This window comes from Ctenopharyngodon idella, chromosome 3 (genome assembly GCF_019924925.1).
Source record: "Ctenopharyngodon idella isolate HZGC_01 chromosome 3, HZGC01, whole genome shotgun sequence".
NCBI classification, from domain to species: Eukaryota; Metazoa; Chordata; class Actinopteri; order Cypriniformes; family Xenocyprididae; genus Ctenopharyngodon; species Ctenopharyngodon idella.
Window position 1 is genome coordinate 26099694 of NC_067222.1, and position 144179 is coordinate 26243872.

At 37.7% G+C, this 144179-nt stretch overlaps 1 protein-coding gene across 1 annotated transcript; it reads right to left on the reverse strand.

The window, feature by feature from the left end:
- Positions 1-7008: 7008 nt before the first annotated feature.
- Positions 7009-74531, reverse strand: xylt1 (xylosyltransferase I). The gene is given in 12 exon segments (XM_051887620.1): positions 7009-13072; positions 17602-17935; positions 20423-20618; positions 24149-24414; positions 26814-26939; positions 26941-26991; positions 28645-28861; positions 28997-29077; positions 35314-35516; positions 37114-37286; positions 41887-42409; positions 73649-74531. Coding segments are annotated over 12 exon segments (2931 nt in total). The 5' UTR covers positions 74087-74531; the 3' UTR covers positions 7009-12749.
- Between the last annotated feature and the right edge of the window lie 69648 nt (positions 74532-144179).

Here is a 144179-nt window from a genome sequence, read left to right on the forward strand (position 1 = left end):
TGATCCCCTTGCAAGGGAAATCCTTACTCCTTCCTAAAATATAAAGGCAGATAAATATTTGAATGCATAAAGACCTATTTATCTTATGTGATTTAATTAATTGGCTTTTATATTAATAATTTACTAAAACCTGAATTCCGGAAAAGTTGGGATGTTTTTTAAATTTGAATAAACTGAAAACTAAAAGACTTTCAAATCACGAGACAATATTTTATTCACAATAGAACATAGATAATATAACAAATGTGTAAAGGGAGAAATTTTACACTTTTATCCACTAAAAGAGTCAAATTTGATGCCTGCTACAGGTCTCAAAAAAGTTGGCACAGAGGCAACAAATGGTTGAAAAGGCAAGAAATTTTGAAAAGATTCAGCTGGGAGAACATCTAGCAACTAATTAAGTTAACTGATATCAGGTCTGTAACATGATTAGTTATAAAAGGGATGTTTTAGAGAGGCAGAGTCTCTCAGAAGTAAAGATGGGAAGAGGTGTGAAAGAGTATGTAAAAAGATTGTGGAATACTTTAAAAACAATGTTCCTCTATGTCAAATTGCAAAGGCTTTGCAAAGCTCATCATCTACAGAGCATAACATCATCAAAAGATTCAGAGAAACTGGAGAAATCTCTGTGCGTAAAGGACAAGGCCGAAGACCTTTATTGGATGCCCGTGGTCTTCGGGCCCTCAGACGACACTGCATCACTCATCAGCATGATTGTGTCAATGACATTACTAAATGGGCCCAGGAATACTTCCAGAAACCACTGTCGGTAAACAACTAAAGCTCTTTCATGCAAAAAGGAAGCCATATGTGAACATGATCCAGAAGCACCGTCGTGTCCTGTGGGCCAAGGCTCATTTAAAATGGACTGTTTCAAAGAGGAAAAGTGTTCTACAGTCAGACGAGTCCAAATTTGACATTCTTTCTGGAAATCACAGACGCCGTGTCCTCCGGGCTAAAGAGGAGGGAGACCTTCCAGCGTGTTATCAGCGTTCAGTTCAAAAGCCAGCATCTCTGATGGTATGGGGGTGCATAAGTGCATACGGTATGGGCAGCTTGCATGTTTTGGATGGCACTATGAATGCTGAAAGGTTTATAAAGGTTTTAGAGCAACATATGCTCCCCTCCAGACGACGTCTATTTCAGCCTTGTGTATTTCAGCAGGACAATGCAAAACCACATACTGCAGCTATTACAACAGCATGGCTTCGTCGTAGAAGAGTCCAGGTGCTGAATTGGCCTATAGAGAAAAATACGTCAAAGACGACCACAAACTCTTCAGCAGCTGGAAACCTATATCAATCAAGAATGGGACCAAATTCCAACAAAAAACTCCAGAAACTCATAACCTCGATGCCCAGACGTCTTCAAACTGTTTTGAAAAGAAGAGGAGATGCTACACCATGGTAAACACGCCCCTATTTTAAGACCTGTAGCAGGCATCAAATTTGAAATGAGCTCATTTTGTGCATAAAAGTGTAAAATTTCTCAGTTTAAACATTTATGTTATGTTATCTATGTTCTATTGTGAATAAAATATTGGCTCATGTGATTTGAAAGTCTTTTAGTTTTCACTTTATTCAAATTTAAAAAATGTCCCAACATTTCCGGAATTTGGGTAGTAAAGGCAAAGCAAAAATATTGAGTGTATATATTTCCAACCTACTTTTAGAGTAATGTAAGAACTGATGAGAAACATTTGACTTAAATTTATTTATGTAGCTTCACACAATAAATATAGTTCCAAAGCAGTTTTTTTTTAATTAATTTTGGCAGTCCAAAACACATTTTCTTTAAAACAAACAAATGAATAAATAAAAAAAATAATCTCTCAAATTTAAACCTCTGGTTTACATTAATATGACAATATTCATTAGTTTTCTCCACCACTACAACTACACACCAATTAATATATATTTTTTAATATATTATTATAATTAATATACAAATTTTATTAAGTATGATATTATAAAGACAAAATAGTGTTTCTCTAAAATTACATATTTGGTTTTATACTCTAAATCCTAAATTTAAATTAATTTAAATTAATTTGTATCATGCTTTTCACAACAAAAATTTGCTTTGAAAATCTTTTTTTTTTCTCTTCAGTTGTCCATGGACCCCAGTGTAAAAGCTCAAGTTTGATATTATAAAATCAATATTTTTTTCCCCTTAAACTTAAATAATTGGCTTTTATGTTGTATTCAAGCATTATGTAATGAAGTTTTATTCTTACTGTACAAATTATTAAATTATCTGTAAAATAATAAAAAGAATTTCATACAATGCATTTCAAGTAAATTTATATCACTATAATTTATTTGTATTTCACATGGGCCTCAATGTGAATGAACGTCTTTGTCAATCTGTTTTCCCCACCACTACCAATACAGTACTGAAGTAGAGTTGACGTCACCGCTAGCCTGAGCCCAAATACATTGTGGTTGAAATGCCACGAAAGGACGAAAGGAAAGATATCAGCCGGAACGAGTGAGTGACCTGCCTCTGGGCATGTGTACACCTTGTTAGGACTCCAATGTCATTTTGCATTATGTAGGGACAAATGTTTGGTCACAGGCAGAAACCCTTACTAATCTACATCCCCTAGACAGCAAATGTTCATGTTTTATTTTACTGACTAGGCCTCCTGAGATGCAAAGACTTTTAGACTCCATTAGGTACAGACACCAAACACGCTCAAACTTGTTCTAAAAGAGATTAAAACTAAAGCCTGTTGCCCTCAAGAGTCTCTCATTTAGAAGCAGCCCCTGCACCTTTCGCTGAGGTAGAGCCTCTGAACTTCACTTCAAAGTCAACAGACAGTAGGTGATCAGAGATGTCAGGACTTCAAAGCTCCAGAGCATCTATGTAATAACGTTGTCTTTATTAAAATATCTTCTGCCAAATTTGAAACTGTGCGAGAGAGAAGCTACTATTACTATAAGAGATTATTAAGACCCTTCCTGGCTTCACAAACAAGAGCTGTTCCAGACGCACCTAAAAACAAGCCATTAGGTTTGTGTATCAGGTCAAGTAAATTTAGCAAGTGGTCCTTGCACAAAGGGACATGTGCAGTGTAAAGTGGTGTCTGCTCCCTTGTTTCAGGCTGAAAGCAATGGGCTCTCTGTTGAGGCAGAGCCCTGAGAGGCCGTGCATTAGTGTGCTGTGTTGGTGCTGCACTCAGATGACCAAGACCTAATGGAGGCCTGGGACCACGGCGGCATACGCTACGACAGGGTGTCTAGAGACACGTCCAGCTTAGCACACATCAGCGCAGCGAGAGAGAAGAGCTTAGAAAGGGGGCTTGTGAGGGACACGCTGACAATCTGATGTGCTAAGTGCCCGTGTCTTCTGCTTCCACTGTGTACAAGAGAGAATAAACAACATCTTGGATTCTAGGAAGTAGTATAGATGCTTGCTTGATTTCTGAGAAAAATCAATTAAGTGAGTTTAATGTAGCCCAAGTGTACTTCCTGAACTTTTGAACATTTAAGAAATAGAGCAGTAACTATCAAGCAGATGGAGTAAGCCTTGCTACACATCTCTATGTAAATATTACTGGATTTTTATCGGTCAGTCGTGTTGTTGAGCAAATGTTTAGTCTAATAACTGCTAAACAGTATATATTTTATACACTGTAAACCCAAACAGTATAACTAAAGCTGCGTTTCCACCGCAGGAACTTTTCCCAGGAACTGGGAACTTTGGGCTGGTACTCGGTATGTTTCGACCGCAGGAACCAGGGTCTAAATTAAAATTCCGGGAAAAAAATTCCCCCTCTGAAAGTACCTGCTCACTAGGTAATACTTTTTCAAAGTTCCAGAACTTTCAGGGGTGGGACTTGGGCACTGAACATGCTGATTGGTTGAGTTCACGCAGCATTTTGATTGGTTGACTCCACGCAGCATTTTATTTCAACCACCATTTTTTAAAGTCTGTTGCGGTGCGTGCAGTAAGAGTTGTTTGCTATTTGAATCAACAATGGAGTTTAAAAAATACGACTGATGGATTGATGATGAGGTTCAGGCTTTATTAAGCTTGTATGCAGAGGACGAAATCCAACGGGAACTGGAAAGTTGCGCACAGTCCTTCTCATGGTACTTTAGACCGCTATGGAATAGAGCTAGCAATAGGTCTGGGGAAAAAAAGTTGCAGGGAAAAAGGTTCCTGGGACAAATCGTTCAGGGTAATTTCGGTGGAAACGCGGCTTAACTTATAATGGAAAGTACCCTTTACTCAAAATGTGCCAAAAAGTTTAACTACTATTATTTTTGAGTTCATTCAACATCTATCAGAGATTTAAGTTAACACTAAATATTTTTTTGAGTTTTTACAACTCCGCTAAAGTTTAAAAATAAAATAGATTCAACCATAATCAAATATTTTAATGTCAAACATACACCCTCTAGTTGCATTTTTTTTTTTTTTTTACCAAAATGTGACGTCATCGCTGAACGTGCACTCAGACGCTTTCCCTCCACACAGATACCCAGACGTTTGCAGGACAGTTGGATTCGACAGCAGATCAATTCAAGTCCAAATAGATGCATTTTTATTCTGATAAATACAAAAATATGCAAGTATTATAATAAAATATGCAAGCTGTTTATAAAAATGTTGCAGACTGGTCTAATTATAGTTGGTATCGGCTACACTCACATCATCTGCCCACAGGTTAGGTCATCCGCACTGTAAACCCTAACACTCAAAATAATTAATTAGTTCAGTCAAATTAACTTTTATGAGTATTTAGAACTTTATTTTTTATTTCAGGTTCATAGAACTGATATATTTTAAGTAATTCTATGAACTTAATTTTAATTTAGACAAACTTAAGCTCAAGTTAAGAACAATTAAAATGTATGAGTAGTACAAAATAAAAATCTGCCAGTTCTGCTTACTTAAATTTTGAATTTCTTAACTTAAAAATTTTGAGGCAACTCATTGCCTCACTTTGAGTTTTACCAACTTATTTGGATTTACAGTGTACTTAAAACTTTGAGTTGCATTAAAGTAAGATGAACAAAACATTAAATATATATTTTGATTTAAATTAATGTTTATTTGTAATTTACAGTTATTCAACAACAACAACAAAAAAGCTATGCTTACTGATGATATTTAAGTTTGAAAACTTACAAAAATATGTAGTGTGAATCAGTTGCCTCAAATATTTTGAGTTAGCAGAACTTATCCAGGTTTACAGTGTACCATTGTCCATGAAATTATGCCAGTTCTACTTTCATGACTCCAGGAACCTGTAAAAGGCACAAAGAGCTGACAGAGATGACAGAGAATGCAAAATAAAAATGTTACATTTTTGCTATGATAACTCCATAGTAATTTACATAGATTACATAATTCAATAAATATATCTTCATCTTATTTATATTAATATTTAATGTTATTAATATTATTAATTCATTTTTAAATTAACACTGTGGTTGCAGTTTTCACTGATTTTCTTTGTGGAAGCAGAAGATATAAAAAAATATTAAAAATATTAATAAAGTATGAAATATTAACATATACTTCCTATATACACTACATTAATAGATACCGTAATAATATACTGTAATAACTTCAATGTTAATATTTTAAAATGTAATTTATTTCTGTGATATCAAAGCTGTATTTTCAGCACCATTACTCCAGTCTTCAGTGTCACGTGATCCTTCAGAAATCATTCTGATGATTGGCTGCCCAAGAAACATTTCTGATTATCAATGTTGAAAACAGATGTGCAACATTAATTTGAAATAGAAATCTTTTTAAATATTATAAATGACTTTACTGTCATGTTTGATCAATTTTATACATCAATGCTGATTAAAAGCATTATTTTTTTTTAAATTAAATAATAAATAATAATGTTAATAATATTAATTATTATGTACTATTTATCAATAAATAATTAAACAGTATGTTTAGCAAGTAGTCATGTGGTAAGTATATGGGTAACACTTTACAATAAGGTTCATTTGTTAATATTAGTTAATGTATTAACTAACAAACTAACCATGAGTAATACATTTGTTACTGTATTTACTAATCTTTGTTAACGTTAGTTAATGAAAATACAGTTGTTCATTGTTTGTTCATGTTAGTTCACAGTGCATTAACTAATGTTAACAAGATTTTAATAATGTATAAGTAAATGTTGAATAAAGATTAATAAATGCTGTATAAGTGCAGTTCATTATTAGTTCTTGTTAACTAATGCTAACTAATGAAACTTATTGTAAAGTGTTACCAGAATATGTATATAGCAATGTATAGTCTGGCTAATATTGCAAAATATACCCTTTCAGGATGATAACTTTGCACTTCATGCTAAGGTCCTGATAACCCTGTTGGGGGTTATTTCAGCTGGTTTTACATCATCCCTTACATGTCAGAATAACTGTGAGAGATGTAGTCATACTTTACTATCTCACTATCTAGTTTAAAAATAACACAACTGGTTAAGAAAGCATCTGTGAGTCCTAAAGCTTGACTGCCAGGCTTCAGATGTAGGGTGGGGTGGTACTCATATCAGTGTCTACTTAGCCCTGCAGGATTACATTAGTATACACTGTCAAATCAGTGACCGACAGACTAAAAAGAATACAGCTGTGTTTCCACGCTGCAGGTGAGACAGGTGCGTGCCGTGTAGCTGCTAATTAGACTGCCTTTTCCTATTCAGTAAGTCGGTGGAAGTAGCACAAGATCGATGGGCTAAAAGTGGCTCTTTGATCCTGGATAGAGGGATGCAGGGATGCAGGGAGTCCTGAAATCAGCCTCAGGGGACCACACACATCTTTAGGGACAGAGAGAGAGAGAAGAGCCCCCCGGCAGCACCAGATTCTCATCTCCACCCTTGTGTCTTGTAAAGAGCAGCGCTCCGCATGTCAGCTTCTTTATCTACTGCTAATGTGACTGTCTTTAGAAGTAGGAACCACACAGAGATGATTCTCCTGCTGTGTGTTAGTGGGGTGATATTCAACCAACACATCTGAAGAGGAGAAATGAGATGACAGAGGAGTTTTTTTTATTCAAAAATTCAGTATGAAGAAAAGAACAGCAAAACCGAAAGAACATTGATACAGAAGGCATTTACAACAGCAGTTTTTTTTTGGTTTCGTGGAGAAATGAAAGATACAGAGACGACATGTTCAATGCTTACAGACACAAAGGTTGGGAACAACAGCTAAGGCACAGAGGTCCCCTCCGACTGAAGAGTTTAAATAAATTGTGCAACAGTTGCTCAACAAAACATTCCAGCACAGAGAACAGCAATCTGGCATGAGATTCTCTGAAAGGCAAAAATGTTCATTAAGAGCCGAATCACACACTCAGACTAGTACAGCCCTTCACAAACCCCTTCACATGAAAGATTTGATGGTCTACAGTGCCACTCAACACACCAACACCTGACCCACTATGACACGTCTTTTTAAAAACAAAGTTATTTACAATACTTTATGAACGTCAGTCCAATATAAAATACTTTACATAGTCATTCCTACCAAAATAGCTATAGTACAGAAGAGATGTCTGAGTGATGTTGTAATAAATATCATTTAATAATAATGTGAACGTTAGAATAGACATTTCAGATTGTAAGTAATGTGAAAGAAAGAGGTATGTTGCTGTATTTGTGAGATGAGATCCATCCTTTACAGTGATCTGAATGGGATAAAAATTTAACTTCTGTCATTATTTACAGAGATATTTTGCCTTTTTTTGTCTGTACAATGAAAGTTAAAGGGGTCTAATGTTTTTTCAAACCCCATTGACTTTCATTGCATGGACAAAAATAACATTTTTCTAAATATCTTCTTTTCTGTTCCACAGAACGACATGAGGGCGAGTAAATCATGAGAGGATTTTAACTTTTGGCTGAACTATTTCTTTAAAGGTGAAGTGCATAATCTGTGTAGCAACAAACAGCTGCAAATGTTATTAAGCATGTTTGCGTGAGACCGATTCGAGAGCAGTCGGCTGGCTCATTCTGCGCAGTTTCTCCAGAGCGGCTGCAAGAGCTCTGGTGATGAAACAGCTGTTTCAGCTGAATTCACTGATGACAAAAGATGACGTGTTTCATGTTTATTCTGACACCTTCAGTTGCATGTTCATGTTTTTACAACAGTAATTAAACAGTTAAACAGTTAATCCAAAATAATAAAAATATAGACCCCACTTTATCGGTGTTTCAATAGTATAGTCTTATGTTGAACTTTATTGTACATACAGGCACTGTATTAAGCAGTACATAAAGTATTGAATGAAAAGTGTTTCTGTTTCTACATGAAAACACTAAAGGAGACTAAAGGACGTAGACACCGTGTAAGCATCAATACTGGGAGCAGAAAGTGTCTGACATTATGTCTACGTTTTCAAATCCTCCTCTGACTCCTCGCTTATCGGTTAAATCCAGCCGCAACTGAAGTCGAACACACCTATTGTCTTAGGCCACGCCCCATTTCCCACTGTTCTGAAACAAGTAGCCCCGCCCCAAACATGCATCACTGCTTGAGCCAGAAGCAGGCATGTTGGACAGCTCAAATAAGCAGAGCAATTTAAAAAAAAAGCCAGTGTTTACACTCATTGGGAGGCTTTTGCACACTAAACTGGGATAGTAGAAAGTATTTTAAACATTGAAATAAAATGAAACACTTCACCTTTAAAAGTAAAATGGTTCTTAACATTAATATTCAACTATCCAGTGACTGAATCCTCATGTATCAACAAGCCAAGATTATAAGTCAGAAGTCAATGAGATGCATGTGAATAGATAATTTCATATAATTTGTCTTTTAAGAATATCAAATAATTTGCACTTCCACACGTACAGTACGGATGTAACACCACTTAGACAAGCATTAAACGCTCTATTAAAAAATTTAAATAACAATGCATTCCAATTTCGCATCCCACTGGGAACATATGAATGACAAGAGTGCTTTATTGAAAATTTAAGGTCCTCCTTTGGATCACATGACAGCAATGACATTTCACTGTTTGCGCACCCTGGGCGGGACGCCACCTCTCTGAGGACCAGATAACAATCAGATTGCATACAAAGTGATGGCTAGGCCAGGGCCACAGAGTCCCAGAGGAGACGTGCTCCTCAAATGAGAGAGCGCAACAAGCCACACTAGCCCAGTTTAAATATGGAGTCGTACATTTGCAATGTAGAAACATTAAAGGTTTGTAAAAACGAAGAAAATGTTGGTCCAATGCAAACTGTAGAGTCCAGCAAGCTTTCAATCTTCCTCACTAAAAATACATCTCAGTCAGATCTGAGAGGCCACCCTATCATTATTATGGATGTGAGTAATCCGGACGGCCCAATCTGGAAAATGTGACGTCCAAATGGCGTACGTGCAGAAGAAAGTGGCTGAGGCGTCCTCCAGGCTACTGAGCCCAGGAACCTTAGAAGCCATGTTGAAATTGCATGGATGTTACCAACCAGTCCAGCCGATGTCCGTTTTTGTTCGTTTGACCAATATATATGACAAAATACCAAACACTGGCTCGTATAAAAAGACTAGAATAAAGAAAATGAGAAGCAGCATGACTGGAATCTCAGTTCTTGAGGTCATTTAAGATCATTCATCCAGTTAGTTTCCCACTCAACGTTTATGAAATGAACAGATGGACCTCAGGTGGAGGGGCGGAAAGGTCTTTACCAACGCCCGTACTAGTACCGCATCTTGTGTTTATAGTTGTAATATGGTTGGGATGATAGCCTTTGTAAATAAAGGCAGCTTGTTTACAAAAGGTATTGAATGAGCTGCAAAAACAGCATATAGACATTAGTCATTGACTAAAAAATATCTATTTCATTTATATAAACATGAATAAATAGCCAACTTACAACCCTCAGCTAACCAGTATCTTTTTTCAGGGGAAAGGGAAAAAATTATAAAACAATAAAAAGGCGAAGAAATTACATATTTTTTCGTGGTGTGCCAGCGCAGCTGGCACCTTCCATTTCAAGTTTCAAGAGCCTGAAGGGGAAACAGCATACAGACAGAACGACACTTCAGACAGTCACAAGCTACTCTAGACTCTCTCGCTTAAAGAATTGTGGCCCGGTATTCATGCAAGTTTCCGCAGAATCCTATGCCAAAGTGATTCTACTGACTGAAAGAACCTTTAGTGAGTACTCTATTTGATGCCTGATTAGAAATATTAGTATACAGACAGAAACACAATTGCTTTATGATGCATGTTCTGTTGGCTAAACAGCAACGAATGTCATTTAATTTACACTACTGTTAATAAGTTTGGGGTCTTTTTTTTTTTTTTAAGAAATTAATACTTTTATTCAGCAAGGACACATTAAATTGATTAAAAGTGTCAATAAAGACATTTATAAAGTAACTTTTTTTATCTTTCTTTTCATTAAAGAATCCTGAAAAAAATGTTTCAAGTTAAGCAGCACAACTGTTTTTAAAATGAATAATACTAAGAATTGTTTCCTGATCAGTAAATCATCATATCAGAATGATTTCTGAAGGATCATGTGACACTGAAGACTGGAGTAATGATGCTGAAAATTCAGCTTTGCCATCACATGAATAGAGCGTATGCATAGACATCACTTTCCCCGTGGAACGCGCTCCTCAGCCGGACTGAGTGGCAAAAGAACCTGCTGCATGACTGAATTTAATAGGAGAAACTGTGAAAACGCAAGAAAAACAAATGATTACACTAAAGGTTGTGCTCGAAAGTGTTCCTTATAACATGTCAAAGAAACCTAATCCATGGATATTGACATGCAGCAAGGAATCGTGTTTCCTGACATTTATATGTGCCTGATTTCGACACCAGGGAAATACATAAAGCAAATCTGCCTGTGAACGCTTTGTATAACTGCAATATAGGTAGGTCTAAATCTGAGTGATCACTTATATTAATGTTATATATATATCGTCATATCGTCCAGCCCTAAAACTTGTAGAGTTTTTGTCCGTGTTTATTTAAAAACACCCAATTATGCAGAATATAAGATGGTAAATATTTAATTGATGAGTTGACAACACAATATATAACAATATAATATATAGGGTATGATTTTACCCCAAAATCCAATATTTTGACACAAAATGATAACTGCAAATCCATGTTTCTCTGGCTGGAGTCCAGCTGTTTCTGTGAATTGCAGTGACCCATTTGCTTCTTTTTTTCTGTAGCTCTCAGCAGTCTGTAAAAATATACCTCAGATTTTGTGTCAAAGCTATTTGTACAGTCAATCGCAAAGCTCTTTCCTGTTTTGGATGTGTTTTGTGTGTTTTTCGTGGCATTCACGCTGAAAACCAATGCTGCCACTCAGTCTTTTGCCACTCAGTGGACGTAACCACAGTTATAACGGTCGACGGTGACGTCACATGCATACCCTCTATAAATTACATTTTAAAATCTATTCAAAAAGTATGCATTAAAAAATGGTTATTTTTAATTTGTAACAATATTTCACAATATTCCTTTTTTTTTTTTTTTTTTACAACTTTTTTTTTGCTTTAGGTGTCAAATAAATGCAGCTATGGTGAACAAAAGAAAAATCTTATTCTAAATCAGCCCCAAACATTTGAACGGTAGTGTATGTCGCATAACACACTATATAACCTAAAGCTGTAGATGCTCAAATTAAGCATTTTCTGTTCAGTTTTCAGTTAGCTTGCAAACTCTCTGGCATGCTAGCTCTGCATATCTCTGGCCAATAAGCCTTAGCAAACTTCTGACTGATTAGCCTGGCAGGTTAGCGCACACTAGCTGATCAGTTTGCTAGTTTAGCGTACCATTACATTTTTTAGCCTGCCAGCTTAGTATAATGCTAACTGACCACCCTGCTAGCCTAGCATATATGCAACCATAAATTATTTGTACCATTTATAGCTATCAAACTTTGGGCTATACCAATATAACCAAAAAAGGCCATTTTGATTATGCAGAAGTGGATACACTTTTGAACAGGCATTACAAACTACAACATTTTGGCTACAAAGGCAATAGGATTCTGTGTAGTTTGGCAACTTGCACGGCACTGGATCACTTCTACTTGTCAAAAGCTCATTTTTTTTATTCAAAACAGATGTTTTTCAACCAATAACTTATTAAAACTAAATAGAAGACTTTATTAGGGGGAGTCTGAAGGCTTTAAATGCCTGTTTCACTTCATTTGATCCAGTGAAAAGCCTATAAAAAGGGACATATTTTTCTCAAAACTAAAAGAAACCAGCAATGTCGTGCTAAACACAATGATATATGATCTGAAACACTGGTTTTAATAAGGTATAGGTTGAAAAACACATTCCATCATTCACGGTAGGTGCAAGTGTGTTTGATTTGAAATATAGAGGCTTACTATACAAACATCCCTTTTGGTCTTTCAACCAGTGTTAAGGTCCTTTCTGTGCTTAATATCCCAATCCCAGCATTCAGCTGTAACACCTACACATAGGCATCACCTGCTGTGTCCAGTTGACAAAGATTCAATCACAGTAATTGAAATAAATAAAATATAGGAAGCCTGACAACACTCACATCACTAGAGCACTCAGAGTTTGAGATAGCCAGAGGCCGCACATTTTTAAAATAATATTCAAAAACTTTGCAGCGTACATTTTCGTGGCCCGTGTCTTGCGTTTGAGAAAGGTCCGTTCTGCTCATATTCACACGAGCGACGCTGGAAAATAAATAATAAAAACAAAATGACCTAAGAAATGAAAGAAGGCGAGTCTTCAGGGCAGTGAATGCTGCTACCTGATTCGTCCGTTGGTTTTGGGTGGGCCCAGCTGGGACTTTGGGTCCGGGCTGAGAGAGCTCCACACCGTTTCCCTGCAAGTCTGCATGACTGGACAGCCACTGGGGCCTGTTGAACACACGTCCACAGCTGACCACACTTTGCCCAGCAGACTGTCCACCCAGCGCTCCAGCTCGGACCCCGTAAGCTCTGCGTTGTGCTCGGCTGCCTCTACCTGACCCAGGTGGACCGGGATGTTGAGGATAGGGTTCAGACCATGGAAACTCTGCTCCATATAGCTGTTCTTGGCCGGCCCGTTGTGCGTTTTTAAAGCATCCTCTGTGAGAGAGAAGAAAAAGTTTTTTTCCATGAGTCGCACAAGCACCTTAATGCAAGCGAAGCAAAACTGGGATTATTTGGGATTATTTGCTCGAACGCCTCACATTTTTAGACATGAAAAATAAAGTACAGTCTTCCTGATTTCATTTTTTGTGAAAAAAAGGTGATGACTCAAGAACATTTTCTTCAGCTATGAGAGTTGTCCAGAATAAACACTGTTCATTATGGGAACAATAAACTTTAAAGCTGATGTTTGTTAACTTGGATAGGAGAAAGTATTTGAACATCCACGTTAGCTTTTACTTTTGTTTGTGCCGAGAATTATCTGTCATGTGTGGACGAGGTTGTTTTAGTGTGGGTAAAAATCTACTGAACACTAATAAATCTAGTGTTATTTTAGTATTATTTATATACTATTATAGTATTTTAAATTAACTTTCATTTTTATATTTTCAGTTTTCATTTTAATTTTAGTTTAAGTTTTAGTAATGATTGTCATTTTTATTAGTTTTTCTTTAAATTTTATCCCTTAAAACTCATCTTTGATCACCAAAATGGCATATTTAAATGATTTTTTCCTGTGGGAAAAATGTCTTCATGCCTTAAAATAGCTTGAATGTAACTCTAAACCCTTGCTTCATTTAATATACGTGGATCTATGAATATGATAATTAGCTCCGCCTCTACTCACTCGCACAAGCTCAGAGATCCACTCGGTCAACTTACTGAGTTAAACACTGCACAATGGTATCGCTTTTTACAACGTCGACACATAATGGTAATTAATATGATTAGCCTTTTGCTTGACTACATTAACAAACAGCTAATAACATGTTGCTAATGTCACAAAAACCGTGTTCCCGTTTGTGGGAACAGCTGTCTTCTAAACATCAGTATCCTTAGAAACACTTTGAACAACTCAAAATGTCAGTGGAGAAAGGCATGTAGTTCATAATATCGTAATATACATGATATACCCGCTATATTGCTAAATGTACACAATTGTTCATATCAACAGAAAAATAAACCGGGATAACCTGGCTTCTCTTAAGACTCTCCTGCTTCAGAGCGGTCATAGTTAATGAGTTGCTAAAGCCTGCCGGCACGTTGATGTGATTGGTTACAAGGTAGTTTGTGACGTAACAAACACCAGCGATTTCAAACCGCGTTTAAAAACACCACATAGACATATAAACAACATTAAAATCTTGATGATCACCACAGGGATTTCAGCAAAGATGCATTCAATTGACCAAAAGTGACAGTAAAGACAGTTAGAATGTTGCAGAATATTTCTAAGAAAGATGAAAAAGATGACGACTCGAGGACTCTTCAGACACACGATGCTTTATGATGTAACAACATCATAAAGCATAAAGTATAAAAGAGTAGTTTTAGTTTTAATATATTCAGTCTCTTTTTGAGGGATGAAATAAAAATATACAGCTGGGATTTTACAAAACTTCTATCAAAATGCCCCCCAAAAATCTACAATCTTTATTTAAATATTAAATACATCTTCACATATAAACTAGACCACTCGCCTGCATTATATCAGCTACATCCGACGGCTAAAAACGGCTCATTTAGCTGTAAGGAAGGACACATCGGCCCTGGAGGTAAAGCTGCAAATTCCTCAGGCTCCTCACACTTCTCTCTCTAGCCACCCTTCACTGATCGCCCTCTGTGTCTCTTCCTGACCCCTCTCACCAGGTTCGCCCACCTCTCCCTGCCATAACATTCCATTTCACGCTCGCCAGGAAGTGCGTGGACAGGCGAGCGTCGTTGCTTACAGCATACCGACCGAACTGGGCCGCATAAACACACTCCATAAACTTTTATTAGCTGCGGGTGCAGAGCCACGGCGAGCGAAAAGACTCGGTGCCTGCCGTAGACATTAATCAAATGACAGTCTGGTAAATCATGTGCGTTTATCACCCGCCCATTCCCACGACGCACGCACGTCGAGCCACAATCACAACCTCTCCCTCATTAGGAGCGTTTTGAGGACAGATCCGCTGATGACCGCACACCACGCTTATTTCAAAATGTCCCCTAATGGGCTAGAGATACCAATCGTGGCTCCTGCACAGTTATCTTTTTGAGTTTATTCCAATGAAAGGTGACCCGGCGTGGTGTATTACTCATTCGTGACTGTGAGCTGGGACTATTTATAGGCAGCCAAGCGGCCCAGGCACATAGCTAGACGTGAAGGCAGAAAGTGCCTTTGAAAGCAGGGGGTGGGATGACCTGAAAGGTTGAGGCAGTTTAATATACAGTGTACCATAGTGTCAGACTATGGTCTCAAAAAGAGCATGCAAAACACTAGAGGATTAGTCATTACATCTGGAGGAAGGAGAGTTTTCTCATTCTGTTTTAAATACACAAGCTTGCGATAACGCATAAATCAAAGCTTCAAAAAGAGTATTTTGAAACACTGCATTTTCTCAAGTGATATGCTATGCCAAGAGAGGTGTTTTGCACATTGGAAAATGAGAAGTATTTCACATTTTTTTCCAGCTATGAGTCGCCAGGAAAAAACATTGTTCATTGTGGAAGCGATTTATATTTGTGCAATCAACTTTCTTCTTTCTGATGAACACAATCAGAGTTATATTAATAAATATCCTGACGCATTTAAGCTTTATAATGGCAGTGAGCGGGATCAAAGAGTATAATGCTCAAGAAAGTGCATCCATCCATCATAAACATGTACTCCACACAGCTCCGGGGGGTTAATAAAGGCCTTCTGAAGCGAAGCGATGCATTTGTGTAAATATCCATATTTAACAAGTTATAAAGTAAAATATCTAGCTTCCGCCAGTCCGCCTTCCGTATTCAACTTACGAAAAATTCGTAATTTTTTCGTAATTTGAATAGGACATAGCGTAAGCTTTTTGAACTGCGAGATTTTTACACTTCCTTTGTAAGTTGAATATGGAAGGCGGTTTGGCAGAAGCTAGATATTTTACTTCATAACTTGTTGAATGTGGATATTTTTCTTACACAAACGCATCGCTTCACTTCAGAAGGCCTTGATTAACCCCCCGGAGCCGTGTTGAGTACGTTTATGATGGATGGATGCACTTTCTTCAGCTCATACTCGTTGATCCCGCTCACTGCCATTATAAAGCTTGGATGCGTCAGGATATTTATTAATATAACTCTGATTGTGTTCATGTGAAAGAAGAAAGTCATATACGCCTAGGATGGCTTGAGAGTGAGTAAAGCTTGGAGTAATTTTTCATTTGAAAGTGAACTAATCCTTTAAGCTGATGTTTGATAACTTAGATAAGAGAAAGTATTTTAACATCCACATTAGCTTAGGGCCCGTTTTTTATCTGGTTACTTCATGTGTTTTCTCTGATCGGATTGCTATCCGATCGTGAAAAGATCAGGGGCCTCATTTATAAAATGTTGCGCAGAAACCGTCCTAAATTTGATCTTTAGAATGAATGTACACAGAAAACGAGCGTACGCCTCTCTTTCAGATGTGAAATTCTATAAATCGCAAATGATCTTGAACTTGCGCGCAGCTGAATGGTTTCAGTTCTCTGCGTTGTAAACGACACCTAATTAATGTCATTTACATATAAAAGATAACCAGTCATCGTCCAAATCCTTTAATTTAGAATGGCGAGCTGCAAGAATAGATTAGATTTCCAAAAACCTGCAGTAATCTGACAGGAAAAGTGTGTACGTCTGCTCAGACCCTGACGTGGCGCTAAGCACTTTTCAACGTCAAAGACTGTTTTTATAAATATGAGCGTTGGCGTGGATGCGTACGCACACTCTAAGATCAAATCTGTGCGTATGCACGCTTTATAAATGAGGCCTCAGGTGTATAAGCCCTCCGAAATGCTTTCAAGACAGATTTAAATCCGATCACTCAAACCACTTCAGGAGGTGGTTCGAGACGGATTCCAAATGAAAGAAGTGTAAATGCATCTGATTGTTGATACCAGCTCCGGTAACACTTTAGTATAGGGAACACATATAAACTATTAACTACAACTTTTCTCTCAATAAACTCCTAATTTACTGCTTATTAATAGTTAGTAAGGTAGCTGTTAAGTTTAGGTATTGGGTAGGATTAAGAATGTAGAATAAGGTCATGCAGAATAAGGCATTAATATGTGCTTAATAAGTACCAGTAAATAGCCAATATTCTATTAATATGCATGCTAATAAGCCACTAGTTAAAAGACCCTAAAATAAAGTGTTACCCCAGCTCCCATCACTGGATGGAAATGCTGCTTTATTTGCAAATGTTTATGCGAAATTTCAATTTTGCGCACAGGTTAAATTCGCAACTTTGGATGGAAATATAGCTAATTAAGCTATATAAATTCTATCAAATGCTGCACTGTTTATAATTCCAACATATCTTCTACCTCACATTTTAACTCACAAAGAAAGTTATTACACTTTGTGAATCAGTTCCATTAAATCATCAAAAAGAACCAGTTAAAAAAAAAAAAGATTAATTTGTGAATCGTGTTGTCTTTAGTATACGGTGTAAATCTCACCTTGGCGTATAGGCAGGTGTTTGTGGTGGGTAAGGGGAGTGATGAGAAAGCGTGTCTCTGCCACAGGGGTCCAGTGATGCAGCACGCGTACGGTCCACATCCCGGGCCGCAGGGGCCGGTTCAGAGGAGGCCTGTAGTGTGTGAATTCAGCACTGGCGTCGATTAGGATATCGTAGGTGGCAGCGATGACATTGGTGGGATCAATCCACACCACAGTCACAGTCACATTTGACCCTTTTCCCCATTTCTGCATTCCCACAGGCTCATCCATGGGTCCCATAAGATTCCCAAAGTTCCGAAATATCCTTTCCTTAGCATCCCAGTCTGTTCCAATCTGATGTATGAGAGAAAAGACAAAGAACAGATATATGACATTTAAACTAAGATAGGAAAGTCAAGAGATATAGTCTAATGTACTCTAACAGTCCCATCAGTTAGGCTCAAGTACTCCTTTATTGACACAAACCAGATATGTGTTCCCATTCTCTCCGGATATCATTTAACATCAAAATTAATGCAAGTAAAGGCACTTTTAAATAATTAATAAAACACTTTATACTGTGGGTAAATAACAGATCAAGTAACGCATTTAAATCACATACATACACACTGCTGTTTAAAAGTTTGGGGTCAGTATGATTTTTTTTTTTTCAGTAAGATTTTATAAATATTTTTGAAAGAAGTCTCTTATGCTCAAGAAGGCTGCATTAATTTGATAAAAAAAATACAGTAAAAACAGTAATAGTGTGAATTATTATTATGATTTAAAATAATTGTTGTCTATTTTATTATATATTTTAAAATGAAATTTATTCCTGTGATGTTAAAGCTTAATTTTCAGCATCATTACTCCAGTCTTCAGTGTCACATGATTCATCAGAAATCAATATGCTGATTTGCTGCTCAAGAAACATTTCTTATTCTCAATGTTGAAACTATGTTTTTTTCAGAATCATTTGATGAAATTTCTCAAAGTTCAAAAGAACAGGATTTATTTGAAACAGAAATCTTTTGTAGCATTATAAATGTCTTAAATGTCACTTGTGATCCATTTAATGTTTGCTAAATAAAATTATTCATTTCTTTAAAAAGTGTTTTCTTTAATAAGGAACTGAAAAATCATCTTCTTTAATTAGAAAAAATGTATATTGTTTATTATATTGTTCAACTATAATTCTCATAATATTTCATGGTTTAAAACGGTTTTCAACATGTTTTCATAGGTTTAAGCAAGATCTTTTCAAGTACCCTCTGGAACCTGCCAGAATACCTCTTGGCGTCCATATACCCCTTGTTGGGAATCACTGATCTAGAGCAAAGTTGGAGAGGCAGAAGAGAAGACGAATGAGTAAGAGAAGGAGAAAGAAGGCAAGTGAGAGAGGATGAGAACAGAGTCCTGGGGCTCTGAGACAGAGTGTGTCGCTCTTGATGCAGAGATGTCAGTTCACCCCTCCAGACACTGCACAGGCCTTCACTGGTATGGAACTGAACAAACTTTCTGTATCCTTGAAATTCAGTCCCCGAAAAAAAAAACAGAGTAACAGGATGCCTGAGCACTGTACATACCAGTGGCTCCCTAAGAGAGGCGCATAGACGGATATACAGCCAAATGAATCGCACAAGATCCCATCGTAAGTAAACAGATGGCACCAATTGGGACCGCCAGTACCAGCTGAGATGAGCATAATTGCATCAAACGATCAGCAGTGCCCAGTGTAATGTTTCTCCCACTGTGAGGTAATTTGACTTGTGGGATGGGGGGGGGGGAGGTGGTAGCTTGGAGCCGTCAAATGCTAGCTCCCTCCAGCCACTCTGAGAAACAACATAATTTCCTACCGAGGACGTGACCGACAGCAGGAGTCTCTTTACGGTTGACCTGTCCCATATCCCTCCCCGTCCATGCCTGCACCTCAGTAGAACACGGCAAATCAATTTGATCATTCTGTTGGGAAGACGCCTGAGACCCAGCTGGACTTGCTTTAAGCACTTTACAGCTCTGCTGCCTTGTCTATGGGTTTCCCCCCAAAGGATGGATGATGGGTACTATAATGCTTTTAGGAAGTGATGTCCAGGCAGACTCCAACGTTAACTTTTTGCTACACAAATGAGTTTAGAACATTTACAGGCCATAAATGTGTGTATATAATATATACTGAATGTACACCTTTGATTTAAATCATTTGTCAATTTCATCAGCGAAAGGAAGAGCATCATTTTTACATTTCAACCAGATACAAAATATATATATATATATATATATATATATAAGCTAGTTATAGATCTTCATATCCTGTTTTAAGTCATCTATATGCATCTAACTCTTGTGTCTGAAACCGAACATGTACCCTTGGCTTCCAACAGATAAACTGAGGGCAGTTCAGCGTGAAGTCATTATTTTATCCCCATACTAGTGGCAGACAAATCACTGATTACGCCAAAGGGCAAGATGACAGGTATGGCGCTGCCTGACAGCTAAATCAATGAAGAACGTCTGAATTATTGGTTGTTTAACGGAGTATGTCAAGCACAATGTGCAGCCGTGTAAGATTGCCAATAATATTCGGAGGTCAATTTTCTTAGCAATGCATACATTCTGAGGGTAGTGTGGGGGCGATTCGGCACCTATAGACTGCCAGGACATTTTTACTGCAGTGAGCCAGAATGAAATAAGCATTGTCTTAAAGCTGTATGACGACAGTTAGTTCATAAATAAAAATGACTAACACAGGACACATAAATGTGCTGCCCATCAGCCTATTACAGTAAACAAAAACGCTTAATCTCCAGTGTGTGTGTATTGTAAGACTGTGAGTTTACTAACCTCTGCAAACTGCAGTCGGTTGAAGGTATTGGGTGGATTGGTGAATTCGAAGAACTGTTTGGGCATGACCCAAGTCTCCAGGGTTTCCAGTTTGCTGGTTGCCAAGTTGGTGGCGTGATGCCTGACCAGGTATCCCTGGAACTCATCAGACAGGAAGTAGATGTGGACAGACACAGGATGTCCCATGGCATAATACCTATATAGGTAGAAAAGATGTCATTCAGTCCAAAATTAAAATTTGCCACACCTGTCAAGGCATCTTCATTGGGGATTTTTTCAACAATATTTCTTACTTAACTATTTTGCATTACATTTATTTGAAAATATATATTTTGTCCGTAATTTATTTGTCTTGGTGGCTTAACATGAAGAATGTTCCACATAAATTTTTTCTTAAATTCTTCTGTTAAAATGTTTGGGGTCTGTAAGATTTTTTTTAAGTAGCACTTTTAATACTTTTATTCTGCAAGGACACATTAAAATTTAAATTGATCAAAAGTAACAGTAAAGAGATTTATAATGTTAGCTGAGAAGGAAACCCACAGAAAGATAATTTTAGCCTCATAGCCACATGCTCCTTTTTTTGCCTTTTTTTTTTTGTGAAAGAAATTATTAATTTAATTCAGCAAGGACACATTATGACGATCAAAAGATCAAATTTTAAATTGTAATAATATTGAATAATATTGCTGTTTTTAATGCTTCAAAAAGTTCATTAAGAGATAATAAAACGAGCGGTTTAGTCCAAATTTTCTGAAGAGACTTGGTCACTTTATATGATGAACAGATTTAATTTAGGCTTTTATTCGCATATAAACATTCATCAACTCACACATCAGTTGTGGTAAACAGATGCTCAAGCATGTTTGCTTAACATGCGAGAACCAATGAGGTTCATTCTCGTGTGTTACGCAGTGCATTTGAGCTTCTGGAAGAACTTTGTTCTCGCGCATCAAGCAGGTTCGGTTGAGCTTCTGTTTATGTTCACTGATCAATGCTTATATGTGAATAAAAGCCCAAATTCAATCTGTTCAGCATATAAAGCGATTGTGTCTCTTCAGAAAATTTGGACTAAACTGCTCAATTCATATGAATACGATCTCTTTATGAACTTTTTGAAGCGTCAAAGCGGTAGTTGTGTAGCTGTCTATGGAGGGACAGAAAGCTCTCAGATTTCATCAAAAAGATCTTCATTTGCGTTCTGAAGATGATCGAAAGTCTTACAAATTTGGAACGACATGAGGGTGAGTAATTAATGACAGAATTTTCATGTTTGGGTGAACTAACCCTTTAAGACCAATTATATGACTAGTAATTGCCTTTGATTTAAATTCAAATTTCTTAGGGCTTTGTTAACACCTAAAGCCCTTTACTGCAAAAAATAAATTATAATAAAAAAAAAAAAACGCTGAAAAAACTTCTGAGCAACAAAAACAATTTTGTATTCTGAGTCAAGTTTATTTTTCTCTAGACACAGGGTTGTAGAGAGGTGAGTGAAGTGCTGGGCTGTGAGACACTGAGACAGACAGACAGAAGGAGGAGCAGCAGGAGCTGATAGAGACGCAGGCGTTCATGCAGAGCGGATGGCTGCTCTTGCAGCGATCTCCACCCTGAGCTCCGTCGCCGTGCTCTCATCAGTATTCCAGCACAGGCTGGAGGTGCTCCATCCCAGCATCCCTTGCCTGACAAGCAGAACAGCAAATATTTACACCGGTGCGGCCACCCTCCCCCTTCCTCCTCCGTCCTCTGTCACTGCAGGAGGTGGGCAGCATGCAGGGACTAACAGAGCAGCTATTCAAGCGGTCCACCTCAGCCTCTCACTGCTGATGTCACAGAGGGCTGCAAAAAAAAAAAAAAAACAGAGCTCTCCCTCACTTGCGGACCCTGAGCGCCACCACCCAACCCCCACCGGCCAGCAACAACCTCCTCCTTGTGCCTGACGAGTCCCTCTGCAGGGTCCAAATACTGTGGCTCATTTGTCAGAATGCACCAGTGCTCCCCTTGCACAGAAACAGCAGCGACGCCAGGCATTACTGCACTGATAAACGCATAAACACAGCACCCAGACTGACAAACTCCGTCCCTTATCCTCTCTTGGCTCTGTCCGTCCCTCTCTCTCTTCTCTATCTCAGTAATGACAGATGTTTGGACAGCTGAGGAACTTCAGATCTGCTGCAAGTGAGATCAAACAAAACTGCGCTTCCCTCGGCAGACAGCACAAATGAGTGTGCACTTATTTAGCTTTCAGAATATTCAGAATGCCAATATGCATACGGTTTAAAAAAAAAAACACAATTAAAAAAAAAAAACCCACACTAACAAAAATACAGACACACAAATGTCAGGAACAATTCACTTGAAAACGATGAAATTCTGTCATCATAAACAACATAAACTAAGTTATTATAAGTTATAAGTCTAAGTTATTTAGAGCAGAGATTGGTGGGACGCCACCTAGAGGGCTGAGCTAGAGTCGCTGGCTAAAGGGAAAAAAAGACATTACTCGATTTAAATCAAAAATCAAAACTAATATCTGAAATATTTCACAATCCATTAACTTTTTATGAAGGTTCTAATGGAGAAATATTAATGGGTTTCAATGCAGTAAAACAGTAATGAATAAAGATGATCAACTAATACATTTATTGTTAAAATAAAATTAACACACACATTCATAATCTAAATGTATCAAAATGCAGTGAGCTGCAAATTTATTGAAAATGAAATGTTATATGTAGGACACACTTTAGTTTAGGGTCACCTTCTCACTATTAACTAACTATTAACTACGACTTTTGCCTCAATAAACTCTTAATTACTGCTTATTAATAGTTAGTAAGGTAGTTGTTAAGTTTAGGTATTGGGTAGGGTTAAGGGATGTAGAATATGGTCATGCAGAATAAGGCATTAATATGTGCTTTATAAGTATAATAAACAGACAATATTCTAGTAATATGCACACTAATAAGCAACTAGTTAATAGTGAGAATTGGACCCTAAACTATATTTAGGGTTAAGTATATTTATTAAATATAAATCAAACGTAGGCTGTGTACATGGTATGTTTAATCCTCCACAGGTATTTTGCAGTATTAACATTATTGATTAACTGATCTATAATTTTAAATGACAACAATTAAATAAATTCTTGAATTGACTTTCCTATTTCACATATTTTTCGTGATGACATCAAAGGCTGTGCATCCAATCAGACCCTTTGTAATTCTGGTGTAAATTCATCTGTCACTTGTTAGAAGCCAACCAAATGAGATGCCCTCATGAAATCCTTGAAAACCATGAATAATCCTACTGTAGTTCAAATAAATTACAACCCAAACTACATTAAAAACCATTTCACTTGCAATGAGGATAAACGGTTTATGTCAACTATAATTTGTGCAATGAATTATTGGTTGCTGAACACAAAACCATCAACATTCAATATTGTTTGATAACTAATTTTGGTGTGTTTGGTCATCTCATGATCTCCAAAGTAAAATGTGGGTCTAGAAGCATTTTTGTAAAACCCATTTAAAAAAGGTCAATGGCATCCCCAAACTTTCAAGCTTTAAAAAATTATCATAAAGGTCAAAATGACTTTAATGTGGTTAAATCTCCTAAAAACAATACATTCAGATTATAGCTGTTGTTATTTACAGAAAATCCTGAAATTTAGAAAATTGTGTGCTCTAATAAAAACAAAAAAACAATGTACTGCATACTGACCTGCAGCTGTTGTCATTGAGGTCACCCTGTAATGAGTTGGCAGTTCGTGCCAGACCCAATCGGGCGAAGGCATGATAGTAAGTGAGATGTGCGTCGGACAGGCTGTGAATCCCATCCTCTTCATCAAAAACATTCTCCCAGTAGGCCTTGAGACCCGGCGTGCCCTGCGGCATACTCCCGAACAGAAAGACGTCCAGCTGGTTCACTATCTCTTGATTTACGCTGGCTTCAAACTTCCTTGCAAAGAATGTGGGCCTGGTGGTTTGCTGATGGGGACAAAGACAGAGAGAGAAAGAAAGAGAGCGTGAGTGTAAAGACAAAGAGACGCTGATAGACAAGACAGCCTGCTGAGACTTTGAGAAACAGGAAGAGAAAGAGAGATAGTGACAGAGCGAAGAGGCTGAAAACTGAAAAGCGTGGCACACCATCCAGTATGATGTGCTAGAAGGGGGAAAAAGTATCAGAATCAGAGACAGAAATTCTCCAGAGATAATTGACAGCAAAAAATAAAAATCAAAGTGGCATATGTCTGGTATGAAACGGCGGTGTTGCTTATTATTCACATCCAACTTGGCTCCCCGCAGACTAACACGTGTAACATAAGACAGATAAGAAGAGGGACAACATCTGAGAAGAACCAAAGATATCAAAAATCTTCATGCTTGAAATAGTTTTCAGGTGACAGCAGACCCCTGTCAGACATCTTTCAAGAGAACGTCCTAGAAGATGGAAAAATAAACACAAACCTGGAAAGGAATGAAAATTCCCCAAAATTGTAAGATTCTGTCATCATTTACTCATCTTCATGTCATATCAAACCTGCATGACTTTCTTTATTCCATGCAACACTAAAGGAAAAATCTGAAAAATCAGATCAGTATGAATCATAATTGTGAACCAGATCTACTGATTCATTGGAACGATCTGATTCAAAAGAAAGATGCATAAACAGTTCATTCAGACTGTGTCTTATTTTTTAAAAACTGGATCAAAGAATTTTTTTAAAAAAGAAAATCACAACTTGTGAACCAACATTTTGGAAAACAGCAACCACAACAATGCTTTAAAATATTTCCTTCTTGTGCTCCACATTTTTTGATGAATTTTCATTTTTGGGTGAACTATCCCTTTAAACAAAATTCAGTGATTTGTTCTTTTTTAAACAGTTATAGAAGGCAAAAATGTGTAAGAAAAGAAAATGCGGAAAAAACCTAATAAAGTGATTTGAAGAGGCAAGTCCAGGAAGCTCTTTTATACGGTTTGGGCCTTTATAGGGTGAGGGGTGAGAAATGCTCGGATAAAAACTGAACTGCCATGACACATTTCAAGCCTCCCTTCTTCTCCCATTGTCCTTTTTCTTCAGAGCTGTCTGTGAGAAAGGAGGTATTGTCACAGGATAATTACTCAACACTCACTACGGGTATGCCTTCAGTGATAATGACCCGCTAAACGCTCACAGGCCCTTCCCCCAGCACAGACCTGAATGGGTTAACCGCACACTCTTGTGAAAGACACTATTATATAGAGAAGTTGTGGCTGTAAACATTTAGCAACGCTCGAAATACAGCAATGATTGTGCTCGGTTTTCAGCCCTCATTCAGAACAGGAAACACTACTTACAAAAATAAAACAGGGCCAAAATAACGTTCAAATAAAATGTTACTGAAATTAGAACACATGAACATCAAGATTCACCATAATGGATGTTGACGTTCCAAAAAAAAAAAAAAAAAAAAAGGCTTCATCAGCTGGGCAGTCTTGAAAAAAAAAAAAAAAGTGGCAAAAGCTGCCTGATGTGGCACATGGTGATGATGTCATGGTTTGGCACATGAGCGCACAGTAGGGAGTTTATGAGGAAACGGCCTGCCGAATAGACCACTGCATCGTTTAATGTGAAACCATACCGCAAGCAACACGACATGGAGGCAAACAGAGCAAGAGAGAGAAAACCAAAAAGGGGAGAAAATGCAAAGTTGCAGTTCTACTGCAGCAGAATGGAAAAATTAAAACACAGCCAGCTATGTGAAAATCACCAGGATGGGAATGACAAGTTTAAAACTCATTTCAACTGGGCCTGTAGCTCCATTTACAGTAGAGAGAGTGAGTCACAGAGGTCGGGCATGACCACGATAGGATTGACTCTGTACTGGAGGCTAATGAGAGACTTCCAGACCAAAGGTAGGGGGGGAGAAAAGGGAATTGGCTGCTGCGGTCAAGCTCCACGGCCTCATTCCACTATACTAGACTCACTACCAGAATCCTTTTGATGAGAGACCGCCTTGCAATTGATCCCTCATCGTCCTTTTCTGCCGGGCAGAGTTAATTACAGATCCCCTGTGTAGGCACGAGTTAGCAAGGCTTTCCTTTAGTTGAGTCTCATTGGATTTCTAATCACGATTGAAATCGCTACTGACTGGAGAGCTTGTCTCACACTATTAGGTGTTTGTTTAAGGTAAATTAAAGGCCTATTGTGCTTATTCTGACTAAACAGGACGTGGCGTAGGTCTCCTTCAGGCGTGAGGTCAGCGCTGTCACTGAAAAGGCTTTTAAAAGAGTTTAACTAATGATCAGGTTCATTGAACTGTTCCTGTTAGCGCCGGCTGCACTGATACAGTCGGACAACGAGAGGACTGAGAGCCTCATTGGAAGGGTACGTGATGCTCACCTGGAAACGGGGCAGGTCGGAGGGCTTGAAGTCATTTGGTGAGCAGCCGCACCAGTCCACGATGTGCTTGTACTGACACTTGCAGCCCAGCTTTCGATTCCAGTTAGTGATGCGAAGGTTGTTGTCCTACCATGCTCTCGCAGTGCGGACTGTTCTCCAGAACTGTGTGGAAGAACGACTGCGAAGAGAGAATGAGAATCGGGGAGGAGGATGATAAATAGGAAGGGACAGTAGGAGGTGAAGAGAAAGAGAAGAAAATAGATGACTAAGAGGTTGAAACAGAATAATGACATCTGATAAAATGAAGATGGATGTCTAACAGAATAGCCCTGTCAGGAGGTCTAGTGTGTTAAATGTCTACATCAGTAAAAAAAGGGCCAATTGCCTTCTCAAGCCACAATATCCAATATCTCAGCGGTGAATAACTAGACCTAGACAGAGCGAAGAATCCAATTTCGCCGCGGCACAGCAAAAAGCCCTTCATTAAAACTAACACATTGACAGTCATTTTAAATGAGCAAATACACGATGCAAATGAGCAAATAAAACTATGCAAATTCATTCCCGCTTTTTGGAAATTTACTCAATTTATCATCATAAACTTCAAACTTGGTGAATCAGTGAGAAAAATTAATGGAACGCCAATCTAGTGAATTAATGTAGCAGAATCGTTGTAATATTGTGCAATGCAAAAGTCATTTTCTTGATCATTATTAGTTGTGTTTTTTATTAAAAATATCTAAATGGCCTTAAAACAAAATACATTTAATTTACAATAAAAATTGTCTAAAATAAGAATTATACTATATAATACTATACCATGAATATATAACAATATTAAAATTTTATTTTTAAAGGGTTAGTTCTGTCATTAGTTACTCACCCTCATGTCATTCCAAACCTGTAAGACTTTCGTTCATCTTTTGTACACAAATGAAGATCTTTTTGATAGAATCAGAGAGCTTTCTGTCCCTCCATTGACAGCTACGCAACTGACACTTTGATGCTTCATAAAGAGATCGTAAAACTAATCCATATGAATATTGAGCGGTTTAGTCCAAATTTTCTGAAGAGACACCATCACTTTATATGCTGAACAGATTGAATTAAGGCATTTATTCACATATAAACATTGATAAGCGAACATAAACAGAAGCTCAACCGAACCTGCTTGACTCGCAAGAACAAACACTTCCAGAAGCTCAAATATGCTGTGTAACACACAAGAATGAACCTCACTGGTTCTTACACATCAGGCAAACATGCTTGAGCTTCCGTTTACCACAACTGATGTGTGAGTTGATCAATGTTTATATGTGAATAAAAGCCTAAATTCAAACTGTTCCTCATATAAAGCAATTGTGTCTCTTCAGAAAATTTGGACTAAACCACTCAATTCATATGGATTTACGATCTCTTTATGAACTGTTTGAAGCATCAAAGTGTCAGTTGCGTAGATGTCAATGGAGGGACAGAAAGCTCTCAGATTTCATCAAAAAGATCTTCATTCGTGTTTTGAAGATGATCGAAAGTCTTACGGGTTTGGAACGACACAAGGATGAGTAATTAATGACAGAATTTTCATTTTTGGGTGAACTATTCCTTTAAAATCACTTTACCCCCTTTTTTTTGTTTTAAACCTAAACCTCATTCATTCACTTATTTATATTGTTTAAAACAAGGAAAAACAAGAATAAACGCAATCCAATACATATTATTCACAAATAAATGTGTTATTCAAGTAACTTAAGTAAATTTTCATTGTTTTAAGAATGTTTAGATATTTTTTTTTTTTTTGAATATGATTTTGTAGTGTATTTTGGCATCTCACCTCTGCAGGTAGTAGCGTGTATGCGTAGAAACGCTTCATGTTGGTCACAAGGTCGTCTTGAGAGTTGATGACATACTCCACAAACATTCGGTTGAGCAGAAACCAGTCAGAGCCTCCATCTACGGATATGCCTTCTGGAATTTTCCTGTCTCCAAGCCGCCACATATGGGTGTCGCACTCAAAGAAAAGCCGGTCCAAACCTTGTTTTCTGATGAATCTGTTGGCAATTATCAACAATGCAAATTACAAATTTATTTTTATCGGTTATAAAAGGCACCCTTCTGTGCAACTGGCACGTGCTACAGTGTCTCAGCACCATAAGCCATCAGTACGATCACATGTCAGCACTCACCGAGCGTTATCTCTCCCGTGAGACTTGATGAAATTCATATCTCTGTATTTGGACAGGAAGGCCACCAGCTGATCGTTGGTCCTGAGGAGAGATCAAAAGTGTTGGAAGGGAAAACAGAAAACAAGTGAAAGAGAGAAAAAGTAACAGAGAGTTTGCTAATCAGGCTAATGAGCCACAGTGTTAATGAGCATGGAGCATGAGGGATTCTGGGCGAGTCCAAGCTCACATACAGAGCCAGATTCAACCCCAAATGCCAACTGCCCTGTTTCACTGCCTGTCGCAATGCATTGCCTGAAAGTTTTTAGTCATTTTTCCCCATACACACTGCTCTCTAATGTTTGCTTTTTCACTGCAGGCTTCTGGTAGAGGAGAAATAACTTCACACTGAAGATAAAAAGAATAATAAAATCTTTATTTATCGGTATACAATACCAGGGATGGTGAAATTTGAAAAAAGCCTTGCTTAAAAAACAAAAAAAAAAAAAACAGACTCATGGCTCACATTTTTGGGAATCAAACCAGCAATTTTTTGGTTACTAGCCTTGACTGTGAACAAGAATCAACAATACTATTATCAGCATGCAAATAAACACAAGAGCCAATCACAATACAGTATGCAAATTACAGTTAGATAGTAATTGCGAACATTCTTACAATAAAAGTCAATTGGAGACTTTAATGTTAAAGGTGCCAAACCATTACATTTTATTCTTAAATTCTTATAAACCTTATAATTCATATAAATACTAAAAACAGAAAGCAGACCTCAGGTTGAAATGATCTACGAAAATGTACTTTAAGTGAACAGATCTGAATTCATTGCGAAAACAAGTCAAGAAAATTGTGTCGTAATTTGTGTAAAAAAAAAAAAGGCAACAAAAGTTTCTTCACAACCAAAGAGTAATAAATAGCTGAGGTGAATTTGTTGATGTTTGCATGTGAATTTTAGCTCCATAGTAAACACTCAGTCATCCAATCATCACTTGCACTCGTCAACATGCCTGCAGCTGCACACGTCAATCACATACAACTTTATCTCACACGTCCTGTTTCAATAGCTTAAGGCGCTATATCATCCACCGTTCATTATAAGACCACATTAAATGTTTAACTGCTGTGGTAAAAAGATGAACATGCACAAATGCACTCTGACCTGCAGTGTCTTTCCTGTTTGAAAAAGATCAGGATGGGTAACCCAGTGTGGCATTTGAAATGAAACCCTGCTCCAGTGCTCACTGCATGTACAGCTGCCAGTCACTCCCTGCGCTGGCTAAACTCAGACCTCAGGTTATTAGAGTGCTGTATTCTGTAACAGAGCTACCAGTGAGATTTGAAATCTGACTGCAGTGCCGTCAAAACGGTGCAATAATAATGAGCATCAGTCCAAGTGGGAGAGAGCAGGAGAAAGAGAGAGACAGAAAGGATGTTTACGCTTTATTTTTGAGGCCTCTTCAAGGTATGCAAATTTTCTGTAGGCACGGAATATTTGGATGGCCTTCTACAAATCGCACAATATGCCATCAGAGCAAACCATGAGGAATACTGCATCCTATAATGCAATGCACCCAAATCTTATTAGCAACGAATGAACTGGAAATGAATGATATCTTTTTTTGAATCCTTTTTCAAATCAGACTTCCAAAAAGTAGGATATTTTTATACAAAGCAGTAAAAAATATTTGTATTTATTTTCAATAACTGAATGCTGAATTAAACATGTAACATGGTGAAGTCATGTGGCAACAACGTAGCATAGAACAAATTGAAAGGCAAAATAATATAATACGAACCAATCACGTAAGAGAATACAAATAAATGTAAGAAAGGCCAATCACAATATAGTGCGCAAATTACAGTAAGACAGAAATCATGAACATTCTAAAAATGAAAGAAAATTGGAGACTTTAATATTAAAAGTGCCGTACCATCAAACTTTACTTTTAAATTTGTATAAACCTTATAATTCATGTTAATGGTTGTTTGAATTTACATTTGAATTCATTTTCAATAACTGAATTCTGAATTAAACATGCAACATAGTGAGGTCATGTGGCAACAATGTACATTTTGATAGTTTATTGCATAATGCATAGTATTTATTGATATACTGTAGTAGTCTGTGCACAGTTTATATGGTGCAGTGTGGAGTAGGCAGTACACTAGTATTCCATTCTGAACATTGTCGGAGACATGCAGACTGTAATTGAAGGTTATGTTCAAAATAGCATACTAGGGCTGGGCGGTATATCGAGTTTGTGCGATATATTTTTATAAATGATATAGGATGAGGCAATACCGTTTATATCGATATACAGAAGTTTGATATTACGAGCGCATCTGTAAAATAGTGGAGGACACAGAGTGAGCTGCTGCAGAGGAAGTGCATAGTCCGATTTGTTATAAACATGAGACATATATTTAGGGCTTCAAAATAATAGACATGGTTAACGCGTCTAGTCAAATAGCCTAATATAAAGCCTTAATAAATGTCCTTCAGTATGAACATTGTTTGTATTGAGCAGGATGTGAAATAACATTTTTTTTTAAAAAATAAATACTGTTTTTTTTTTTTTTTATCCGAATAGAAAAAAGTAGAAAATATAGAGATATATATTTTATATAAAAATACAGAGATATGATTTTTGGCCATATTGTCCAGCCTTATAGCATACAAACATTCTACTTACTCTCATTACTGCTGCAGTATATGCATGGAATACTTCATCCCACAATGTGATGCTCAGCATTTAATTTCTAGTGTGATGAAGTAATATCAACCAAAATTGCATTTTTTTTTTTTAGTTTTACTTTTTCTTGACTACTTAATTAATGGGACTGAATTTAATTGGATTAAAAAATCACTTTTTTTTTTTTTTTTCAAGATGAAGAATCCTATTCTATAAAGAGTATATAATAGAATAATGCCAACTGTTTAACTTATTTTTTTAAAATTTTAATTTAGCATTTAGTATGCTAGTTATCTGTTCCGAACGGTCTTCTGAGCTGCTCCATACCAGAAGAGGGCGTCATGGAGCCCATGTGACCACATGGGAAGAGGAGAACAACAGAATCCAGACTCATTGTTTTCTCCTTTTCTCTCTTCATGAAAAGGCTATAAATACAGCTGCACTGACTAAAAAACAGGGCCGGAGAAAAAGAGCAAGATGGAGCGGATAAATGGAAGAAAAGAGCCCGGCGCTCCCAACAAAGCCACTGTGTAACAGAGCCCTCCGCCCCTGGCGTCCAGCCTCGCCTATAGAGGAGAGAGCTCTTTGTCAGTCCCTTTCACAGGCATCCATGCAGAAGGATGGACATCAGGAGGGAATTAGAGGGGAAAATAAGCGGCTAAGTCACCAGACACAGGTACCGCACGTCCCTCGGCATAGCAGTCACGACATGTGGACAAAGCGTTCTGGGAAAGGGCTGTGCACAGGTCTTTAGGAAGGCCAACACTGAAGATGTCCCCCCAGGACCTCTAACACGCATTGTCATACGCAATTAGTCGGTAATGGGAGCAACCGCGATGAAGCCGAGTGAAGTCTGCAGTGTCAGCAAACATACTGAGGCTCTAAACTGGAAGTCAGGCATGCATTTGAACATTGTCTGTGGCTTTGTCTCTGTCTCCCTCTGTCTCACCTCACTTCCTGTCTCAGACTCGCTATCTCTGTCAAAGCCACTGGTGGCAAGAATGAGAAAAAAAATCATTGAATGTCTGGATGATAACTCTTCATGTCTCTCTGGCCAAATTGATATGAGGTCTAATGGATCTGTCAGTCTGTGCTCACTCCTGTCCAATCAGAGGAGATCTTTAACCTACAGCAATAGAGTGCAACAGTTGGGTACCAGAAGTAAAAATCCCATTCATTTACACAATATCTAGTGATGGGTGATTTCAAAACACTGCTTCATGAAGCTTCGAAGCTTTACGAATCTTTTGTTTCGAATCAGTGTTTCAGAGTGTGTATCAAACTGCCAAAGTCATGCCCCCCAGTGGTGAACCACTGAAAGTTCGAAACACATATCACGTAACGAAGCCTCATTTACTGAAATCAAGTGACTTTGGCGCTCTGAATCCCTGATTCGAAACAAAAGCTTCGAAGCTTCATGAAGCAGTGTTTTGAAATCGCCCATCACTAGATATTGTTGAATAAAGTCGTTATTTTGTTTTTTTGGCGCACAAAAAGTATTCTCGTCGCTTTATAATATTAAGGTTGAACCACTGTAGTCACATGAACTGTTTTAAATACATCTTTAGTAGTTTTCTGGGCATCTGAAAGTGTTAGCCATCGGATTTCATCAGAAATATCTTAATTTGTGTTCCGAAGATGAGATTCTTACCCCAATGGTAAAAAGTTAAGCATAAATCTAAGAATTTAGCAGGAATGCAAAGATATTACAATTCTGTTTATTTTGTCTAATAGACTAAAAAGTAAAACACTAAAAACAGAAATCAATAACTGTAATCACTAAAAAAAAAAAAAATCTAATTAATTATTTTAGGCATCACAAGATTAGAATGTAATATAAAATAGATTTTCATATTTTGCAATAAACAAAATATATTGTTTCTCTATATATAATAAGCATCTTTAAAGCAATAGTTTTAAATTTTGCCATCGTTTTTATTTCTATTATGTCATTCGCAAGGCTTGATGGGACTTGTAGTTCTTTCTCTCATTTAAGCCGTTAAGTACACAGTCTTGTACCTTTGCCGTTTTGTTCGATTTTCAAATTCTTTCTTGCTTCGAATTAAAGTTTGTAATCTTGTATATATATTTCCATTTGAAGAAATATGGAATGTTCACTAAATTACTTGAATAGCTATATTTAGAAAGAATAAATCATTCTAGAATTAGTGGGGTGATTTTTGGGGGAGTGCTAAATAAAAATATTTTAAAAAGCTGTAAAATTATTATTTTTTAACTCCTGAAGACATTTTTTGAGTGCAAACCATCCTTTTAGGGCTGAATGATTTTTTTTTTTTTTTTTTTTTTTTTAAATTTGACAAATCACACTAAGCCATATTGCATTATTGATTTTATTTCAGAATAATGTGTTGTCCTACTGCTGCACTTTATGCACTTTATACACTAACTCCACAGATAGAAAGAAACAGACTGACGTTTTGTGGTAAAGACAAAAAGTAAATAAGCATATTTTTAAAACATACTTAAACATACTTTCCTATGACTCTTCTTAGAGCTCTTCTTATCTTTTGTTGAAGTTATTTTCCTCACAGCTTCCTCTCTGCTGACCCCTTTTTCTGTTATGATAGTGGACTGAGAAATAACTCTCCATCACCACAACCGAAGGAGCCGGATCGGACTCCTTAATGGACCGATTTGTCCTCATGTTTTAGAGAAATGGTGTTTCTGCACAGTATAATACAAATGATAGCAACTACATCACTGCACTACATACACACACACACACTGACAGGCTACTTATAGCTTGCACCTGAACCTGACTCAGAGCTAGAGATGAAAAGAATCATTTTATTTTTCTTTGATGTTTCGCTTGAAAGGGGCTTTGGCTCCCAGCTAACTTCCCTCTCCGGTCTGGAGGTGTGGCATGTGACGGAGTGATAGAGAGGCAGGATTAACCTTGACCGGCTGTGCGGGACAGGCCAGAATTCATCACACGGCCGTATCGATCTCTAACACCCTGATTTCTGAGGGCTGCAGAAAATGACATGGCTGTAGTATTGATTGTAGCCGGGGGAATAGCTGGGTTACTCAACCTCTCATCCTGCTCTCATTATGGACTGAAGAGTTATGCACACTAATGGCATTTATTATGGTGATAATTCAAATCTTCAGACACAGTTCGGCTTACAGACAGAAATGCCACATTGAGTTACAGGTAATGTGATGAGATACTGAAATACTGGAGTCTTCCTCAAATGTGAAATGTATCTGGGGTAAAATTCAAGTTCCTCGGTTTGCTTTGGTGTTGTGGCCCTGTCATAATTAAATTGAGCTAATTCTGAATTAAAAAAAAAAAAAAAAAAAAGTACAATCTCCACAAGACGCTTAAATGTAATCCCTCAACAGCTCTATGAACCATCAAGCTTGTTGACACCAGATCAAACAGCCAATGGTGAACTCAATTACCCATAATCCCCTGCTAAACTAAATTGTGACATTGCTTGGAACTAATCTCCCAACAGCCCACAGCTAGACGCTAGCCAGGTGTTAACTCAATTGTTCTCTGTGGCAACCAATAAACTTGAATTATTCCTGAGAGAAAACAATGACAAACCAATGCAACAGAATAATCAGTTAAAAGTAGAGTAATGAGAGAGAATGATTACTCACCTGATTGGGTAATCAGCAGCACTCAGGTTGATGAAGAAATCCCAGGACCAATCTCGCATGGCCAGCAGGTCCCTCATGCTCTTTAGATACATGGTGAGCAGGCTGGCACCGCCCCATATCGTAGACATGCGCCACGGTGTGACCCGGACGTTGGGATACTGGTGAGCCAGAGCCACCATCTGCCTGTGGAGGTAGTTAGATCGCTGCAGGGTGAAAAAAAGACAGGCTCTGGTTAATTTGGAGCCTGAGAACTTTATCTGGGATCAGTCAGTCAAACGTGACCAGCGTTATCATGAGATAAACAAAGTCTGACCATCCACTAAGGGCACCTTGTGGGGAAAAACAGATTGAATGAAGTGGATGAAGGCTTTTCAAACAGTCAGGTGGCACAGAGTTTCATGTACTGTGTGTACACCTACACACTTGTCCTGTTTTCCCAGTAAAAATACCTAAACATCCTAAAAAAGATCAATTTACTTGAGAAACAAAAATTGCACAAGATGTAGATATTGTTTTCAAAGAATTAAATTGAATTAAATGTACTTTTCTTACCTCACTGATAAAAAGTTAAGCATTAATCTAAGAAAATGCACAGATATCAAAATTCTGTCTGATAGCAGAGAATAATTTTCATGTTATGGCAATAACTGATAAATTCCAGACATTAATATTCAATACTACTTTGTCTAAAAAATAAAAATAAAACACTAAAAGCTCAAATCAATCATTTTAAATGCTACAAGTGAATTTGGGCATCACAAGAATATAGTGTTAATATATAAGTGTTTTTAAATATTAACATTAAATGATAGATGACAGCAACGGTAATCTAAACAGTTAATGCACAATTAAATATCGACCGATATACATCCAATATTGTCTAATAATTTTTTTTAAAATTCTCTAATATCTGCTCATATTAATATATATTGTGCATCTTTAAAATTTGTGAGGATTATGCTGAAAGTAAATATTTATCTTAACACAATTTTACTTCTCAAGTACACGTTTTGTTTTAAGGATGTTTAGATATTTTACCAGAAAACAAGACAAAAACCTTATTAAAAAAAAAAGTGTTTTTTTTTTGTAGTATAGTGCCTGTGACAAACTTGGCATGCAAGTGTGAAGCACTACGTTGTTTTTGAGATATACACATCACAGTCTTTGATTACCTGTGTGTTTTCTGTTACACCACCCCTCCTTTAACTCGTTTTATGGAGTCATAAAGCTTGTCTCCATGATGATGGACTGATTGAAAAGCAGCTCTTTATCCTGCACTTTCGAAATTACAAGACAGTGTACTCACCCTACGCATTCCTGCCATAAATTCAAGTAGCTCATTAAGTGTATTTTTGTATGTGTGTAATTAAGGGAGGGGGGTTGCAGCGTTATGTGTGTGTATGTGTGTGTGAACAAACAGCCTTTCATGTTCACACTCTATCACTTGCCAAGCTGAGAGAGTAAATGGTGTGAAAGACACTGAAGTATGGCTCTTTAATAATCCTCCATCAGGCTTTTGAAACAGCTTACTGAATAAATGGAGTGGTTTGGAGCCCACTGTTTACCCAGCATCCTGCTCTCTTTCCCATCCCCCACTATTGCTCTCAGAGATGGTTGACTATTCACCCAACAACCGACTAGTTAATTAGATCAAATAGTTTATACAAACATTTTTAAAAATATATTTGTTAACATGTTAACAGCTTTACAACTCCATAACTCCTCTCCTGCTGCTCAATCTTTTCAGAATATTCTCACCATTATACAAATATAAAAATTGGATGTGTGTTGAAGACATACCTGGTCCACATGAATGTAGTAGAAATGAGATGTGTGGTATATGGCCTTGAAGAGACGCTGCACCTGACGAGAGGCCCGTCCATGGACCACCAACATGAAGGCTATCCGCACCGGCACAGCAGGCACAGTCTCCATTGAGTCCTCCTCCCAATGCACATTCACATTCACTTTGCCTGCGCAAACACACACATATTAGCCAAAATGCACTCAAAAGACTAATTTATCCACGTCTAGACATAAAACATATTTAGGCTGTCAGTTGTCAGAAATTAATTTAAGGGCATAATTCAGCTTTTTTTTTTTCCCTGAAAATTCAGCTTTGACATCACAGGAATAAATTGCATTTTCAAATATAAATTGGTTATTTTAAATTAGAATAATATTTCACAATGTTAATGTGAAGAGCCATCTTAAAGGTGCACTATGTAACATTTATAACAATTTAAAAAATGAATTTAAATGAGTCAATACATCATCAATAGTTCTTCCAAAACGTGCTTTTGTCTTATCCTGATTCACTATGGTAAGTTATAAGCATCTATATTTTAGGCCGAGCGGGATGGTTTTCACTGGAAATTGCGTACTTACGTCACTTGCCCATGTGTATCTCGTCACGATACAGCCATTTCTTTTTTCAAGTTGCGTGCGCCGGTCGTTTAAAGCAAGTTGTTTAAAAAAAGTCGCACAAACAAATGATATTGCGGTGGCTGTTACTGACTATTTAAATCTAGCGGGTTTAGTGTCTCGTGTTTCAAATCCAATGACGCTGGCAGTGACAATTCTCTCTGACCAATCAGTGATCTGCAGTGTTTACACGTCACATTTAGTATCGGTACTAAGCGAGCCGTACCATGCCGTACCGAACCGTACCATGTAGTGGAAAAGCGCCATTACCAACCCCAAACATTTGAACGGCAGTGTACATTTTTCATTTGAACAATTATGGCTGTCATGAAAACTTTTCACTGGTTTTGGTCAATATTCTCACTGTTGATTTCATTGTGATCACAAATTTTAGAGGTTAAAGGGAGCTAAAATAAAGCTAAAAATTAGCTAAAAACAATGCTTTCATTTTAGTGCATTAATGAAAAAAAAAAACACTATTTTAGCTAACAACTCATTCTGGAAGTTGCCATATTTACTTTCACCAATATGGTTACAGTTATTATTCATGAATATTGTGGGAATAGAAAAAGGGCTTCATTTTATATAAGAATAGGACAATTTAGGAGACACTCCTGTTAGTAAATACAGTCATCACTCTCAAAAACTGACTGTGTGATTCAGTCATTGAGAGTATCCCTCAATGGTCCCAGATGAAACAGATGAACCTCTCTAACACTTAAACCGAGTCGAGGGCACCTCAATCCATCCGAGACACTGCTATAACGCCGTAATCCAGAACCGCAGCAATCCACCACATGATCACCTATTGGCCTATAAGTGTTTCACTGATACCATCTCCACAATGGCTGATATAAGACACCATCCCCGCCTTCCTTCAGACATATATTCAGCTCTCACAAATAGCTTGGCGCAGACCACAAGGGCTGAGCTTCGGTCGTTTGTGGCTTTCTAAAAATGCCCACAGAATAAATACATGGCGGACTTCTCTCCATGTCATGGTATAGCCTGCCACTTCTAAAGAAGGGCATGCTGAATTACTCATTACAGGCCATGAGGTTAATTTTAAAAGCTCATATGAAATTACACTGAAGGCACTACGATTTGGCATAAGGCCATGCTGACTGAAGACATGGGCCATGAGGGGGTAATGACTATAATCTGAAAGCTGAGCCTGTCGTTACTGTCCTAAACTGCACTGGTCTCCCAGACCCTGTGATGGAGCCTGAAGGAGAGCAGGAGAAGGCACCGCTCCTGGCCCTCAGGGAGGACCTGGCTGACCCTGGATGGGTGGAGGCTGAGAAAGACATGAAGGTCCTTTATTAAATGCAATTACACCATCTTAACTCTATAGTGTCCTCTGTCTTTATGGGGTGTGGACTGGCCTGTCCATCATCTGTCCCTGTGTTTCATTTTATTTCCTACATGTTCTCAGTGAAACACTGGCCCTTCTGTCAGAGTACTTTATTTTAAAAATCTAGGAATAGAAGCGGAGTTGTGTGATTTCGCCTGAAGCGGTGAGCATTTTCAAAGTTGGAGCATCTGTGTTGCCTCTCGCTCTAAGATCTTTCCGATACCGCTCCATCACGAGCACGACACATTAATGGCCTATAATGCAAGAATTTTCTGCAAGTTAAACACAGTGTTAATAGACTTTGTTGTAAAATTTAAAGACACACATACTTACAAATACCAATAGTTTGGGTTTGGTAAGTTTTTTTACTGTTTTTGAAAGAGGTCTCTCAAGCTTGCATTTATTTAATCAAAATACAGTAAAATATTTCTACAATTTAAAATAACTGTTTTTTATTTTGTTTCTATTCTTTGACAAATAGAAAGTCTAAAAGAACAGCATTTATTTGAAATAGAAATCTTTTGTAATGTAATATGTCTAATATGTCTTTAATGTCATTTTTGATCAATCTAATGAATCCTTGCTGAATAAATGTATTCATTTATATATATATAAAAAAAGAATAGAATGGATGTGCTCCTTTCAGTAAAAAAAGTCTAACTTTTGGTTAGAAACATTGCTTGTTTTTACTCTAGTAATAATATAGTTTTCTACAGAGACAAAGGGTACGTTTACACGACAACGATATGCTTAAAACGGGGAAGTTTTTCCTTCAAGTTTTCCGCGTACAGACGACACCATTGTCAAAACAATCCCCATTCACACAAACCTGTCAAAATGACAAAAAATGCTGTATTCTGCAGGCAGGCCATTAGATGTTGATGAAACACTATAGACTGAACAAGTACTATGCATGTGCATGATGTCATTGTTTTCACAGGTTCGCGTTTTTGTTGTTTACACGGAGACCGTTTTCAAAAACTTGCACTTTGAAACTTGTTTTCAAAAGTTTCAGTTTTCAGGCATTCAAAACACCGTTGTCATGTAAATGAACGGACAAAACGCATAAAAAGTGTTACGTTTTTAGTTGAAAATGGTGTTGTGTAAACAGCCCCTAATTTCATAGTACCACTGTTGTCAGATATTAGAAAAGTAATCTTCACAAAGTGCTTTGGAAATGTCAGTATTTCTCCATTCAAGTAAAAAAAACATGCCAAGAAGGGCCACCGAGTTTAGAAACTTTGGTAACACTCTCAGTTCAGTAAATCTATTCTGCAGACATCTCTCAACAGTCAACAGAGAAAATGTTAAAAATGCGCAGATTCCTTGTGGGCCCTCATAACCGACAGCCTGGACCACATTTGAAACTTATTCATCCAACAATGTTCATTAAAAACCTGCCATTTGCTTTAAACTTATGTTGCTTCAGTACTAATTGCCAACACTGAGGCAAATCGCTCACGTGTTTGCCATCAAAGTCTTTGTCTGTTACCACATAATGCAATTACTGTTTATAAATACATTCAAACTCCATCCATGTGGCTTGGTCGGTCTACTGTACTTGCTGGAAATAGACACGTTCCTGCCCCGCCCCACCCCCTTAAAACCTCTGCATGTCCCAGACTCATGTCTCTGTGGTGATGTCCCTGTCATATCTGTCAAAACCCATTCTGGTTTCCGGAAGTTTCTCTAGGCAGAGGCTCTGAGCCCTGAGAAGATCTGTCACTGTTCTATTTGAACGCATCCATAGCCCTGATTTGTGTGCAGATGACTGAGCACTGCATAATTGCATGAATATGTTTTCTGTAGTCAGCTATGGGAGATGGAGAGGGGAAAAAGAGACAACGTTCAGCAATTACATCCGTCTAACCTCGTGTGGAAATCCAGAATCTCATTTCCAGCCTGTCTCTGATTGTAATTACAAGTGCTGTGAATGTCTGTTACCAGCCCTGTGACTCTTAATACACTACTTCCATAAACCTACAAAGACAGGATGGCAATTAATTTGGGAAAACCATTATTTTAAGCATTATTTATCGTAAATTCCCATAAACCTCAGCTAATGTTTCGCTTAATGCCAGTGCAGGTTGATGATTATAATTAGTTCTTATCCCAAAAGAAAACGTCATGACATTGAGTTAAAGACCCGACAAGATTTCAGTCCTGTGGTGACATACTTTCTTTTTTAATCAGGAAGTTTGTCCAGGAAATGTGACTTTTTACTTTTTTTTTTTTAAAGACTTTAGTTACATTTCAGCAATGAACCATTTGGGTGGGACGTTCTCTTTCAAGAGAGTAGATGTAGTGTAGGATGTTGTGTATAATGAGTAATCAATATTTCGGTCAATTTTCTTGGAAAAGAATGACTTTTAAATGTGTTTTAATGGAAGTAACGACATATCTACAGAATGTAACGAATTATAAAAAAGAAAAAGAAAAAAAAAAGTAGGGCGGGAACTTGCATCTATCGATTGTTGATTGAATTTTGAGATATGGGCGTTGACTTAAATGAATGTGAGCTTGCAGTCAATTGTGGAGGGGTGGGTTTATGCAGACTAAAAGACTGGAGAAGTACGGTATATGTCCAGAGAGAAGTCTGTTATTTTGACCGTAAGAGTTATGACATTTTGATTAAACATCACGAGGTCAATTTAAAAAAATAAATAAATTGGATGAATTCAAGTTAATTTGTCCAGTAGCAATGGCTTCAAAGCTAATAAACATGGACTAAAAGCCACAGAATTCCAATTCTTCATATTAACATGGAATATGAAGAGTAAAGAGGGTCTACTCACCCTCTACCGGGCAATAACGGGTGACTTTCTCAGGCATGAGCTGGCGTTCTTTGTGGCGGCAGTAAACCTCCACTATCTGCTGCCGGCACTCCTTGGTCTTGGCACGAGAGAGGGCGGAGATTGCCTCTTTGCCACTGATCTCGCATTTGGGCGGCTGGTCGTATTTGATGTCTGCGGTGGGTGTGGCAGATCGCTTGGCCTGCTGGAGGTGGTGCCGGTGCTGCTGGGTTTGCTGTGGATGAAGGGTGGGATTGGCCTTCCGGTGAAGCTCAGTGCGCGTCTGATTGTAGCCACCTTTGTTTTGTGCATACTGAATGACCTCATTAGAGTTCTTGCTCAGGCTTTGCTGCGCATGCGCCTTCTCCAGAAGGCCTTGTTTGTGCTTGCCGGGCGCATGTCTCTGTGTCTGTGAACGTGCCCCGAAATTACTGTTGTCTATGTTCTCAAAGTCTTTGGGAACGGAGTTCTCGTTGTTGCTGTCCACGCGGACTTTCTCCTTGGGTCGGTGCGAGTAGTAGCCGTCCTGCAAGATGAAGAGGAAACAGTTGAAATTAGTTACTGCTACTAACAGAACGTCAATGTCACGACAGATAAAACCAGCAGGTTTTATACCTTATTTACTTTCATAAGTAATCAGACATACAATTTTTTCATGATTTTTTTTTTTGGATGAACAATAATGTTCTCTTTAACCACACAGTAATTCACTGTGAGCATGACCTCGTATGGGTCATTTCTGATATTTTGCAGTTTCCTGCAAGTGTCACTGTTGATGATATATTCCACTAGCAACGGTGTGTGCAACAGGAAGGAGGTTGCAGCCATGACCCGAGCGCTGATCTGATTGCAGGAGACGTCTCTGTAGCTGTGAAAGCTTTAGGAGAGGATATGATCTCTGACATGACAGGATGAATATCTACATGGTGTTTTGCAAATAAATGCACTATTTATTTGGTAATCATATTAGCAATCCATTTGCCAATTTCAGCTTGAACATACAAGTTAAATGCTCAGTCTTACACTGAGAATAAAGATGTCGATTATAAATATTAAACCTTTCACATAACGGCTATACATAAACAATACACTACCATTGAAAAGATAATTTTTCTTTGAAAGAAATTATTTTTATTCTGCAAGCATGCATTAAACTGACCAAACGCGTGATTGGTTCTTTTAACTCTAAGAAGGGACTACATAAAGGTCAATAAATCATATTGAGTGTTTGGATATCTCTGCCTTATATAACTTGTGACAACCACCATTTCGACATTACAACCACTTTGACATGTTCTCGCTAACTTCTCCACGCATCACGTCCCCTGACTCCTACGCCCCTGTCAACTGCTCTTACTTTTCCCCCTCAACTCGTTCTGTCCACTTATTACTGCGCCAGTCTTAAAGTACACATAACAGTAGACAGCCAGAGAGATATTAATAAGAGGAAATGGAAACAAACAAACAGAGAAAATCAAAGAGAAGGAGATGAGGACAGGAAGTAAGACTAGGCACGGCTGCAACTCTCATTTCCTAACCGTTATGGTGCAATTTGTCTACAGAGCATTTATTAAAGCTTGTTGGTGAGCTTGCAGAGTGTATTATTTGTGAAGGAAAACTTTCAAAGACAAATCTCTGTCGCGTCACCCGCACTTTGGCCCTCTAAAGGCTGCAGTTTAGAGCCGACTCCACTCCTGTCTGCTGCTTCTCCTCCTCCAGGAGCTTTCAGGAGGAAATTACAGTGCCCCGGATTAATAGCCTGAGCAACCACAGGAGGTAAGTTAGGCTGCTGGAGAGAAGACTATCGATCGCTTGCAAAAATCTGTCATTTCCCAAGGTGCTCTGGGAGCCCTGCTCTGCACCGCTGAGCACCTTGGCAGTCGCAGACCTTCTGTATTCTCTCTCAAGGGGAGGAGGCTCCCCTCTCTCTTGCATCATCCATCAGAGGAAGGGTGGGAGTCGCACACTCGTTTATCAAGCACACTTTTATCTGGCTCTTCTTCTGCCTCTCTGATGGCAAAGAACATCACGGGCCCCACACACACACACACACACACACACACACACACTAGAACTGGGCGGTATGGCGGTATATATCGTAGAAATGTGTCAGCTGGCAGAGATTCTGCTATATCGTCAACTCCGACACACCATTTACAAAATCTAAGAAGAAAACAAAGTGTGCCACACTTTTTACTTTTTGCATTTCTAGTGAATAAGAGCAATTTAGTTTTAGTTTCTGGTGTAACTGTGGGTATATGTGATTGCTGATATAAACGACATGCCTGCAGTCATTGGCATGGTGGTGAGGAATGCTCCAAGACTGGAATGCTGCTTTGCCTGTTCTCTCAATGCCTCACGTCAGAGACTGTTTGACAACTATAGTTATATGTAACTGTACACCTTAATGGTCTAAATGAATGAATAAGGTTTGAGGGAGAGTGCACACATGAAACTTAAAACCAAACAACACTCCCTTAATCTGCCCTGATTGTCTTCCAACTTCACAGTCCAGCAGCTAATACGTGGATACTGTGGGAATAATAAAATATTATTTATGAAAAACGCTCTGATCCAGGCTGACTCCATTAATAACACAAATCCAGCCAAGAACATAGTTTCTTAAAGAATCTTAAAGAACAAAATAATGATATAAAGAAAAATGAATAGGAAAAAGTAACCTCTTTTGCACTGTGACAATATTTTCATGACAATCATGACAATTTCAAATGACATACACCCAAAGTCCAGCCAAGCACACTTGCTGGCTAGATTTGAGATCTGGACATATTTTTGTGAGATTTATCTCAAGTCACCTTTATTTATATAGCGCATTATACAAGATAGATTGTTTCAAAGCAGCTTCACAGTAATAAACAGAAAAACAAAATTCAATGACGCAGACTTCAAAGGTCATTAAACCTGTCACTTTTTGTATTTAAGAGACAGTCGAATTTAAACAATTAAAGTATTCATTTTTTAACAATAAATTATTAATAGTTTAAACCGGAAGTTTAATAAATTTAACACTATAAAAGATTTTGACAAACCTCTAACCCAAAATCTAAACAAAAATCTAAATTTTGTAAATCTTATAACTCCATTGGCATTTTTATTATGAATTATAATGATATTTTGTTATGTTTTGTTTTGATATTTATCTTGTTATCTCTAAAATATTTTATCGGGTAGAAATTGTGAGTAAAATATTTTCAAAAATCCTTTTCTTTAATCATTATCTAGTAAATCTTGAAAAACTGGAAAAGTCATGGGACCTTTGAATATTGTTGTGGACAATGAGGTGGCACTGGAGTCAAAAAGATTGAGAACCACACCTACTACTAAAAATTAAAGATCTATTCAAATTCAACACACATACCCACCCATACACACACACAAATGTTGACAATGGTCCTCCATAAATCCTGCAAGTTATGTAGTAGCACTAGCACCTAAGTGCAGGAGATGAATCGTCTGGATGCATAAGGGTGAATCGCATCTCAGAGGAGCTTGTTGGACTAACAGCAATTGGGACTGAATGGAAACACTGTTAGTCAACTATTAGCAGAGTCATAAATACTTCAGTCCTCTGTGAAGCTGACGCAAAAGGACGTCAGAAAACATTACATGACTCAGCTTAAGGCTACAGAATCTGAGCTTTGACAGTGAGCAAGGCTTACAGAAGAGGAAAAATGCATGGGGAACGGATGTGTGAGCTGGTGCACATATGGATGCAGACATGAAAAGTGCATTCATGCAATGAAACTATGCGACTATGACTCAAGACAGTGGGCCAAGAACTAAAGCATCACTTTCCATGAATAATCTCATAGCCTCTAACCAAACATAACATCTCACTCCAACAAACTGATAACAAATTTGCTAATGCAATAAACTTGCTTTGCTAATAAAGCTTTTGTACTGGGAAATGCAGGCCGCAAATCCAAAAGTCACTACTCATGCTATTTCTGACCATATGTAACACCTCAGTTTGCTTCTCCCAGCAGAAGGTCAGCAAAGTTTGCCTCACCCAGTGCCCCAGGGCTGCAAGGGTCACCTTCCTAGAGGCTGCCCTCCCCCTGACCTCTCTGCCTGGGTGGCTGCGCAGGGTCAGTGCAGGATGAGTCACAGAAAGCTCCAGCAGGATGGGGGTGGGGGTGGAGACGGTCACATGTGCAGACTAGACACAGAAGGTGAGCTTGCAAGCTGGTTATAGTATGCGGGACGGGCGCTGAAATCCAACTCTGACCTTTCCTACACCACAGAGAGCAGCTCCATCAATCACCGTGACTGTCTACAAGCTACTCAATCAAACTGAACCGATGGCAGCGATCCACATCGAATCCTCATTCACAGAGTGTGTGTCTGAATCTTAATAAAAACAGCCACAGTTGACCTGCTCGTAAAGGTCAAACTGTGGACAAGTACAAAAGAACACTAGGGCTATGTTTGGCATAGTGTTGTCAAAAATATTTCTATTTCGATATGTATTGATACTGAAACGGTTCAAATACTCCCTTTCTGCAGTATCGATACACTGATACCAGCTGCATGTTCTCTGTCTCTTTCTTCTCTCTGACAGCGAATTGACACACACCCGCCTCCTCTCATTCACTTCATTTGCTCCAACTGAATAGTGCTTGTATTGCACAAAATTTTAGCCAGTCCCACAGGTTTTGCGCTCACACCGTTTATCTATATAAGTGGCGCTCTCATCAAGCCACCTATCAAACAGCTCGCGAGTACCAAATTAACTTCTTTTTCATGGTTTATCGCGCTTAAACAGTCAAATGCATACAAAATTAGGTTAAAATGCCCATCTTGCTGAGTATTCAGGTAAATACAGTCAGTTTTGGAACATAAATAGAGAAAACACATGTTGTGAAACAGTATATTGGATCCATGCATAAGCTCTTAAAGTGACAGCTGCCTAATAAACCAGCTGCTGTTTGTCATGGTAATCAGTGAACAAAAGACAAAGAGAAAAATCACTCGCTGTTCTTGACTGAATAATTTTTGTACCTTTAATTGTAAGCATTAATCTGTATTTAATTTATGTAGTGAAAACTATGCAGTGTTGTTTTACATTTGATTACTTTCATTTCTGTAGTATTTCGTACCTGAATACAATTCAACTTCATATTCCATTTCAACATCCTGTGGGGTGTGGCCAATACAATTTAAATTTAAATTTTTCTACATTGAATTTTGCCCAACCCTGGTCATTATGAATTCAAAAAATCTGCATATTGTGCACAGTATTCAAGCTATTTATACAGGAACTATAAAGAAAATAAAATAATTCCAAACTAAGCAGTGGATGCCGTTCAATGGCATCATCCAAAATTTCTACCATACTCTCAGGGTGTTTATATCTTGCTGCCATCACCTTGTGCTTTCATCCTGGAGATGGAGGCCAAGCTAAACCAAACTGAATTAAAATTGATTTGGATATTAGGCAGATTGAGTGAAAATTGCCTATGGGCTTTCATCACCTCTGCAAACAGAACAGTTGTTCCCAACAATGAGGAAGACACAGAGGACAGGCAGAGAGAAACAACATGATGCATAACCTGACCTTTCTTTCAAACGGCAAAAACCACAGAGGAAGTCTTTCACTGTTCGTCAAGCCAAACAAGCAGTCCAACATGCATGCAACCACACTTACGAAAACATAACCAGTACAGTACAGTATTCGCATGCCTAGAGACATCGCTCTGCCTTCTTTCTCTCACATACGGTTTCGCTCTGAGCAGTGTTCCTATCCTGTGTGATTCAGTCTAATGAAGGGGCTGGTCCCCTAGTCATTCTTGCTCGCAGCTCTTAGTGGGCTACTGGGAAAAATAGTGAAAAGCGCTTCCACTAGAGATGACAAATAAGCCCAGCTCAGCCCCCCAGGCAGAGAAGAGCAGGTCTGCATGAGACACTCAGCGGACTGTCAGAGCTACAACACCTTCTACAAGACCAACATGAGTCAAAGAGGTGCCGCAAAACCAGAACAAGGATATTACATTAGAGAAGATAGTTTATCTTGGAAACCAAGCAGACAAGGCAGAAAGAAAATGTTTAGAAGAAAAGAAAAATATAGAGAAAAGGCAATAGGAAAAAAGAAAATTAAGACACCAAAGGTGGTAAATGGCCACAAGAGGAAGAGAAAAACTTCTGTGGTTTATGGCCAATTAAGACTTGAAACATGTGCAGGCAAAAAAAAAAAAAAAAAAAAAAAAACCCTAAGTTTGCATCATTTCATTTCGAGAATCTGACATTTTTCAGAGTACTGAACAGGATGTTCAGTACGGAAAAGTATAAATACATCGCAATTATTTGAATCGAGAACAGTGGCCATTACAAATTATAATGAAGCCAGATCAAATGCGAGTTTGCTGAAATAGTGCCCATCTATATATTTCTCTGTTGGTTAACATTATCCAATTACCCATACTTCAAAGAAAGAGTAAGTTATTACAGTTGGATTAAAGGACAAAACATTGCTATTTGGAAAAATGTGCACGATCAAACAATCACAATATGACCAGGAGCACGCATATCCATTGCATTTCCACAAATTTAAAGTCTGTAATCTAGAATCACTTAGTTACTTTCCACTATGCACACCCAAAAACACTGATAAAACCATTTAGAGTCCTGACAAACATTCATGATGGATGAGAAATGTAACCGGCTCAAAACGGTCTTTGATAACTAGCTACGAGACATGATCACGGGACTTCAAACTTCAATGTTTATGAAAGCTTCTGAACTTGAAAGCGCATAGCTTTCTTTTTCAACATGTAAGGATAGAGGCCATCATCAGTCCTTGATCACGACCTGCCACAACATGACTGATCATTTGTAGCACAAATCTACCTAACTATACTGAAAAATCATAGAAAAGCACCCTGACCTACTTTTTACTATGCGTGCTGTATTAAACCTACTAATTGATAAAAATTATCCTTATTTTAGGGTTTATTATGATAAAGAGCTAGAGAAAATGCTCAATTTGAGATAGAGAAATGCTGTTTGGTGCTTTATCACTGACAATAATATGTTTAGTTTAAAAGCGTTGTATCTGCTTTTAGCTCTGATACATGCTTACAGACTTCACCATTAACAGATTAACAGAACTAATAAAAGGGCACAAGCTCTAATTGTTTGAGCATTAACGACAGTGCCTCAAGCATGAAGATTTACATTTGAACCCCTATCTGGTGTGTGATTTGTGCACAAAGCTGGTAAGCTGTGCTGGACTAAGCTCAGAATCATCAGTTTTGGACTCTCTGTGAAGAGCGCTGAGATTCCCCATAAGCCTCTGCTTGAGGCGCTTTGTGGCGTTTTTCCTATTGAACGCAGCCCCAAGCTTGCTGAGCACCTGTTGGCATGAGGCCTGATTGGCATCATCCTCTTCCCTCTGAAGTGCAGGGCCCACAGCTCTCACCAGTGCAAATGAGCAAACATTAAGCCAGGCTTAGCCTGCTGCTTTAAGGTTTAAGGCCTCGGCTTTTGTATCAAGTGGTCAACAGTAATCCATTATGGTAGGGATTTCTGGCACTGTCTCAGAAAATGCTTTCCTAAGTCTGAGGGATATGGAGTCGTGCAGCTCAACTAGTGAAAGCTGGCCTGTTTAAGAAGGTTTCCAGTTGCCAACCCCACATCTCATCAGTCTTGCACATTCTGTTCTTCTTTATCAGGGTTGAGCAAAATTCAAAAGTGAAGAAATGGCTCCATTTGAACTGAATAAAACTGGCACAGCTCACAGGAAGTTGGGATGGTTCACTCAAAAATAATTTACTCACCCTTGTATCATTGCAAACCTGTATGCTTTTCTTTCTTTCTTCTGCGTAACACAGAAAAACATGTTTTGATGAAGCCCATTGACAATGTATGGACAAAAACACTAAGACAAGACACTAAGACATTTCAAATTTTCTTTTGAAAGAAAGAAAGGTATACAAGTTAAGAATGACATGGTGACTTAAGGGATCTATCTATCCAGCCAACTTTAACATTTAAAAGTCTGTCTTGATAATTTTGCTTTTCTAGGTAAAAAATGACAGTTTTAAGAATTTCTTTGAATTTAAATTCATTGTAATTCTGCATCCTAACATGTAAATTCGAATTACAATTTTGCCTGAATTCAAATTTTGTTCAAATTCAGGAATTGAATTAGAATTTAAAATTCAGTTCTGAATGGCGCACAACCCGGTTACACAAAACATTCTTTTAAGAATAATAATAGCTGCTTTTCTTTTCTTATTTTTTAATTTAAGAATAGTTAATATTTTGTATTACCAAAAACCTGTTATTTTCTTCTTAAGGAAAAAAAAAAAAAAAAAAAAAAAAATATTTATGAACTTCTTAAGAATATTTAAAAAAAAAATTGCACTTAGGAACATTCTTACATATTTCTTAGAATTTATCTTAAGAAATTCCTTAAGAAAATCTTTCTTAAAGGGATCCTTGATTATGATTTCACTTTTTTAATTTAGTTCATGTGTAATGTTGCTGTTAGAGTACAAACAACATCTGCAAAGTTCCGATGCTCAAAGTTCAATGCAAAGGGAGATATTTTCTTTTATAGAAATCACTTTTTTAAGGACTACAACAAATAGCTGGTTGGGACTACAATGAGCTTCTTCCCCAAAATTTACATAAATCCCGTCCCCGAGAACACGCAACAAAGGGGGTGAGGCCATGTTGGGCTGCTTTAGAGAAGAGGAAGAGTTGTTGTAGTAGAGTGTTGTTACCATGCCGTAATTTTACGCCGGACTGCTTCACAAACGAGGGTCAATTCAACGCTGGATTTGCACAAAAGATTAACATGACGACACATGCTAGTGGATGAGCTCAATCAACTCCACAGCAACTACATAAATTTACCCACTAACCGTTCAGAAATGTCCAGTTGCATTGTAAAAGTTGTAGTCTCTCCATCAGTGTCCGACTCCGATTTGAACAATGTAAGGCTGAACACCGTTACTGACAATCCTCATTTTGGCAGCGTGAGATTCTCTAGCTTTGTTGTTGTTGAGCAACCGAAGCGTGAGCTGTTAAAGCTCCACCCTCTTCTGGAAAGGGGGCCGGGAGCAGCAGCTCATTTGCATTTAAAGGGACACACACAAAAACTAACCTATGTGTTTTTGCTCACACCCAAATAGGGGCAAATTTAACAAGCTATAATAAATGATCTGTGGTGTATTTTGAGCTGAAACTTCACAGACACATTCTGGGGACACCAGAGACTTATATTACATCATGTAAAAGCGGCATTATAGGTTCCCTTTAAATCTGGCTCCTGACCTGTTTCAGAGAGCAATTTCACCCAATCACATTCCACGCATGTTCTTTAGTTAAACCCGTTACATCAAAACAAACAAACTACCACCTTTCCGTCGACAGGAAACCTTTGTTAATGAGGGGGGTAAAGCCTTGTAGGCAGAGTGTTTAAAGAGGCATACAAATGAGGCAGCGCAGCAATTAGACAGAATCCACAATGGATGCGGCCACTCTCGGCTAAGGATTTCTTAATGAATGCTCAAGGTGCTGCTTGTGAGACAGATTGCTCGACATGTGGCCTCCTCGCATAAGAAGTGGTCTGGGACTCGGGCCCCAATGCCTTTACATAACCACCCCTTTCAGCCAGGAAGCGTGGGAGAACTACAGCTTTGTGTGGGCGACAGGACCGCGGGGCGTGCGTGTAAAAAGCAGGTCTGTGTAGGAAGACCCACTGCTCGTTCATTCCGCTTGTGTAAACAGGCTGAAACCCACCATGCTCAGAAATACCTTTCCACGAACCAGGACCGAGAACAGCCCCACCCTGGCTCGGGTCCTTCGGTTCTCTCTGCCACACGCACCACCAACAGCACACTGAAATGGGGTGTATTTTGGGCTAATCTCTTCTCTGATTGCTAATAGTAAGGTATGGAACAAGCCAGATTTGGACATAATGACAGCAGCAAGGTCAGCGCAAAAGGCGGTTTTCCAGGCCTGTTATTTGGGAGGCATCAACCAATGGAGAACTAAAACATCCAGGCTCCTCTCTGTGGCCCATGTGGAGGAATAAGAACATCAAACAGACTCCCAAAAGTGGACTGGCAGAACTCGTCTGGGGTCAGTCTTCCCCTGCTTTGCTTTTACAACAAATGTCGGTGCCATGCTAACACCCCTAAACTCTGCAGATGTAGAGTTTGGCTCAATCAGGTTATACACACATGGGACTTGACGGATGGCTTCTCTGCCAGCACGGTCCAGTCGTGCACAAGCATATGGAGTATCAATACACAATCTGTAACAGAAAACCTGAGAAGCACCGAACCGTTAATTGGCATACCATTCCATCCTTGCCATCCTGATTTCAAAGGCTCTGGCCAACGGCACAACTCAGCAGGTCTCAATTTAACTTTTTGGTAATGCATTAGCACGCGGATCCACAATGAAAGGGCCCTTTTGTCTGAATACAACGATCAAACTGCATTACTTTACATAGTTAGCAAATGAATTACATTTTTATCAGCTGGTAACAGCAATCCGGTCCTTTTCTTTAATAGTTACTAATCTGAAGAAAACCAGCATGTGGGAAACTACAGTACCTTGTAAAATCTAATTACACAACAATTGCAGTCATTGTGTTGATTACATAAAAAGTATGTTTCTATACAAATCATTCAAACAAACCATTTCCTAATTATCCCCCATTAAGAGCTATGTTATAAAACTGTGCATTGATACAAAACAAGCAGACAAATAGTAAAAATAACCAAACTGAAAGCCATATTATAATTAGAAGCTGTTGCAACTCATGCAAAAGGGAGCAGAAGGTACATCCAAATTTCTCTGCTGCTTTGCTACAAGTCACTGTAGGCCTATATCTAAAAATATTTAATGACGATTATAGACTAGATGTGTGAGGAGGGAACCAATTTAGACAAACACTGGCAACACGCACGCTACATCATTTATCTGAGTGTGACGCAGAGTAGATGTTGATACGAGAAAATCAATGGCGAGAATAGTGATGCAACAGTCCTGTTCAGCATCGGGGTGCCCTTTCACGGACAGCAGAACACTGCAACTGCATTCAATGCCAGCAGACACTCAAAAAAAACGCTTTCCTTCTGTTCATGACTCAGTACTTTTGCTGTTCTCTCTGCTCTGCTGCTACAGCAAAACAAAACATGCTGTTTGAATATTCACACATCATTTCTATACACACCTTTCCATCCGATTGAGAGTTCTGAGGTCAGTTGTTTGTCTGAAGCAAAGACATTTTTCTTCTTTTTTGGTTAGATAGCTCTATACCTCAGAGCTCTATAAATCTGCAAAAATGCCCTGAATAATTACTGATTACCTCTCCTATCCATCTCCTTTAACAGATCTCATTTACATCCATCCATCATGGCGCAGTTCCATCAGATCATATCCAATTCCGATATTAACCCATGGCTGTTGTCCATGCATTAATGTGCCCCTCTGATTGGAAACCAAATAACAATATTATCCACATCTGACGTCCCAGTTCTGCATTAAATCCAAGCTCAGCTTGGCATTTGCTTAATTTATCTCTTTCAGGTCTCAGCAGTTTAATTCTCAGTATTCCCCCAAGAAGCCAACTACCTCTTGGCATTCTGTCCTTGTAAGTAAAAAAATGTTCTTGTGACCTACCTGATTAAAAAAAAATGTTAAAAAGTCTTTTATGCTCACCAAAGCTACATTTGTTTGATCAAAAATACAGTAAAACGGTATAATATTATTATAGTTTAAAATAACTTTTCTATTTTAATATATTTTAAAATGCAATTTATTTCTGTGATGGCAAAGGTGATTTTTCAGCATCATTACTCCAGTCTTCAATGTCACGTGATCCTTCAGAAATCATTCTAATATGATGATTTGGTGTTTAAGAAAAATTTATTATCATCAATGCTGAAAACAGCTGTGCTGCTTAATATTTTTGTGGAAACCGTGATACAATTTATTTCAGGATTCCTTGATGAATAGAAAGTTCAAAAGAACAGCAGTTGTTATATAAATCTTTTGTAACATTGTTACTGTCACTTTTGATCAATTTAATGCATCCTAGCTAAATAAAAGTATTAATTTCTTTCAATAAAACAAACTTAATCATATCTAAGCGTGCATTCTTTGCGAATGGGTGTCATTCATTTGAAGTGGATACAACACAACTTTTACAAACAAAAAAGTGATCTAATTGAACAGTACCACTGTATACCCTGTAATTTGCACACTGTTTCAACAACATGGCCCAACCTGGTACCCAAGTTTTGTTTGTTCTGACTTCCAGACTCTTTACACATAGGCCTATCTGTTCTGCCCAGCCAGAAATGTATAATAGTAGAAGGTAGCTGCAGGCTCCGATATAAACCTGCCCACCACTTGCCCACGCGCAACCAACTTTCCAACATTCTACCAAGTACAGCTAACCCTGATCTCTAACACCTTCGGCCTGAGACCGGCTTAACCATGCACTGTAATATGCATATGCAAATGTTGTTTTGCATGCTAGTATCCCCACCTGACATTTTGGGATAGTTCACCCAAAAATGAAAATTCTGTCATCATTTATTCATCCTCAAGTTGTTCCAAACCTGTATAAATTTCTTTGTTCTGCTGAACACAAAAGAAGATATTTTGAGGAATATGGGTAACCAAGCAGTTGATGGACCCACTGATTTCCATAGTATGGAAAAAAGATACTATGGAAATCAATGGGTTCCGTCAACTGTTTGGTTACCAACATCGTTCACAATATCTTCTTTTGTGTTCAGCAGAAGAAAGAAATTCATTACAGGTTTGGAACAACTTGAGGGTGAGTAAATAATGACAGAATTTTCATTTTTTTGGTGAACTCTCTCTTTAACTAGCAAGACTAATATATATATATATAAAAAACTGATTGTAGTTTTCAGAGTATATTTTAGAGTAATTTATTTTGATACTTTTTTAAATGTATAAAATGAATTTATTTTATTTGTTTTCATTAATTTTAGGATCTTAATATCGCCATTTATCAGTTATCGCCTATAACATAAAAATAATTATCGCCAGAATATTAATATGAGTGCATTCCTACTGCGACAGCCACTTTTATTTTAAGAACTGTTTACACAGAGCTCTTCGATTTGATTGTGCAGTAAAATGAGAGGAGGAGAGGCTGTACAAAAACGCTGAGATGTAGGGAACTGCACTATCTTTAAGCCCTTAATTTGAAACAATGATGGGACATGGTGTGGAGAACCACACTTCAAAGACTCAATGCGCCCATGTGCCTATTAAAACTTGAAAAGAATCTCATAAAAGGAGGGAAAGGCCTCACAAAATTTGGAAGAAGAGATTAGAACAACTCTTCACATGACACAGTCAGAGGGACTGCCAAGCTATGAGGGGGGAAAAGCCACATTTACTTCTCATAGTAAGTGAGAGAGAGAGAGAGAGCTCTGAATGCAGAGGTGACGAATGACTGAAGAATTCGAGCAGAAAATGGATTCTCAGATTGGGGCTGAGCCTAACCCCTTGGCCCTCATATCTGGCTTTTCCTGAGCTCTTCTGACAGCTCTTCCACATGCTGCCAGTCTACTTCCACCCTAACACAGGCCAACATCACGTCAGCATCATATCCAGAGAGTTATCAGTATGTATGTATGTGTCTGTATGTGATGGGTCCTACCATTGATCTTGTTACACCTGAAGTTCTCTGTCTCTCCCTACAACTTGTAGACACAGATGCAGGATTCCCTGCCTGCCTGGGAGCTGTTATGAAGTATTGATTTCCTTTATAGTATGTGGCTGTGGTCAGGGCTATGTGCTGAATGTGGTTGCATTGTACATCACTGTGCTTGTGGGAGAAAAGAAAAAAAAGAACACTGAGGTTTATGGATGAGTCTGACACTGTGACTACAGATGCAATCCCACAATGCACTTTCCTGCTGGCACGAGGGATTTGTCACTAAGAAAGCACTAAAAAGCAGCAGGGTGGACACGTACCATGACAATACCATGGTATGATTCAAAGTGTCTTGGATGGCATATAAATATGGTAATAGTTTAGTACCATCATGTTGTTTCTAATGGGGAAATGATAATACAGAACAGTGGTGGGAAAAAGGACTATTTAGTTTTCAAACTGAAGTCGGCAGCAAGCAAAATAAAAAGGCATATGCAGAGATGTAAAACTCCACAGAAGGAAGAAACATGCATTTGTTGCAAGGAATGAGACATGAACAATTAGAAATAATAATATAAAATTATTCACCAAAATGTATGTAGATTTTTTTTTCTATATTACTGTTATATATAATAAAATATATATTATGTAAAATATATAATATATAAATTATTTATTAAATTAACATGTATGTTTATATTTTTATTTATTACTGTTCAAATAGATTTTGCCAATCTGAGAGAAAATAAAAAAGACAACTGTGTTTTGTTCATTATCTTTACGGTACTATTGCATATGCTTTAAAAAAATCTAGATATAACTAATAAATTATTTTTAATTGAAATTGAGCTGAAAATGATTGTAATCTTCTAGAAAAAAATCTGCTTTTGAAAATAAAAATGCAACAAACCCTCTTGCATGGGATCATCATATGCATATTTTTCATGGCCGATTTTTATTTTATTTTTTTTACAAGCAAATTGGCCAATTCTGATAACAGTAGAAAATTTATTTGTTGTTTATTTGCTCTATAAGAAGCAAACTGGCCTTAAATAATAACTATAGCCATTTGAAATGAGAGGCAACCACTGCATTTTAATTACAATCCAAACAAAGACGCTACACAAATGTAGCATGAGCAATTGTTTTTAAATTAGATTGTATAATCTCAAGATTTAAAGCAAAAACAAAATGTCCCGTCTCTGGCTTGTGTTAATGTCCTGTTTACAGACTTAGCTATTTTTCCACATAAATGACATTTTGGGAAATGACTGCAATGCAGTTTGTGTGCAAGTCCAGAATAGAGATCAGCCAAAATAAAACTAAAAACCGTTCGGTTGCCGATCGTGTGTTTGGAGCAAAAATCGTCCGGTTTCGATTGATCATCAACAAGCAGGACAGACGACCTGTAATAAAGAAGTAGACTCCCGATGGGCGGTAGAGACTTGAAGTGGTGCAGCTGGAGAAGTGTGTGACCGCCATCATCAGATAATCTCTAGGGCTGTGGCCTTTTCTCTTGGCCAGAATCAGCATCCCTTCAGACCCTATGGGATCAGTTAGCCAGTGCAGTGCTATTCATCAGACAGCTAAATCCTTCCCATTACAAAGTGAGAGAGAGAAAAAGGATGAGCAATATAGGCAGAGACAGAATTAGAATGTAACAGAGAGAGAGAGAGAGAGAGCGAGAGAGAGAGAGCACACCAGGGGGAAAAGAATGATTAGGGAACTTTGAGGCAGCCATAGACTTTAATTACACTAACTATGCTGGTTTGGAGGGGAAGTGTTTTAATACCTCCATAAACTGCCCTAAAATGTGTTGCAGACCGCTCTGAAACAGTCAGGCAGTAGACTGCGGGCACAGTGGCAGGCTGGCACAATCCTTCCACGTCGCCTCGGTGTTGAAGAGCAATAACAGCGGGCTGAGGTAGATTAGCAGCAAGACTTACACACTCGGTGACGTCTTTTATGAGCAGCGCTACCTTAATGTCATGGAGGCTGTAACCAACACTTACACTAAATCAACCTAAATAGAAACTTAAATGGCAAAGCGAATGAAAACTAATGTCAGAGAAAAAGGAAGCAAAGATATGCAAATAACAGCTCTCAGGATAATTACGGTCATTTATTTGCCCCCTCCTATTGGCTCAAGGGTGGATTACAGAAGCAAAGCTTGACTCTTAGAGCCAGTGCTTTGGCAGCTTTTCAGTCACCATTACTCAGTGGTGTGTCTCAATTGAATCTTTTCAGCGAGCTCAAGATCATCTGGGAGGCTCTTGTACTCACTCAAAGTATTCAGTCATGTAGTGTACATGCGGATCAGCATGTGCATGATGTTTCTTGGTGGTACTTTAACTATTTCTAGGGCTGGGAGGTATGAAGATTCATCTATACTGCTTTTACATCTTGGAATATCTACAGCGATGTACAGAACTATACTATACTCTCCAACAGAGCTGCACAATTAGTCGATAAAAGATTAACAATCACAATCTTGATTCAAAAACCCACGTGATCTCACTCCTAAATGACAACGAAGGCTATATCTATTAAAACTTTGACAAGTACAGTGAAACATTCAAACCTGTGTTTGTGCTGCTGCTGACCCAGATAGAGCAGCTTTTATGTAAAGGTATGAAACAGCTTCACAAACAGTCTTTTTAACCACACAGTATCGTTATTTCTGTCCTACAAACACTCATATTGGAGATAATAATATATAATTAGGGCTGCCCTCCACTAAAGAATTTTCTAGTCGAATAGTATTCGTTCATTTAAGTGATTAGTCGACTAATTAATAAAATTAATAAACCATTTAAATAATAATAATGAGCCTTGAATCACCTATATATAAAACAGCCTAATCAGCGCTCAAACGCACGGATAAGCTTGCAGCGGCGTACCGGCAAACATAAAGATTGTGGCTTGAAAAAAAAAAAAAACAGAAGAAGACTGTCTGTACATTTTAATAATTTATTGATAAACTAGTGTTTTGTGTCGACGATGCTGACTGCTGTCATCTCCGCAGTAGTGGAAGCGCATATATGTAAGTTTCATACAGATTACATAATTTGAGAATACTAGCTTTAGATTTGAATCAGTTAATTTAAAAATAGACATTTCAAGCTTTCCATAGATATATTTCTCATGTCTGTGAGGCAAGTATATTATATATATATATATATACACCGGCACCTCCATGTCATGCAGTAAGCGCGTTCTCCACACAAATACTTGGATATTCGCCAAATAATAGAATTATCTAGGTTAATGTTACAGCATTAGACTTTACGTGTTTCAAGTGATAAGCCATATTTGAGGATGATGAATGATAGGCAAATGTTTGGATTTTCTGCCATTAAAGGGTTAGTTCACCCAAAAATGAAAATAATGTAATTTATTACTCACACTCATGCCGTTCCACACCCGTAAGACCTTCGTTAGTCTTCGGAACACAAATGATATTTTTGTTGAAATCCGATGGCTCAGCGAGGCCTGCATAGCCAGCAATTTTTTTTGGCGCACCAAAAATATTCTCGTTCCTTTATAATATTAATATTAAACCACTGTACTCACATGAACTAATTTAAATATGTTTTTAGTACATTAATGGATCTTGAGAGAGGAAATGTCATTGCTGGCTATGCTGGCCTCACTGAGCCATCGGATTTCAACAAAAATATCTTAATTTGTGTTCCGAAGATGAACGAAGGTCTTATAGGTGTGGAACGACATGAGGGCAAGTAATAAATTGAATTATTTTCATTTTTGAGTTAACTGACCCTTTAACGATCTGTCCATCAAAGACTGTGATTCGCCAGTTCCAGTGGAGTTTTTTTTTCTGCGACTAACCAACTAATACCAATTTTGGTCGACTACGCCTCTTCTCGTCGCCTAATGGTTGATTAACTATTAGAGGGCAGCCCTAATAATATACTGGGATAAAATTTTTATATTTCAGATATAAACACTGATGTCTATGGAAGCGATAAAAATAGAGTAAATCACCTTTTGAAAGTAACTTGATGCTTCAAATAAAGATTGTATGAAATACATTGTTACACCAGTAGGTGGCTGTTAAAAAATGTAATTGTTATTGAATCATTCATTCAAGAGATTCTTTCAAATACACTGATTCATCTATAACAAAGCAATTGAAGTCTTTGAGTGAATCACTGATTTTTTTAAAAAAATAATTCAAATTAAGTATTTTCTTTTTTTTTTTTTTAAATAGACTGCAGCAATTATCATTTTGCCAGAACCTCTAGTAAATTACATACATTTTGGTTTAGTTGTCTGTTCAGAATCGTGATCTTTATTAACAAAAAAAAAAAAAAAAATTGTGATTCTGAATTTATCCACAATTGTGAAGCTATAATCTCCAAACTACTATTTTTTTTATTACCCTGATGTTCCTGTAGGAAGTTAAACAGTACAGCATAGAGCTGACAACAGAGGTCTTTGGTTCGATTCAACAGGAGTGAACTGATAATGTAATGCAAACAGTGTTGTTATTGTTAACTAAAACTACAACTATTAAACAGTTTTCATTCTTTGAACTCAAGCTAAAATAAAATAAATTATAATTAGATAAAAAAAAAAAGGTTAAAATTGTTGAAATTAGAAAGTACTAAAATTACTAAAACTAAAATAATAAATTAAAGCTATTTTATATAATATATAAATAATGATAAAAACACATAAAAATAAAAAAACAAACTAAAAATGAAAACTGAAAATATAAAAATAAAAGCCAAATCAAAATATTAAAAAAATACTATATAACTATATAAATTATACTAAAATAACACTGAATATAAGTTGCTGAATAAAAGTGCCCGCAAAATGAATAAATGTAAAGGAAAACATGAGCAAATAGACAAATGATTTTTGTTTAATGGATGATGAAACTAGGAAAGAAAAAAAAAAAAGTCCTATAGACTTACACTGATGGAGAGACTTGAGTCATATCTCTATATAGACCCTACCACAAAGAAACCACAAAGAAACGTGTTAAAAACAGCTCAGAACATGCCCTGGCAACCACTCCAAACACTCTAGCGACACTTTTGCATGGGTGAACAATACTAAAACTCTAGCTTCAAATTGTAATTGACCATAAACTGACACCTCTCAGTTCAGAGGCACCATCCATCCGCTCTTAACTATAGAGAAAGAGAGGGCACAAGCAAAGTCAGAATAAGCCAATTCCCTCTCTTCATTAGTATTCTTTTCATTCAGCTATTCAACCTTTTCAGGTTGTGAATTTGGTCTTAAATGGATACCCCATTCCTCTTCTTTGGAGTTTCTAAAAGGGCACCCCAAAGTGAAAATATCGAACTGAGAGCCGTGCTTCAGTGACTGGTCCGTCCCTGTACACCAGACACTTGACATTAAGCGATTCTTTCTCTACAGCTTAAAGCGAAAAAGCAGGGGGTGATTCATAATCAGATGATTCACCTGTCCACCGAATCACACTCAAATAATAAAAAATAACTGTCTTCCAAGAGGCAGACACCTTACCAGGCTACCAACCATGTTATACTACTCACAACCAGACTTTTGACTAAATGGCAAAAGGTTTGGTCTACATTCCCGCCCACTAAGAACCTTTTAAGAGCCGCCCACTTAGAAAGTATAAGTTATATTGTATATACTATTTTGTTTAAATTGGTTAAAAATCAAAAACTAAAAACTAAAATCAGTTCAAGCTAATTTAAGCACCAGAACATTATAATGTACAGCATATTCATTTTGAAATTTGTTAATTACACTATTGTTTAAAAGTTTGGGGTCAGGGACATTTTTTTTATGTTTTTGAAAGAAGTTTCTTTTGCACAGGAGGGCTGCATTTATTTGATCAGTAAAAGAGAAATTTATACAATTGTATATAATCAGATTAGAGCTTGCCAGACTAAGAAAGTGCTATCTAGGTTTGTCTGCAATATGCATCAGATGGTCTGAAAAAAGACTGAGCAATCGGGCCAGTGGTATCAGTAGTCTGGGCAAACAATGAGTTAATAAAGATACACTAGCAACACGTAAAGTATTCTCAAACCCTCTGGGATTGCTGAGGATTACGCCAGGGATTTGAGTAGACACTGGATTAAAGGATTTTTTTTAAAAAAGGAGAAAATACACATAAATTGCAGTTTTCTCCTTGAACATGGAGCCTTCACTTAATCACTGCTAGAGACTAAGCCTGGATGCTCAAGATGCTTCTCTGGTATCTTCCAGTCGCTCTTCAACAGTGGGCTTGGGGGGCTTCGGATCCCTGTCAGAAATCAATTGCGAACTTTGCGTTTACACCTGCTGCTTGTGCAAAAAGCGATCAGAGACGCACAGACCAGCTGCTTAGAGGGATTCACAGGGGGTACTTCCAAAAGAGTGTGAACAGGACTCTCTATTCTGCCAGGATGAGTCGGGGGGATCTAACCGTGGGTGGCAGAGGGAGTCTTTTAGCATTCAGAGGCTCAGTGGGAATTCACACCAGCGTGTGATATACTCACATTCTCTAGCTTGCCGCTAAAAAAGAGAGCGGAAGAGTCACGTGATCGGGGCTGTGAAAAAGCCTGCGTCTTGGTCACATGTAGCCGACATGATTCACAAGCCCCAGCAGGCATTGCCTAGAATTATGCCCTTCCAGCGCACTTTAATTAGGTCTCTGTTGCGGGATGCAGAGTGTATAATGGAATGGGTGAAATGGCATTTGTGGCTTGAAAAAGGTGGCGATTTGGGAACGCTCGATGGCTTGTAGACAAAGCTATTTGTGATTATAATATTTTCAGATAATATTCTCCTTGTTTACCACACTAAATTCATCGCTGACATTCACAGACGTCCACAAATGATTCTCCGTCGAATACAGAAATGACAAGAGGATCATTAGCTTTGGCGTCTATGGCATCTACTAAACAAAAACGAGATATGAGAGGTCTCGGAAAACAGAAGACGCCTGCAAACGGGGCCTTGAAAATTCACATCGTGATTTAAATTCTCTGAATTTCACACTCAAGCATAAAACAACACCAGGCCTTATTCCCAGGATGCCTCTCGCTATCTGCATAAGACAAAAACAAACAAACACAAAAACTAGTTTAAGATGCTTACCAATGGGATTTTTGTCTTTCCCTTTGGGATTATGGATTTGAAGTATTTGTTATTGCATCTGCTAAAATCCGTGGCTGATATTAGACCGTGTGTAATGAGGTTGTTGTAGAGTAGGGTGATTATCTGATGCTGGGTGGATTATGGTGGCTGCTTGAAGCCGACGGATACATGGACTAGCTGGTTTGGCCCACGTTCAGCGCAGGAATGCAGAGGACACAACATACACGGTGAAGAGAAACAGAATGTGAGACCAACTCAGAGAGGAGACAGGAAGAGAGAGAGAGACGGACAGACATAACAGTCTCAGAGACCTTATGTACTGAGTCCCTTCAGCCTGTTTAGCCAAAGAAGATCTACTCTATTTGAGAGTGTGTGTGTGGCATATGTTTGAATGCCATGTGTGTGAATATAGTTGGACCTGTGGGAGTGTTACTGAGGGGGTGTGGTAGTGTTGGGTAAATAGAGACAGACTGAGAAAAAGAGAGATGGGAAACAGAAAGAGAGACAATGAGAGGGACACAAAGAGAGAGCGATATTCAGGGTAATTCCTCAGATTACGAAACTTTCATTGACATTGACTCTTGTTATAAATCTAAAATCATTCTTAACAGAAATCTAAAACATGACCACGATAAACTTGAATTTAAGCTCCACAACAAACGTACATACTGCTAAAAATAAAGCTGAATTTAACTGTAAGAGACAGAAAAAAAGACAGAAAAGGTTGACAAAGTAGGGATGCATATAGATTCTGGTCGATACCAACTTGTCAAAAATTACTTTCATGTTTTAGCTGATACTGATGAAATGAAAATTATCCCATGATTTACTCAACCTCAAGCCATCCTAGGTGTATATGATTATCTTCTTTCAGACAAACACAATTGGAGATATATATTCTGAAATATCCTGGCTCTTCCAAGCTTTATAATTGAAGCCCAAAAAAAATGCATCCATCCATCATAAAAATAATCCGTACATAATAAAGTTCTTCTGAAGCAAAGCGATGGGTTTTTGTAAGAAAAATATTCATTTTGAAACTTTATAAACTAAAATAACTAGCTTCTGGCAGGCAACAGTATGCATACTACCAAAAGAGTAACCCCTGAAGCGATGTATGACATAGGATGTTGTAGGACGTGATGTAAGAGTAGCGTAAGCTTAGACGCCTCTCGCGGTTTAAACAAATAGGGCTGTGCAACAAACTCAAGCTACTCTTCTCTTATATCGAAATCCTCTGATATTTCTCTTTAAAATTTCTCGTTTTAGATTTCTAATTTGTGGCCGGTGTTTTGTTTTGCTCTCTCCTCTGAGCTTCCTCGCTTGTCATCATATCATGCGTTGGGTCAGGGGTTACTCTTTCACCGTAAATCAATGAGTACCGCCATCTGCCGGAAGCTAGTTATTATAGTTGATAAAGTTTTAAACATGGAAATTTTCCATGTTATTCATGTAAAAATGGAGGAAATTGCTGTTTCAGTCAAACAAACAACTTTACACAGCACTTTTCAAACAAATTCAAAGTGCTTTATGAACGTAAACAAGTTACTGACAAAAAATTAAAAAGTGCAAAAAATGAAAATAACAAAAAGTGTTTACAATAGCACAGTAAAATGTTAGAATATAGTAAAGGAAGAATAATCAATAATGAATTGTTGATATATGCAAAATAATGCATGCACCAGAAGTTATGGTGGGCACTGAAACTAAATGAATAAAGCACACAGAGAAAGAGACAGATCTATGCAAAGAGAGAGAGAGAGACAGAAGTGGTGGTGGGGAGGACTACCTGTCTGGATGGTGGTGGTAAAGCAGCCAGTGAACGTCAGAGTTTATTTTCTTTCGGCCGTCACTGACTGAGCTGTAACACAAGCCTCATTCATGTGACCAACACACGGTTACATAGTCATACTGACACACCTCGACACTGACCAACGCTTTCCACCGCTCACAGGGAACGTATTCACATGAATACACAACCCCTCTCTTCTTCTGCAGCGTCAACCGCTCGCCCCCGACGACTCCTGCTCAACCACCGTCTTCTCCATTCGTCAAGTTAACACACAAATATTAAACTAACACATACAGCATTAGTGCGCTTACTGATATTTTTGTATAATGGTGTATTTAAGCAGTATTCATGTGTGTATATAGGGATACACAATATATCAGTACTATATTGGTTATTGGCCAATATTATGCACAGAATTTTTTCATTTAAATTCAAATCTTTTAATTAGTATAAGTCGATATTGCATATTGTGCATGGTCATTTTCCTTACATTTACATTCAGATCACCTGGGTCATCTAATGCTCACTTAAAGTTAAAGAGTTAGTTCACCCCAAAATGTAAATTCTGTCATTAATTACTCACCCTCATGTCGTTCCACACCCTTAAGACCTTCGTTCATCTTCAGAAGACAAATAAAGATATTTTTGATGAAAGAATGCTGTCAGATGCTTCATAAACTTCATAAAGAGTTTCTGAAAATGAATCCATATGAATCGAGTGGTTTAGTCCAAATTTTCTGAAGAGAATCGATCCTTGTTATGATGAAAAGATTTAATTTAGGCTTTTACTCGCATGTAAACATTGATCAGCGAACATAACCTGAATAATGCACAAGAGCAAACCTCTTTCTGAAGCTCAAATGTGCGGCGTAACCAATGAGGTTCATTCTCGTGTGTTACACAGCACATTTGAGCTTCCAGAAGAGGTTTGTTCTTGTACGTTATACAGGTTAGGTTGAGCTTCTGCTTATGTTCGCTGATCAATGTTTACATGCGAGTAAAAGCCTAAATTAAATCTGTTCATCGTAAAAAACAATTGTGTCTCTTCAGAAAATTTGGACTAAACCGCTCGATTCATATGGATTAGTTTTCTGATCTCTTAATGAAGTTTTTGAAGCGTCAAAGTGGTAGTTACAAAGGCAGTCAATGGAAGGAAATCTGACAGCATTCTGTCATCAGAAATATCTTAATTCGTGTTCTGAAGATGAACGAAAGTTTTACGGGTGTGGAACGACATGAGGGTGAGTAATTAATGACAGAATTTTTATTTTTGGGTGAACTAACCCTTTAATCTTTAAAAACAATTTTACAATAATTTAATAAAGCCACGATCTCACTACACTTTTGAGCATGCAATGGTCAGAAAATGCCATCACACTCTGCGGCGTCTTTTTTAAAAATACATAAAAAATAGAAAAATAAACCATCTACTCCACTGAACTGCAATGCTTCAGTCCTGCAGATTTAAAGTTTGCGTTCAGCTAAAAGGTCACGCTGTGGAGTATCAATCTTCTTTTGGTCACTCGTCTTCATGTGACACAAATGCTTCCCGTCTTTCGCATGTGTATAAATGGAAGTCAATGGAGTGAAAAGTGTAGTGTAACCACCCCTTAACACCGTTAAATGTAATCTTTAGCACATCTCCAAATGAATACCCAGATTTCATACTGTACATTATAATGTTGTTATGCCTGAATTCAGCATAGCATGACTGATTTCAGTTTCAGTGTTTTATTTTTAATTAATTTAGATTAAAAAAAATGTACAGAACTTTAATACCGGCAATAGCATAAAAATAATAATTTGCTTCAGAAAGAATTTTAATATTGGTTCATCCCTAATAATCTGCATACAATGCATCCAAACAAGACCTCACGCGTCTCAAAAAAGACCTCACACAAATGACGCTCCATTAGACAGCCCACTACTCACAAGCATCCGTAGGCCCCGCCCCCTCCTATTTCCACACAATGAGTGATAACAAATAGGCGCCAACAATGACAAGAGTGAGATGGAATTAAGGGCCTGTAGCAGCATACTTAGCCAAGTATGAATAGCGACCGACCACAGTTATGTTAATGGTAGCATTACGGTGCACCAATTTGCTGTTTTTCCAATATCTGTGACAGGCCACTATTGTGCTGTCAAGCTTACATAACAATTAGCTCACTTTTTATGGACATGTTTACAAAGGACATAAAGCACTGCTAGCAAAATATTCTACCCTAACACAATAGACATTCAGCCACTTGAAAGCATTTTCACGACAGTCTTTATCACGGCTCTCGGTGTGAACTATAAAATCAGCCCTAGCGCTTGCTTTCTTAGCTTTAGTAGATGAAGTCATTGGCGAGGCAATGGGACCGAGCCCGCTCATTAAGAGAGCACATCATGGAATTGTTTGTGATAACCATCAGCTTAACACAGAGAAACAAATCAATAGGTGTTGGCTCGGTTCATTACGTAACAGTCAGAGAGAGATGAAAGTGCTCTGTTTGGTCTTTTCTGCGCTTCTGGAATGAAGGTAACCTCATGAAAACAAATTTTACTTCGCCTCTAGCCTTCGAAAGCCATGCAAAAACAACCTGGCTCAACTTTCCTGATTCGCCGTCATCAATCTTTACAAGGTCTGAGATATACTTCCCTCCCTGTTTAAGAGCTAATGGAGAGGAGGAAATGCTAACAGGGCAGCTGTCCAACTGAAGCTGGGGCAAATGAGCACCCTGGGGCAACTTCTGATGATCAAGCAAAACAAAGACCAGCCTGGATCAAATGTTGAGAGAGAGAGAGAGAGAGAGAGAGAGAGAGAGAGAGAGAGAGAGAGAGAGAGAGAGAGAGAGAGAGAGAGAGAGAGAGAGACAAAGAAAGAGATGCAGAGAGAGAGGCAACAGAGACAGAGAGATGGCCTGTTAGCACTCAGGCATACTGACGGAGTGTGAGTCAGCACTGCGAGGAGAGGAGAGGAGAGGATGGAACAACTCAATAACAGGAAAAGACTGAGAGAAAGACAATGTATCCACAAAAGAGTTTCTGCTAAGAAAAGTAGTTGCGTGACTAGGGAATGACACAGTTGGCCAGACAAAAGCGAAAAAAAATGTGTTTATTTTGTGGTAACATGATGGACTGTGCAGAGGTTGTGTAACAAACAATCATTATCTGTCTTTCTGTTGTTGTAAAATTGTTGTAAAATTTCTGTCATTTACTATTTTTAATCCGTCACGTTTGTTTTAATTTCCCAAATTCCCCTGATTTGTGCATGTGCATTTGAAATAGTCTTATGGCCTTATATTCAATACATCTTTTCAATAATTAGTAGGGGTGTTAACAGCACACAAACATGACGGTTCGTTATGTACCTCTGTATTGATGTCACCGTTCAGTACAGCAGAGGGGAGAAAACTAAACATAATTCTTTTCCTTTTTTGACATTTCGATATTTTGTTTTTCTGCGATATATATTGCGATATGAAATAAATTCAACAGATTACTTGAATAGCTCTATTTGGAAAGAGTTAATAATTCCAGAATGATTGGGGTAATTTAAATGAAATAAACATGGCTTTATATTTTTCAGGTAATAGTCTTTACTGTATAAAATGTAATATAATTAATGTGTGTTAAAGCTGCAAAAGTAATTTTCTCTTTGTATTTTGTTGTCGACATTCTGACACAGAAAGCAGCAAGAATATTAGCTTACTGCCACTTTAAGACTGAAAGCGTGGATCCAATAAAATGATACACATCCATTTTCTTTGTTTGCGTTGCCTAAGCCATAAGCAACTGTGCAGTATCCTTTACAAGGATACTCGCAGAGACAGATATTTTGACAATTCTGCGTGAATCAGTCTGTTCAAGGACAAATAGATGTGGAAGTGAACAGAATTCGGTGTTCACGCGCATCAGCGCGGCTCCATGTGCGCGCACAGAAAACAGTGCGCACAACTGACAGGACCTTAAACACGTGCAAATGATGAACTTTCGCTCTATGATGGTTAAACTTTTCAATTAAACCGAGAATCGCATGCATTACAAAACTAAGTGCCTGGTCTGTAAGGATTAACAATCCCTATACTAGATATCGCACTTCCTGTAATGTGACTATCATAGATGCTCACATTGCGATATTGATGCTAAAACGATACATCGTGTAGCCCTAATGCTGTGGACAGTACATGACTTGCCTGAGGTAAATGTAATGCTACGTGACATATTATTCTCAAGCTGTTTTATTGATGTCTATCTGTGGTTGAAACACTGGTTGAGAGATTACATGCATTTCTAGATCGTCTGTTCTTCTTTTTCTGTGCTTTTTCCTGTTGTGGTGGTTAGCAAACAGCGTTGCATTAACGTGCACGTCCCCTTCTGGATTGGAGTGTAAATCGCATGTGACTGACACTAGGGGGCTTGAGCAAACTTGCAAGGGACGCAAGAAACACTAAAAAATGCAAAAAATGCAACAAAAAAAAAACAAAAAAACAAAAAAACACTATACAAATAACATATTAAATACATAACTTGTAAACACTGATAAATATTTTTTACTTTTTACTAAAAGACTTAAAGATGTCCCCTCAACAACCTTTTTTTTGTAATTGCGGAAAAAAAAAAAAAAAAAAAAAAAAACTGACATTGGGAAATTTTAAATGTCAGAAAGCACAGAAACTCTGATGTACACAAGCTTGGCTTTGTGATATCAGGGTGCAAGTGAGGACTAAGCTTTATTATTCCAAAGCTTTGCTGCCTAGTCAACTATGGGAGCACTGTCTGGAACCATGCTATAAGAAAGATCCCTCCACATGCTACAGTGAGTGAGAAAGAGCCACACAGGTGTGTGCGTGTGTTTACATGGACACTTATGTCACTCTCGGTCCCCAGAGCCCCTCCCTCTGGGATCCCACCACTAATTCAGGTGGCGAGCGGTCGGCAGATAATGAGCACATTCACATTCAGCACACATGCTGAGCACAACATATGAGATTGATCACCATCAAACCAGACTCCCCTCACATCAGGAACGTCCTGCGGCGACAGGACCCGAGCGGTGTTTGAGCATGTGGGACCGGCTGACCTGAGGAGAATCAGAACATGCAGTAACAAGACAAATGTGGCGTTCCGCTCACCTGGTGCGCAGCGGCATCTGGCTAATGAGAACATGTTAAAGCAAATGAAGGAAGTACCGTTTATTGCTGCATTAACACAGGCCCCAAAACACACCAAACACATGTGGAATTAACTTAATCGCCAGCATCACAGCCCTTCACTGGCATGCTTTCCTCAGCGCTACATCTGCCTGAAGAAATGTTTCATTTAGTGTGGTTAACTAATTAATTTATCTAGATTTTTTTCTTTTAATAGAGAAAGAGGAATAAACTGTAAACATAAAACATGAAATACAAATTAAAATATAAAATAATATATGATAGTAAATATAAATAAATAAATTCTCTCTCTCTCTCTCTCTCTCATATATATATATATATATATATATATATATATATATATATATATATATAAAATAAGAATATATATTATTATTATATACATTAATATAATTATAAAAGGTTTCCTCAAGACCCAGGACAGATTATTCAACTAATCATTGAGCCAACCTTCTGACTAGGGTTGAAAATATCTATATATGAAAATATATAGTTAAGCACATCCATTTATAGTTAAATTCAATTTAATCTAGCTGCATCTGGTCTTCCATTTGGGCTTGGAAATTCTTTGCTTAGGTAATACAAAAGCATTTATTCACATAAGTAAAGTATCCCCAAAAAATTCTGAGCCAATTTTACCATTTACAGAAAATCCCACATTTATCTGAGGGTTAATCCACTTCCCATTATGTACGGCCAACATCCCCATTTCCACAAGCAATGGAACTTCCAGTTTTGGTTTCAGGAAGGAATACACACAGTGCACAAACCATACAAGAAATCCAGTGCTGAATACCCAACTAACATGCAAACGGTGAGGTCAATGTAGGACCAGATGAAGTTTGTGGAAATTGTGCAGAATAGATTTAAACAGTCAAATATGTTAATCAGAGTCAAATGAGCCAAAATATGAACATGCAAACAAAAACCAAAAGATCCCATTTTTTCTGCAATTCAGCAGCGTTTTTGGTGGGCGCAGATTGCGTGTGGGTTTGGGTTAATGCCATGTTTAAGAAGGCAGCACAGTGGCCCACAAGAGGTGAGAGGTCATCTGTGTCTCACATCTCTTTAATCAAAAAGGGCTGAAGAGCAGACAATTTGTGCCGGCAGAGCTGTGACTGTGGTATTAAAAAGCAGTCGGCATAAAGTGCACTACAAAAAGGAAATAGTAACTCCCCTATCTATTTTTCTCTCTTTGAGTCAACAGAGGCCAGGTAGAGTGTAGCACTACACCGAAACACCCGAACAACAAAGACTTGTGCTGCTTTTTAGACAGACACAAACACACTATATTCTGGCAAACCCAGAACAGACAAATTACCTGAAATTACAACAAATTAGCCATGAGGAAATCCAACAGTGATGTGGCTTCAAGATGAAGATTAATTTCAGACAAAAGCAGACTGATAGGCATCTGTGGGACTCAGCAGGTTTGAGAACCTTCAGGGGGTTCGGATGTATCTTCTGAAACACTCTCGGGTTTCTAACACTTGCTCCAGACTTCCCACCTCGCTGATTCCATGCCGTCTCAGGACGAGGATCGAGATAAACAGCTGAAACAATCACACGGCTACGGGCTCTCACTTTAATCCTCTGCCAATCCTGTTTGCCAGAATAAACAGCCCACTGAGGCCACAAACAAATCCGAGCGCAGAACAGATATGGAAGAGCAGAGCGTGTACACAAGAGCACGGGCAAAAAGGTGACCGGCGCTGGGATCATGCCACACTCTATTATTATAGTTCGAAGGAATTGCGTGGTATAAGGCGCTTCCTGCAGCAGAGTCGGATCCAAGCAGGATGATGGCTCTACAGGGAGCATTTCAGAGCAGACGACACCGAAAGACGGACACGCTTCACACCACCGAGGCAGGATGGCACCAAGCCACTCTGCTGACATGCACACATTTACTGGACATTAACACTCCTTCCAAACTGCGACAACTTGAAGGCAAAACTGTCTGAGAAGCAAGTCCTGCTGAGAATTCGGCATCCGAAGGTGCCGTCGATTAGTGCTGGAGGGATTATAACGTGCACTTTAGACTGCAGGATTAAATTCGACCACAGAAGAATAGAATTATCACATTAGACACAGATAGAGCAACAAGTCTGTGGGGATATTAGCGAGAGACTAAATGAGATGGAACGTCGCTCCAGGCTCGCTGTGGTTTACATTACACCTGGATTAGAAAGCTAAATTAACACCTCTGCAATTAAAAAGTACCGTACCACACGGTAGCCAAATGGTGATGTTGGTATTAGCCTGCAGTGAAAATCTGTTCCAGCCTTCACATTTTTACATTATCCAGATTTACATGAACACAATTAGGATGATATTTCTTCAATGAGGAAAGAGCTGTTCAAACACAGCTATTGGTGACAGAAAGATTTCTAATTAGATTAGGCAAACCTATGTTTGAGAGAATTATGTTAATGAGATGCTACATGATAATTAGTATCAGTTAATTGTAAAAAATGAAGCAGACTGATGAGGGAGTGCAGCGCTTTTACTGAGGTGGGGTGTTTAACGTATTCTGTGGGAATTAATTAGAAACACTTTAATGTTTTATACACCTTGGCTGTGTCTCAAAATTGAGCAAGCTGCCTACCTAGGAGGCATTCCTAGGCATGTGCATCATAAATTTTGCATAACATAACATAGATTAATTCCCAAAAATGCTTCCTATGTATAGATCCAACTAGGTTTTAAGAAACAGTCATAGAGATCAAGCGGTGTCCATTGCAAAAACATTTCTGGTTTGAACAAAAAAAAAAATTGTGTTTCGCAAGAAGCTGATACGCTGTAAAAAGAGAAAACGTAACCTTAAATAGCTATTTTTAACTGATCTGACCCTACTCTCACTGATGTTACCTAATGTAGTTGGGTCATTGTCCTCAACGCAAGGCATGGAGGGTCTGTCAGCAAAGCTGCAGGCAAAGACTCAGAGCAGGAGCATCATGTCCAGATAGATCAGCCAGCAGTTCAAGGCACAAACTGAATGGAGAATGTTACGAATCCACAAAATCAATAGTAAAATATGTCGATTTTAAACCGCCGCTAGTGAGGGCAATGATCTTTGGTGCTTTTTGTGTCACTATTTGAAAAATTTGCTTACATTTTGTTAAATCAAGTATCAGATTTGACAAATGATTTTATATGAACAGACTCAATTATATATAATATATAACATTTATTAAATTTTAAGAATAGATGAAAAATAGCATTTAAATCAAATGTATGAAAAATAAATAAAATCAGCTGAGCCATTAATGTGGATTCATAAACGCAAGAGGTTCAAGGTAAGTTTTAAAAATGACATTTTTAAGACATGTTGAATACCAAGTGGACGTTTCGGGAAAATGAGTCAAATGACCAGGTTATTTCAGTCATACTAATCAATATTTTGACTTAAATAACCGAGTTAATTTCTGTTATCACATGAAATCCATTTTAATTTACCTGACAAAACATTTCTATAGTTTTTATTGTAAAACTGACCGATAGGAGGATAAAAAAAAGGGCATTTAATATCAAAATCGACGCATTTACACTATATCCATAGCCGATAGAACCGGATTATATATCATACATAATTTCACTCTTCATAAAGGTCATGACGAGATCACTCCCAGCACATAATATCACCAACAAATGACATGAACATGATCTTAAAGCAACGCATGATAGCTGAACTGCCTCTTCCGCCGACATACACAATTACAATAGCAACAACTTAATGGGAGTTTTAACGGACAGCGATCCGTCACACGAGATGCTAAAGTATCCAACAAAACTGCATCTTACGCGGCGCGCGCGACTGTCACATCCTCAGCCTTGGTATAGTCATGACAACAAAGGGCTACATTTCAGCACATCACTAACAAATCATCCTGCCACCGTTCCTGTAAACATAAACACCCCGAAACGTTGGGTCTGGGGATCATTTCCGAACGAGAACGGGCCCGTTATGACGGCGGACCGTGAGGAATGAATGGTTTCGCGACGAACGGGGAAATTCCGCCTTACCGGCTGCTGTTTATGTCGAATGGACGCTTTCCCAAGCGGCGGCTGGTGATGCCTCTTCTGGTAGCCGCTCTTCGGGTACTCGCTGTAGGCTTTGTTGATGCCGATTCGGTCCCTCTTCTCTCTACCGTTGTCTTTTCGGTCTTCTCCCGTGTCCAGACTGCTGAAGTTCCACACGATGAGCGTTTGGACCAGCAGCACTGTCAGCGCGGCTATTAACGCTGACCGCGATCGGCGAGCCAGCTTACGGGCGCACAGACTGCCGAACATCTTCACCCTGAAGCGGCGAGGTGCCACTGCCGTGCGCCGACAGTCCGCTTTGTGGCTCAGCGTCGCGAAAGGAGCGTGGAGAGGGAGAGAGGGGGCGGTTGGCAAGGGCTCCGCTGGAGGAGAGAGAGAGAGCGGATGAAATATGGTCTGCGCCCCCTGGCGGTGACACATGTACAGTACACGAGGTTCATTCCATGAAATGGGCGCCTTTTCCAGTGCTTATCAAAACATTTTATCAGACAATGACTAAATTGTTGTGTGAGCTAATTGATTTTTTTTTTTTTAATATATTTTGAGATATAGCTGTGCCTTTAAAAAAGCAACAGGTTTGACGGGAAAAGGGTTGGCAGTTTTACAGTTCATTACTGTCCATGTGCTTAAGGCAAGGTCATGATACTACAAGGTGTTCATTAGAAAGAGAATTTATACATTTATTCCTGTGGAACCTTTTTGAACTGTTTGTCTTACAGTATATTTGTACTATCTATGTTTTTCTTTCCTGTTTAAGTATTCTTTTATGTTCTGCAATACCTTGTCACCATTAAGATTGTATATGATTTGTTTTGTTGTGTTGAAATAAAAAAGAAAGATAATTTAATCATGATATTTCTACAAATATCCAATTATTTTGATATGACGTATTAAATACATGTACATTTATGCAACTTGCAGTGTTTTGAATAAAATATGTCTACAAAAACCTAAATATATAGAGAGGAATTTAAAAAAAAAAAATGCTTGCTTTCATTTGCATTTTTTGTTTCAAATAAAAAGTGTAATTGGGTCGATGACATAACGAGTCATTTTTTTGTCCAAAAGGCCTTAATAATAATAAAAAACAAAGATATGACCAGTATGTAAGGTAGTACTACTAGATTTCTTTATTGAATCCAAAAGGTTTTAATTATATTTTGCTACATAAAAGGTATTTTAAAGATTTTAAAGTGTCAAAAGGTCATTCGGTTTAACCGTCCAAAGGCCAATACAGCCATTTCATTTGTGATTGAAATATCTTAAAATGTAATAAATGTATATATGATTTTATAACATCATATATCAACACAGTGCAAAATGGTATAAAAATTATGTGTAGAAGTCGTTGCTTTGTTATGAGAAAGAATGTCCGGAAAAATGAATTTCATTTATGTAATTCGGAGTAACCAATATATAAGGGACCATTTTGGATCAAGTCATGTGGTCAATATCATGTGACAGGATGTGACATCATTCAGACACCTGCAAAGAACCATATGATCGTGAAGCAAAGTCACTAACTCTCTCTTAACTATTTGTAAAATTCATGTTTTCACTTGCTCATACGCATGTCCCGAAAACTCTGGTTATTCGGTACAACCGCTATAAAACATGGAAAATGCTGTAATATTTTAAAAACTTGTACTAAATATAAAATGATTGATTGTCGTTTTGCTAGCTAGCTAGATATCAGTCTGTTAGCATTGTTTGAAAATATCGTCATTCGGTATAACCAAATGTTTCATTCGGTAAAACCGAAATTTTGGTTAAACCGAATGACTTTTTTGGTGACAAATTTTGTCCATCTTGTAAAAAATGACAAAAGCAGTGTTAATTGATTATATCTCATTGTTAACACTTAATACAACTTGAAAATTAATTATATCTCCATTTTGTTTTGTTTTTACACTTTAAAAAACCTTATTCGTCAATGACCCAATTGCTAATACAGCAAGGAGAAAGAAAGATATGAGTGGATATAAGAGAAAGAAAGATATGAGAATAACATAATATAAAGTATAAAATAAAATACATTTACTGGATGTTTGTCGACATGTTAAGAAAAATGCTTAAAATAGCATAAGGGCATATTTGTGGAATCACCCATGTGAAGTTTTGAATGGACCAGAAAGACCTTGCTTGCTCAAGAATAAATCTTTTGCAAGACTTCTTAAAATATAAATAGAGATAAAACTATAAAAATACCCAAACCACAAAATACTGTAAATGTCTATGTGAAAAATCAGTTTCCAAACTGCGAAGTTCCCCTTTCTGTTTAGTCGTGACTAGTTTCACATTGTTGTGTGTGCAGCTGTATATATTGCCTCAGGGGTGAAAGTGAATGGCTACATCATCTTTCAAACAGCCTTTATTATTGTTCACCGATCAATGGCTGCTAATTGATAGTGTTAACCTGTCAGATTTAGAAAAAGAGAGATAACCCTGGAGAGCCATCAAGATGACTTCCCAATACAAAGGACCCAGGTGAAGCATTGCCTACAGTTTTTTAATCAAGACTGAGGCCATCTTTCATCCCGCATAGCATGGCACCGGCTCGCACGACAACGAGATTCGGTTTCCATGGGAATACCCTCAGTGTCCCTCTTCTTTTCCTCTAGAAGTTCAGGAGACAGAGAGATATGTGAGAATGCGATTCTGCTTAGACATCTCAGTGAGCACTGCTGTTTGTTCACAGCATTCTTGACATCATTAAAGTTGAATCAGCTACCCCGACGTGGCTGCTCTATAATTCACAGCTCTCTCATTGAGATGGAGATCACAAGGCTTTGATGAATTTGAAAGAAAGCACAGGGCACAGTCACACTTCATTCCCCTCGCAGAATGGCTGTGGAACCGGCAGAAAGTCCCTCGGGCAGCAGAAGCTGAGGTGTGCAGTTACGAAGGGCTACGCATGACGACATTCACTGTCAGTATATGTGCATGTGGGTCGTTAGATCTAGCAGAAGGGGAAGCCAGGGAACTCATGCCCTTGGGCAGACGTTCTCTCCATATGCCTCCTCTGGTCTCAGAACCAATCTTCTCTGCTCCAGGGTTCATGCCTCTACAAAATGAGATGTTCTGATGAACTGATGGCAACAGTTCGCAAGACTTTTATCATTAAATATCATTAAGTTGATGGCTAAAATCTTCCATCATTGTAACATTTACTTATTTAGATTAAGTACAGTACCTTTCAAAAGTTTGGGGTTGATAAGATTTTTTTATATTTTTGAAAGAAGTCTCTTCTTCTCATCAAGGCTGCATTTATTTGATCAAAACTACAGTCAAAACAGAAATATTATTACAATTTAAAGACACTGAATCAGTGCCTTCAGAAATCATTCTAATATGCTGATACTTATTATTATCAATGTTTAAAACATTTGTTGTGCTTAATATTTTTGTGGAAACGGTAATACTTTTTTTCAGGATTCTTTTATGAATAAAACGTTTAAAAGTACAGCATTTATTTGAAATAGAAATCTTTTGTAACAATGTAACAATTTTTGTTACAATTTCTTGTCACTTTTCATCAATTTGATGCATCCCTGCTGAATAAAAATAATTTATTTAAAAAAATGAATCGAACAGTATTGTATTTTTAAGATTTCCTAAGTTTTATTAACTTAAAATGAGTTCTATTGTTCTAATTGTTTAAGTTTCTATGAGATATGCACGTCAACTGTATTGAAAACAACAAATGAATATTCATCATTAAGATAAAAACATGCATGAAATACCTTAAAATGACACTCACACAGGCCTTAAAGGGTTTGTTCACCCAAAAATGAAAATTCTGTCATTAATTACTCACCCTCATGTCGTTCCACACCCGTAAGATCTTCGTTCATCTTCAGAACACAAATTAAAATATTTTTGAGGAAATCTAATGGCTCAGTGAGGCCTCCATTGTCAGCAAGATAATTTACACTTTCAATGCCCAGAAAGACATATTCAAAACAGTTCATGTGACTACAGTGGTTCAACCTTAATATTATGAAGCAACAAGAATACTTTTTGTGTGCCAAAAAAAAAACGAAATAATGACTTTATTCAACAATATCTGATGATGGGTGATTTCAAAACACTGCTTCATGAAGCTTCGATGCATACAAATCTTTTGTTTCGAGTCAATGGTTCGGAGCGTGTATCAAACTGCAAAAGTTATGCCCCCCAGTGGTGAACCATTGAAATTTTTGAAACACTTATGACGTAACAAAGCCTCATTTACTGAAATCACGTGACTTTGGCAGTTTGATACACGCTCCGAACCACTGATTCAAAACAAAAGATTTGAATGCATCGAAGCTTCATGAAGCAGTGTTTTGAAATCGCTCATCACTAGATATTGTTGAATAAATAAAGTCGTTATTTTGTTTTTTTGGCGCACAAAAAGCTTCATAACATTAAGGTTGAACCACTGTAGTCACATGAACTGTTTTAAATATGTCTTTAGTATCTTTCTGGCCATCTGAAAGTGTTAATTATCTTGCTGTCAATGCAGGCCTCACTGAGCCATCGGATTTTATGAAAAATATCTTAATTTGTGTTCTGAAGATGAACGAAGGTCTTGCAGGTGTGGAACGACATGAGGGTGAGTAATTAATGACAGAATTGACATTTTTGGGTGAACTAACTATTTAAGACTTGGTAGATGAAACACCAATCTTCTCCCCTCCAGGGTTCATGCCCGCAAAAATGAGGCGCGTGTGAAACTGATGTCAACAGTTTGCATAGTTTTTTTTCCATTAACTTTTTTATTTTAAGTAAATAAAAATATATTTAATATCTTGAATGAACTTCAAATGCCACGTTGCCATGACTTAAATTCTACCACCAATTTAAAAAGATTACTTAAGGATACATTTATATACATTCCCTTCATTGACATGGTTTTAAACTGTTAAACACTGTGAAAAAAATCAAAAGTTGATAAAACTTAAAAGTTTAAGGCAACCAGCTGCAATAAGTTGAGAAAACTAAAAAATCTCCTCCAGCTGGTTGCCTTAAACTTTTATGTTTTGTCAACTTTAATTTTTTATGGTGTAATGTTTCATTACATGTCATGGAGAGCATTTGGGTGTTTGTAACAATTGACAACATCACAAGAATATTTTTCACAAGACACAAAACTGAAATACTTTGAAATGACACACACAGACATCAAGATTAACATTTACTTGATCATTTTGAGTAGAACAACAAACTGATTCTGACACAAGACAACAAGTTACTAAACATGACAACAAGATCAAAAACGGTAAATAAAACCAGCAAACAGTCAAACAATGCATCGTATTAATCATTCATACTTGGATTAAACATTTTTTCTGTGTACAGTAGAACTATTTTAACTAAAAAAAAATTGATTAATTCAACTCATCTGATATGCATTTTGGTTCGACTTAAAAAATCGGAGTACATCTTAATAGAAAAGCAGCATTTAGATGTAATAATCAAAGAAATTTTGGATTATTTTTGCATATTTACTTGATCTAAGAACCATTTTTTACAGTGTATGAATCCTGCCTCTTTCTCTTTGTCCTCCTTTCTGTCGACGGTGACAAACAAGTCCTCCCTGTATTGACAGGCTAATCAGCTGGGCCTGCTGGGTTGTAAAGCACATCTGTTTCAGTTTCACCAGTGGTTACTGAAGCATCTCCTGAATTTTCTGTACTTTGAGGAGTGCAGTCCGTAAACAGTTAACGCACATCCTCAGACCTCCACTTAGACCGCGGAAAGCATTCAAATCGGTCACGATAAGAGCACTGCTGTGAATAAATACATGGATCAGTGAATCCCTCCCTGAAAAGGACATCAATAGTTAAGCATGCAAAATCATTCAATTTTCGCCATCCTTATTAAAAAAAGGCAAAAGATCAAAGATTCAAAAGCGGCTAGATAATCTCCAAGCGAGCACTACTGTTTTTATCTTTCTCGCTGTTTTCTTGTTTTATCTCTTCGTCATTTCAAGTATGACATCTTTGAATCCTCCCACTATGGTTTAGCCTTGGCTGACTCATTCACAGTTGTAATTCCATACATCAGATCCACCGCTGAGCCACATCAAGCCGAGCTGAGACGAATGACGCATCATCAGGTTAAACCTCTGACCCTTTGCACAGTCCCAAGGGAAAGAAACAGTGACACACTCATCACAGTCAACCATGAAACACTCATGAAACACGTTTACTCAGACCGGAGTTAAATTGCTGTATTATGTGGATGTGAGAGGAAATAAAGAGTCTTGTGGGAAAAGGCCTATCGCAGGCCGTTCTGCCAGTTGTTTTCGCGCTTCTCTCTCATGCAGGCCTTGATTTATGGCATCGCTCATTGAAAGTGGGGGATTGAAGTCATAGAGCGCTTCCCATCAGGGCCCCGCCACTGACCTTGACCTCAGACACCGTCGGCCTCTCATCTGTCACAGCGTTCGCATCCGTCAGTATCCAGGCTGCTGATACGGATCCTGTGCTTACAGACAGGGCTCTTTTTTTATCTCCATTCATCGATCCGCTGAATAATTTATCATTGTTAATTTTCCCTGACAAATTGTTTCCTCTCTTGCTCACGTTTCCTGTGACGACTCAGAGATCATTCTGTTTTTGTTTGCGTTCACTCTGACATTGTGGGTTATGAGGTAGTGATTCTTTTGGCACCTGCACAAGTTACTTTTGCATTACAGTTTTTCACAATCACATTCTCAACATCCAACATCTAAGTGCAATTGTTATTGTGTCAGTAAATTGGCCGGTGGTACCAAAATGAAAACTTTTTTTTTTTGTCATCAAGTGAGCTGAACTGGTGAAATAAAATAAGTTTAAGGGTTTTTTTTATTAACCTTTTCTTCCCCAAGTAAAAAAAAAATTTAAGTTAACTATAATAACCTTGACACTGACTGCTTACTACTATACTACAGGAATGACAGTTTTGTCTGGCTGAATGCCATTGTGTATTACACTGAGCAGTTTAGATACATATTTCAACTCAACAGCTGGTAAAATTAATAGGGCAAAGTCAATGGTTGTTTGGCAAGATTGTGATTCCTGTTTCATTACTATGACAGGTCATTTGCCAGTTTAGCAGACATCACAAGCATTCATGTCATAGATATTTATGGAATATACAGTCAAACCAAAAATTATTCAGACATTTTTTATATTATTGATATATTTTTACTAGTGGGTGCAGGACACTATAGTTCATTTATGTACATGAGGATAGCAAAATAAAGTAAACTGTGACATATTATACCCAAATATTCTTCATACAGTGGACTACCAGTAAAATTGATAAAAAATTTGGAACCAAAAATTCTTCAGACACTTTGACCTGACCATGTTTTGCTTAAAGGGTTAGTTTACCCAAAAATGAAAATAATGTCATTTATTACTCACCCTCATGCCGTTCCACACCGGTAAAACCTTCGTTAGTCTTCGGAACACAAATTAAGATATTTTTGTTGAAATCCGATGGCTCAGTGAGGCCAGCATAGCCAGCAATGACATTTCCTCTCTCAAGATCCATTAATGTACTAAAAACATATTTAAATCAGTTCACGTGAGTACAGTGGTTCAATATTAATATTATAAAGTGACGAGAATATTTTTGGTGCGCCAAAAAAAAAAAAACGACTTATATAGTGATGGCCGATCTCAAAACACTTCGTCAGGAAGCTTCGGAGCGTTATGAATCAGCGTGTCGAATCAGCGGTTCGGAGCACCAAAGTCACGTGATTTCAGCAGTTTGGCGGTTTGACACGCGATCCAAATCATGATTCGACGCGCTGATTCATTACGCTCCGAATCTTCCTGACGAAGTGTTTTGAAATCGGCCATCACTATATAAGTCATTATTTTGTTTTTTTGGCACACCAAAAATATTCTCGTCGCTTTATAATATTAATATTGAACCACTGTACTCACATGAACTGATTTAAATATGTTTTTAGTACATTAATGGATCTTGAGAGAGAAAATAACATTGCTGGCTATGGAGGCCTCACTGAGCCATCGGATTTCAACAAAAATATCTTAATTTGCGTTCTGAAGATTAACGAAGGTCTTACGGGTGTGGAACGGCATGAAGGTGAGTAATAAATGACATTATTTTCATTTTTGTTGAACTAACCCTTTAAGTGTTATCTGACATAATTAAGATAAATAATTTTCTGACACAGTTTAACTCTGAGATCTTGTCATATTTTATTACCATTTTTTTTTAAACTATAGTGAATAAACTGAATTAATGAATGAAATGTTCAAGGTGTCTGAATAAATTTTGGTTTGACTGTACATGTATGTCTGACATGTGATGACTCACACGATGTTTAAAAGTTGTGAAGAGTATGCCAATTTTGCTGAGAAACAACTCAGTTTTGATCAGCAATCATGTGCATTAAGTTGTTGCACAAAAAACATTTGCGTCACTTTTTCAAAACATTTAACACAGTTCTCCTTAGAAATTTGTAGCTTGGCAGAGCAGTAAATTTTACATAAAATGCATTAAACTACCAAAACATAACAGCAAACATACAATGTCACTCATAAAACAATGACCTCAAAAACACTAACAACAGGTGGCATTATACATTTTTTATTTGTAACATTTCTTTAAAAAACAAGAATGACAGCTCTCTACCAGTTAGAGTTCATTGCATTATACATTACATGGTCCATGTTACAGTACAAAATTATCGTCCCCTTTTGTATAGATAGTAAAGAAATTGAAAGACTTACATCTAATTGTTTTCATAGTATTTCATTTTCAGGGGTTCAAGCACATAGCGCTGAAATCCTATTGTAATTGTTACATTTTTCAAGGATCAGCATTCTCCCCTAAAAGTGATCGGGAATCCAAACCGCAAATCATAGAGACTTGAAACTTTGAGGGCTGGTAGTACTCACACCTCCTACAACGTCACTAAGGCTCGCCCCGATCGACCTGATGGGGGCGCTACAATGGTCAAAAGTACGAAATGGCTCATAACTCCTGCTCGGATTCGCTCGTCACCCTGTGAAATTTTCAGGTATTTTGGATTTTTTTGAAAAACCTACTTTTGCGAACTAGGTTTTTGGCTTAACCTTGATAACCTTGTTAAAAAGCTTTAAAAACTAAATATTTCATATGGTAAATTGCCTGTATTTGCTGTAAATGGTCTTTTCCATCTATGATCGAGATGGTTACTGGCTTGCTCATTAAAACCTTTACATCTTTTTATGCACATGCTTAAAGGCCTTGAAACGCTTGAACCCCAATAATTGCTGATTTAGATTTGAAATATATTTCAATATGGTATTACTAAAGAAATGTAATAAATTGCTGTCTTATTCAGTTTTGCATTATATTTTAGGTATGTAGGTTTGTAGGTTGAACTTACTGTAAGTTTAAAGGGTTAGATCACCCAAAAATGACAATTCTGCCCGGTTGAATTGAGCAGTTTAGTCCAAATTTTCTGGAGAGACACGATCGCTTTTTATGATAAACAGATTTCAAAGTGGTAGTCACATAGCTGTCAAATGGAGGGACAGATTTCAGATTTCATTAAAAATATCTTAATTTGTGTTCTGAAGATGAACGAAAGTCTTACAGGTGTGGAACGACATGAGGGTGAGTAATTAATGACAGAATTTTCATTTTTAGGTGAAGTAACCCTTTAACATTTTTGAGTAAACATGCAAATTGGCCTGTAGGCACATAGTATTTTGGTAAGAAAACTATTCATATAATCTGAAAGATGAAGTCATTGAATGCATTTTGTGCCAAAGCAATGGAAAATGCAGTTTAGCCCACAAAGACTGCTGTTGTGCTCAATGTGTTTAGAGTTTTGAAAAGGTGACCTAAGTATTGAGAAATGGGTCCTGGCGATGCAAATCAGGTGTAAACAAGAAACTGTTGTTTAGAGATCTGGACTTGTTGTTTTGAGGGTAAAAAAATTTTCATTCAAGAATTGAGCCAAAGCGATTGAGAAAAACTGTAAACTGCATACTGAGTATAAGGCAGTGAAGGTCAGGTCTGTCAGATGTGTCTGTCTGTCGCTCAGTCTCCTTCCATTGTGAGCCACCTGTGCCTCCTCACACTTCTTTGACCTTCCACAGCTGCCACAGCACCTTGGGGCAACACCCCTCATGCTCCACAGGGGGCTCAAGCCGTGACGAGGCCATCCATTTCCCACGATGCACCTGCAGCCCTGCCCGGAACCTTGTTAGAGCAATAAAAATAGTAGCATGGAACAGAATGGATGTCGAATAGGATAGGGACAAAAACCTACCGTGCCAGCCAAGATATTCTCATAGGACCGCCACAGTTCAGCAAAGCAGGTTAGACCAATTAAACAAGCGTCAGCTGCTTTCGCTGATTAGCATTCACACCTCACACTGTGCGGGAGGGAAAGAGAGAGAGAGAAAAAAGATGATTTCATATGGAACATGTTTCATATGGAGCGGCTTCTTAGGCTCAAACATAAGCTAATTTATTGAGCCAGTTAAGCAAAGCAGCCAGGGATAGATAGCGGGATGGAGAGTGAGTATTATGTGGCAATGTTATGGCTTGTTGCACAAAGTTTAATCACGGTTGGACGTCCCCGCACACATTCATCTGTGGGATTACACCTCTGACAGGAAGACGATGCTTCACATACTGATAAGAGTTTGCTTTTGTTTTTCCCCCCGTCGTCATCACGGCTCTGTTGCTCTTCACTGCACTCGGCCGTCTAATTCTCCCCAGGCAGAGGTCATTACATTTCCTATCTAAGCGTGAGTATTTGGGCTACACAGATCGATGGCTTTGGTAAATGCCAGTTGAGACTGTGTGTTGGGTCCATTTCGAGACTAGTCAATTGCGACATGTGCAGGATTTAGGCGGCCAGATTTACAGGACATGCTCGACAGAGGTGATTGTGGAAGGGAGATCAATGTCTCCAATGGCTCGCCTTTGTCACTCGGGGAGCATTTGCAGTTCACAGGAGGGACAAGAGGATAGTTGTTTTTTGGGTTACTCTCAGTGTCTTCTGTAAAGCAACAAATCTCATGAAAGCCTGTCAGGAAGATGTCCCGGTAGAATCACCATTGAGAATAATAGGAATTTAAAACAATATATAAAAAGAAAGAAAGAAACTTAAAACGTATCATTTGTGGACAGATAAGAGGATTTGGGGGAATTATGTCACAGTGCAAATATTATTAAAATGGCAAATATTACACAAGGCAGTAACTGCCTTAAATGTTTGTTGATTAAAAAAACATTAGAAATGTTTTTAATTACAGCAACATACCAAGAATCATCTGTCATTAATAATAATGAGAATATAATAATATTTAATTTGTAATAACTGTTTAATAATAATTAAATTTGACGATATTTCAACACAATACATGCAAATTAAATAAAGGCTTTACTGTCTTCTAAATTCTTTATTTCTTTCTTTGATTTTTTGGGGGGTGAAATGAGTGTCTCATGTAGTAAGCTATGAAATCCAGTATTAAATCCAGTAACTTTTTTTTGTACTGAAAGCTCTATTAGTTACCAAGTAGGTTAACAACCAAGAATTATTCAACTCAGATAATTCAGTGCCAAGTGAACGACTCAGAGCTGAATCACAGATCTCCCGCAGTTCAAAGTATGAGAAGACAAAGAATGCTAAATCTTTTATTCCACTTTAAATCTGACACATCAGAGGAGAGTTTGGGGAATTGCCTGTTCCATTATGTGGTTAGTCTGAATAATGCAAAAGTGGATGTCTCTCTCTCAGTCTCTCTCTCTCTCTCTCTCTCTCATTCAGCTGAAAAGAGAAACAGCACAGGAAGCCCCAGGCAGTTTTAGAGCTGGATTGGAGGAAGCAAGTGTTGCAGCCTATAAAATTCCTCCTTCACCTTTGTGTAACCATAGTGTGACAGGTATATGCATGATCTTCACCTTCTCTGTTTCTGACCCCCTGTGAGGCTCTCTTGGACTCTTTCTCTTTTCCTTCTCTTTCTCGCTCCTTCAAGGCCTGTATATAAGAGCTTCAAAAAAAAACTAGTGAGATGCCTACAAAGTCAGCATAGTACGGCGTTTGCATGACACAAAGACTATTTGGCAACTTAATTTTGACACTTTCAGACCCAAGACAGCATCACATATATCCCACAATGCATTGCGATTAGCTCAACTCTGTAAAAAAATAAATCCAAAATGGTGAACAAGAAATTTGGTGGAGTTTATTATAAACCAACTTGGATTTTATTCAGTATTTTTATTGACGAAATTGTTTGGACAACCTATTGGCTCATTGGAAAAACATGCCTGTGGCAACATTTCTGCAAAATTATATTACGTTACTTCAGGTTGTGCGACAATTTCAAAGTGAAATGTCCAGTGAGTGCCACTAGAAGTGCACGCAGTCTTATTCGAAACAAAAGAATCAGCCAAGGTTTATTACGCTGGTTGATCTATGTATCATCGCAGTTCTGAAATAAAATGTCTGGTGAGTATGCCATTTACATTGCTTCTAGAAGTCTTTGAGCTGTTTTATGGTGGGTCGTGTTTCATAAGACTCATGTTCCCATTGTACACGAGTGCTCCGCATCGCAAGTGCAATGCTGTGAGTTACTGAGCAAGTTCACAACATCAGAAAAGCCATGTGGAGCTGGTTATGTGGTGAAAATGTCAAAATGTATTAGTTTACAAATCATGCACTATGGTAATTACACTATGGTTCTTTGAGGTCATGACATAGTATTGTGCAAGGAACGTACTGCACAAAAATAAGTCTTTTATTAACCCTCATGCAATGTTCAATTTCTGGGTACAGCCTGTATGGCCCTAATTGGATTCAATACAACTCCCCAAAAGTCACACTATGAAAAAACATACATCAAGTACAAATAATTAACTTTTAATATCAATACTTTTCACATTACAAATAATAAATATCTGAATTTATGATTTATGAAAATGTTTTTAACCATTATTTTTAAGACTGCCCCTCCCTGCACCCGTGGGACATTTACAATTATACATTTAGAACAATAATATCTTAGTCTAAACCTAAAGTAATCTTGACAAACTATATAGCATTTGAAAGCTTTCAGAATCTAGTTTTCATATTTGGTGATGGATTTTTAAAAGAGATGACTGAGCAATAGATAAATAGCGATAGATTATGTATCTGTGAAGTGGTGTCAAACTGTAACACACTCTCTGATTCTTTCCGTTTTTATATGTGTTTTAGGGATTGAATTCAAATCAAATATTAACATTACTGCACAAACTTCTTCTGAATAGGAAGTCTCCTTCATAAATATTTTGAAAAGAATGGAAATATATGGTTCAGATCACTCAAACCATATATGGAAATCGAAGAGTCACCGGTGGAGTCTGGATGTCACCTAGTGAAAAGTACTTTTTTTTTTAGATATCAACCTAAAATTTGGCACAGAACTTGTTTAGATATTTAGCTTTGATTTTCTTGAAGTTTTAGAGTTGAACATGTTTTGTAAAATATATATTTTATATAAAATATAAGAATATATATTTTAATTTTGTCATAAACTTAAACTTCTATAACTTTTTTTAAACTTTAATTTTACAACTGTCTTTACTTGTACAATAATCTGTGAAGTGTTCCCTTTAAAGAGATACCAAACTTAAGTCTGTGCTCTGAAGTATTCAAGATTTTTAACAATTTAAGTTAGTAAAGTCATTTTCAAGTATATGCTCAAAAAGTGGGACAGACAGTTAACAGGTAAAACAACTTTATATTTTCACAAACTTTGAAAATAAAATGTTGTTAAACTCAGTAAGACACTGACACTTCAGGACTAGAGTTGAAGAGCTGTGACATACAACAAAAATTTTTTTGTATTTTGGGTATGTAGTTGCTTTTGAATGGCTGTCTATATGGGTCAAATTGACCCACAAACAGTATGATCGTATATAAAATTTCTGTATGCACATTTCACAACACATCAGCGTGTTGAAACTTTGCATGCATGTTAATGACCCTAAATGAGAAAAAGTCACAAAATTTCAAGAAAAACAACACAGGTATAATTGTATTTCAGATAGATTGAATAAAGAAATGATAGCTCATTTTGCCCCATATGTGGCTGACATAATATTTCTCTGTATTGAAATAAGTGGGGAAAGGCTCCTTTTTTAGCTTTATAGGGTTATAAAAAAAATTTATAACCAAGAAATGTTAGTATTTTGGGTCTGTACAGTTGCCTTAGAGCATTAAAATATGCGGGTCAAATTGACCCGCGAACATCACCAACGTAACAGTAATTTTGTGTGTATATGTCAAAACACATCAGCGTGCACAAAAAAACTTATATTAAGTGTCTTATAGAAATATTCAAGCATTTAGCTGGGTTAAGCGTCTCCTCAACATCTGTTAGGGTGATTCAGAATGGCCCTGTGGGATCTGCACAGTGGTCCAGTTTATGCTTATTTGCAAAGGCCACATATTTTCTGTCCCATGTAAAACTGTTTAATTTGCTTATTATGCAGTGTGTCTAAAGCTATGTCACATTAAGATAAGTGAATACAGCTCCTCAAAGAACAATCTTAAGTGAGACGAAGCGCAAGGTTGCTCACGGCAAAGCTCGTTCCAGCCCGGGGCAGCTGCTTTGTCCAATCTGCTTCAGCACTGAGATACTGTTCAATGACAGGCTGCTCCTAGAATCCCAACATCCTCAGCAGGACCAACAGCACGCATAAGAAAACAATAAGACAAAGCATGTCCTCTAGCCTAATAGAGGAGACAGAGCGCACACTGACAAAACGTTTACATGTAATGCGAGTTTGATTACTCCACCGGAAAATGCGTTATCAAAAAGGGCAGAAAGTCAATTTATAATTTGTGATCACATAGATACAATTTATGTGTTGTGTCAGTGTGCGGCATGCCATATATTATGGCTTATCAGATAGCAAAATTGGTGGAAAAGAAAGAAAAAGGCTCATAAGTGTGTTGTGGTGGAGACCGTCATGCAGGCCTAATTGATTATGCAGGTAGAACATCCATCAGCGGTCAGCATTTTATATCGGGTGGAAATGCTTTCAACTTATCATCGAACCAAAAGCTCTCTGGTTTTTGTGTTTCACAGGCACAAATCAACAAGGCTCTGGTCACAATTCTAAATATCATTTGTAGGATCAAAGGACTATTAAATTTGTAGGATCAAAGGCAACTATTAAAGACTTTCATTTCACAAATCAGCTGTACCTAAATATATTTTCTGTTTATTAAGCATTATTTCCATGCTCCATAAAACCTTTCTTTACATGTCCCTGGAGAAACTGGCATTGTATTTGAGTCCCTTTCTCTTGTTCCTATGGGTGTAACAAGCATTATAACTGTGGGCCTCACTTTTAGCAGATAATCATTATATTTTAAAGGGTTTTTTAATTGCTTGTGCTCACATACCAACATCCAAGGAGGGGGTGCTTTGCATGAAAAAAGTTCTACCTGGTTTGTTTAAAGGTGTATGTTGAGCACAGGCCATTAAAAAACTCTTTAAAATGTAATGATTATCTAATATGATGAGCAGCTTGTGAAGGAATAATCTCTGTATTTAAAAAGCAGAATGAAATATAAATAACAATTTTTTTATATGTACTGCATCAAACATATTTACTAATTAATACCTTAAGTTAACACGTTACTTTACAGCCCTTAAAATAAATGTTTTTACTGTATTTTTGATTAAATATAGACTTGAGCATAAGATAATAAAAAAAAAAAAAACATTCAAAAATCTTACTGACATCAAACTTTTGAACAGTATTGTATATTTTGTAAAAAATCTTATTTCTCTTTCTCAATTTTTCCATGGACCCACTAACATCGTCTTACAGAAAAGACTTAAGTTGGGATAAAGGTCAAATAACATAATTAATATTTAATATCTAAGAAATGCAGGGCGCAGTTTCTGTTACGCCTCTAAAGCCTGGAACACACCAAGCTGACGCCGACAAACTAGTGGCAACGAAAGCAGACTGCGGAGTTGGCTCACGTCAGCAGCGTCTGGGTCCAAAGTTGCCCTGACACACCAAACCGACGCTCGACACCCAACGACCAAGTAGCACATCCGTTCTGCGCCTGCGTAAGAACAAATGCCTTTCCGTACCAGCAGGTGGCAGTAGCTGAAAAGGCAATCAGAATGATCAGATGACCCAACTGACCAACGAGCTCCGACGCCGATTCAACATGTCGAATCGGCCGAAAAAAGCAGACGAGGACCAACTTCAGCCAACGGTGCGGAACACACTGAGAAAACGACCGTCGGCTTGGTGTGTTCCAGGCGTAACAAAAAGTAAATTACCTGAGTAGTGTCCACAATAAAAGTCCTCTAAAAAAAATGTATCATCAATTTTATATTCATGGTTCTTGCCACAATATTTCAGGCCTAATTTCTTAACTTCACAAAATGCTAGTGTGATTGACATTTCTAGAAACTATAAATTCACAAAAAGTGAATGTTGTTGGAACAGTGTCCCATGACTACAAGTAAATGCTTTTATGTGATATCCAAAGACACAAACTTACACTTCTGCTTTTCGTATTTTGTGACAGGGTCAGGTGTTCATGCCCTCAGCACAGCTTATGAACTCATTTGACTGTCACTTCAGCCATTAGAGTACAAGGTATGTGGCAGAGATCCTGTGAGCTCAACTAAGATAAAATTCATTCCAGTCCTGATATATATTTAGGTCTACCAAGGTCCCCGTGTCCTTAGTCTAATGCCACTAGATATCCCCCAGCCCAGCTGTCTGAGCAGATTAATATTGTTATCTGTACAGATTTCCTCCAGCTAGTCTATGACTACACACCGTGTTCAGCAGAAGAGTTCAAAACAGCTAGGCAGATCCTGCCACAGACGCTCCAACAATCTAAGCCACCATTCAGTTCAGAGGTATCAAGCCATCGTCCTAGTAGGACCTGATGCTGTTTTTGTGGGAATGTGTCTCGGCTGGTTATTTTCAGTTTAGGAGGTGCATCGAGTTAAAGACAGAAACAGCATTCCATTATAGGCAGCAGTACCTGGGTGAAAAACAAAGTGTCCTCAGAGACACAGAGAATGAAAGACAAAAAGAAGAGTAGCAAGGGGAAGTGTGCGGTGGAGGGATAGACAAAAGGCACAAATAGACAACAAACATAACAAGCCTGCTAACTTAGTGCTCACTTTGTTTCTAAGTATGTTGGCAGATTTTTTAAATCTAATTTCTAAGCAATTTCAGTTCATTTACAAACAGGATCAGTTCCCAAGAGTAACTGGAGGTCAAGGGCCCAATGGTAATTGGGTAATCCAGTAATTCTGAGGTTCATGGACTGCCGTTCCAGGGGTTAAACTTTGTCCTATGGACTAAGAGTCCAGACCTTCATCCACAACACTTCCATCATCACTCGCAACAGGGTCTCCACATTCATGTTTATTGGTCACAATAAAAAAAAATGTATTGTTTTGCAAACAACATTACTTTCAAAGAACATTGTCCTAACCCTAAAATCAGTGTATTGTTATTCAATATCAACAGTTATATCAACAGGTCACAGTGCAGCTATAGTCTTTTTTTAGTTGCTGGTCTTTTATGATAGAAAAACAGAACAGTCTCACTTCAAGAGGTTAAAATCACCATAAAAATCTATGGGCAATTCTCGTCTTTTTTTTTTTTTGTAATGAAATATTACAGTATTTATTATAAATGATTTATTTGTGCACATCATTCTTAAAACATTCATGTGCGCTTGTAATCTTAAATCAAAATAACATAACCCCTCCCTCTTCTCTTCTCTGATGATATGTTTATTTGCGCGAGGGTGGGGCAACCTGTCACTCCCATGAGATCACAGCAATAGCAAACCACAACCATCCAATGCAATTCCCCATGGACAAAATCTGGAACCCTAAATTTTTTTCTTGTTTAATTTGGATATACAGTACATCACCACAGGGGTGAAAAGACTATTGCAGCGTCCTTTTCATACCAACTTTAAAGACGTACATCAGACATCAGGCACAGCTCACAAATCCCATCTCTCCATCCGCACCCACTCAACCTGCTTAACAAATGTTAATGCTTTTGTTATGGAGGAGAGACAAAAGAGTTAGTGTGAATGAGAGGGAGAATAGAGGGGGGTCTCACAAACATGGCCCCCACAGACTGGCAAAGGCAGCAACAGTAATAGAGCACATCATTGTTATTGTACTGATCAGATCATTGAATTATATCCAGCCAAAGGACAGAACAGCCCAGCGGGGGAGATGCTGCTATCATCTGGACCATGTTAAAGAGCGATGCCTCCCTATTGTTTCAGAATTACCATTTAATAGAGAAAGTTGTGACTCTGGGCTCCATCGGCTTCATCGGCCATGCCTGCTGTCCCAGCGGTGTCTTCTCTGAAGGAGCTCAGAGGAGGGTCTGGACCTCTTCAAATCCATTCAAATGTGTGTGAACACTCTGGATTCCAAGCAAAGCTGGGGACAATTAAGAGCAAGGACACATAATTAGATACATAATATGCCTATTGTTTGGTCATTCATGCATGTTTGATTTTTCATTGTATAGATATGCAAACAGCGGTATTGAGTCACATGAGTCACAAACAACAAATGTGTTATACATGATACTCTACCATTCAAAAGTTTGTGGTTAGTAAGATTTTTTTATTGCCAGCAGCAGCTATCACACAACTGTAGCCCAAGACTGGCTGCCCACTAAAACTAAACAGGGTTGAGTGTGGTCAGTACCTGGATGGGAGACCTCCTGGGAAAACTAGGTTGCTGCTGGAACAGGTGTTAGTGAGGCCAGCAGGGGGTGCTCACCCTGTAGTGTGTGTGGATCTTGAAGCTCCAATATAGTAATGGGGACACTACACTGTCAAAAAAAGGGCCGTCCTTCAGATGAGATGTTAAATCGAGGTCCTGACTCACTGTGGTCATTTAAAATCCCAGAATGTCCTTTGAAAACGAGTAGGGGTGTAACCCGGGCATCCTGGCCAAATTTGTCCATTGGCCTCTATCCATCATCATGACCTCCTTATCATCTCCATATAAATACTGATTGGCTTTATCACGCTGTCTCCTCTCCACGAATAAGCTGGTGTGTGGTGGGAGTTCTGGCGCAACATGGCTGCCGTCGCATTATCCAGGTGGAAGCTGAACTTTGGTGGTGGTTGAGGAGATTCCCCCTTCCAAGCACTTTGATTGCAGAGAAGAGTGCTATATAAATGTAACATATTATTGTTTTTGAAAAAAGACTCTTAATGCTCAGCAAGGTTGCATTTATTTGATCAAAAATACAGTAATGTTGTGAAATATTATTCTAATGTTTTCTATTTAAATATATTTTAAAATGTAATTTTATTTATTTATTTATTTATTTTTGTAATTTAAATTTTTAGCAGCCATTTTCAGTGTATGCTCCTTCAGAAATCATTCTAATATGTTGGGGTGTGTTTCCCAAAAGCATTGTTAGCCAACTAACATCACAAGTTTTGTCGTTACTAACATAGTTCAACGATTTGGTGTTTCCCGAAACCATCGTTCAAACGAACATTCGCAAACTGCATCGCAAACTTGTGTGGTTGGAACGACAGCTCTCGAGTTGTTTTATGACGTGGACTTACTAAATCGCTATCTTGAGCAAAATAAGCAAGCTGACATTAAGTACAATGTATTATTTCGAATAAAATGTACAAATGTCATTTACATATTTTAGTTTGTCAAGAGATTTTAAGCACTGTTTTTTAAGAGCGCGCATGTGCGTACGTGCTCTAATACGCAAGAACGAGCTTATGATTGAATCTGGAAATTAAGCAAAATAACTGAGAAAAAGGGAGAATTAGTCCTCTAATGCCATGTCTGTAATTTATAGCAAAAAATCTAGCATTAATTCGATCTCAAACAGATTCATTCAAAGAAGTTATTACCCCACCACCTGCGTGACTTCATTCACCAACATAGTAGTCTCGCGTAGCCAGAGCTTCAGATCGATGGCAGAAGGTCTGGACTCTATCGCAGCTTTCATTGGCTAAGGACCGCCCAAGAGAACGTTTGACTGACATGTAAAGCAACCAATCAGAGTTCGTTTTGTTCCACATCATGTTTTGGGGCGTGAAAATGAAAGTCGATGTCCCTACAATAACAGACCAGCGTACATCTATAATTTATTAATTCAAGAACGTTGTTCAAGTTTACAGCAACAATGGAGCCGCGAACTTCACATACTTTTGAAAATCCAGCGTTTATTTGATCCTGATAAGCGCTTGTTGTCACAGTTGTAAACATGACGGCATTCTTCTACAAGGGGGTTTGGCGTCACGGCATTTGTTTCCAAGCGGAGCATTAAAGAACGCAACACACATGTCTCCTGGACATCCTGTAGAATTCAACCAACCAGATGATGACTTCCATACTGCTGAAGTGTTTCTAGATAAGTGTGCCATATGCATCAGACGTTCAGCCAACAGTCCGTGGGCTGAGACTACCAACATGGTTGAACGACAGGTTTGCGACAATATTGTTTCGGGAAACAGTCGTGACTAGATAGCTAGTTTATTTATTCAACGATGCATCGTACTATGGCAGCAAATTACGATGTTGTACGGGAAACGCACCCCTGATTTGCTGCTCAAGAAGCATTTCTTATATTCAAAGCTGAAACCAGCTTTGTGCTTCTTAATATTTTTGTGGAAACCCTGACATTTTTTTTCAGGATTCTTTGAGGAATCTAAAGTTCAAAAGAACAGCATTTATTTGAAATAGTCTTTTGTAACATTATAAATGTCTACTATAACTTTTAATCAGCTTAATGCATCCATGTACTGACCCCACAGTTTTGGTACTGTGCACAAATTTAAAAGGCAGACGTTTTCTTTTCTTTTCCAAAAAATCCGAAAAAATCTTCTATTTTATAGCTTTTTAATAACAAATTAAAACCAAAATCTATCCAAATACAGGGAGTAATAAAACTGTTTAAGCACCCCCTAGGATGGGAATCACTTTCTAAATGACCACCGGCAGTAGCCTTTTATAGGTAATGCATTGAAGGGAAGTAAAATCCCACATGGCTCATCAAAACATATTTAGACCTTCTATACCTCTCATGAGAAAGAAAATTTATTCTGATGTAGCTTGTTAAGGTGCCAGGTTCACAATAAACAGCCAAAGGAATGCTAAAATCTCTTCATTATACTTCACTATGGACATCATTTGCCATGTTTTCGCAGAGGTGTGAAAAGCAGGTGGTCATTCTCCTTTTTGCCCATATAAAACCATCTAATTACAGAGGTAATAATTGTGGCCTTTTAACACGATCACAAACAGTGTGGCCAGTGTGGACACAAAGGTCCAGCTGATCTCCGAGTCAGTCATGGTTTCACTAACCTGTAGCTGTGGAACAGCAGGCTTGCGATTGGCTGTCATGGCAACTGTCTTCTGGCAGTACCGTACAGAGGCAGACACACCAGCAGTCTCAAATTCATTTGACACACATGAGGTCTCCAGCCTTTCAGACGCTTAATTGAATTCAATGGCCCCCTGAGATGGTGTTCAACCAATAGTGCCACTTTTACCTAACACGATTCACACTGAGATGCATGATATGATACAGTGTGAAAGGATGCGACACAATTCAGAAAATGTCCGGATGTGAGCCCACAGGAAAACAAAATCAACAGTGAGTCTTTTTAATATCTTAGTTGTTTAAGAGAGCAATTCATTTAAATAGAGAGCATACAGATTTTTTTTTTGCTAAAAACAAAAATAAAAAACAGATGGCATACTTTTAAAAAGAGATTAAAATAATCAAACTTAATCTCATGATTTCTGACCAGTCTTTAGATGTTTTCATTAGCAGAATGAAATAGAAAAAAACAACATTATTTGAAACTTATTTAATTAATATCTTAAGTGCACCCATTTAGTCCCCTTGCAGTTCCTTTTTTTGGAAAACCCATGCTGTTGAGTATCTTAATTTCAAAAACGGTTTAGATTTATCCAAACACCTTTAATGCACAGATATGAAAAAATAACTGAGAGCTCCACTATGTCCTCTGATCTATGAAAGACAATCTTTGAGCATTCCTCTGGGGATACACAAATACATACATTAAATGCACGATTGCAGCATATATATATATATATATATATATATATATATATATATAGTAGAGCTTTTTGAGCCATATCTTATTGAACATCAGATCTTATTTTGTGCGGAGAAAGCAGAGCTTTCACCTCAATTCAATAAGCACAGCACTAAAGCTGTCTAGAAGGTCTTCACAGTGCTGTATATTCTGTGGCCACATTAAGAGCAGAACGAATTGTGTTTGTGAGGAACGGCCTATCATGCCATGTCGGGTGACGCATGGAGGCCAAATTTAAACAGCTCCTTAGAAGTTCAGTGACAGATTACCAGCTAACACCTCAAGAATGTTTAATCAAGCCTGGTCTATCGGTGTCTGTGTGCGTTTCGTGTGTACTTGTGTGATAATAAGACAGCTGGAGGCAGACATTTAGAACATCAATGGAAGTCTCCCTTAAGCTCACAAAGATGGTGAGCTACCTCGGTGAGGCCTCAAAGGCTACAAGAGTCTTGCTGAGAGCTGGGAATATAGGCTAGAATCACATTTTCACCACACTGCTGGTTTTAACTTTTGGTTTGTAAAATTGTAAAATCTTTGGTTGCAAATGAAAAAGAATATCCTCTAACCACACTTCACTTCCAGGACAGAGTTTTAAAAAAGCAGCTCGCCTTTTCTAAAGCAGTGTTACTTTTAAACTAACAATTGAGTTACTTTTCAAGTAACACTTGAAGCAAAAAAATGTATATCACTACTTTTAATCTCATTCACAACAAAGTGATGCAATAATCAAATAATTAATAATCCGATTCATTTTAGTGAATCAGTTTATTTAAATCACTAAGTTAACTAAAACAGGTTAATAATAAAATATTATTAAACATCTCAAAAACGATTCAGAAAAATGAGATTCATTTGAGCTAATTTTCAAATGTCATTGCAAAGGGTCTAAATACTTGTGTCAGTATTTTCTTTTTTATTTTTTTTTTTTTTTTTTAGGTTAATTTGTTTTTTTAATTGCAAAGATATCACAATTCTGATTTTTGTTTTGACATTATTTAACACACACAAACAGACACACACACATTGGCTTGCAGCACACACAAGCTGAACTCAGGAGTATCCAACAAAATAGTCTTTATTTATAATCCGTAACAATCAGGAGATATCAGAGGAAACGTAGGAGATATAGCAAACCAAACATTATTAATAATTCACAAGAACTGACAAGGGATTGAACATACCAGGGAGAATAAATACAAGGCAAACATAATGAAAGACAGGTGCAAATCATAAGTAACCACAGAAACAAACGAGGACCAGTAACCCAGGAAACCGAAACTAAACAGAGCAGGGAAACAGGAACTAAGGTAAAAAAAAAAAAACAGAATATCAAAATAAGAGTTCATAACTGTGACTATATTCACAGTGTTGCATTACCAAATAATTTACTCTTAATTTTTCTGTAATTTAATTACAGTTACTTATGATGTAACTGTGTTATAGACTACAGAACAATTTTATCTAAAACAATAGTGGACTTAATGTCAAAATTTAACATTTAATGTTAAAATGTATGTTTTTAATGTAACCTTCCAAGTTCAAGAATAATTTATGCAATTTTATATTATTTATTTAAAAGAATTAAAAGAGCATTTTTATGTCTATCCTTGCATCCTTGTAAGTGGTCGAGGTGTATATGGGATTTAGAAGGCAATTAGTAATAAGTAATGCAATACTTTTTAGAAAGAGTAATTTGTACAGTAATCCAATTTCACTGTTGAAGATGTAATTAGTAACTAGTAATTAATCCAGATCCTCTCTAGTTTTTATGACAAATAGGCAGCATGTCCACCAAAATGTTTTTAGCCAGCGCGAAAACACTAGGCGATCTGCTAAAAACACCTATCTGTGAGCGCTTGAGAGCGCTTCGGCAGCGCAGCGTTTTTTTCTTTAGTTGAGACGCTTTGCTTGCTATGATACGGAATATCCGCGAAAGTGTTACTAGTATCTAATTTCACAGATTGTTTGTTTCTGTACTGTTTCCATATAAAAATGTCGATACAATGTAAAGTATTTGCCCTGACTCTTGTTTTTTGTCATCTGTTGACGTTGTACAAGCAGAATGTGGCGGTTGGTCAGTGTTGTATTTGTCCCTCCCCTCCTCCTCCTCTCTGATTCGAAGGATGGCTAAAAAGTAACAGTGATGAGTGCAGCATTTTACTCAAAGTTGAACATTCTTCAACTTGAGTCGACCGGTAAAAAATGCAGAGCGTAAAAATATTAAAAGATGTGTTAAACAGGCTAGGTTCAGTGTAGTTAGCTTGTAGGTAACAACTTTACAAAAAAGTACCTTATTGTAACAACTGTAACAACTTTAAAATATAAATAGCTTGTAACTTGGGAAGCTAGAGTTTCAAAGTAGCTTCTAGTATCACTTCTAGGACTGCAGACCTGGAGGTGAGCGAGAGGCACATGGTATTTATGAGACGGGGTGTTTATGTCCCAGAGGTTCAAAATAACTGAGGCACCTCTGCGGGGTAGAGCATTAGAGCAGAAAAACAAACCAATGTTTACCATCCTCACACCTCCAACTTTTCTCGTTGCCTGTTTTCCAGGGGTCTATTTGTGCAGTCTATGGACCACTGCTTTTTCCTGTTTGTCTTTACCAACTTTAAATGAGAAGCAGTGAGAAGCTAAGTTTGGGAATAGCATAGACACACACGCACACACATATAGCTCAATATATCCATACACAGGGTTTGAAGGGTTACGGGCTGAGAAAAAGGCTAGATTAGATGCTTCTCCAAAGTCTTTTCAGACTGGCCATCTTGAAGGTCAGAGCAAGCTGGGGGAGCAGTCTGGATCAGACACCTCAAATGGCAATTGCTCTGCCAACTTTCAGGGCGATTGAACAGCTCATTCTGTGAAATGAACTTACTTTCTCTTTCTCTCGACCTCTTTGTCTCTTTTGATCTTTTTTCTTTTTTGCCACTCCCCATCTATTCGTTCCCTAATCATCAAATTCACACATTTTATGTGACGCCAGTCTTGGTATGCGGCTCACACAAGTGACAGTCTAACATCATGTGCTTTGTTGAAATGCCACAGAAACGTATACATCTCAGACTGGTTCTATATAATAAGAAACCAAAATGTCTAAAAATAGAGTGTGAAAAATCATTTCTTCTCAGTTCCTCCCTCTCTATCCACTTTATTGACCAGAAAGATTCAGTTCATGAGGGAGTCATAATGAGAACCTCGGGTTGGTGGATCAAAGTAGAAACCCTTGAGGCTTTTCTCAAAAAAAAACTACCATCAATCAACGGGGACGATACCAATTTGGGCTTTGATAGGCACCATAGAGTTACTTTAAAAGGATCTGAAAATGTAAAAAAGCTCAAATCAGTGACATTTACAGATGCATGTGTTAATTCATTAAACCCCTGCCCTTTATTGAATGAGAACCTTTGATTTCTATTAATAAAGCAAGTCAAGCAGAATCACGTTCATTGGGATGAATGGCTGAGTTTATTGCAGCTGTTGCATGAAACGCACCACTTTATCAGATGTGAGGTTTGTGAGTCCTCTGTGCACGTGTCAGCATCCTCCTGGGCAACCGCAACCGTACAAACACGGCAGGGTGGGATAATCGGAAACAACTGGAACTCGTTACCTATCCACGAAGTGGTAAGCAAAAACGCCTTTGAGACTCACACCGTTGTGTCTAGATGGTAAATCTCATTGTGTGAAACTATTCAAATGTGGGATGTAAGGTATACCTACTTGAAATCTCTGACTTCCAACTATAAACATGCTCCATTGTCTGCCGCTCAGAGGATGGCGGACGGTTAAGTGGCTGTTCAGCAAGGTTCATTCAAAATTCAGAATTGAAGAAGTACGAATTTGAAACAATTTGGCCATGCCTCACAGGAAATTTAATTGGAATCTATCCGTTGGTACGGAATTATGTGTAATTCCGTATATTATGTTTTGATTCTGTATATTGCGTTCAGATTTGGGTATATTTTGTTTGTGTTTTCTGTTATTGCTATTTCTGTGTGTGTGTTCTTTTTGCTCTGTTTGTTTTAAGTAGGATCCCGTAATCAGCTGCAGGATGGCTCCACCTCTCTCTGCCGGGATTGGATCGTGACGATTGATTGAGGGTTTAAAACCATCTTTTCCGCATCCCGAAGTTGAGGGGTTGTGATTCCGGGCTGGTCGCACTGGTCTCCTCTCCAGCCAGACCACCATTATGCATTATTTAGATTCTGTTACATTCTTTTCTTTTCAGTGCAGTGTTCTAGGGTTGACCTGCCCTTTTCTTTGAAATTACATTCGCTCTGTTTTTGTTAGTGTAGTTAGGGTAATTTGTTGTATTTTGATTTGGATATTTTGAGGGAAGTTAGTTTGGATCTTTTTGTTTATGACACGTTTTGTTTGTTATTTTGGGGAGGCATTTTTATTTGTTACGATTTAACCTAGATGGATCGTAATAAAATGGGGCTCGTCCGGGATTTGAACCTGAGACCTCTCGCACCCCAAGCAAGAATCATACCCCTACTGCTATCTATCTATCTATATATCTACCTGTCTATCTGTCTGTCTATGAATTTTCTTTGAATTCATATGTCCCCATACAATTGCAAGTTGGTTTATCTCAATTTAAACACAAGAATTGAATTGGATTTTTAAAATTCAATTAATAAATTCAATTTAAAATTCTTTTCTAAACGGCATACAACCCTGCCGTTCAAAGAGAAAAACACAACACCACCAAAGCACTATGGCCGCTGATCGGATTGTATACTTCAAAACCCATGCTTATACATCATCACAAAATAAATATAAACACCACAATAAACAAAATAAACAGCACAAATACTAACCACTTATGGGTAATTTCCAGTACTATTTACTACCTAGCCTCTACACAGATCACCAAAAAATTGAAACTCTGGTTCCCATTATGGATCCCTTTGTTTTTCAAAGAGCATTATCTCTGAAGTGGTCAATTCAAGTCTACAGTATCTACAGAATCAGAATGTTTTATACTGAATATGTGCTGGGAAGGATTATCTTGGTCTTCTGTTATATTTTTCCAAAACAGGCCCTCAGAGATGAGGCGAAAAGGTGAGTAGCTTTGAAAGTATATCTCTTGTGTTTGTGCAGTATTGGCTCTACAGGCTCCAATTTACACACACCCCCAGCTGGTTTATTGTCGACCTTGTCTTTCAATACGGCCTTTGCGGCTGAATTTATAGAGCATTATAAAATCATACAAACAGAAAGCGAGGGAGCGAGAGTAAGAGAAAGAAGCCATGGATGAGTGTCCTCACTGAGTTCACAGAAAACAAGGCCAATGCCCTCCTCCTTAAACAGAGCTGGAATGAAAAGTGGGCATTTCATAACAGATGAAAGCCAAAATAAACACTGTGATCTCATTGGCCTGTGAAAAGACTGTCTGGGACCAATAAGAGGCCATCGCTGAGACAAGGGTTGGGTTCTTCTTTCCAGCCAACAAGACAACATCACACCCAAACATGTCTGATGTCTAGCAACAGAAGCCATTGAGTTTGGCGGGTTAGTATGACCCTGTTAACCCCTGGTGGATGCTGTAACCAGTGCTTGAAGTGGGCTAGTATGCACCGATACACGATACACGAATTTCGACCCCCTGCCAGATTATTACCCCCCTAGTATTGGTAGGTTTAGGAGTAGGTGTGGGGGAGGGGTTACGATTAAGGGTGGGGTTAAGATAAGGCAATCAGTTAGCAACTTATACTAGGTGGGTAATAACTTGGCAGGGGGTCAAAATTCGACACAACACCGGCACTTCTCACATGTTGCTGGTACTCTGAAAGACCCGCCCCCGGAACACGATTTCAACCGAGGCACTTTTTTCCCACTTCCAGCACTGGCTGTAACTACATCAACTCAAAGGTCCTACACCAGCTAAACAACTGCAAATGAGATGAATGGGAATGCTAATGGATTTTATACCTCTTTGACAGAAAAAAAACTAATGTCCCATAGCAAGTTTGCATCAAAGGGGTGATCCATGAACTTGAGAAAGGCATTTAATTTCAGGTTAGTCCATGACAGTTGTTCCTGCAATGAATGCTCTGGATAACTAGAACATGATCATAATCAAGTCTGCCCGATCAGAAGTACTCTCACCTTGGTTTAACTTGGTTCTCCGTGTACATTCTTTCTTGTCATTTTTTCCTGGGTGGAAGAAATGTATTTATAATGAGAAGAGAGAACAATGTATATTTAATTAAGTCACATTGAGTGCTGTAAAGGTAAATATTTAGACCTAAATGTATGAAGGAAAAAAGAATATAGCCCTATTTTACCTGGAGCTACACATATTTTAAGTAGTAGTGGAATTGGCCTAGAATAAGGCTTATCCTCTGTTACCCACAATCAATCACAGCGGCTTACACTGCCATAAAACCCCCCTAAAGTCTTTTGTCTTTTATTATTATTATTATTATTATGCTTTTTTATTTTTTCTGTAACATGCAATACCACAACTGTGTACACAGATTTCCAAAGAATTAAAATGATGCCACTCAAAACATTCCACACATTACCTGCCCCTTATTGTTTTTGACTGGGCTTTCACTCCATTTAACACTTTTTCATGTTTAAATCTATTCTGCAGATTTCTCAAAATCAGAGCAGAAAATGCAAAAACCTTAAAGTACAAACATATACCAACATACAGTATATACCAACAAAGACATCAGCTTTAAAATGTTTCAGTGTATTCAGTATTGCAACTGAATAGAGGGCTTGGGGTTTATATGCATAAACTGAACACGTTTACCAACCTTCTTATGCTAATTTGACCCAGGGGATGAAGTAAAGGGATAAAAAAAGCACAGAGAAAGAGTGTGAGAAAGAGAGAGAAGTATTTTTTTCTTATATTAATTTGTTGTTTTACACTAATACTATTATCTACTATTATTTTCATTTTGTACTGTTTTTTTATATATTTGTATGTATCAAGGTTATTATAATCAACTAAAATTAAAACCTATAAAAAAATATAATAAACATTAAAGGATTAGTTCACTCAGAATTAAAATTTCCTGATAATTTACTTTTTAACCACAAATGCTCATCTTGCACTGCTTTGTGATCTGCCACGCATTCTGTAATCATGTTGGAAAGGTCACGGGTGACGTAGGCGGAAGTACCATGGTAGGGCGAAAAACTCCATCTCATTTTCTCCTCCAACTTAAAAATTGTCTGACATTGTTGTTTTACCTTTTTTTGTAAAGGGCTTTTGACTTAGCCTTTACACATTCGCTTTGTAGACACTGGATACTTCCGCTTACATCATGCATGACCTTTCCAACGTGATTACGTAATGCGTGGAGCATCGCAGAGCAGTGGATGATGAGCATTTGTAGTTAAAATGTATATAAATTTGTATTTTTTTAAAAAAAAATGAATGATCGTTTCGCTAGATAAGACCCTTATTCCTCAGCTGGGATCGTGTAGAGCCCTTTGAAGCTGCACTGAAACTGCAGTTTGGACCTTCAACCCGTTGGTAACTGTTGAAGTCCACTATATGGAAAAAAATCCTGGAATGTTTTCCTTAAAAACCATAATTTCTTCTTTTCGACTGAAGAAAGAAAGACATAAACATATTGGATGAAATGGGGGTGAGTAAATTATCAGGAAATTTTAATTCTGAAGTGAACTAATCCTTTAACTGAAATAAAAAAAAAATAAACTTATTTTATTTCAGCTAGTTGTTAAGGCAACATTTCTCATTTTCATTTAGTTTAACTTTATGTACTAAAATTTAAAAATATTTGTCATGTCACTAAAGACATACTAACTAAACTGCAATGTAAAAAAAAAATATATAGTGAAACAACTGTACTTCTAGTGCAAATCCAGCAAATTTGCATCCTAACCAATCCTGCTGCAAATATTCTTTGAAACATTTAACTTATACTAAAAAGAAAAGCCTAGTCTCAAAAGAAATATTATATTTATCCTTGTCAAAAATGCTGATCAGTATTCTTAACACATTGTTCTCAAATATTTGCCTATAAAAAAACCTATATATATGTGCACTATGGGAACTGCCTGCAATGGCTTTCTAAAAGAATTGGGCCGAAACCCGAAATCATGCACAGAGAACAGACCAGAGCGAGTGAGAGAAGAAGAGATGTGAAATATGTGCCTAATAAGAGGTGAAGGTGGCACGTTGCACACCAGCTGCCAGGGCACTGACGCGGCACAAATAACTGCAGGGGAAAGTCAAATAAACGGATAGAGTCATCGCCCAGAGCGCAGAAGAACAGAGAGTGAGATGGGTGTGGATGTTATAGACCAGAGCTGCAGTCTGGTGCACAGCACCGTCGGCCTCTCAGGTTAGAGGTCACATTAATGCTCTCTGACAACACATTCCCTTTGGTATCAGCCTGTTTGTACAGTCAGTCACGCCAGGAATGTCAGAAGAACAGGTAGAACAGAGGGAGCCCTGCTGGAAAAGGCAGCATTATCTAGCATGAGCTCATCCACCATCCAAATGCACTGATGGACCTTAGCATTGAAAAAACTGTTAATTTAGCTTGACAGTATTTCAGCAAAAAAGACGTGTTTACAGTATTCTCTGTCAGCTGTTTAGAATCAGAATAAACTATGCATGAATTGGGAATGCATTATTTTGAATTGGGTCTTTTCTAATAAATAGATCGAATCAGAGAAAAAACTAAATTTTTCTTGACAATATGACTCATTTACAATATTCTCTGACACTGTTTAAAATCAGCACAAACATTGTCCGTATTATGAATGAGTCTTCTGAATCAGTTCTTTTCAATTAATCAGTCAAATCAGGAGAGAAAAATGTCGCATTTTTCTGAATCATGAACAAGAGAGAGAGAGAGAAAGGCATTACATTTTTCTTGACAATATTTCAGCAAAGATAAACATGTTTAGAGTATTCTCTGTCAGCTGTTTAAAATTAGAACAAACAATGTTTAAATTGGGGAACAGTCAGGAAAAATGTGAGTATATTTCAGCAATAAAGATTTACTGTGTTTACTGTATTCTGTCGACTGTTTAGAGTCCGAACTATCTGTATATCAGGGTTTCTCAACTCTGGCCCTCGAGGTCTATTTCCTGTAGAGCTCAGTTCCAACCCTAATCAAACACACTTGAACAAGCTAATCAAGGTCTTCAGGATTACTAGAAAGTTACAGGCAGGTGAGTTTGATCAGAGTTCGAGCTAAACTCTGCAGGAAAGTGGATTTTGAGGACCCAGATGAGAACACCTGCTATAAATCAGTTGAATCAGTTCTTTTCATCGAGTCAGTCAAATCAGGAGAGAAAAATGTTACCTTTTTTGGACAATATTTCAGCAATAAACATGATTTACAGAATTATCAATCAACTGTTTAGTATCAGAACAAATGATGTGCGAATCAGGAATGAATAACTCATTTGAATCGGTTCTTTTCACTGAATTGGTTGAATCAAGAAAGCAAAATCGTTACATTTTTTCATACAACATTTCAGTAAAATAAAGGACGTGTTTAAAGTATTCTCTGTCAGCTGTTTAGAATGAGAACAATCAATGCTTGGGGGAATCGGGAATGAGTGACTCTTTTAAAAGAATCAGTTGAATCGATCTGAATGATGAAACTCACAAGTTTAGTTTAGTAATTCCTCTAGGGCCTTGTTTCCACCTGGTATTAATGCGTTTCGGTTGATCGGATCACAAGTGGACAAGGGAGACACATACCTGTTTCCACCTAGTATTTTAATCCATCTCTTTTATCTACTTTCAACCGCTTCCAGTGTTGCCAGATTTGAAATGTCCAAGTATCGTACCAGATGCTCAAAATTATCGCATTTGGAAGAAAATTATCGTACACGAGTTTTTCATCTGCTCGCATTGACATTGTATGCGAACTGAACTGAGCTGGACGATGACATCACTCTTTTTCTCCAGAGCTGCTGTATAGATAAATTAACTAAATTAATAACTAATGATTTTTTACAAAGGAATGAATCAATACTGAACTTACTTAAGCTGGACAATCACACTTCTAGAGCTGCTGTACAGCCAAAATTATGTTCCCTCTATCACTGTAAAGCTACTTTGACACAATCTTCATTGTAAAAAGTGCTATATAAATAAAGCTGACTTGACTTGACGAGTCAAACGTACAGAATATAACTATTTATCTAAGCCAACAACTTTTTGACACAACCTGCAAATTACCACAATAGATAAATAACTAGGCGTACCTTAGTGGGAAACAACTGACCTAAGTGCTGCGGCAGGAACGTTAACTTGTGCTCGTGACAGAGAGTCATTCTCCACGATGAATGGCCAAGAAGATGTAATGTGAAATGAGATGCGTAAGACATGCGTAACACATGATTCTGCCTTACAATCATGATGGTAGACGTAGGATCCACAGCTAGATCAATAAGTATAGAAGCCCTATGATTACAAAGACCATCATTTGAAGTGTCACAAAATTCTGAAATTATCATACAGTATGGGATTTTTTTTTTTTTCATTATTGATCCTACATCATATAGAGGCCAAAATTATCGTAAAAAATACGATAATTATCATACATCTGGCAACACTGACCACTTCTGTCCTGATTTCTTTGAGGGGAGGGTCTATGGGCAGATAAAGGTATGTTTTTTTTTTTTTAGATCTTTCGATCTAATAAACAAAATAAGCTAACACAATATACATATGAACGTGCCCGGAGATGATGGAAAAACATACGGAGAGCAGCAGCTTTCCTTTCTACCCTGACAGCTGCAAGACTACGCTGAACGCTGTGAGTGCATGTTAGAAATCAGGAATGGTGAGAGAACATTGTGTTTGGTAAGTATTTCATCTTCAAACCAAACTTGGGTCTTCAGCCGGCAAAGTTTAAATCCCGTCTAGCTAGCACGCTTTCCATAAAGTTTACGCATTAAGTCAGACTTGTAGGCGGTCTTTAGTGTCTGTTCGAACACATTAAACCACAAGAGCGTCTACACTACGAAAGCAATCCGGTCGAATGCATATTCGACTACCTCTGGAAGTGGTCGAAAGTGGACAAGCTCAAAACGTTTTACACCCTGTTTACACCTGTATTTAACGTCGACCACTTGTGATCTGATCGACCAAAACCAGGTGAAAACATGGCCAGACGGGATTTAAACTTTGCCAGCTGAAGACGAAGATGAAAAACGTTGGTAAGCTAGTAGAATAGCTTGTAGCTTAGCTAGCTACATTTCATCACATTGTTTAAATGTTTTTAAATCAAAACTCAGTTTGCAAGTGAGGTATCAGCATTTACTGGTCTCATTAAGACAAGGTTTAGTCCTTTTTGGTGATTTAAAGGTGTACTTTTAATCAGAGAGGACTGTGGCGCCGACTATCCATCCCATGAGGCTCCAACGAGGTGAATTAGAGAAAAAGGCACAAGGCAGAAGAGACACTATGGGCACAAGGTCAGTTAAAAATTGCTCAGACGTGTAAGAGGCTGGGACGTTCATGAACAGACTGCATTGATTTAGGTTAGCACTCTGTCACAGTAGCACACAGACTCAACCCACCTACAGGTGTTTGTCAGTGTGACTTCTTTTGCTAGTGAGTAATGGCCCTTTTTTCTCCCCGCAAGCCGCACATACCAGCAAACACAAGCAAAACAAAAGCCTACACACACCAATGACATACTCCAACAGAGCTGGAGTTAGATGGATGACTTTTACAGTCCTACTCTGACAATCTGGTAGGGAAAATGAGGAGATGTGATGTATGAATATGAGCGAAGCATTTTGTGAATGCGTGGGTGTGCTTGCATTCGTGTCTGCTCGTGCAGCGTCAGTGAGCACTGCCGTCACAGATTCTTCGGCTGGCAGAACGCCACCATTGCGTGAGCTGCCTTCGGTGCTTTGACTCAGCCTCGTCATGAGGAGAGAGAGAGAGAGAGAGAGAGAAAACAAACTTCAGGCCATCTGCAAGCCCGTCAGGAGGCCAGCAGGTCCCCATGAAGCCATTTACACACTGCAGGAGCTCCAGCCTGGGCTGGCACTCACCACTAATACTGCCCTGATAGCAGTGCCATCTTGGTGGGTGGGGTCGGCTGTTGCTTTAGTTGGTTTCTCATCATTATGCATTCATTTCTGTGGAATCTATCCCAGACTTCGAGGTGACCTACGGGATAGAAATAAGCTAGACCTAAAGAGAAAAACAAGAGTTCAGTGAATTTACTATTTATTATAATGCATTTATAATTTACTATACACTATCATTCAAAAGTTTGGGGTCAGTAAGATTTTAATGTCTTTAAAGAATTCTCTTATGCTCCAAGGCTGCATTTATTTAATCAAAAATACAGTAAAAACAGCAATATTGTGAAATATTATAACAATTCAGCTGTAATATATTTTAAAATGTAATTTATTCCTGTGATGGTAAAGCTGAATTTTCAGCATCATTACTCCAGTCTTCAGTGTCACATGATCCTTCAGAAATCATTCTAATATGATGATTTGATGCTCAAGAAACATTTATTATTATTATCAATGTTGAAAACAGTTGTGCTGCTTAATATTTTTGTGGGAACCATGATACCATGGTATGAACCACGATTTTCTACAGGATTTTTTGATGAATAGAAAGTCTTTTGTAACATTGTAAAACTCTTTACTGTCACTTTTGGTCAATTCAATGTGTCCTTGCTAAATAAAAGTAGTAATTTCTTTAAAAAAAAAATTCTTACTGAACAGTAGTGTTTTTGTATGTTTTTGCTGTGGTAATCGAAACAATATACTGTAATTTCCCTGGTTTTATATTGAATACTGAATATTTTGTATCACAATATAATTCACTAATTATTTACACAAAACACAATGTAATACAAATACCCTGCAAACTGTTGTGAGCTGGATTAAACTAATCATCACATAAAATACTATTAGTACTTGTCTAATGCTACTAAAGCTTAAGGAACAGCATCCCTATATTACAAACTATTAACAGAAATCACCATTCGGCTACAAGTCTAGGATTTGCTTTCTGTGGGTTTGGAGTGGATATTTCCTGCTCAGGTGCAGCATTGCCATGGTTACTGTGGTGCGTTTCATAGGAGACAGCAGGCAAAGATTACAGGAACGCAGGGAGGAGAATTTCTAGAGAAGACAAAAGGCAAGAGACTGAGACAAACAGAAACAAATTAGATAAATTTGACCTCACATGCACATTAAGGCAGACACATCACCCCACCTACATAACCACACACAGACACACACACACACATATATCTATGCTGATGTATAGGCCTGAGTGCTGAACTGTAAAGTCTAGCGGATGATCTACTGCAGCATCTGTGCTAACCTCCTCACCGAATGGCGCTCCATCACTCAGCCCAGATGAGGAGTTATAGAAGATGGCTCTGCCTCCCTGCCCGGCCCTGTGGTCAGAGCTACAGATAAGATGAGAGGCCCTCCAGAGAGTCATACAATAACAGCAGAGAGGACAAAAGGAAAATTGTGAGTGCTGATCGCTGCCCTGGGCTCCTCCGCTGGCAACGTGGCCACTTTCATCTGATTCCAGGAGAAATGACAGCCATTTGGAGTCTCATCACCCTAGCAAGCAATCTCATTTCCCCCATACAAACACAGAAAGAGGGAGAAATCCGTAAAGAATGCAAAGATTTCAGCCCGTCGAGAGCGATCAATTTGCCTCTAGTAGCTCAGTGAAACTAGAGTAAGAGCTTCAGGGTGAAATTATTCACATCCTCTTGCTATTTCAAAAGGACGTTTCTGAAAAGGCATCAGAGATGCAAAACATTTCATTAAGATTCGGGGAGGGGATCAACACAAAAATCCTATGCCCATCAAGGTAATTCACAAGGAGTAAAAAGTAAACATTTAGAGGAGGAAATAATGGTTAAAACAGCAACAACATACTGACAAGCATGAAAGCTTTTTTCTCACATTTGCGAGTTTTTTCCCCTCGTAATCACCAGTTATACACTTGTACACTGTAAAACCGAACAGTGAAATTGATTAAATGAAATGTGTTTGTTTTACTCAAATGATAAAGTTCATTGTACTAGTAGTAGTAAGCTGAACTTAACACGATTGAGTTACAGATTTCTAGTTTCCAGCATGCTTTGCGTCAGACTGTATAAATAAATGTTGAAATTAAGTGTTATTTTGTGTGTTTGTGCACAAGATTAATATAGAGAGACATAAGTTAGTGTTTAATGTTGTGTTATGTTGGGTTTTACAGTGGGTTCTGTTATGTTAGTTTTGTAGGGTTACCATTGTGGTGAAGGGTAGAGCCTGTTGGTGCGTTCAAGTCCTCCTGGGAAGTTTGTATTCACGAGGTGGGAAGTCATGTTTACAACGGCAGGTGTGTTCAAGTCACTGTCGTTGGCGTAAGATGGCGGTGTACCTTCTCTTAATTAATTACACACAAATACAACACTTCTACTTATTGAAAATGAGGAACAAAGAATGTGCATCAGGTGTGTTTTGCTTTTTTTTTTTTTTTAAATGTTTTTAGTGAATTTATGAAGCCACTGTAGACTTTATCATTACAAATTATATTGTTATATTATAATGCTACCATATTTTGTGCAGGCAATTAGCTTACTTCGTTGTAAATATAAAAGCTGGACAATGTCGCTGCTAAATACCTAATATTGTGGTATTCCGCCATGTTTCGCACTGACATGCCCCCAACTCGTACAGATTGGGGCTTAAAGAAAATCCCGAACTTCCCACTCGTATTTACGACATTGTGGTGCCGTTCATGTGCGTTCAGCTCGTAAATACGATCTTTCCGACGTGACTTGAACGCACCATATGGTTAGGTTGAGGATGGGCTGCAAAACTTTTAAGACCATATATGCTGTATGTTGTTTGATTATATATATGTAAGTATATAATGATAATCGTTTTGATAGTTATAATGGCATGTGTTATTTGCTATCTAACATGTAACCAAGATCTGAATGTAATGTTTATGTAAATGAACTGTATGTAATTAACATTATGATGAGTTGGGCGAGGCTGAGAACTGAATTCTGAGAACATCATAATTTTTACTTTCTTTTCCTTCGCATTCTTTTCACACTATTTAATAAACTAATAAAAAAATGTTTTATTAATTCTGATTAAAATAGTTAGAAATTGTGAAATATAAACAAAGAATTAGGCGATATAAATGTGCAGTTCCGAGATAAAGTCAGAATTGTGAGATAAAGTCTTAATTTTTTTATTCCATGGCAGAAACAATCTTCCATATAGAAGTGAATGTGTCCCTCACCTCCAAAAGATATGAGACAGAGCAAATGTAAAAGTCCTCATCCATTTGCAGCACCTGTCATGCAGTGAGGAGCAGCCAGTGATGATTTTAGCATGAGAAAGGAACTCACCACACACCTGCCAGATAAGAACTAGCACTTTTCACTGAGAAGCCTAATTCACCATCATGGAGAGTGACATGAACACTGGTGTGGAGTTGAACTGACGGATGGGGAGGCACCTCGGTGCGAAAGCCATCCACGTTGGGCCTGATTGCACCGGATGAAAGTATAGAACCTGCAGCGCTGCACTTCATCACCTGGGCCAACATGTCTCCAAAAGCACAACCAGCCCAGACACCTTTCTGTGAGCAGACAGCCCATCTCACAACTGATCCCTGCCGGTGTGATGCTGCAGGCCTTTAAAAGTGAGGATTAAAGTGAGAAATAGCAGCAGAGAAACTTTATTAGCTGCACCTCACTGAGACAGTGTGTGCATATAACGCTTTGATGACACCTACATCACATTAGCCTATAGGGTCACGCTAGTGTTGCGATTAAGTCCAAATATACTACAGCAGCTGCATGAAATTGTAAAAATAAAGATATTTTAGTATAGGCCAAAATGTAGCCAGAAACATTTGGGTTAGCTTAGCCCTGAGCTTAAATACAGCCATGGAATGAAATAAGGCGCTATCGGCGTGCCAATCCTTTCTACGCTTTAATTCAGTTTGATTAAAGCAGATGGATTTTATGAGCTCATCAGTAACTTAAATTAATTTACGATGTAATTCAATCAGCTGTTGTTTCAAATATCTGATTAAAACCGATTTAGCAAGAGCCCTTGGTTACATCCTGGAATTGAGTAAAGAGAAGAAAGTGCAAAGTCAGAATTGTTGAGTCTCAAAACATGAAGTAGTAGGAGATTACCAATCAGAAACACTGCCATAATATATTAATTCAATTAAAAAGATGATTTAAAACACAGGTCATAATTAGGAATCACTTTTCTATGATAAAAATAAAAAAGGCAAAATGTAAACGCAGCAATATGATGTGAAAACATAAAAAAGTGCCTTTATGCATTGCTAAAATCCTCAGTATGTGGTTGTTTCTTCAACTTCGTCCACTTTTTTATCCCATGGGCTGGTTTTTATTAAAATAGATTTTTATTTCCTTTTTGTTATACGAAGGTCATATTAAAGCAGCCTTGGAGACTTTGAATCCATCTTTTTTTTTTTTCAAAGCAAAGTCAGATTTGTTTTTTTCCTTGTCCCAGACTTTCAATGAAAATGTATAATAAAATCTTTTTTTTTTTTTTAACCATGATTATCTAAACAAAGAGTAATAAAAAAAATACTGTTCCACAGTTCTAGCATCATTTGCACCACAACAAACCCCCCTACCCCCGCCCCAATCCCAAATTAGCAAGTTAGTGTACTTGCTTATCAAGGAGAAAATATTGTTAGTGAAGAACATGCTTAAAATGTTCTGACAAAATGACTGACAAGCCCCCAGCTCGTAAAGATCGGGCCTAGATCGATTGCTCCTGTCTGCCTCGCTGCGGAGTGGTTTGCGTCTGTAAGCTCCGTATAGCTTTTTGTTTTTAATCTCTATTTACTACGATTCCTTGTTGTTTATATTGTTAAATATAACTTACTCATCACCATATATTAGCTTTAATCTAAATCGTTATCGCTAGCAGAACGCGCTAGCATTTCGCTAGCCCATATGTGCTTGTCGTCTTTATTTCTCTCGCATGCCCGCGCCTTTACTAGTCCATCAAATGACTGTGGTGAGTTGGATCAGTCAACAAACACGATAAGTCATGTCATCTTCACCTGTTATTGTCACTTGCACTGCCTGCTACATGTATAGCATAGCCTTCTTTGTCTGCGGTGAGATTTACATATGTGATAAATGCAGAGAGATAGTCAAGCTGACGGAGAAGATTTCAGAATTAGAGACACGCATCCAAACTTTAATTGAGGATAGTAAGAATGCAAGGGCTTTAGATACTGTTTTGGATGCGACTAGCTTAGTGAACTCTGTGCACTGTTTGGTTCCGGCTGTAGAGCCCTGCAGCAGGGCAACTGGGTGACTGTGAGACGGCATAGGTGCGGGGCAAAACACCACTGTTCCGTTCCGATTAGAACATCAAACAGGTTCTCTCCACTCAGTGACGCACCCACTGAGAATCCTGTTGAAAGTGCCCTAGTTATTGACGATTCTATTACACGGAATGTGAAAATAGAGACACCAGCCACCATAGTCACATGATTGCCAGGAGCCAGAGTACCTGATATCAAAGCAAATTTAAAAGTGCTGGCTAATGCTAATCGTAAATTCTCTACGATTATTATTCACGTCGGCACTAATGATGTTTGACTTCGCCAGTTGGAGATCCCGAAAATTAACATTAAAGAGGTGTGTGAACTCTCAAGTACGATGTGAGTCACTGTAATTTGCTTTGGCCCCCTTCTTCTTTGTTGGAGTGATGAGATACTTAGCAGACTGCCCTCACTCAGTGGCTGGCTGTCTAAGTGGTGTTCGTAAAATAATATAGGGTTCATAGACAATTGGAAAAGTTTTTGGGGCAGACCTGACTTGTTGAAAAGAGATGGAATTGCTAGCTGTCTCACATCACAGAAGTCATATAAATCCCAACACATAGAAACTCTTTCACCTAGATATCATCACATAGAGACTGTGTCTGTTCCCCGAATTAGTAAATACAAAAAACTCTCAAACCCATTTAAGGGTAAAAATTTAATTGACGTTCAACAAATAAAAAAACAGATATAATACAGATGAACAAATGATAAAGCTCGGTTTGCTAAATATTAGATCTCTTTCTACAAAATCACTCTTTGTAAATGATATGATTACAGATCATAACCTAGATGTGCTGTGTTTGACAGAAACCTGGCTAAAACCAGACGATTACGTTACTTTAAATGAGTCCACCCCTCAAGGTTACAGTTATAAACACGAGCCTCGTCTGAAAGGCAAAGGGGGAGGTGTTGCTATAATTTATAACAATATCTTCAGTATTACTCAGAGGTCTAGTTTCAAATATAATTCTTTTGAAGTGATGGTGCTTTATGTAACGTTATCTAGCGTACGTGATAAATCCCGCTTGATATTTGTGCTGGCTTACTGTATACAGGCCACCAGGGCTCCATACAGACTGCATAAATTAGGTCAGCTGGAACCGGGAACACTTCCCATAACACCTGATGTACTCGCTACATCATAAGAATAATGGTGTCTACGCTAATATTAATCTCTCTCTGTTTATCCTGAGGTTTACCGTAGTCTGCCAGATCCAGGTCGTATCCAGATGAGATGAAGGACCTGCACATAGACACAACGACAATGCAGCCCTGAAGTGTCAACTAAACTATACCCTGCGGAGGCCTCCTTCCCTTTCCCTATGAATAGATAAAACGCTATCAAAATGATACCAGTTCAAATGGATCCGTGGAAACTACTAAATTCTGCATTATGCGGGCCAGACAAGTAATTTGGCGATGTCACTTTGTAAAAAAGACTAAGCGTCTGCGCACATACACGTTCAAACGTGCATACCTATAGACTAAACATGTAAATGAACGACAAGAACGCATTAAAAGTTTTCTGTTTTCAGTTAAAAAGGTGTCATTTAAGTGGCCGCTAAGTTAATAATTAACCATTTTTACAACAGAAGTGATTCAATCAAAAACTTATTTTAGCTCGATAATAACTTTTTCCTAGAGCTGCTGTAAAGCCAAAACAATCTCTGTCCATTAATATTCTAGCTAGCTATAAAATTATCCTTTGCATATAATAGATTTTTTCCTAAATGTTAAAATGTAATTTCCACCACTCTCAATTCCATGTGTAACCTCTCCGGTTCTACTTGAACTGCTCCGAGGGGGATTTGAACCAGTGTTTCCATCATGGGAGGTGGGCGTACTAACAAGGACGCTAAAGACTGAAGCCACTAGCATCAGTTGCTAGTGCACCTCTTGAGGCCGGGAGAGTGAGGTTTACCTGTACTGCTCTTACTAGCTGGCCTCTGTTATACTAGCACAGACTGCTATGACATGCTATTAAAATATTATTCAGAAGCAAAGACTATAGTCTACTGTCATTTGCTATAGAGCCCCAGTGCCTTTAGTGTAGCGTATATACATTTACCTGACTCATATCAGACATGCAGCGGGACTTGGCGTCTTCTGCTTTCATCAGCTTCTATTCAACACTTCCAAGCCCAGTGAGACAAACAGTGAGAGCTCAAAAGCATCTCAATGAGATTTGAATTGAGTGAAAGAGGAATGAAAAAGCCCCAGAAATTACTTTTCATTTTATCAGTGATTTTAAAAGTATGAATTAGCTCTATTGAACAAGAGCTTTCACACAGGGGAACTTTCTGAGGCGTGAGAGTTTTGCGAGATTACAAAACGGAGTTCATGAGGGACACAAATGGCTTCAGGCTATCAATATAATGAATTTAGGGACTTTAGCACCTCCTTTTGATGCACTTAAAGAAATCTTGGTCGAAGATAGCCAGTGAAATGTATACGTTTTAGGCTTCCCATTTATATGGGATGCAATATCCCTACAACACTGCCAATTCTAAAATCTCTCCCTTAGTAACTTTCACACCTGAGGGTTCAGAATTAAACATTCAAGTCAGACCACATCAGAGGCCGTTGGGTTGTAGTTTCTATGTGAATTCAATGCCCAGTCTCACATTAAAAATGACACACACACACACACACGCGCGCGCACACACTCCTGGCCTTGCAGAGTAAACAGGAGGAGGTCAATCAGGGATCGGATTGCCTCAGGCTGCAGTCAAACTCTCATGTTAACAACTTGGTATCATCTAACTGAGTTTGACTTCTGTCTTTTGCGTGGCATATTACTAATGGATATGGGGCGTAAAATTACCGCCTCCCATCTGGGACACTGGCAAGCAACAACAAAAGCTGGTGTCCCAACGTCCTCCACCAACCAGCTACCGGAGACACATAGAAGCTAATTAGCAGATCAACCCACAGCTCATCTATCATGTATAAGGGGAGGAAAGGTGAAGGAATGTTGAAAAGTAGGAAAATCCTGTGTTTGCAGTTTTCCGCCCCAGTTTGAACAGAGGCGCACAAGGAAGGAATTATTGATGCTTTGTTATCGATGCACATCAAAATTACAGCCAATAGAAACAATAGGTTACTGTTACAATAGAAACTAGAGATTCACAATATATTTGTACCACATTGGATAATGGCCAATATTGGCATTTTTTAAATGATCAGTATTGGTCAATATTGGATATATGTGTATATATATATATATATATATATATAGAGAGAGAGAGAGAGAGAGACTGATTTTGGATATTTAATTATACAATAACTGTATATATATTTGCCTATTTTGGCCTATTTGTACATTTAGATGATCTTTTCTGGCATCAAACATTCATTCAAAGTTAGTATTCAATATACTTTATTAGTTTTTTCCACAAAGGCTACATCTCATTATATTGTCGGTCAAGCAGTGCATATTTACATTTATGAATAATCATTTGAAGCATATTGTATGTTTTATACACAGTGAAAATGGCATGTATTTGACCGAAATTCCAGAATCGCCAGCAAGCTAACTATCTAGATAGCGCAGAGAATGTTTAAATGGTTGTCCATGAATGGGACGCTAAATAATAATTTCCCAATAAATAGCGACAAGCTCGTAATTACGACTTTAGAAATGCAAAGTAGGAAATTTCCGATAGCACATGAAGACAGCATTACAATCGAATATAAGCTCACATTCAGATCTGCCTTCCTCCAATTAATGTAAAGAACCAAGTTCCGCCAAACATTTTTTCTTTTTGGTAATACATTTCACTCTGATGTATGAAAAGATCTGTTGTTACACATTGTGACTTTAATATCAGTGTATTCCTAATGGCAACATAGTTACACCCTTTGCTTTTTCATTTCAGAAACCCAACATACGGCACTGTTGTGCCGAGTAGAAGAGCAGGGATTTATCTTCTTCATCCTGAAGTGACCTTTACTGCTCTGGAGGGGGATCTATTGATTGGCAGCGGCAAAACATTTGGCCAGTCCTCTGTAGTATTTTTCCACGGAGGCCAAAGTGCTAGAACAACAGCAGTGGTGGCTGATATTCATGGAGTCTGTTTTAATTGACATCTTACAAACACAACCTGACAGCTTTCTCACATGAGAGCAGAAGACAGCGGGTGTCCTCTCATCAGTCGCTTCCTCATGGCCTCGTCTGGCTGGTTTGATGCTGACTGAACGTGTGTGGGGGTGTGTATGTGTGTGCGCGCCTACCCAAACGTGCTCTTTTGAAAGTCTTAGTGTTGTTTTGATCTCGGCATGAGTGAAATGTAAGCATACATGGTACGGGGGCTGTTCTTCTTACATCGTGTCGTAACCAGACGTGACATGGTAAAACAACAAGCAATTTGCTTCCATGTAAATCTGAGTTTGTGTCCTAACCAGCAATGAATTTTTTTTTAATTGCTTGGTTGAGCTGAATAGCCCTGCCCACAGTGAAATTTCATTGGTCCACAATCTACAATACAAAAAAGTCAAAATAAAATAAAAATGTACTGTACTTACTTTTATTTTAATACATGTTTAGATGCGATTCATCATTTTGCTTTTTCCAAAGAAAAAAAAAAATGTCTTTTTAATCTTAGATCAAATGTACTGTACGAACTTGCTCTTCCTCTGAAATGACTTTCCTTTTCTGCTGACATCACTTAGCATGTGCGGGATAATGTTAAAGTCGGCATGAAATGGACATTGGGATACACTCTAAAAAATGCTGGGTTAAAAACAACCCAAGTTGGGTTGAAAATGGACAAACCCAATGACTGGGTTGTTTTAACCCAGTGGTTGGGTTAAATGTTTGCACAACCTACTGGGTAGTTTTATTTAACTCAACTATTGTTTAAAAATTACTGTATTGCTTGCTTAAAATGAACCCAAAATGTGTTGAAAATTAACATTAATTAATACAGTATGTTTAATAAATGAACATTTTAATGAATAATAATTAAACAATAACATTTATTAAATTGCATTTTAATAAATATTCAACTTTTGATTATTATTGTTGCCTCTAGTAATTATGTGTCTGATTTTTAATTTCCAACCTATTTTGGGTTCATTTTAAGCCAGCTATATAGTAATTTTTAATCAATAGCTGAGTTAAATAAAACTGCCCAGCACGTTGGGCAAACATTTAACCCAAACTCTGGGTTAAAACAACCCAATTGCTGGGTTTGTCCATTTGTTGTTTTTAACCCAGCATTTTTTAGAGTGTGGTCTTTTCTTCCTTATTGTAATGTACATCCAAGTGAAATGGCTTCTCAAACAAGAAAAAAAATGTTGACTTGACTTCATCCATCATTAATTTATTGGATCATTGAAGCCAAATGGCTACTTTTCATTGTCTAATCTATTTCCAGTGGATAAAATAACAAGACATTATGGAGGATTTTATGGATAAAGAAATCCATTTGGCAACAGGATGAAGAAAAGCAATTGTTAAATGCTACAATAATGCAATTTAAATGTTGCAATTAATTTTTTTTCTCAATTTATAATGTGACACTTAGCAATTTCAAAAATATCAAGTGTTAGCATCAGTTCTGGCAGGTCACGTCAGTCAAGCTCACATCAGTTGACTCCCAGGTGACTCACGTCTACCTATAGGAATATGATGCCTATCACAGCATCCATATATAAGCTCCTCAGTATTATCAGCAGTTATCGCATTTCTCAGGAGCTAATTACCATCCTCCATCCCCAGCTCCTCCTCTCTTCAGTCAGGATTGGCCTTATGATTCCCCTGAATCAAACTAATTCTTAAATTATGTGTACATGTTAAATTATTGACATTAATTATATCTGCATATGTTGATTCTGTTCTGTTTACCCTAGGGGGGTTATTGCTGCTCTCCCTGCTCTTATCCATGCTAGGCTGCATGGATGCGCAGGGAGATCTTGCCCAGAACAGAACCATACCACCAATACAAACTCTATGCAATTAGCGATCATATTTGACGATAGTGGTCCTGACAGAAGTTTGTTTATTTGTCAATTAAATTTTGTTTTGCATTATTATTTTTGAATTAAATAAAAGTAAAATCAAGGAAACAATTATCAATTTAAGTACCACACCAAATCCTCCATAAGTCCTGCTCTGAATATTACAAAAGTAAATGGTTACAATAGGTTATTCATCTCACTTTTAACTTTCAACTTCAAATATGTTCTGATTGGCTTTGATTGTCACAATGCGCAGCAGTTTTGTGTTCAATGTGGACAAACAAACTGCTTGTTGCTTGCACAGTGTTAGGCTAGTGTGTGCATGTTCATTATCAACAGCGTCAGGCGCATTGGGGTGCATCTGTCTGCTCTTATCTCAATACTGCCGGGGCAGCAGAGCTCGATGAACCCTTCTGTTCTGGAAACAGGCACTGCAGATGCTCACACTCTGATTTCTGAACATCTGATGGCTGGCAAGAGGACCACGGTCACTGCATATCACAACACCCTCCCCCATAATGCCCTTATCAACTTGCATGACGGCCCATGGGCAAGAAGCTGGAGGCAATGTCAGTTTAATTAGTGGGCCACAGGAGCCCTTGGTGTACAGAGTATCACACAGAGCCAAACAGGTCTGACTTCACAAGTGTCACCCAAGTCTCTGTGGTGGATGTACTAAACGCCTTAAAAAAAATCCCTATCCCTATCTCCCTATCACATATCATTTCTCTTTCTCCCAAACTCTCTACTGCATGATTTGTAGTAGGATGATCCTAGATTAACATCTAGTCCTGGAATAATCATAGACCTAAGCCATAAGGCTGGGGATGGACTGGAACTATAAATCAACCCACTATGCACTACCGTTCAAAAGTTTGGGATCACTAAGTTTTTTTTATGATATTCATAATTTAATTCAGAAAGGATAAAGAATGATTTCTGAAGGATCATGTGACACTGAAGACTGAAGTCTTCTGAAAATTCAGCTTTGTCATCATAGGAATAACATATTTTAAAATATATTAAAATAGACCACAGTTATTTTCATTTATAATATTTCACAATATTACTGTTTTTACTGTATTTTTCGTCAAATAAATACAGCCTTAAGCCACAGTCACACTAGACTTTGAACCGAACGTGCGAAATTTCTTCGGATGCTGTAAGGGTCGTGATATGACGTCACGGTCTACAGCATCTTTTTTATAAACATGAATTCAACACATAACTTAAAGTAATACATTCAAAATGTAAAAATATAGAACCTACTCGACTTTACTGCAAAAATATCATTCTTTTAATTCAGCCAAGAGGTCAATGGAACGAAAAGTGCAGTGTGACCGCACCTTTAGGGACTGTGTCTTCTGCACGCTCAAATCCGTTATTTCAAATGTAGGCGTGCGGCAGGCGCGCTCATAATGGAAGCGCCGAGGTCGCGACGCGCATGCGGTGGGTTTTCCAGGCGCACCGAGATGAAAAATTCTCAACTTTTCAGAATGCCGCAAGCAAAACCCAGTTCATGTGACAAGAACCAACCGATCAGCTTCGGCCTTTCCGTAACAAAACATCGAAAGCTCAGCCGAACAGCTGATCATAGCTGGACAGGGTGGTTTTTGTATCTCATCTCCATAAATATATCCAGTTAGTGAAGCTAATGCAAGGACTAGAAATCAATTTATATTTGCTGAAACTTATTTGTTCAACTATTCAACTATTTCAACTAATTTCTGTCTATCCATTGAAACTCTATTGACCCAAAAACTCTGAAGCTTCAAAATGTTCATACAGAGATTGTAAAAGAAAATCCATATGAATCAAGTGGTTTAATCCAAGTCCTCTAAAGAGACATAATCACTATATGATGGATAGATTTAATTTAAGCTTTTATTCACATGTAAACACTGATCAGCGAACGTACATACAGCTCTCAAATATGGTAAACAGCAGCTCAACCGTCTTATGTGTTTGGAACGACATGAGGGTGAGTAATTAATGAAGGCAATTTCATTTTTGGGTGAACTAACCCTTTAATGTAAACAGAAAACCTAAAACACTCTTTTTAATGTCTTCTTTTGTGGGGGGTTTTTTCTGAAAAAAGAGAGTCATACAGATTTGGGATACAGTTTTTGATGACAGAAATTTCATTTTTGGATGAACTATCCCTTTAAGCCTAAGCCTAAACCACCTCCTATGATCAGACAGACATACTGTAAGTAGATGATAAGAATGCTGTTGGTCTAACCTCAGATCTAAGCTTAACCCTATCCATAACTCTAATCTTATCTCGAAAATCTGATTAGTTGATACAAATGTTGTTCCAGGACCAACAAGGATGTCCTACTTGGGTAAATCATGTTAAGCACTCTCTCATTCTCAGTCTCCCTCCAGTCGTTCACTCAAACACCTCCCACAAACTGAATTAATATCTAGTCTGCATGCTTATTTACCTCTTCTGATCTTCCTCTTATTGTCTTTTGCAATCCGACACTTGAAGTAGCAAGAATATAAGAGCAAATACTGCTTGATGTACAGTTATGTCCCTATGAGAGCTAGTGGGCGTATATACATGTGTTCACAGTTGTCAAGACGGTTGATCAATGCCCTTGCGCACATTTCTGTGTGTTCGAGGGTTTGGATATCTTTAGTGTGAATTAGTGTGTAGGTGTGTATAAAATAACTCAACCTCACTTGGGATTCTACCCCTGGTATCAATCACACAACACTGTGCTGATCCCAAGACACAACAGTGAGGCCTCCGTCATCATCTGTCTGTTGCTGAAGAAGAACGAGTGCAGGGGAAAAGCATGAGTCTAGGATGAAAGAGCAGCTGTGAGGATGATGGTTCCCAGGGATCGCACAAAATGAGTAAAGATTTTACTCACCTCGTACTTCTTTCCCTCCTTCTACATGCTAAAATGTCCAGACAGAACATACAGAGATGCTGAATAAAAGATTATTTTCTTTCATACGGCCAGGGATACATGTCTGTTTCCATCAGAAGTGAAAATTTTCCCAGTTGAAAGGAGAGGGTGAAAAGATCTCAAGCAGCCAGGATCAAGAGGGGCTCTTGAGAAGGAATAGATGAATCATGCACTGTCAAATAAAATAAAATTAATCAGTATTGTCTTGTTGTTCAGTATAAATATAAAAACATACTTATATACATTTACTATAGAAGACAATATTTTAAACAATAAAAGTAATAATGTTAATAATTTAAAAATCTTAACAATACATTTTTGATTGAAGTCAATATTATTTATAAAGCACTTTAAAAATTACAGAGTAGACCAAAGTGCTGTACATTAAAATCCACCTAGTAAGAAAACTAATATACACCAGCATTCAAAAGTTTGGGTCTGTAATATATGTAACACTTTAGTTTAGGGTTCAATTCTCACTATTAACTAGTTGCTTATTAGCATGTATATTATATTGGCTGTTTATTAGTATGCATAAAGCACATATTAATGCCTTCTGCATGACCATATTCTACATCCCTTAATATACCCAATACCTAAACTTAACTATTAATAAGCAGTAATTAGGAGTTTATTAAGTTTATTTAATGGTTTTGAAAGAAATATCTTATGCTCACCAATGCCATTTGATCAAAAATACAGTAAAAACAGCAATAATCACAATTTAAAATAATGGTTGTATTTTAAAATGTAAAAGCATCATTATTCCAGTCTTCAATTTCACATAATCTTTCAGAAATGATTCTAATATGCTAATTTGGTGCTCCAGAAATATTTTTTTATTATCAAAGTTCAAAAGCATTTTTTTTTTATAGAAATCTTTTGTAACATCATGTCTTTACTGTCACTTTTGATCAATTTAATGCATCTTTACTGAATATTTACTATTAAAAAAATAATATTACTGACCCCAAACACTTGAATGTTATTGTACATAATAAATAAATAAAAAAGAGGACAAATTGCGTTAAAAAAGAGAAACACACAATTGAGAATATCAGATATTGACTGGATCATAAAAAGTGGGAATTTACATACCAGAATAGATCCCAGTGGTTGGAAGGCCACATTTTTTCTTTCTTTTAATATAACGTGCACAGATAAATCATGCAACAGCAGCATGCATTAATTAGTACAGATAAACAGGGTCAATTTTTGATTTTGTTATTTTAAAAAAAGAAATCACAAATCATAATTAATTTGATGCCTAAAAAAGCTCTCTGTCATGTACAACAGACCACTGGACCGAGCTCTCTAGATAAAACAAAAGCAGATCTTTTTAGTTCCAGCCTTGCTCTCATTCACTCAAAGCAGTGATGAAGCGAAGGGCATCATTATGAATTCTCCATTGACTAACAGCTGCTGAGAGGCTCCTTCACATACAATAAATCAAGCCCTTAATGTCATTCTTCACAGAGCGCCGCACCAGCGCTTTTCTCTCCTGAAATGATCATTCACATGTTAATATGCATATGTATAGCTCAATGATGCTACTGTCACTCATGACCTTCATGCAGCACAGCAAACAGCTTCTGTTTCCTCTCTGTGTTTTTCCCCACCTCATTACACGTTTACATCTATTCATCTCTGAACTCACAAGCATATTAGGCGAAACTTTACCACAGAGTCTTTGCACAAAACAGCAACTTCTTCTATATATAAATAAATATATATATATATATATATATATATAAGGCAGCCGGGGTCAACCTTAATTACAGAAAGTGCAAGTTTTATGCGGCTAGTATTAATAAGTGCTTGCTTGCTCATATCCAGCCTAACCTCAAGCAACACATTTTTAATTGATGCAGTGGGACCGTGTCGACACAGCACTCACGCTGCCTGAGAGTGTGAAATAAAAGACTCTTTCTTTGGGAGAAATCCATATCTTAGCACATCAACAACCTCGCTGTGGCTACATAAGCATTGGTGGACATTTAAAAGGGATAGTTTACCAAAAATTACAATTTTGTCATTGTTTACACACCCTCATGTCATTTCAAACTTGTATGACTTTCTTCAGAAGATATTCTGGAAGATGTTTTTGTCCATACGATGAAAGCAACTGTACACTACAGTTCAAAAGTTTGGGGCCAGTAAGATTTTCTAATGTTTTTGAAAAAAGTCTCCTACGCTCATCAAGGCTGCATTTATTTGACCAAACATGCAGTAAAACAGTGATATTGTGAAATATTATTACAATATAAATAAATGTTTTCCATTTTAATATATTTTAAAGGGATAGTTTACCCAAAAATGGAAATTCTGTCATCATTTACTTACCCTCAAGTGGTTCCAAACCTATATGAATTTCTGCAGTTAAACACAAAAGAAGGTATTTTGAAGAAAGTTTGTAACCGGGCTGCTTTGGGGCACCATTGATTTCCATAGTAGGGAAAAAAATACTATGGAAGTCAATGGTGCCCCAGAACTGTTAAGTTTCCCACATTCTTTAAAATATCTTCTTTTGTGTTCAGAAGAACAAATAAATTTATACAGGTTTGGAACAACTTGAGGGTGAGTAAATGATGACAGAAGTTTCATTTTTGGGTGAACTATCTCTTTAAAGCCTAATTTATTCCTGTGATGCAAAGCTGAATTTTAAGCATAATTTCTCCACTCTTCAGTGTCACATGATCCTTCAGAAATCATTCTAATATGCTGATTTGCTGCTCAAGAAACATTTATTATTATTATTATTATTATTATTATTAACAGTTGTGCTGCTTAATTGTCAATCAATAGAACAGCATTTATTTGAAATGGAAACCTCTTGCAACATTATTAATGTCTTTAATGCATCCTTGCGAAATAAAAAAAAATCTTTAAAAAAAATGTTACTGACCCCAAACTTTTGAATGGTAATGTATGTACAGACAAATGCTAAAACATGTTTCAAAATGTCTTCTTTTATGTTCCACAGAAGAAAGAAATGCTTACAGGACTAGAACGACTTGGGGCTGAGTAAACAAACAAAGTCAGATTTTTATTTTTGGGTGAACTATCCCTTACCATCATGCATGTCTTTTCACCCAAGCCTGTTTAATAGATGACAAAACCCCTGTAAACAGCAAAACATGTCAAAATGATCAGAGATGTGTTGCACAGTAACCACATCTGAAACGGCTTGTTCTATTTTCATCCTGTTGCGATTTGACTGCGTCTTGTACGAGCGGTACTATCTTTCCGAGGCAAACGTCAGTTACAGCGACAGGAGGGTCAGCAGGGACAACAAGGATCCAAGAACTCATTTGTTTCCAGAGCACCGGGTTCTCCATTTCAGGCCTTTGGGGAATGTCGGAGGCACCTTGAAGCATCGGCAGAACAGATGTCCCTGCACACAAGCAGCTGAGGACATAAAAACATAACGCGACTGACGTGTGGCAGAATGTACTCCTGAAGGGGGTCTGCCATTGGGACATGAGTCAAACACACCCCTCCCTGTCGGACCACCCATTAAACTTTCATTTAAGAGATCGGAGCAGCTGTTCTGGCAGTATCTTTTGAATTTCTTGACATTTGTAATGACATTACAGCACTGCTCTTATATAAATGTCTCTGACAGACCTAATAGTAACTTACATTCTAGCTCTGACATCATAGTGGGTTACAGCAGGGCACGAGGAGTGCTGTAGCCTCCTCAGCGTGACGGATGATAAATCCATCCACTTGTCCAACAGAAAGCACTCCTGCTACCCCAAGAGGAGCACATCCATTAAGATATCAGAGCCAAACTAGCCCACAAACATTCATCCATCATAAACGAGCAGAGCCCGCGGCCAGACGTGTCTGAGAGCGGTTAGAGAGCTGAAGTGCCCCAGTACTGACTCAATCACTGCCAGGGAACCCAGCTGTCATCAGTGACCTCTGGGTGTCTGACTGGACGACCCTTACGGTGATAGAGAAATCACTTGCTGCACGGAGGAACGTGGGACAATCCAACCTGGGACTACTGCAAATATAGGAAAATATTTCATGAGCAGGCAAAAAATTGATTTCTGCTCAATTTACTTAGGCTAATTAAAATGAGGTAATGCAACACAATTCTTGATTTTTATCATGTGTAATAAATTTGAAATAATAAATTACAAATACTTGCATTGGGACTACATTAAGAGGAATTTCGAGTCACCAGCAAATAATAGCTTACAGTACCACTGTGGAAGTGTTGTGGGAATGTTTTGTAAACTTTCTTTCAAATGAGGCTTTTTTTATTTTTGAACTGACTTTGATAAGTGTTTTTCTCCATGCTAATGCCAAATTCTATTGAAGCCTACTTAAGAACAACAAGTTTTTACCTCTTTATATGCAAATTTGACTGAAAATTATGCTGTTCAATTATCCAGTTAATTACTGGATATACCCAGTAAATATTTGCTGTTCAAATATCCGGTTAATTCCAATATGACATTTTAGTGATGAGAAGATCGGATCATTTGTGACCCTGGACCACAAAACCAGTCATAAGTCGCATGGGTATATTTGTAGCAATAGCCAACAATACATAGTATGGGTCAAAATTATCGATTTTTCTTTTATGCCAAAAATCATTGGGATATTAAGTAAAGATCATGTTCCATGAAGATATTTTGTAAATTTCCTACCGTAAAAATTTATTTTTGTGAGTGGATATGCATTGCTAAGGACTTCATTTGGACAACTTTAAAGGCGATTTTCTCAATGTTTAGATTTTTTTGAACCCTCAGATTCCAGATTTTCAAATAGTTGTATCTCAGCCAAATATTGTCCTTTCCTAACAAACCATACATCAATGGAAAGATGATCAATGATGTATAAATGGACCTTTATGACTGGTTTTGTGGTCCAGGGTCACATTTTATTGACTCTCGCATTCAATCTCATTCAGCAAAATTAACGTATCTTTAGTGATTTTGTTCATTTGAGCCGAGTTAAAATGTTACAGTATATTTAATAGCAAAATCCTCTGAACACATCCGCCTATGCAATCTTTGAATAATATTTTGAATTAGGAAACCATTATAATGCAGCCAAAGATAAATTATGAGCAACATAATTGATTTACTCCTGAGTTTTCATTCATTTGCCATGTGACTGATGCAATGAACCCACTGTTCATGAAAAACCCATCACTAGGATCTTCTGTAAAGCTTCTCTCAGTTAGCAACCACAACTAAGATGGGTGGAGCTAGCATCAATTGTGATGTAGAGTGGAACTTGTTCTTATTCTCTGCACTTCTAGATAACATTACACACTTCACAAGGCTGTTTCTTTATTTTTTGTTGTCAAAACAGAAGCTTAGCATGCTAGCTAATAGTTAACTGAAAATGATTCAGTTGAGCTTTGAATTTGACAACTGAAATTTACTCAGTTCAGTTCTGTTTCCCCTACACAAGGTGTCTGAATAGAGTTGATAGTTAAGTTTAATGTTAAAGGATTAGTCCACTTTCAAATAAACTTTTCCTGATAATTTACTCACCCCCTTGTCATCCAAGATGTTCATGTCTTTATTTCTTCAGTCGAAAAAAAATTAAGGTTTTTGATGAAAACATTCCAGGACTATTCTATATACCAGACGATGAATAAGGGTCTTATCTAGCGAAACGATCGGTCATTTTCGAAAAAAATACAACTGCTTTATATAAACAAACGTTCGCCTTCTAAGTGCCTCCGCCAAAACAGCATTTCTGTATTCTCCAAAAAGCTTACGCTGTATGTCCTACGCCTTCCCTATTCAACTTACCGCAGCGCCAGTTACATTTTTTCCGTAAGTTGAATAGGGAAGGCGTAGGACATACAGCGTAAGCTTTTTGGAGAATACAGAAATGCTGTTTTGGCGGAGGCACTTAGAAGGCGAACGTTTGTTTATATAAAGCATATACAGTTGTATTTTTTTCAAAAATGACCGATCGTTTCGCTAGATAAGACCCTTATTCATCGTCTTGTATCGTTTAAAGCCCTTTGAAGCTGCACTGAAACTGTCATTTGGACCTTGAACCGTTTGGTGTCCATTGTAGTCCACTATAAGGAGAAAAATCCTGGAATGTTTTCATTAAAAACCTTAATTTTTTTTCGACTGAAGAAAGAAAGACATGGACATCTTGGATGACATGGGGGTGAGTAAATTATCAGCAAAAGTTTATTTAAAAGTGAACTAATCCTTTAAATAAAGCCACAATTAAATTAAAATGCAGTCCAAGAATTAGTTTGACATAGACACTAATACCTGGCAACATTACTGAGAGAAACTTATGTGCTTGGAACAAAATACTTGAGATTCAGTGTGAAGTGTAGGAGGCTATGCTAATTTTGCATGTAGCTGTTTAAAGATATAAAGCTCCACTAAATTTAGAAAAACCATCCACAATCAAGCCAACCGACAATCACTGTGCAGGAACATACTCCTCCTCTGCCTATGCTAGGCTCATATGCTCTAATTACCATGAAGCTATTCGCAACCACACGGTAAAGACAAACCTCCATGGCTGCAATCGAAATTAGACATTATTCACTGAAATCACAACCAACGTAATTATGACCGCACAAGCTGTGTCATTTCTGAGATGATGATTGAAAGCTGTTGCCTCGATTACACCAACAGACTGACAGATGAAATCCATGCCAGACAGTCCACTTAAAAAGTAGAGGAGTGTGTTTTGCATGCATATGACTAAGTTTATGTGTGGGAACGTTGCTGTCAGAGCCTGAGAGTAAAAGCTAAGTTTTTAATCTTTCCATCAACTCCGTATCAATCAGACTCACCAGTATTCTGAGTCAGCGGCGAAGCTTGTGGCTCTCATATCTTTCGCTCTGCAGCGCCGATGAAAAGGGCCGCAAGACTCAGCAATCACCTGAGCCCCAGAGACCTGTCAGCATCCGTCAGCCCTTCGACCTGCTGTGCTGCTGCGGAAACAAAGGCCTGTGTGGGAGGCCGTCACTCTCCAAAGAGTCTGCAATCAGGAAAAACATAGCTCTTTCAAACCCCGCACCATTGGCCGCATAAGACCGTTGATGGCATTATAGTAATTGCATGTTTTTTAGATCACGTTATTTCAGTTGTTGGTGGGACCCTGCTGGCCTGACATACTGAAGGCACACATGGCACTGACTTAGGAGTGGATTAATGGCAAGGCATCAAAAAGCGATTGCCAGGATGAAAAAATGCCATGGTCTCTCTGAGCCTAAGAGAATAATGAGAGAACAGGATTTTCAATGCCAGGCTTAAATTAACAATAAGTGGCACAAACTACTGTGGTGGTACTATGGCACAGTGATGGTACCAGATGGCAAGACTATGGTACTTTGAGACCCAGTGGCGGCTCATGGGTTTTAAAATAGAGGAGGCACTAGTGGTCTGGGGATCCCCTGCCGATTATAAACATTAAATCATCCTTTCTCCCATTTTCTCCTCAGAATTTTGGGTAGGCTGTGCCTCCCTTGCCTCCCCTGACAAGCCACTGTTGAGACCCTGTATAGAGGGGTGAAAAAGTATGAGATTACACTGAAAATAGGTTTCAACATCTAATTTAAATCTGGAAATACCAAAAGCTTTACATTTTTGAAAATTTTTGAAACACAGAATCATTATTACATAAAATGAACAAGTTATAGAGTACCTCAGGGATGACGTGTTTTTGTAGGCCAACCCGGAAGTTAGCGGCGCACGGGTTCCCTCGATCGAAAGCCAATGCATTTTTCCCATAGACTTTTGGAAAATCGCAAAAAATAAGCTCTGTGTTTAACAAAGGGTTATGACATTTACACGTTTTGTCTATCAAGATAATCTTTACAAGTTAACACAACATTTATACATTTTGAAGCCTAAATAAAGTCATCAGATATAAAAAGCTAACAGTAGGCTATAAACGGACTACAGCACACCATGGTCGTGGATCAACGTCACCACCACCAACCTTCCTCAAATTTTATTTAAAAAACAACTTTATTTAAAAACATGCTCGCTGATTATGAATACTTATCCACTTTTTCATGAGAAATGCTGTCCAAATGTCCTGTTTGTCATGATGACGTCTAAAGCCCCGCCAAAGGAAGTAGTCCCTTTTAGCAATTTGTTAGCAACCGCCATTTTTAAGACACAATAAAGGTTTAAAAAATCACAAGCGTGTTATAACTGGTGTGTTTTATGTCATAGATCAAAACATGAAAATATTTAGAGGCTTTGTTAACCACAGACCTTATTTCAGGCGATTTAGCAAAAACCCATTCAAAAAACCCATTGACTTCGGGGGGGATGGAACCGGAAGTCCTAAAAGGCTAACTCGCTTCCAGGTTTTGCCTACAAAAACACGTCATCCCTGAGGTACTCCATGTCAGATTCTGCACTATTTCTAGGTGACTCATCAAATAAGCAAATTTTGCAGAAGAACATTGTTTTGGTTGTGCTTTGGTTCTGCGTGACTGTGCAGATGAATATGATTATCCTACTGCTCATAAAACATTACTAGGATTAAGACGAGATTTAACCAGTTTAGATGGAAAGGATCTCAAGCTGACTAGCTTAAGACATTACTGTAGCATTAAACATTAATAAACACTGTACTTTCTTGAAAATAAATTCCAGCACAGCGCTGCAACAACCATAATGAAATGAGCCTTCACAACAGATCATGCTTTACAATTAGAGAGTAACATGTGGCAATTTATCTATTCAATAAAATATCTTACCTATTGAGTAAACGCCATCTTACAACATTTCAAATCCCTCAGTTCTCACCATCTCCAAAAATCCAAGCCAATGTTGATTCTCATTTTATTACGATATCTGTCGCGTTTCTTAGATCTGTTTGACTTTTTTTTTTTTTAAAACAGGTGATTCCCCAGAGGTTTGAGATTTAGCTGCTCCCTGTCGACCTTTCTCGCTCGATGTGAAAACTAACATACATCAAAGTATATTCTCTATTTATGGATATGACAACAGCAAAAAGAGGGCAATACTGAATACTACCATGGGAAAAAAAAAATCAGTTAATCATGTTAATGTTTCAATAAAACTTTTCACTTAAAATCTTGTTCTGATCATCATATATAAATCATTCAAAAGTTTGGAGTCAGTTATGCTCAGGAAACATTTTTTTTATTATTATCAGTGTTGAAAACACGTGCTGCTTAATATTTTGTATTGATTTGTCAGGATTCTTTGATGAATATACAGTTAAAAAGAACAGCATTTATTTGAAATAGAAATCTTCTGTAACATTACACAGTAAATGTCTTTACTGCCACTTTTGATTGATTTAATTCATCCTTGCTGAGTAGAAGTATTCATTCCTTCCAAATAAAAAGTTAAATCTTACTAACTAATTTGTAATTTGTAATGAAAAAATTATATTTGAAAAAAAAGGGGGTTGAAAATAAGGTTGTAAATGACTTCCATATTATATTCCATGGTATATAAGAAGGTACTTCAAATGCTAGTTTCAAAAATACACGATCCCTCTAAGAGAATGCACAGTGCAAAGCTTTTACACATGATGATGCACTTCAGTTAACTGACTGAATAGAGCATGCTTTGCCTTCTGCCTGTCTGTTTTGTTGTTCAAAACTGATTTTCTTTTTAAAATTTCTCTGAAGGAAGAAAGATGCACATCTAAGTGATATTGCAAAGACTTTCAAGGACATACATGTCTTGGAAGGACATTCGGCCCTGCAATTAAGATGCCATACTGCAGGAAATAAAATAAATCAAAACTAATTCAAAAAGTGTTTGTTGCAGACTGCATAGTGTTCCAGTTTCCATGACAGCTGGCGAAATGTTCTCAGCTTACAGGCTAAATGTAAGAGGATGAGGGGAGGGGAGGAAGAAGGAAACGTGAAAATCACAGTCCAATCTTGACAAATAAATTAGCTTTAAAATGTATGAGGTGAGAGAGTGGAGATGTTGAGAATAGATGCGAGCATTCTCTACGTTTGCTCCTCTTCAATTTGCCAATTTCATCTTGGAGATCAATTATAGCCTCCAAAAGTCACTGGAAAAAAACAAGTATAAAAGCCTACACAGTATAGTCTTTGAAGCACCCTCTCCATGTTCCTCCGGATTCAAACGTCTGTGTTCTTCTTCCCAGGCATATCCCGCTGCAGGAGAAATTATGTCTGCAGAAATATAACAGTTTATCACCACCGCAGGATGAAAGGACGGCTGCGTGTCAGAGAAAAACCAAAACAGAAAAGTAATCACTGCATGCGACAAAGAGGCCCGTGTTTCAGTCAAGGACATGATAGATGAAATGTAAAAACTTTTGTTAAAAATAAAGTGACACCCATTGTGGTATCAAGAAACCTCCATAAAGTACTTTGGGAAGTATAATAATTTTCCACTCAAATACACTTTGGAAATACTTTTTTAATTAACTGAACTTGGGCGCCAACCACAACAGCTAAATTTAAATGTGAATTATGTGATCCAAATCCACTAATATTCAGATTTATGTCCTGGTTCATAATGGTAAGGGCGTAGAAATGATCTAAAAAGCGGGTGGACACATTATAAACCTTATCTGTTTGGCTTATGAATAGTAATTAGATGACATAAAATTCGTCCATCTTATTTGCTGAAAGGCAGTTAAGTTGCCGCTTGCTATATTAGGATTAGATCTTACTACTTGCAGGTATGTTGCGGTCTTTGTCTGATGCAACCGGTTGGCAGAACACAGAAACTTCTGCTTGGTCTTAAAATTGTTGTTTTTTTCCTTTGCAACACTGCAAAACAGTTGTTTAAATATAATGATTACTCCCCCAAAAATGGGGAGGATGAAATTTCTGAAAGTGGTGGACAGTTATAATGATTGCTACATCTCTGCATAATAGTGAGTAATCAGAATCACAATTTAGCCCTGATTAAAACAAAATGCATCGATGGAACATTTCCTGATGGCACTTTGAGAGCTTAATACTAGCATGATAATGATGTGGGAAAGTGATGTTTTATTCTAATACACAGCTGTAACTTTGACAAGAAGATGAGCTTTACAATAGCTTACTTTTGTTTTGGAATATAAATGTATCTGGTGCTGTGTTCACCTAAGTGTAATGCAATGTCTTCAGCATGATAGCAAATGAGCCTGCTAAGGAAAACAATGACTACTGTAGCTACTAGATTGTTAAAAACACCAACTTCAAGCTAGAATGTCCGAAGTTAACCATTTGAAGAACAACAACCAAAGTTTTGGAAAGCAGGACAAATACACACTAGCATTTAAGTTTGGGGTTGTTTTTTATGGGTTTGAAAGAAGTTTGTTATGCTCACCATAACTGCATTCATTTGAAAAGTACAGAAAAACAGTAATATTGTACAGAAGCACAGAAATATAATAATACTTGTTTTCTATTTGAATATATTTTAAATTGTAATTTATTTCTGTGATGTCGAAGCTGAATTTTCAGCATCATTACTTCAGTCTTCAGTGTCACATGATCCTTCAGAAATCATTCTACTATATACGCTGATTTGATGCTCAAAAACATTTCTTATTATAATCAATATTGAAAACATTTGTGCTGCTTAATAATTTTGTGGAAACACATTTTTTTAGGATGCCTCACAAGCAAAAATGTATGATCTTTGCCTTAATGTAAACACGAAGTTAAAGGGTTAGTTTACCCAAAAATGAAAATTCTGTCATTAATTACTCACCCTCATGTCGTTCCACACCCGTAAGACCTTCGTTCATCTTCAGAACACAAATTAAGATATTTTTGATGAAATCCGATGGCTCAGACTTTCAATGCCTAGAAAGACATATTTGAAACAGTTCATGTGACTGCAGTGGTTCACCTTTAATGTTATGAAGCGATGAGAATACTTTTTGTGCACCAAAAAAACCAAATTAACGACTTTATTCAACAATATCTAGTGATGGGCGATTTCAAAACACTGATTCATGAAGCTTCGAAGCTTTACGAATCTTTTGTTTTGAATCAGTGGTTCGGAGCGTGTATCAAACTGCCAAAGTCACATGATTTCAGTAACGAGGCTTAGTTACGTAATGTTTCGAAATTTCAATGGTTCACCACTGGGGGGCATGACTTTGGCAATTTGAAACACGCTCTGAACCACTGATTCAAAACAAAAGATTCGTAAAGCTTGGCACACAAAAAGTATTCTCATCCTTTCATAACATTAAGGTTGAACCACTGTAGTCACATGAACTGTTTTAAATATGTTTTTAGTAGCTTTCTGGGCGTTTGAAAGTGTTAATTGTCTTGCTGGCAATGGAGGCCTCACTGAGCCATCTGATTTTATCAAAAATATATTAATTTGTGTTCTGAAGATGAACGAAGGTCTTACGGGTGTGGAACGACATGAGGGTGAGTAATTAATGACAGAATTGACATTTTTGGGTGAACCAACCCTTTAATTGTGACTTTATATTTTTTCCCAAAAATTGTCTTTATATCTCATATGTGACTTTAGATCTCACAATTGTGACTTTATTTTAATTTTATTTTTTTACTGAAACAGGCTTCCATACAGATATGAGACTTGTAGAAGTTCCTGGAAAAAACATTTCAATATCTTCCCCACGCCCAAGCCCAAATTTATATTTCACACCCCCAATCTTTAATGCTCAAGGCTTTGTTCTCAACGATCTGTCCGCTTTGGTTTTCTAGCCTTCTTTAATCACATCTGAACCATGAAGAATCTTTAAAAGAAAGTTCAAGTAAATCCACCCAGAGAAGACCTCAGCCCACCACCAAACACCAATTCTGCACACGAGAGAAGTCTTTTTCCTTTTAAAGATTTTATAGATTTGCTGTGGGTGAATCATAGCATAAGTTTTCATGGCCTCTGAAATTACAGTGTCCCACAGTGTGCACTATACATCAGTCTCAAGAGATTTGGAGGAAGCGTGTGCAGCGTTCACACACTCACAAGTACCCGCCACTGAAAGATTAGACAGTGAATTGCAGGCAGTAATCATATTATAATGAGATGAATGGCTACAATTTCTTTTCAATCAATTTCAATGCAGTTCCAGTTTGATTCAGTTGAAGGGGTGCGTTTGTGCCCCACGTAATTGAATTTATCCATATGTACTACCGTCAATTCAAATTGAAGAAGGTTATCTTATGGCCTTAAGAAGTAAAAAGGAATCTATCAGATATCGACAATACCAAAAATGACTACACGCATGTTTGGCCAACCCTATCATAGTACTATACACACAAATGTGTCTTCATGCGTGCAGACTGCTCATGACCTCCTAATTCAACATGTAGCTCACCTTCACAAGGGGTTGCAACGGACAACAGCGGGAGACTTGTTTTATCTAATTATATCTTTGCTTTAGCCTATATGCTTTGCCACTGACACTACTTGTCTGACGGGCTAACAAGATCAAATTGAGGTGCTGACCACAAGGTCAGCTGTTAATGCACTGATCTGAACACTGTTAATTTACTGGAGATACCTAATGTGCTGTTGGAACTAAGTAATTAAGACATTCTGTATACATTAAACACAGATTCAACACTAAAATGTGCATAAAAGCTACTAGTAAACCACTATAGAGATCCAAATATGCTTTTTACACATTTGCTCTCAAATGCTAATGTAGTCAAATAAACATTTGGTCTTGTAGAACTAATAGCTCCAACGTATAACAATTACACACCAATGTTAAAAAAAAAAAAAAATGTGTGAAATTTAAGATTAAAAATTTTGGTTGCCAGCAACATTTTAGGTTTTACAGACTGAATTTTACATTAAAAACACATATTTCATATTATATAATTTTTAAACTGATAGAATGTTAAAATACCGACCTACTGAAGTACTAAAATCTGTTTTGTACAATTATAATACTGTGAAAACTACCATAAAACATAGATGAAAGCCACATGATGAATTAAACTTCACTGTAATCTGTGTGTTTAGTTTCGTTTTCATGGACTTTTATTTTGTTTCTCGTCAGTCACATGTTTCCCTTTGTTCTATTTTCCCACCACCATCTGTTACCTCTTTAGTTGTAAGTTTCTCTGTAGATGTCCTCTATCATTGTCCGATAATATTTGTGTGTACATGTTACACACGCTGTTGCCTTTGCTATCTTGGAATATCCTATTTACTTTGTTTATTAAACTGAACTTTGATTATTATCTATCTTCATCTTCCTTGGACCTAATATGTTACAATCACAAGTAGCTTTTGCCCATGGTAAATACTAATGTATAGGTCAATGACGTGACGGGTCATTTTTTTGTCCAAAGGCCTTAATAATAATAAAAAACAAAGATATGACATCGAAAGTATGTTAGGCAGTACAACTAGATCTCTTTTATTGATTTCAGAAGGTTTTAATTATATTTTGCTACATATAAAGGTATTTTAAAGATTGTGAAGTGTCAAAAGGTCATTCGGTTTAACCATCCAAAGGCCAATACAGCCATTTCATTTGTGATTAAAATATCTTAAAATTTATTAAATGTATATATTTCATATTCTGGCATGATTTTATAACATCATATATCAAGATAGTGCAAAATGATATGAAAATTATGTGTAGAAATCATTGCTTTGTTATGAGAAAAAATGTCAGAAAAAATTAATTTCAATGATGTCATTCGGAGAAACCAATATATAAGGGACCATTTTGGATCAAGTCATGTGGTCAATATCATGTGACAGGATGTGACATCATTCAGACACCTGAAAAGAACCACACGGTCTTGAAGCAAAGTAACCAACTCTCTCTTAACTATTTGAAAAATTCATGTTTTCAGTTGCTCATACGCATGTCTCGAAACATCAGGTCATTCGGTACAACCGCTATAAACCATGGAAAATGTTGTAATATTTTAAAAACTTGTACTAAATATAAAATGTTTGATTATCCTTTTGCTAGCTAGCTAGCCAGCTAACTAGTAGCTAGCTAGATATCAGCCTGTTAGCATTGTTTAAAAATATCATCATTCGGTATAACCAAAAGTGTCATTCGGTAAAACTAAAATTTTGGTTAAACCGAATGACTTTTTTGGTGACAAATTTTGTCCATCTTGTAAAAAATGACAAAAGCAGTGTTAACTGATTATATCTCATTGTTAACACTTAATAAAACTTCAAAATTAATTATATCTCCATTGTTTTGTTTTTTTACACTTTTAAAAACCTTATTCGTCAGTGACCCATAGAAGGTGCACACAGTGCCATGCATATAAACACAAAGCACCATCATTACATCACCATTACAGTTTTTCACTGTATAGACCATCGTACCAAAAATACCATTGTATTTTTACAGTCTTTTACCACTGAAATTATGTTTTTCACTGTATATTTCATAATATATCTCACACATTGCAGCACACATTACAGCCGCTGATAAAGCTGTGTTGGGTAGAGTGTATCTAAAGGACGGTCAGACAAGCAGACAGCATGTGTGCGTGTGGATGAGCCAGATGAAGATAAAGAGGCTTTAGAAACAAACAGCTCAGGGAGGGAAGCACACAAAGCAGGCATCAATATCAATGACGGGATCCTGAGGTGAGTTCAGCGCTGAGGAGAAATACAAGCGTGAATAGTAATGTGCTCCTGCTGCAAATTTATAACCGCATACACCTAATACAGCGTGAACTGAATCTTGCAAACTGGACTTTTAGAGAAAAATTATGACCGTTTTAGCCAATTTACATGGCTCTAACACTCAAATGCAATCGCACTGCACTGAAAAAAGACCATCTTGAGAGATGTACACACAGTGATCTGCAGTGACATCCGCTGCGCCAACTGTGTAACAGACTCACAGGGCAGAGCAAAAATTGTTGAATAAAGTCGTTATTTTTGTTTTGTTTTTGCGCACAAAAAGTATTCTCCTCACCTCATAACATTAAGTTTGAACCACTTTAGTCAGTCTGACTGTTTTAACAATGCCTTTACTACTTTTCTGGACCTTGAATGTGGTATTTCATTGCTTTCTATGGGAGTTTAAAAAAAAGAAAAAACCTCTTGGATTTAATCAAAAATATGTTAATTTGCGCTCCGAAGATGAACGAAGGTCTTTCGGGTTTGGAACGACACACAGTTGAGTAATTAATGACAGAAATTTCATTTTTGGGTGAACTGACCCTTTAAGGGAAAAATAGTAAAGAACTAGAATATTGTAAAGAAATCGATTTGAACTAGTTGCAAATAAAATATACGTTTTAACATATGCACACTCATAATAGTATGCCTAATATGCAATAAACGGTTCCATTAATGTGTATTGCTTCCAATTACATGAATAATGTAAGATATGTTTTCATTTAAAACTGCTAAATTTCACAAAAGTCCAGCATTTATCACTGGATATTTACTGTTGGTTGTTTAACAATTCTATCTTAAAACAGTTGCTGCTTCTATCTTATTACTCCGCCCTCTTTCACTGTTAAAACTGAAGCTATAACTGAAGTTCGGCTTATGTGAACAGAAAAGTTTTTGATTTGATTGGCCATCCCAATCATTATGATACTGAAGAGCACTGAGATTTTCAGCCTAAAAAAATAACTTTGTCATTCTATCAACAAACAAGAGTGGTGCACATAATGTGTCTATGGTGGTTGAGGCCCTACATTAGCATCCAATGTTTGGACAGGTTAGTATTGTTCATAAAGTGCAGCATGAGAAAAAGGAAGGCTTAAGCAACTCTGGATTGCTTTTTATGCATAAAGACATCATGCATGGCTGAAATTCTTATATAAATGCAATTGGGTTTTTTTTTTTTGCCATCGGCTTCACCTCACATCCCACAAATTACCTCCATCTCAAATCTCCTCCATCCACAGGCCACTGTGTGCAATTGTATCTCTCTCTCTCTCTCTTCTATTGTCTCTTACACTAGAGTCAGTGCTATACACAGCTCAGGTTTTCCCTTCATTATTCCTCTGTCTCTAATTTACCAGAGAAGCTACAGACAGTCTGATTTATACGTGAGCAAGAGCTACACTGAATTGTGCATGGCGTAGTCTAGACTGAGCATTACACATAGCTGTATTGATTTCCATCTTTATGCAAATGCCTTCAGGCCCATATAAATGTTCCTGTGCTGTTTGTCAAACAGGCGCCAACCTCCTCCAGTGTATCCGATGTAGTTTACTTCAACAGATAAGTCTCTCTATGCACACACACACACACACACAAAGGCATTTAACTTTGACAATCAAGGGTAATGTATATAAGTAGAACAACCGTGATGCACAAGAGAGATGTCGTTCCTGTGAAATACACCCATCAAGGTGCAGCAGTGAGCTCTTTATTGAAGGCAATTAAGGCAGGGCACTGGCCAATTGTATGTGTCCCCTGCCATTAGACTAGCCCGCTTTCTGCAGATTTGAACAGATGGGCCGCATTAACCCTGCATGGCTGGCAGTCACTGTCCATAACATCATTTTAAAAAGGTCATGAGATCAAGGGCAATTTTGAGACTAAAACATTACTGGGCCAATGTGGTTTAATTGTTGGGGACAGTTCCCCACCTGGCCAGCTGTCTGCTGCACTGCTTTGTTACAGCTTGACAATCTCTGTAGCTGAATCTTCATTCAGTCATTGTCATTCTGTGGGCACAGGACATTAATTAGTCAGCATTTGTCAGAATATTGGCACTAATAATGCATTTTTAATGAGGAAATAAAGGTTTCAGCTAAGATATAACTTAGCCAAGCTTTAATCAAACTCCTAAAAGAAAAAGCAGATTTCCCTCCTTGTGTCGTAGCCCCAAAAAGTATTTGGACGTAAGCCGTAATGTATATACACACACACACACACATACATACGCATATACTATGTGTGTGTGTATGTGTGTGTATACACTTGGTATATGTATTTTGTTTCGTGTGAAAAGAATATATTATTTAATATTCAATGTAATATTTTTTATATTAACAGTTTATATGGTTATAATTATTAAATCTGATAAATTATGTATATACAAAGATGTTAAAAATAAATAGTATTACATTTTTCATGCAATGTATATATACTGTATATCTATCTATCTATCTATCTATATATATATATATATATATTCTCATACAATATAGTTGAGAAGTAGGAATATTTAGACACCGGATACGAACAATTGTTTAGGCAAATAGGGCTAAGAAAAGTGAAATTAGTTCTGAGAAAAAGCCTAAGGAATAATTTTATCTAATGCAATTACATTCATACATTTTAAGTGTGGCTTCAGTGTCCAAATTTGTCTGGGGCCACTGTGTGTGGCTCAGACTAATATTCTATAACTATCTTAAATCAAACTGTTCACCACACACACAATCTCTTCATATATTTGTGTTTTCTAGAGGAGCGTATGTGTGTGTTTTAACCACAGGAGAATGAGCATATAAAATTACCCTGTTGAAAATTGAGCTGGGGCACTAGCTCTGTGTGATGGCATTTGGGATATCTGCTTCGTCCATAAGCATTATAGGGAAGAGAGGGCGACAAGCTTAATCAAAGATTTCATTCTGTCTCTTTGCACACCACACGGCTCATGTCTGACAAATCCAATTACGCGATACACCCGCCCACTCTCAGAGAGCTGGGCATCTGCTCGCAGCCCCACAATCACCCCTTTTGCCTCCTGGGATTTCGTCAAAACACATCAGACTCTCCTCCTCCTCGATCCAACCTTCTGTATACAGACAGTGAGGTGACGTGAAGGAACACTGCAGGTTTGATGAGGTGATGAGAGCTTTAGGAAAAGTGTGTGAACAGCCAGTGAACGCATCACGGATGCTGGCGGCTCTCGTGCCAGTTGTGTGATCTGAAAAAAAAAAATCACATTTTCCTCTTCTGAGACCATGCTGACACCAGTGCAAAGTGTTTAGGAGCATATACTTGCTGCTTGTGATGTGCACAAACAATTTACCTTTTTCTTTTACTGTTGGTCCAGAGATCAGGTCTGTAGATATTTGTTCATTTACGAGTCAAATCTGAAATATAAACAACAATATTAGAATATCAAAATCATTTGAACAACAACGTATCAACAAATAATAAACAAAAAATAATCACATTGTGTTTGTTGACATAAAACAGCGTAAAGTTATTTGAACCATTGTCATTGACCAACCCAAGAACTCAAAAGATTAACTTAAGGCATGTTTCATTTTGACAGTTTCATTCAATAATTACCATCTAAGGCCACGTAGGCCACGTACACACTGTAAGTTTCAGGAGTGACAACCACATTTAAATACGGGAGTGAATCCCCTAAATTATCGTTACATGTGTGTACGGAACACGACTCACTCTCGAAAATGCGATGATTGACAGCTTGGAAACCATAGCGACGTTCTGGCGTCTCTCATGTTTGGTATCCGTCATTGTGACCAAAGTAATATTAAAGTGACAAAACACTCGTTATTTTCAGCAATTTAAACACACTAACACAGTCGACGGAGGCGTCGTGTTTTGCTTGTACAGCCAGTTTTACACAGAGCGCGCTCTTTCTGTGTTGCCATGGTCACTCACTATAAGCGTTTTTGGGCTTGTTGTTTAAGCTCGTTTCATAAAGCGAACAGGTTTATGGAGTTATTAAAGTGAGCAAACATGAATCGCGATTTTCAGCATAAAGCATTTGGATAGGCTTGTGCTTTCCCTGTGATTCGCCGCGCATACACGAGAGACACACGTTACACCGGTGCACGTAAACGTCATTAACAACTAGTTGTTCAGTTCGGTTACGTACACACTGCATAGAATTTCTGTAAATGCAGGTTGTCACTACCTGTATTTTTTGGGAGTTAATACGGTTGTAGAATGCGGTTGTCACTCCCGTATTTTACTGAACTGTGTGTGTACAGAACGCGATTAAGCACTAAAAGGTGAACTGACAACCGAATTTAGATGCAGTGTGTACGTGGCCTAATTTGCCTTAACATTTTAACTTCATATATGTTGGTGGTGTTGGTATGAAGAATTTGTACCACATGACTTCACATGTGTATTAATAAGAATCAAGCCAAATACATAATATTTAGAAGGATTTTGACTTTGTCCTGGTGGTTTGACCTCCTGGGTCACCATAGACACACTGTAAAAGTTACCATCATATCTTTTCTGTTTCCATGCTAACCAGCCACAAATGATTAGCGTTGAGTGTCACAAAAACCAGGTTGCCGAAGAGCACAAAACAAACGTTTTAACACAAATTAAGTGCTTTTTACTGAATTAGTTGTCATGACAACAGCCGTGTATTATGTTTACAGCTCCTCACACTACTGAGCGGCTGTTAATGCAAGAACCTCACCCTCTGTGTCTTTACATTCCGGGTTTGTCTCAGCATGTATTAGCTACAGCAAGCAATACAAAATAAATGTAGCGTAAGGGGAAGATGCCCCCCTAAGAACAATATGGAGTTACTTTTAAACTGTAACATATGTAGATATAAGTTCAGCATGTGCTGGATGATGATGCATCAGCCAATGTGTTATTATAGGAAATAAAAAGAAACATTTGCTAATTTAGTTGTTATAGCACAGAATGTCAAATATTAAAAGAGGGGTAAGCTGGCCCCCTACCTGGGGTAAGAAACCCCCCCAGGACTTTTACAGAATGTATAAATGATATATATATATATATATATATATATATATATATATATATATATATATATATATATATATTTGACACAAATTTACTGATTTCACTCAATTAGCCTATAGGTTTTAATGAAAACAAAGATATCTGAAATGTACATCTAATTCATGGAAATACTGAATAATAACCATATTAATTACAATAATTATTAAATTTAAAAATATAACTAGTAATAACATGCCACTTGGGGCCTTCTGTGCCAATTCTGGGGGGTCATCTTAGCCCAAGGGTCTAATTTTAACATTCATTGTGTCCACAAATCCCTCATTAACAAATGGACACAAAAAACTTTGATATTCAACATAATACAATGTCAAAGATCACTATTTTCCAGAGACACAAAATTAGATCAATTAACCTCAAAACTGTTTCGACTTAATAAATCTCACAAATATTGATATTCAGATGAAATGACAAAATTAAAAATAGTGTAGCCATTCATCAAAAGTGCTGAGATGAGATTTTGTGTCATCTGCGGTCAGGAGACGAAGAAAAAAAAAATCATCTTACCCTGACCTACTGCTGCTGAATTACTAATTCACTACACTTTATGACAGAAATTATGAATGTCAGATGATTTGTGATTTGAACCACACTGATCAAGATTTCCTTCTCCCTTAGTGGTAATAAGTGCTGTTCTGTATCATATTCGGAGTAACTACAACTGTTATTACTAAAACAGTTATGTATGAAACTATGAATGTATGAAATTATTAATGATATTCTATAAAAACTGTCATTCCAATGATCCCACTTAACCATATATCTGCTCTTTGCACCGTTTTGCTGATGAGCACATCCTATTTTTGTCTAAGTAGAGAACAAATCCAAATGATTTATGAGAACAATAATTTACAGTAATTAACTGATTTGCAAAATTCCTTTAGTGAATCGGGTACTAAAACAAAACAGACAACATATGAACATCATCAATGCTATCAGCAGGCATAATTCAATCTTAGTGAATTCCTCTTTAACATATGTTATTTATGACATATCCCATCTTTTGATTTCCTACTTCGCCATATAACCAGTTAATTAAATTCAATAATCATTATCAAACTCTTGTCATTGTCGACTGATCCTTCTTGCATCTGCTGTCACTGATGTGTTTTTCATTTTTACAAGACATGTATGATCTTAAATACCAGGTTCATGCAGAGATAGTTTAAATAGTTTTCCTTTTTTCCCCCTTCCCGCTAAAGATCATCCATCGTGCTTCTTAATTGCAAAAATATCTTTGCTCATCCTCTCCTGCGTCTCCAGCTCCTGTGTGCTCGTCAGAGCTGGCAGTGGTCCTAATTAAGAAAAGTTCGCAGGAGTTTGGCACCACAGAGTTGCAAGCAATTAAACAACGACAAGTGTCATAACCCCCACAGTTACAGCAGCAGGCCTGAAAGCCCCTGAAGCAGCAGCACTCCAACACCTCTTCCTTTATGCAGGGAGAGATGGAAAACCTTCATCACACCTGACTGAGACACACATGTGTGTTCTAACACTGGTAAATCAT